At 47.9% G+C, this 110,246-nt stretch overlaps 4 protein-coding genes, 4 long non-coding RNA genes and 1 pseudogene across 27 annotated transcripts; 4 read left to right on the forward strand and 5 right to left on the reverse strand.

Annotated features, from left to right (window-relative positions):
- The first annotated feature begins 25,294 nt into the window (after positions 1-25,294).
- LOC144284816 (uncharacterized) lies at positions 25,295-28,601 on the forward strand. The gene is made up of 2 exons (XR_013353233.1): positions 25,295-25,414; positions 26,041-28,601. It is a non-coding gene; the product is annotated as an uncharacterized LOC144284816 (long non-coding RNA).
- MRPS24 (mitochondrial ribosomal protein S24) lies at positions 28,023-30,325 on the reverse strand. The gene is made up of 4 exons (XM_077849894.1): positions 30,167-30,325; positions 30,020-30,088; positions 29,638-29,749; positions 28,023-28,454 (listed from the first exon to the last, which is right to left on the reverse strand). Exons 1-4 carry the CDS (start codon positions 30,203-30,205, stop codon positions 28,171-28,173), a joined length of 504 nt encoding a protein of 167 aa, XP_077706020.1. The 5' UTR covers positions 30,206-30,325; the 3' UTR covers positions 28,023-28,170.
- A 1,440-nt stretch (positions 30,326-31,765) lies between these two features.
- On the reverse strand, positions 31,766-82,529 carry URGCP (upregulator of cell proliferation). Of its 15 annotated transcripts, XM_077849877.1 has the most exons (9): positions 82,085-82,528; positions 59,035-59,177; positions 57,192-57,304; positions 56,388-56,474; positions 41,647-41,673; positions 41,275-41,345; positions 36,556-36,588; positions 36,314-36,352; positions 31,766-34,936 (listed from the first exon to the last, which is right to left on the reverse strand). In XM_077849877.1, the coding sequence occupies exons 7-9, from the start codon at positions 36,569-36,571 to the stop codon at positions 32,343-32,345; spliced, it is 2,649 nt and encodes an 882-aa protein (XP_077706003.1). In that variant the 5' UTR covers positions 36,572-36,588; positions 41,275-41,345; positions 41,647-41,673; positions 56,388-56,474; positions 57,192-57,304; positions 59,035-59,177; positions 82,085-82,528; the 3' UTR covers positions 31,766-32,342. The 15 variants fall into 15 exon arrangements, with proteins under 15 accessions (XP_077706003.1, XP_077706004.1, XP_077706002.1 ...); XM_077849878.1 differs by lacking the exons at positions 56,388-56,474; positions 57,192-57,304; positions 59,035-59,177; positions 82,085-82,528 and adding exons at positions 45,880-46,053; positions 53,559-53,686; positions 55,298-55,439; XM_077849876.1 differs by lacking the exons at positions 56,388-56,474; positions 57,192-57,304.
- On the forward strand, positions 55,740-59,088 carry LOC144284819 (uncharacterized). Its single transcript, XR_013353236.1, has 2 exons — positions 55,740-55,974; positions 56,108-59,088. It is a non-coding gene; the product is annotated as an uncharacterized LOC144284819 (long non-coding RNA).
- Positions 75,328-77,665, reverse strand: LOC144284176 (DET1- and DDB1-associated protein 1-like; annotated as a pseudogene).
- A 154-nt stretch (positions 82,530-82,683) lies between the features above and the next one.
- Positions 82,684-89,857, forward strand: LOC144284818 (uncharacterized). Its single transcript, XR_013353235.1, has 5 exons — positions 82,684-82,801; positions 83,528-83,688; positions 83,863-86,200; positions 87,229-87,313; positions 88,326-89,857. It is a non-coding gene; the product is annotated as an uncharacterized LOC144284818 (long non-coding RNA).
- Positions 88,227-102,906, reverse strand: LOC144284817 (uncharacterized). Its single transcript, XR_013353234.1, has 2 exons — positions 100,192-102,906; positions 88,227-88,468 (listed from the first exon to the last, which is right to left on the reverse strand). It is a non-coding gene; the product is annotated as an uncharacterized LOC144284817 (long non-coding RNA).
- On the forward strand, positions 94,918-105,779 carry DBNL (drebrin like). 6 transcript variants are annotated; one of them, XM_077849887.1, is made up of 13 exons: positions 94,920-95,077; positions 98,740-98,795; positions 99,709-99,821; positions 100,293-100,367; positions 101,533-101,679; positions 102,336-102,413; positions 102,661-102,812; positions 102,893-102,935; positions 103,167-103,257; positions 103,717-103,812; positions 103,919-104,031; positions 104,286-104,382; positions 104,731-105,779. In XM_077849887.1, the coding sequence occupies exons 1-13, from the start codon at positions 94,995-94,997 to the stop codon at positions 104,868-104,870; spliced, it is 1,284 nt and encodes a 427-aa protein (XP_077706013.1). In that variant the 5' UTR covers positions 94,920-94,994; the 3' UTR covers positions 104,871-105,779. The 6 variants fall into 6 exon arrangements, with proteins under 6 accessions (XP_077706018.1, XP_077706013.1, XP_077706014.1 ...); XM_077849888.1 differs by having other exon boundaries at positions 102,896-102,935; XM_077849890.1 differs by having other exon boundaries at positions 94,963-95,042.
- A 674-nt stretch (positions 105,780-106,453) lies between these two features.
- On the reverse strand, positions 106,454-108,907 carry PGAM2 (phosphoglycerate mutase 2). Its single transcript, XM_077849893.1, has 3 exons — positions 108,389-108,907; positions 108,093-108,273; positions 106,454-106,658 (listed from the first exon to the last, which is right to left on the reverse strand). Exons 1-3 carry the CDS (start codon positions 108,905-108,907, stop codon positions 106,492-106,494), a joined length of 867 nt encoding a protein of 288 aa, XP_077706019.1. The 3' UTR covers positions 106,454-106,491.
- Positions 108,908-110,246: the final 1,339 nt, after the last annotated feature.

Consider the following 110,246-nt stretch of genomic DNA (forward strand, 5'->3'; position numbering starts at 1 on the left):
TCTTCCTTGTATTCTATGTTTATTTCCTTTGTGTAAATCATTTAAAAATTTTTAATCCTTTTCAACTCTATTTGACGGTAACCAGAAAGGGCTTTTGTCCATTCTTGATCCAGAAATTTAACATGGAAGCAGAGTAGTCCTGACAGGATTATGGTAGTTGTAAATAAAGTCATATGTAAAGTTATAACCCAAAAGGGGCACCTGGGTGGCTCAGTGGTTGAGCATCTGACATTGGCTCATGTGGTGATCCCAGGGTCCTGGGATCAAGTCCTGCATCAGGCTACCCACAGGGAGCCTGCTTTTCCCTCTGCCTATGTCTCTGCCTCTTTTTCTGTGTCTTTTATGAATAAATAAATAAATAAAATCTATAAAAAAAACATTTAATTTGATGGCACCAAATTCATTCAGAAGCTAATAGGAAGATGAAATGATATGTGGGGGCAGCCCCAGTGGCTTAGCAGTTTAGTGCCACCTTCAGCTCAGGGTGTGATCCTGGAGATTTGGGATTAAGTCCCATGTCAGGCTCCCTGCATGGAGCCTGCTTCTCCCTCTGCCTGTGTCTCTGTCTCTCTCTATGTGTCTCCATGAATAAATAAATAAATCTTTAAAAAAAATGATATGTGTCTTCTGAGTAGGTTTTCTCTGAATTCAGTTTTAACTTGGTAAAACTAAAATATGTCATTACAGTACATACATTACAAAACAATAATAGAAGAGCCTGCAGCCCATCAACAAATATTTACTTTTTAAATTGAAGTATAATTGACATATAATCTTATTAGTTTCAGGGGTGCATCATAGTGATTCCATATTTTTATACATTTTGGTATGATTCCCACAATAAGCCTAGGTACTACCCATCACCATACAAAGTTATTACAGTGTTATTGATTATATTCCCTATGTAACAAATATGTATTATTGACAGTATCATCTAGGTTGGTACTCTGTAACTAGATCTTTAGAAGCTGAAGGGAAACAATAGAAGCCCAGGAATAGCCTAGTTCAGTTTGTGAAAGAAAAGACCAAAAAAGAGCAAGCTTCAGCAGGAAATGAAAAACCACTTCTCCACAATCAAGGCAACCAGATTCTCTTTCAAATTTTAGGGCAGTAATTCTGACAAGAGCCTGTTAGACACTGGTGAGTTTGAAGCCAAAACAAAGGGAAAATTAGATCAACTTGGAAATCTTCAAACTGAGTTAATCAGTGGTTGAAAAGATTAAGCAATTGAGATGATGAGAGAGAAGAGAGGGGTGGTATAAGAGCTCTACATCCTCATTTATCACTGCTGAAGTCAATAAGTAATGTCTAAAATTGATAAATGACAAAACAATGGTATAATGAAAATACTAATAGCCAACCTATATTAAGTATTAATGTGCCACGCAGAGTTCTAAGTTCTTGACATGTAATAATTCACTTGCTCCTCTCAATGATGTTACAAGGTAGAAATTAATCTATCTCCTTTAAGCATGTTATTTAAATAAGCAAATGTAAGTAGTAAGAGAAAGACCTAACAGTGAAAAAGTGGTTTCCTCTGGAAATGGAACTAAGAGGTAGAAATGTTTATTTTTTTTATTGAAGTATGAATGGTGTATTTATAAAGAGGGAAATTTGCACAGACATGGGGAGAATGTCATGTGAAAATGGAGGACAGAAGTCATGCTGCCAGGGCAAAAGAACACCTGGAGCTGCCAAAAGTTAGGAAGAGTATTCTCCTAGGAGGAAGTAGGATTCCCTTATAGTTTTCAGAAGGAGCATGACTTTGCTCACATCTTGATTTTGAACTTCTAGTCCCTAGAACTACAAGACAATAAATTTGTGTCATTTTAGGCCACCCAGTTTGTTGTAAAACCAATCCACTATTCTGTGTTTTTAGGTTTCCTGTTTGTTTTTTTTTTTCTTCCCCCATCCAAAAAATAGTTTGGAGATCTATCCAATGAGGAAATTTTAGGAGATTCAGTATAAACTGGGGCTATCCTGGGTAAACTGGGATGAATGCTGCCTAATATATATAAAACTACCTCCTTTTTATTTTTATTTTTAAAGATTTTATTTATTTATTTTAGAGAGAGAGAGCACAAGTGCAGGGAGGAGCAAAGGAGAGGAACAAGCAGACTCTGGGCTGAGGGTGGGACCTGATGTGAGGCCAATCCCATGACCCTGAGATCATGACATGAACCAAAAATTAAGAGTCAGATGTTCAACCTACTGAGCCACCCAGGTGCTCCAAAACTACCTTCTTTTTAAATGCTGCATAATATTGCATAATACAGCTACAGTTTATTTAGTCATTCCTCTTTCAGTGGAGATGTTACTTGTTTTTCATGCTTTATTGTAAAAATGATACAATTGCTTTTTTTTTTTTTTAAAGGAGAGGCAGAGGGAGCGGCAGAGAATCTTAAGCAAGTTCCACACCCAGTGTGCAGCCGAGTGAGGCTTGATTTCACAACCCTGAGATCATGACCTGAGCCTAAATCAGGAGTCGGATGCTTAATCAACTGAGCCACCCAGGCATCCCACAATGATTGGCTTTTTAGGAGTTTTCCCACATGTGTGTTAGTGCTTTTCTAGCCTACATACATAGAAATGGAACTGCTGGGTCATGTGGTATATGAATTTTCAAATTACACTCAAAATTGACTGGCCAATTTCACCTTCACCATCAGTGCAGGAGAATACCCACTTTGCTATAACCTCACCAAAACTGATATGGTCAACTTCGTAATGTTTACCAATATGCTGATAGAAGATGACATTTCGGGATCCCTGGGTGGCGCAGCGGTTTAGCGCCTGCCTTTGGCCCAGGGCGCGATCCTGGAGACCCGGGATCGAATCCCACGTCGGGCTCCCAGTGCATGGAGCCTGCTTCTCCCTCTGCCTATGTCTCTGCCTCTCTCTCTCTCTGTGACTACCATAAATAAATAAAAAAAATATTTAAAAAAAAAAGAAGATGACATTTCATTCTTGTGTTAAGAATACATTTCATATGTTTCCCTGATTACCAGTGAGGTTTAAAATATTCTCATATGTTTATTGACTATTTGTATCTTATCTCCTATGAATTGTTTGTTCATATCATTTGCTTACTTTCTAATTAAGTTGTTTTTCTTTTTCCTATTGATGTAAAGGAATACATATATATTCATATAAACATATTCATACATATATACATATATGAATATATATATTCTGGCTTATAAACCTTTACTGGTTATATACAGTACAACATTTTCTATTTCTTTAGCTTTGTTTCTGGTATTTTTTTTAATCATACAGAAATTAAAAATTTTTAGTGTAGTCAGATTTATCAGTATATCACTTTTTTTGTCCTTTGCTTTTGTATCTTATTTAAGAGGAACATCTTTTCTTACTTTAGGCTATCAACAAATTATTCCGTTTATTTTCTCCATTAATATTATCATTTTCGGGATCTCTGGGTGGCACAGGGGTTTAGCGCCTGCCTTTGGCCCAGGGCGTGATCCTGGAGACTTGGGATCGAATCCCACGTCGGGCTCTCGGTGCATGGAGCCTGCTTCTCCCTCTGCCTGTGTCTCTGCCTCTCTCTCTCTCTCTCTCTGTGACTATCATAAATAAATAAAAATTAAAAAAAAATATTATCATTTCCTGGGCAGCCCAGGTGGCTCAGTGGTTTGGCACCACCTTCAGCACAGAGCCTGATCCTGGAGACCCAGGATTGAGTCCCATGTCAGGCTCCCTGCATGGAGCCTGCTTCTCCCCCTGCCTCTGTCTCTGCCTCTTTCTCTCTCTCTCTCTGTGTCTCTCATGAATAAATAAATAAAATCTTCACAAAAAAAAGAAAACTAAAAAAAATTATCATTTTCTTTATTTGATTTTTCAACTGTGTGCTTGCATTACATTAATACAAGTTTATTTATTTATTTATTGGTTTTATTTAAATTCAAGTTAATTAACATAGTGTATTATTAATTTTGGGGTAGAATTTAGTGATTCATCGATGCATATAACACCCAATGCTCATTACATCAAGTGAGCTCTTTAATGTTTATCTCCCACATTAATACAAAATTTAAACTTATACACATACAAATTTAAAAAAAAACAGGATTTTGAACCAGTCAGAAAGACATGGGCTAGAACCCATTCTGCCATTTTCAAATCACATAACCTTAGGCAGGTGACCAATTATGATTTCATAGGGATTTTGAAATATGAGTGAAATAAGTACATATGGAAGAAGTTCAACAAATGGTATCACTATTATCTTTTTAAAAGTTAATCAGTGATGGTTGTACAACATTGTGAATGTACTTGTCTCTGAATTGTATGCTTAAAAATGAATGAAATCGTGGGGCACCTGGGTGGTGCAGTTGGTTAAACATCTGACTTGGTTTTATCTCAGATTGTGATCTCAGCCCATGCTGGGCTCTGCCCTCAGCATGGAGTCTGCTTAAGACTCTGTCTCCCTCTCTCTCTGCCCCTCCCCACCTCTCTAAAATAAATAAGTAAATCTTTTTAAAAAAATGAATAAAATGGTAAATCTTATGTCTGTTTCACCATGATTGTTTTGGTTATTAACCAAAATTAATGCAAAGTTTTATCAAAGACTCTATATATTTGACTTTTAAAAAAAATTGCATGACTTATAAAGAAAAAATAACACCTGATCTTAGCTTATATGATAATAAGGAAATATTTGGAAAGAGAAAAGAAGGGTAAATGTATAAATATTTAATATGAACCAACTGATACAAAAATGTAACTAGCATAAAAAAATCTGATGAAGAGCAAATGGCTTTGGAGGAAAGATCATCTATAAATAATATCAATATAATATCCCACAGCTTACTTAGGGCCATTATAACAATAATTTTTAGTTTAAGGACCACAGAGAAAATGCTAATAGAAAACAACTGGATCCTTATCTTACTCCATACACACAAAAATCAACTCAAATTGGATTAAAGACTTAAACATAAAACCCTAGGAGAAAACACAGAGAAAAGACTTCTTGGCAATAGCCATGGCCTTGATTTCTGGATATGCCATGAAAACACAGGCAACAAAAGCAAAAATGGATTAAGTGGAATGACATCAAATGAAAACATTTTTTAAAAGATTTTATTTATTTATTCATGAGAGACACAGAGAGAGCTCCATGCAGGGAGCCCAATGCGGGACTCAGTCCTGGGACCCCAGGATCATGACCTGAGACAATGCCAGATGCTCAACCACTGAGCCACCTAGGTGTCACAAACTAAAAGTTTCTGTATGGCAAAGGAAACAATTAATACAAATAAAATACAAATACAAAATAAACAATACAAACTAAAAATTTTCTACATGGCAAAGGAAACAATACAAATAAAACAATACAAATAAAAACAATTAATACAAATAAAAATCAATACAAATAAAAATCTCAGAACAGGAGAAAGTATTTCCAAACCCATATATGTGGTAAAGGATTAATATTCAAAATATAGCAAAAACAAAATCAAATAAATGATTTTAAAAATGGACAAAGGAATTGACTAGATATTTCTTCAAAGAGAGATACAGATGGCCAACAGGTATATGAAAACGTCCTCACGTAATCAATGATCAGGGAAACTCAAATCAAAACCATAATGAAATATTACCTCATACATTGGGATGGCTGTTATCAAAACAAAACAAAAGCAAAAAAAAAAAACAAAAAAAAACAAATAACGAACAATAATAGGAGTTTTTGAGAATGTGGGGAAAAGGGAACACTTTACACTATTGGTAGGAATGTAAACTAGTGCAGCCTCTATGGAAAACAGTATGGAGTTTCCTCAAAACAAAAACAAAAAACCGCTAATGGAAGACAGACACAATTGCACTTTATAATAGCAATATGAGCACAGAGTAGTACTTGAAAATATGCATAGTGGAATCCTTAGGGAAAAGCTCACACGTTGAAAGTGGCAGCAAAGCCTGGCTTGGCAACAAAGAAAGCTGTCAATACAGAGGAGCTGAGACTTTCCTCCTGTTAGAATTCCTTCTACATAAAGAAGAGATTTTATTTGCAAAAGATTCCACAGAGGGATTTGTGATCCTAAAAACAACAGAACCAACAATAAGATATCCAGGGCACTTAATAAGAATAATAAAAAGAGGAAAATATGATAAAACATAACCAGATGGACATTTTTTTTTAATTTATTTATGATAGTCACAGAGAGAGAGAGAGAGAGGCAGAGACACAGGCAGAGGGAGAAGCAGGCTCCATGCACCGAGAGCCCGACGTGGGATTCGATCCCGGGTCTCCAGGATCGCGCCCTGGGCCAAAGGCAGGCGCCAAACCGCTGCGCCACCCAGGGATCCCCAGATGGACATTTCTAAGTATTTCAGGCTCATGAGCATTCCAGAAACACCCTAAGCGAAGACATTATAAAGATAAGTAATAAAATTCATTTGCTATGGAGGTTTTTTTCACCAACGTCCATGAAGACCTTGAAAAGCCATCAGAGGTCTTTGGCCACATAACATAGTATGGTAAAATTTAAGTTTTAACTTATGTTCAATTTGGTGCTTCAGCTTCCCACATTTTGACTTGAAAAACAGACTTACCCCCAAAGAAAAAAAGGCTATTTCTTATAAGAATGATTAAAAGTTAAAATATTCATCTGAAATAGTAATACCAAATAAAATCCTAGAATAACTAAATGTAGTACATACATACAATGGGATATTATTTAATCATAAGAAAAGAAGGAAATCTTCCCATTTGTGACAACATGGATCGACTTTGAGGGCGTTCTCCTAAGTAAGTCAGACAGAGAAAGACAAATACCATATGATCTCACAAACATGTAGTACCTAAACAAACAGACCAAAAAACAAAACCGATGTAATAGATACAGACAATAGATCCATGGCTGCCGGAGGTGGGGAGTTGGGGTGTGAGGGATGAGTGAAACAGGCGAAGGGGATCAAAAGGTACAAACTTCTAGTTATAGAAAAATAATTCATGGGGCTGTAATGTATGGCATGGTGACTATAGTTGATAATGTATTATATATTTGAAAGATGCTAATAGAGTAGATCTTAGACGTTCTCATTACAAGAAAAAAATTATAACTATGGTGATGGTTGTTAACTAGAATTATTGTGGTGATCATTTTGCAATGCATACTCATATAGAATAAAAAAAATTGAGTAATGAAAAGAATTGAGTAAAAAAGAAATGTCCACTGGTCAGATGATGAGAGATATACAAAAATAAGTTCAGGCACTATTTAACTGAATACATTTAAAAGCAACTCCTTATGAGAATCACAGAAAAGTCTGCATGTTGTAGAAATAGCATGTGCCCTCAAGTGCCTGAACACGTGGTTTTAATGCACTTCTAGCTGAGTGGATCTTTTTTTTTTTTTTTAATTTTTATTTATTTATGGTAGTCACAGAGAGAGAGAGAGAGAGAGGCAGAGACACAGGCAGAGGGAGAAGCAGGCTCCATGCACCGGGAGCCCGATGTGGGATTCGATCCCGGGTCTCCAGGATCGCGCCCTGGGCCAAAGGCAGGCGCCAAACCGCTGCGCCACCCAGGGATCCCTGAGTGGATCTTTTTTTATATATATTTTTTATTCAGGGACACCTGGATGGCTCAGTGGCTTAGCATCTGCCTTTTTGGCCCAGGGCATCATCCTGTAATCCTGGGATCGAGTCCCATATCGGGCTCCCTACATGGAGCCTGATTCTCCCTCTGCCTGTGTCTCTGCCTCTCTCTCTCTCTCTCTGTGTGTGTCTCTCATGAATAAATAAATAAAATTTTATTTATTTATTCATGAGAGACACACACAGAGAGAGGCAGAGACACGGGCAGAGAGAGAAGCAGGGTCCCTGTGGGGAGCCTGATATGGGACTCAATCCCAGGGCTCTGGGATCATGCCCTGAGCCAAAGGCAGATGCTCAACCACTGAGCAACCCAGGCATCCCTAGCTGAGTGGATCTTTTGGGAATTTAATGCTTGGGCAGTCACAGAGTCTCAGTTTCTTATTTACTCTGAGAAATTTAAATATTGAAATTAAAATTAAATATTTAATATTCAAATATTCCTCAACTTTAAATTTCAATGATTCTAGTTGATATTTAGAGTATGAATGAAAGAGGTGCTCTTTGTTAAGGCAATTAGGTGCATAAGCTATTAAAATCAGGGTTAGTATGCTCCCAAACACCTCAAGATATTTAGTGGTTATAAAGTTTTTATAGCTGATGAATAATTAGTGAGGGCTATACTTCAATAGGGAATTTAAAAAGTGGCCAAATCTTTTCATTTGTAGTTCTGATGGAATGTGGAGTACAGAGTATATAATTTATTATACATAATAATCTCATGGACAGCTGGGAAACACAAAACTCATCTAAAAGGGATTGCATTTTTATTCACGTACATGCAATTTACTCGAGTGGATTATTTTTTAATTGTATGTGTTTGAAGGAATTGAGTTGTATCAAAAGAGATGAAACAATAACATATGCCTCGCTCTGCAAGCTTTTAAAAACTACAGCAGACAATAAGATACTGTGTTGTTGGTTTACCAATTCTCTTTTTTAGTGCCCTGCAACCATCTGTCCCGTATTTTCTAGGACAGACCTGGTTTTAATATCCTTTCCAATCATCTCCATAAATTTGTACGATTCTCTAGGAATTCAAATATTTTAAATATTTTGGCAAGTGGGAAGTGAATAAATCAAGTTAGTACCCATTGAAATAAAAACATACACCAACAAGAAAAGGCAGGAAGTCACAAGTGACAGAGAATTACAGGCTTAAGAAACACCTTAATTGGGATCCCTGGGTGGCGCAGCGGTTTGGCGCCTGCCTTTGGCCCAGGGCGCGATCCTGGAGACCCGGGATCGAATCCCACATCGGGCTCCCGGTGCATGGAGCCTGCTTCTCCCTCTGCCTTTGTTTCTGGCTCTCTCTGGCTCTCAGTCTTTCATGAATAAATAAATAAATAAAATCTTTAAAAAAAAAAAAAAAAAGAAACACCTTAATTGTTTACAGGCATGTCTTCAGTATCTACCCCTAGTATCATCATAGATCCATGGGCTATGGAAAATGAGCACAAATTCTGCACCCCAAATCTCAGGACACAAAGAAACATGGCTCCACCTCTGTTAGTTGCCCCATTTCCACCCATCTGTTCTGGTAATTGCTTTTCCTTCCTCATTGTAGTTTCCAGTGTCTGGACAGGCTTATCCTGTTTCCTCCGGATGGCGTTTTTGTTTGGAGTCAGTTCCTGATTCTTCTTCCTGTTCCCTTTCATCCGCTCTTGTTTGCACTGTAGACTACTTGCACAGAACATGCTAAGCATGATTCTAACAGCCATCCCGACATTTTGGTATGATGGCTAGAATACTCTGGCACTTGACCTTAATATCATCATTTTTGTGTACCAACACACACATAAACTTTCAGGAAACTGAGAAGAACACGGTGGATTGGGGGAGTGACTAAGTGCTTTAAACATAGTGATGTACTTGAGTTGTGCAGCTTTGTACAGACAACAACGACTGATAAAAGTCTACTTGAAAAGTTACAAAACAAGAGAGACAATGGAGTTCTGTGTTGGCGTTGGGGCAATAGGATGGGTAAGGTATATTTCTCTGAAATGCCAGCTCTACAGCTGTGAACTAGAAGAGAAGGAATCAAAGCTGGGGTCACTCATAGCAAAGATTCAACTCACTCACAGGAAAAGGGGGACTCATAGCAATGGGGATGTGTGGGAGAGAGTTTCTGAATTTCTACACAACTTGCAACCAGGACACTGATTGTCTTTTGTTCTGAACTGTACTTTCAGTGATGTTTATATAGCAAATTACCTTTGAAGATACAGATAGTGTCCCTTCAGAGCAAAGAGCAAGTTGGCTTACTGTCTAGTGTAGTAAAAATGTTTGCTACTATAGCAAAGGACACATGTGTTTACGATCCTATAATGCTTTGTAAAAAAAATTTCTTATTTCCAATTCAAGGTAACTTTCCTGTAAAAGAATGCACTGTGTATGTAGGTGTCATTAGTCAGGTGAACTTTGTGTCACCCTGTGGGAATTGGGATATGAGGAAATGGTGCAAAAATGCTATTATCCTGACTCCTGGGCTAGCCATGAGTACTAGACTGTCCTTCATTTCCTACCCAGGAGTTTCATATCTTCTACCAGTATCCATGACACTATGGCAGGCTAACTAGATATCATGTACAGCAAAATCTCAGATCCTCTAAAGTTCTTGATAGGGACCCAAGCCCAAGTATTAAGATTATGTGGGCACCTAATGCTGGAGAACTGATGTGTGGGGTGGAAGTGCCAGATATGGAGCCAAAGGATTTCAGAGTTTTCATTTCAAGCCAAAGAAGAGCAGCAGTTCTTAAGTCCAATCCTTCATGCAAGGGAACCACAAGACTCTAGGCAAGTGCCAGTTTCCTAACTGGAATTTGGCAGTGGTATGTAGTCTTGGGGTTTCTATGTTGAGAAATCCTATGTACCCAAGAAACCTGAATAGAAGAGAGCAGGTAGTTTTGCAGGCTTCCCCCATGAAGAATCAGGGGGTGTTGCTGTCCTACAGGGCCATAGAAATTGTTAGCATTTCAGTTTGTAGATCCTTCTGATTTATAGCTGCAGGCTCTACATGGGCCCTACATGGTTTCTTAGGAGAGTGGATCAAACTGTAGATTGCTGAGTGCTCAGTTTGAATAGCAAATATGAAACAGGAGTTTATCACCAGATACTAGAGCAGGAATTGGCAAACTTTTTCTTAAAGAACAGATAGTGAATATTTTAGTCTTTGTGGGCCATACAATCTCTGTAGCGAGTATAGAACTATGCTATTCGAATGAATGAATGAATGAATGAATGAATGAATAAATAAATAAATAAATAACTCTGCTATTATAGAGCAAAAACAACCACAGACAATACCAATGGGCATGGTTACATTCTTTTTTTTTTTTTTTAAGATTTTATTTATTTATTCATGAGAGACAGAGAGAAGCAGAGAAACAGGCAGAAGGAGAAGCAGGTCCCATGCAGGGAGCCCGATGCAGGACTCAATCCCAAGACCACGGGATCATGACCTGAGCCAAAGGCAGATGCTCAACTGCTGAGCCACCCAAGACATCCTGGCATAGTTACATTCTAACACAACTTTACTTACAGAAATTGGGAGCAGCTGGATTTCATTGTTTATGACTCTTGTATCTGAGGATTCTTGTATGTAGGTTGACTTCATTTTTGTGTGACCTCAGCAGTGGCTCAGGACTCTGAGCTCAGAAGGGTCCTGCCCTGGTGTGATGCTCTGCTGTCACTGTCTTGAAATTAATAATTTTTAAACAAGAGTCTCCACATTTTCATTTTGCAGTGAGCCCAATTAGTACATAGCCGGTACTAATTATATACAATCTTTTTGCTATCATATCATATCATATATTTGTAGCCTGAACAAAACCAAATGAATCTGAGATTGGGAATGTAAAATGATGAAATGAGGTCAGATGTAAGATATGAGAGGCATGCCAGAGATGTCTTAGAGATAAAATTTTTCCTAGTGCAGAAGCAAGTAAAGTAAGAATATGTCTCTTATCTTATCAATAATATTGGCATATATAAAGAAAGAATGGGTCTGTTTGAAGTATGGCTACTGAGTGATCCATTAGGCAGTATAAGAATTGCAGTATGAGTCTGTTACTGAATTATTGAGCCTACTGCCAACAGGTATCAAAAACATACCACTTCTTGCCCTGATTCTAAGTGTCATAATTTCAATTAAAATAGTTTCTTGCACATTTCTCTCTAAGAATTCAGGACTGGACTGGTCAGAATAGCCCATCCTCTTGCCTGTACAATTTCTCATTGTAGTTAAATACATTGATAATGTTGCTTACATACCTTCTGTTACTTTAGTGAGCCTGGACTTTGGGCAAATGGACAAAATTAATTCATATGAAGGTCCATCATGAGAGTGATGACAGTAGCAAGGCAAATAGCACCTTGACAAGCCAGTTGCCAGTCCATATCCTCTTCTTCACTACATACAACATCCTCTTCTTTCATTTTCACAGTGGACTTTGTCCAGCAACCGATAATCCATTAAAAACATTTGTACAGAGAAGTTCTGATTGACTTTTGATCTGGTGATAGTTTGAAAGAAGGGATGAATGGAGACAGACTGGTGGATGGAGCGAGAAAGAAAAGCAAGGAGAAGGAAGTGGGAAAGGGATGATAGAAATATTCCACTATATCTGGATCTGATAGTTCACAAGAAATCTGTGAGAGTTGACCTTTCTATTAGCCAAGTGATAGAGTGTAGGATTACCTCTCATGGACCCTCCTCTCATCAAATAATCAGTGTGAAGATAGAATGAAAGATCATCTTTTTCATATGCGGGGGGCGGGGGTTTGCCCAAGCACATTTTAATTATTGGGCATGTTTGCTTAAAGATATTTGATTACTATTAAATACATACCATATAGACATTGTTAAGTTAAAAAGGACAATATCCTTTTGATTTTAATAGCTGTAAAATTCTGCTAAAGACATTAGAAAAATCTACTCAAATCCAAGCTTGGATAAATGAGATATGGAAAGATAAGATACAAGAAAGATGTACCATAAATGAAAACACATTTGCACTTTAAGTGTATCATTTTTTTTTGTAGAATATAGGATGATTTTTATAAAAAAACAAAACTTCAAAAGCAATTTAAAAATAAGCTATAAAAACAAAACAATGATTTATTAACAGTGATATACCACAGGAAAAATGAGCTATAGAACCAAATAATTGGTAAAGATACTTATGTAAAAAAACTTTCAATGCATGCTTTTTTGCTACTAAAAAAGGTTTTATAATAGAAGGGTCTAAAAATTGCTTATTGATTACCTGCACTGTGTAAAGGACTGTTTTAGGGGAATTAGAGCATCCATATTATTTTATGACATAATCTTTCCCTCAAGCTTGTACATTTGATTTACATTTCCCTAGAAATAATGATGCTGAGCATCTTTTCCAAGATTTCCAAGATTCAAGCTTGGAATCTAGTTGATGGAGAAACAGCACACATAAAAATGCAATGAATTGTATGCAAGACTAGATAAATGAAAGTCATAAAAACCAGTGTCGATGAAATTTTAGTTCTTAAAATATTTTTATGCAAATAAAACTAAATATATACAAAAATTTAAAAACCCAAGGGACTTCCTAAAAGGAAAAACTTTTCCTCTACCTTTTTAAATTTATTTCTGGAAACTTGCAAATTGAACTAACAAAAGACAGATTAATAGGCATAAAGGTGCACAATTTTTATTAATATTTACATGCACAGATGTTCATAGGAAAGATATGAAACTCAAAGAAGTGGTTAGAGTGGTTAGAAGTGGTTAGAAGTGGTCATCAACTCATATACCCCTTTAACAAAGGAAAAACGTTGTGGGCTTAAAGTGATGATAAATGGTAGGAAAATGACTAGGAAATATATGGTGGAACTAATGGAACATAAGGGCTATTTTAGAGCTGTTTATGCAAACTCATCGTGCTGATGACTTCCTGTCTTCAATAGTAAGAGCCTACTTGGTGAAGGTTGGAGCCACCTTCCTCAAAAGGAAATTTGTGTACTGCATTCAGGCAGATAAAGGGGGTAGAGAACTCTTCCCATACTTGTTGATTCTCATTCTCAAAATAATCCTCAGGGCAAAGTAGCTTTTATTTTGAGGTGACTGCTTCAGGTCAAGACAGCCCATGCAGATGGCCAGGTTCAATATTTGTGATAGGAACATTGAAAGATTGCTCTCTTGGCTTCATAGATACAGAAAACTTCCTCAGGAAATGATGACAAATTCTGCTGTCTCCTATTATGAAATTTTGAAATAACTTTATATGTTTTTACTGGTTATGAAAAAAATACGTGCTGCTAAAAATGGATAATCAGGAAAATGTAGAAAGAATGACTCCATTATCCAGAGTTACCATCACTGTGAACATTCTTCTACATTACTTTCTAGCCTTTTTTGTTGTTGTTGTTGATATATTTAACAATATGTAGCTGGGACAGTAAAAAATTATACACCAAGTCAAATTAGTAGGAATGGAGAAGGCTACCAAAGCTCAGTCCAGTTTTTGTTCCTTTATGACCATTTACCCCACCAGATCTACGCAGTAACTAATCTACTTTTTTTGTGTCTATGGGTTTGCCTAGTCTGGACCTTTCATATAAATGGAATTATATATAACATGGTCTCTTTGTGACTGACTTCTTTCATTTAGCATATTTTTGAAGTTTATTTACATTGTAGCTATACTTCATTTCTTCTCATTGGCAAACAATATTCCATTGTATGGACATACCGTATTTTATTTATCCACTCATTGACACACATTTAGGTTTCCATTTTTTGGCTGTTAAGAACAATGCTGATATGAATATTTGTGGGTAAGTTTTTGTGTGGATGTATATTTTCATTTATCTTGATAGACATATAAGAGTAAAATTGCTGGGTCATGTGGTAACTCTGTGTTTAACAATTTGAAGAACTAACAGACCATCATCCAAAGGAATTCAACCATTTTACATTTACACCAACAATGTATGAGGGATTTAGTTTCTCCACATCCTTCCCAAAACTTCTTACGATCTCTCACTTTTGTTATAGCCATCTTAGTGGGAGTGAATGGTTTTGATTTACATTTCCCTAGAAATAATGATGCTGAGCATCTTTTCAGGTGCTTTTTGGCCATTTGTATATATCCATTGGAAAAAATATCTCTCAGATACTTTGCCCATTTTTAACTGGATTATTTGTCTTTATTATTGAGTTATAGCAGTTTCTTTTTATATATTCTGGATACAAGGCTTTATATGATGTATGACTTACAAATATCTTTTCTCATTCTGTGACTTATCTTTTCCCTTTCTTTATGTGTCCATTGCAGCAGAAATGTTTTCAGTTTTGAAGAATTTACATATTTTTTGTTGTTGTTGCTGGTAATTTTAGTGTCATATCTGAAAAAGATTTGCCTAATCCAAGATCACAAAAACATATCCGTAGGTTTTCTTCTAACAGTTTTACAGTTTTAGTTCTTATATTTAGACTGACAGCCAAGACAGTGTGGTACTGCCATAAGGATAGACATGTAGATAAATGTACTAGAACTGAGAGTCCAGAAATAAATTTATACAATGATGATCAATTAATTTTCAAAAAGGGTGCCAAATAATCTATTGTAGAAAACAGGTTTTTCAAAATGGTGCTGGGACAATTGGACATTCACATACAATCAAATGAATTTGAACTCCCTTATACCATATAAAAAATTAACACAAAATGAATTATACACATTAAAAAAATCTATTTTTGTTTAGGGAAGTATCACATAATCCCTTATCATAGGCACATTTTTACACCAATAAGTAAAACGTATAAGATTTTACAAGTATAATCAGGCTCCCGGTGCATGGAGCCTGCTTCTCCCTCTGCCTGTGTCTCTGCCTCTCTTTCTCTCTGTGACTATCATAAAAAAAAAAAAAAAAAAAAAAAAATTTAAAAAAAAATTAAAAAATAAAAATAAAAAAAATAAATAAATAAAAAAATAAAAAAAAAAGATTTTACAAGTATAAGTAAAGATTTTTTAATATAAATATTTGTATTCATTTCTGATTGTTTCTTTGAGATATATTTTTCAAATGGAATTCTTGGGGGGGCACCTGGCTGGCTTTGTTGGAAGAGCATGTGACTCTTGATTTCAAGGTAGTATGTTGGAGCCCCATGTTGGATGCAGAGATTACTTATGTAAATAACATTTCTAAAAAAAAATAGAATTGTTGAGTAAAGCAAAATATTCATTTTTAGTATATATTGATTGGTAAATCAATTTTAATGATTGGATAATAGGCTCAATCATTTACCATAATGCATTTACTTGACAATTTCCATACCTAGCATTTTCCAATACACAATAAATATTAAAATATTTATTTGTGTATTTATTTATTTTTAAATATTTTATTCATTTATCCATGAAAGACACACAGAGAGAGAGGCAGAGACACAGGCAGAGGGAGAAGCAGGCTCCATGCAGGGAGCCCAATGTGGGACTCGATCCTGGAACTCTGGGATCACGCCCCGAGCCAAAGGCAGGCGTTAAACTGCTGAGCCACCCAGGGATCCCCTAAAAATATTTATTGATAAAAAATGAATCACACTCCTGTGAAACATTTTATTTTCTTCCAATTTTTCACTATTTTTTATAAATAATATTGAAATGTATATTCTTGTACATCAATCTTTTTGACACCTCTCATTTTTTAAAAGGGTATATTCCTAGCACTAGAATTTCATGTAAAAGAGAACATGAGTCTCTTCCTACGTACTCCTTTCTGAGTGAATTCTATTTTAACTAAAGAATTCTGGAGCTATCAGGTTTAGTATTTTTCTCTTTTTCTCCAAATTATAAGCTTTTGGATTTAACCACTTTATTATTACCTTAATTTTTAAAATCTTTAACAAATTAAAATCTGTTTCATCTTTATTTGCTTCTTTTGACCTAATTTAGGTTTGCTTTTATTAATTTTTCCTGATAATTTAGTATATGTAGCTGTGAAGTTTTTATTTACATTTGTCATAAAAGAAGTAACTTCAATATACCAAAGATTTACTCTTAGCAGTGAGATTCTACAAGAGAAGAATTAAACAAACCATTCTGAATATCCTTAGATTAGACAAGAGAAAAAAATAATGCTTAGGTAAAGTTCATCAGAATATTAATTGATAGTCAACTGATTAGATGAATACTTAAAGTTTCTCAGAAGATGTTTTGTTTCCACTGGGTTTATTAGACTTACTTAAACTTAATTTTTTCCTAAAAGGAGATTAATGGAGTAGAAAGAAAGTCTGGCCTGGAGCCTGGATAAATATTGGGAAATTGTTTCTTCATCTCTTTACACTTATAACAAGGTGGCAGAAAGAGAAATTAAGTAAACAATCTCATTAGCAGTAGCATCAAAAAGAGTAAGATATCTAGATATAAACTTAACTAAGGAGGTGAAAGACCTCTATTCAAAAACTGTAAGACATTGATGAAAGGGACTGAAGATGACACAAACAAATGGAAAGATGTGCCATGTTCATGGGTTGAAAGAATTAATATTGTCAAAATGTCCACACTCCCCAAAGTAATCTACAGACTTAATGCAATCCCTATTAAAATATCAATAGTATTTTTCATGGAGCTAGGATAAACAATCCTACAATTTGTATAGAACCACAAAAGAAAAAAATAAATAAATAAATAAATAAATAAATAAGTAAATAAATAAATAAATAAAATAAAAATAAAAGAACCACAAAAGACCCTGAATAGCCAAAGAAATCTTGAGAAAAAAGAACAAAGCTGAAGTTATTGTTGTTTTTTTCATTTTTATTTTTATTTTTTTTAATTTATGATAGTCACAGAGAGAGAGAGGCAGAGACACAGGCAGAGGGAGAAGCAGGCCCCATGCACCGGGAGCCCGATGTGGGATTCGATCCTGGGTCTCCAGGATCGCACCCTGGGCCAAAGGCAGGCGCCAAACCGCTGCGCCACCCAGGGATCCCTTATTTTTTAAATGAATATTTTATTTATTTATGCATGAGACACAGAGAGAGAGAGAGGCAGAGACATAGGGAGAAGAAGAAGCAGGCTCCCTGCAAGGGACCTGATGTGGGACTTGATCCCAGGCCCTGCAGGATCATGTCCTGAGCTGAAGGCAGAGACTCAACCACTGAGCCACCCAGGCATCCCTTTTTTTCATTTTTTAAATTTAAATTCAACTAGCCAGCATATAGTACATCATTAGTTTCAGATGTAGTGTTCAATAATTTATCAGTTGTGTATATCAACCTGTGCTCATCACATCATGTGCCCTCTTTAATGCCCATCCCCCAATTACCCTACTCCCCCACCCATCTCCCCTCCAGTGACCCTCAGTCTGTTTCCTATAGTTAAGGGTCTCTCATGCTTTTTCTCCCTCTCTGATGACTTCTCATTCATTTTTACCCTCTCTTCTCCTGTGATCCTCTGTGCTATTTCTAATATTCCACATATGAGTGAAACCATATAATTGTTTTTCTCTGACTGACTTCATTCACTCAGCATAGTACTGCCAGTTCCATCCCATCCAGGTTGATATAAATGGTAGATATTCATCTTCTGATGGCTGAGTAATACTGCATTGCATATATACAACACATCTTTTTTTTTTTTTTATGATAGTCACACAGAGAGAGAGAGAGAGAGAGAGAGAGGCAGAGACACAGGCAGAGGGAGAAGCAGGCTCCATGCACCGGGAGCCCGACGTGGGATTTGATCCCGGGTCTCCAGGATCACGCCCTGGGCCAAAGGCAGGCGCCAAACCGCTGCGCCACCCAGGGATCCCTATACAACACATCTTTATCCATTCATCTGTCAATGAACATCTTGGCTCTTTCCACACTTTGGCTATTGTGGACATTGCTGCTATGAACATTGGGGTGCAGGTGCCCCTTTGGATCGTTACATTTTTATCTTTGGAGTAAATACCTAGTAGTGTAATTGCTGGGTGGTAGGGTAGTTGTATTTTTAATTTTTGAAGAACTTCCAACCTGTTTTCCAGAGTGGCTGTACCAGCTTGCATTCCCACCAGCAGTCTAAAGAGGGTTCCCCCTTTTCCACATCCTCATCAACATTTGCTTCCCATCTTGTTAATTTTAGTCATTCTGACTTGTGTGAGGAGGTTTCTCATTGTGGTTTTAATTTGTATATCCCGGGATCCCTGGGTGGCGCAGCGGTTTAGCGCCTGCCTTTGGCCCAGGGCGCGATCCTGGAGACCCAGGATCGAATCCCACATCGGGCTCCCGGTGCATGGAGCCTGCTTCTCCCTCTGCCTATGTCTCTGCCTCTCTCTCTCTCTCTCTCTGTGACTACCATAAATAAATAAAAAAATAATAATTTGTATATCCCTCATGCTAAGGGATATTGAGCATTTTTTCATGCCTGTTGGCCATGTCTATTCATGTCTTCTGCCCATTTCTTGACTGGATTCTTCATTTTTTAGGCGTTGAGTTAGGTAAGTTCTTTTAAGCTCTTGGGGACTACGCCTTATCTAATATGCCATTTTTAAATATCTTCTCCCATTCTGTAGGCTGCCTTTTAGTTTTGTTGACTATTTCCTTTGCTGTGTAGAAGTTTTTTATCTTGAAGTCCCAATATTTCATTTTTGCTTTTGTTTCCCTTGCCTTTGGAGATGTGTCTAGCAAGAAGATGCTGTAGCCAAGGTCACAGAAGTTGCTGCCTATATACTCTTCTGTGGGATTTTGATGGATTCCTGTCTCACATTTAGGTATTTCATCCATTTAAAAAATATGTTTTATTTATTCACTCATGAGAGACACAGAGAGAAAGGCAGAGACACAGGCAGAGGGAGAAGCAGGCTCCCTGTAGGGAACCCGATGTGGGACCCCGGGATCATGATCTGAACCAAAGGCAGATGCTCAACCACTGAGCAACGCAGGCATCCCTCTTTCATCCATTTTGAGTTTATCTTTGTGTATGGTATAAGAGAATGGTCTAGCTTCATTCTTTTGCATGTGGCTGTCCAATTTTTTCAGCACCATTTATTGAAGAGACTGTCCTTTTCTTTTGGATATTCTTTCTTGCTTTGTCAGAGATTAGTTGACCACAGAGTTGAGGGTCCATTTCTGGGTTCTCTATTCTGTCCCATTGATCTATGTGTCTGCTTTTGCACTAGTACCATACTGTCTTGATGATCACAGCTTTGTAAGAGAGCTTCAAGTCCGGCATTGTGAGACCTCAAGCTTTTATTTCCTTTTTCAACATTTTTCTGGCTATTTGGGGTCTTTTCTGATTCTATACACATTTTAGGATTATTTGTTCCAGGTTTGTGAAAAATGTCAAAGGTATTTTGATAGGGATTGCATTGAATGTGCAGATTGCTCTGGGTAGCATAGACATTTTCACAATATTTCCAATCCATGAGCATGGAATGTTTTTCCATTTTTGTGTGTCTTCAATTTTGTTCTTAAGTATCTGTAGTTTTTAGAGTACAGATCCTTTACTAACTCTTTGGTTAGGTTTCTTCCTAGGTATCTTATGGTTTTTGGTGCATTGTAAATGGGATCGATTCCTTAATTTCTCTTTCTTCTGTCTCATTGTTAGTGTATAGAAATGCAACAGAATTCTGTACATTGATTTTGTATCCTGCCACATTGCTGAATTCCTGTATAAGTTCCAGCAATTTTGAAGTGGAGTCTTTTGGGCTTTTCACATAAAGTATCATGTCATCTGGAAAGAGTGACAGTTTGACTTCTTCTTTGCCAATTTGAATGCCTTTTATTTCTTTTTGTTTTCTGACTGCTGAGCCTAGGATTTCTAGTGAAATACTAGAACAATAGTGGTGAGAGTGGGCATCCCTGTTCTGTTCCTGACATTAGGGAAAACTCTTAGTTTTTCCCCACTGAGAATGGTATTCACTGTGGGCTTTCTATAGATGGCGTTTATGATGTAAGATCATACATCATCTTTCCATTCATCTTTTGATGGACACCGCAGTGTGGCTATTGTGGGCGTTGCCGCTCTAAACCTCGGGGTGCGGGTGTCCCAGCGTTTCCCTGCATCTGTATCATTGGGGTACATCTCCACCAGTGCAATTGCTGGGTCATAGGGCAGATCTATTTTTAACTCTTTGAGGAACCTCCACACAGTTTTCCAGAGTGGCTGCACCAGTTCACATTCCCACCAACAGTGCAGGAGGGTTCCCCTTTCTCCACATCCTCTCCAATGTTTGCTGTTTCCTGTCTTGTTAATGTTGACTGTTCTCCCCGGTGTGAGGTGGTATCTCGTTGTGGTTTTGTTTTGTTTGGTTTATTATTTTTATAAATTTATTTTTTATTGGTGTTCAATTTGCCAACACGTAGAACAACACCCAGTGCTCATCCTGTCAAGTGCCCCCCTCAGTGCCCATCACCCAGTCACCCCCACCCACCGCCCACCTTCCCTTCCACCACCCCTAGTTCGTTTCCCAGAGTTAGGAGTCTTTCATGTTCTGTCTCCCTTTCTGATATTTCCCACTCATTTTCTCTCCTTTCCCCTTTGTTCCCTTTCACTATTTTTTATATTCCCCAAATGAATGAGACCATATAATGTTTGTCCTTCTCCGATTGACTTATTTCACTCAGCATAATACCCTCCAGTTCCATCCACGTTGAAGCAAATGGTGGGTGTTTGTCGTTTCTAATGGCTGAGGAATTTTCCATTGTATGTAGTATTTAAAAAAAAAAGATTTTACTTATTTATTCATGAGAGACAGAGAGAGAGGGAGAGGGTGAGACGGACATAGGCAGAGGGAGAAGCAGGCTTGCTCTGGGGTGCCTGTTATGGAACATGATCCCAGGACCCCAGAATCATACCCTGAATCAAAGGCAGACACTCAACCACTGAGCCACCCAGGGGCCCTGCTTGTGGTGTTTTAAAAGGAATCGCATTGAATGCGTAGATAGCCTCAGGTAGCCTAGACATTATCACAATATTTGTTCTTCCTGTTCCTGAGATTGGAATGTGTTTCCATTTCTTTTTATCTTACTCAATTAATTTCCTAAGTGTTCTGTTGTTTTCACAGTAGAGATTTTTTACCTCTTTGGTTAGGTGTATTCCTAGATTTTGGTGCAATTGTAAATGGGAATGATTCTTGATTTCACTTCCTTGTGCTTCGTTGTTAGAGTTTAGAAATGCAACAGACTTCTGTGTATTGATTTTATATCCTGGGACATTGATGAGTTCTTGTATCAGCCTAGCGATTTTTGGGTGGAGTCTTTTGCATTTTCTACATACAGTATCATATCATCTGCAAAGAGTGAGAGTTTGACTTCCTCCTTACTGTTTTGGATGCCTTCTATTTCTTTTAGTTGTCTGATTGCTGAGGCTACAACTTCTAGTCCTATGATCAATAGTAATTGTGAGAGTGAACATCCCCGTGTTCTTTCTGACCATTCGGAAAAGAAGATGATATTAGCTGTGGGTCTTTTGACATGGCCTTTCTGATGTTGAGGTATATGCCATCTCTCCCTCCTTTGTTGAGGGTTTTTAATCAAATAAGGCTGCTGTATTTATTTTGTGAAATGCTTTTCGTGCATCTCTGGAGAGGTTCACGTGCTTCCTATCCTTTTAATAATGAGCTATATCACATAGTTTGATTTGCAAATATTGAACTACCCCTGCGAAAACAGGGCCAATTTAATAGTTGAATTTTATCTGGGAAAATGTGCTTCCCTAACACAAGGGTAAAGGAGAACTCTAAAGAATACAGAACTAGAGTCCTAGCTCCACCAGGCAAATCTGTCTGATAGAATTTCAGTTGGGAAGTAAGCTACATAAGGCAGGGAGCTCGTCACTGTTCTGGCAAAGTAGGCACACGTATCTGATTTTTGGAAGCATCCACGGTGGACAGACCGGTCCCTGACACAGCAGGTTTAAAGCTGGAGTGGCTGTGGCAGTGAGGTCTGGGTATGTGGCGCCCTCCCTGGCTGTGAGGGAAAGGCCAGGGGAATCCCTAAGGAGCAACACCAGGCACACGGGGCTAGCTGCTGCACACTGTGCACTTGGCTGGTGATGCTGACACTCTGGGCAGAGCGGCCTGTCCCAGCACTTACTGGTCTCCATCATCATGTCTCCGGTGCTTACATTTTCTACACCCTATTCTTCTTTTATTTTTTTAAATCACATTTATCTTAGTTTTTCTGACCACCATTTATTTAGGTTTATGATTTTTCACAGCCTGCATCTTCTTCCTTTTAATGAAGTTCTGCTTTTATTTGTAATGTAGTTGCTTCTACTCTCTTCTGTTCTACTTTCCATTCTACTTGCTATTCTGTTCTACTTGCTATTAAAAAAAGAAACCTCAATCATGGCCATGCTGTGCAAGTTAGTTGTCAATGGAACCTTAGGAGTCCAAGAGCGTTTTGATTTTGATCGAGTATAACAAAAAGCTGGTTAATATTAATACACATTTTGCTACCTTCACTTTTTTAGCTGTTTTTAAAGTAACATTTCCCTTGGCACAAAATAGTCACCCTGCAATGAAGAAAATATAGAGATAAGCAAAAATAAGTTAATAAACAAATAAATAAATAAATCCGAAACACTGTACCAAACCTGTTAAATAACAAAAACTCAACAAAGTAAATTTTAAAAATCTAATTTGCTTTATTAACTGATTCATGAGTCAGGCAGGATCCCATCTAGCAAGTAGAGGGAAGCATCAAAGGGCTACAAAAAAGGAAGTGTTTTTAAACATGAAGAAGCAGTGGAAGAAAGGAAACGATTAGCCAAGAACCCATTGTTTTAGGCTAGGTTTCCCTTCTAAGAGGGATGAAGGGGTCTATTAGTCAGCTTCCTAGTGCTGACCAGGAAATCTCCATGTTGACTAGTTGAAGGCTACATTTCTGTGGGGCTGATGCAGTTAGGTGAAGCATTAAGTGCTGCTTTACTGACTTGAGGCCTTAACCTAAGTGACATCATTTTCAGGCTGTGATTTTCTTTTTAACAACGGTGACAAAAACATTGAGGCACCTGGGGGGCTCAGGTGGTGAAGCACCTGTCTTCGGGCTCAGGTCATGATCCCTGGGCTCTATGATCCCTGGGTCCTGGATGGAGCCCTGCAACAGGATCCCTGCTCAGTGGGCAAGCCTGCTTCTCCCTCTCCCACTCCCCCACCTGGTGCTCTCTCTGTCTCTTTCTGTGTCAAATAAAATCTTTAAAAGGTAAATAAATAAATTCATCTACATAAAATCTCAAAACAATGAACAGTGACAAAAATAAACAAACACCTTGTGGAGAATTGCCAGGGTAGAGAAGCAAAATACAAAACCTTTGCTACTTGGCTCTCTTGAATGCTTGACAGTTTGTTCCCAGGAGTATTTGTGTTTAGAGGCCAAGTCATCTTCTTCAGTGAAGTCTGCTGTCCCATGTATCTTATAAAGCAGTGATTCTCAAGGTATGACAGTAAGGGTGGGTTGGGGTGGAGGGGGGATTTTGCTGCCCCAGTGTTAAAAAGAAAACCATAGACCCCGAGAATGATATCAATTCCATTGAGTTCCTAAATTGTGGATTAATATTAATCTAATTCCAATTTAGGGGCACCTGGCTAGCTGAGTAAAGTGTGTAACTCTTGATCTTATGGTTGTGGGTTCCAGCCCCACACTGGGTGTGGAGTTTACTTAAAAAAATAAAATGTGTAAAAAAAAGAAATTGTAAGCAAAAATATTAAACAAATAATTGCAGTTTCGAATTTCTCCAGAAAAGTAGTCTTTACCAGTAGTCAGGCTTTTTGTTGCTGTTGTTGTTAGTGCCAGTCTTCCCCTTGGGCAGGGAGGGAGTCCCGAGCAGATAAGACCGCTTGCCTCTCCCCCAAGGCAAAGTGGTCTTTCCCGGAACAATCCTTTCCGTTTGCTAACGAGTTGCTTGCCCCAGCGTCCGGCTGTCAGCACCTTCCAGGTAGTACCATTCCTCGCAGCTTCTTCTATTTGCTAGATGGGATGTGACCTGATTTGTGAATCGTTTAATAAAGTCGGTTAGATCTTTCGCGATACTCGCGCCTCGGATAAACTCCTTGGCTACGTCCGATGCTGCCAGTGCACAAAGGTCAGTGAGATCTTGAAGCGCAGCTGAATGTTTTATTTAGCGCCGTGGGTGCACGGGGGTGCGTCTCCAGACAAAACACGGAGCTCCCAGGCACGTACGAATGTGAAGCTGGCCCCGTGGTTTGCCTGAACATCGAGGAGAACAGGTCCGCGTGTATTTTATCTGGAGGTCTCAGGCGCCCACGACCGCGACCCCGGCCCGGCGGCCAGGCCCTGCGGGTTCCCAGCCGGCTTTGCCCGAGGGCGAGCTCGGGGCGGGCAGGGGCCGCGGGGCCTGCCCGGGTGCTGGGCCCGCAGCTGAGGGCGCAGCTGCCCGCGCCGCGGTTCTCGCCTCTTTCCCAGGTGCCCGGGGGCCCGCGACGACTGTCCCTGTGCTGGGAAGGCGAAGGCCGCCTCTTGCCCGAGCCCCCGCCGTGGGGCGGGGAGAGGCTTCGCGCCCCGGGGAGCAGGAGCCACGGGCGTCCGCGCTCCGCTCCTCGGGGCTGAGCCGGGGTGCAGTGCCGCGGCGCCCGGCGTGCGCACGGCGGGCGGAGGCCCTCGCGGGTCCCTCTAGGCTCCGCGGAGGCCGGGCCTCTCGGTGGTCGCTGGGGCCGGGGCGGGCCGGGGCGGGGCCGCAGAAGGAGCCCAGGCGCGGGGAGCCCATTGGTGCCGGACGTTGCGTGGCCGCGACGCTTCAGGCCGGGGCTTCCGGGCGCTCGGGCTCCTCGCAGCCGGCCCCGCAGACCTCGGCCCGGCGCGCAGGTACGTGTGGGCCCCCGAGCGGGGACAGGCCGGTTTGGCTGTGCGAGAGGCCGGGCCTGGCGTTGCGTTTTCTCAACGGTGCTCGAGGCGTTGGTCCTCGCTGTGGCGCGGAGGCTGCGCGGGAGGGACGGGGACGGGGACGGGGGGGCTTCTGGGGCCGCGGGAGGCGCCGCCACAGGGAGGGGGGGAGGCGGGCAGAGACCCTCGGGGCAGCCAGGGTGCTGGGATGCGAGGGGAGGAGTGGTCGGACCTGCACCCGGAGGCGGCGGGGCTGCGGTGAGGCCTGCTGCGGGGCACGTCGCGTCCACGCGGGCTCATGGAGGGGGGGGTGTGGGGCGGGCAGGGTGCGGTGCACCTCTGGCGCCTCTGCCTGCTTCTGTGATTGTGGACGTTTTTCTCTGCCTTCTATCACCTTGATGTTGTGATGTGGGAGGTGGGGGGGTGGGGTTCCGGGTCTCACCAGGGCTCTTATCCCCCGCCCCAGAGCCATTGTGCAAATGGCTCAACTTTGAGGCATTTACAGTTATCAAATGTCATATTTAAAAAAATATTTTTGAAATAATGTAAGGATGAAAAAAGTTCAGAAACTGGTACAAAGTATTGATTGTCACGTTCTGTGCACTTAGACTCCCCAGGTGTAATGGACATCTAATGGAACAGAACAGGAAAACGAAAGCCCTAACATCTACAGGGTTTATTCAGACTGGCCTGCTGGTCTCCCCCATTTCCTTTCCGTGGCAGAGGATCCAAGTCAGGATTTAGTTGCATTTACTTAAACAATGGAGGGCCTCTTAACCCCCAGGACCCTTCAGAGTGGCCTTGGAAGCAGCAGGTCTCAGATGAGAGGGTCTTTTCTTCCTCCGTGCCGGCCCCATAGAGAACGTCCAGCAGGGCCTGTGGGCAGCTTTGGCACTTGTCACCGTCCCTTGACCCATCTAGTCCTGGCCTTTCAGCCTGTGTGGACTCTCCTCCTGCTTCTCAGGCCTACCTGCTTCTGTCCTGGTATCTCTGAGGATACCGGCCTTGGCCGTCTTCTCTTTCAGTGGGAGCATTTCCCCTGGGTGATCTCTTGTGGCTCCAAGGATTCTTGTGGGTTTGAGCCTAACCTACATCCTCAGAGAACTCCGTCTGCAATTGCAGCGCAGGTCACTTCTCTGTTCCCCACTTACAGAGCCTGTGGCCTGCATGATACCTTGAAGGGTTATCTCAAAACAATTCTGTCTCAATATGAGCATATCTCAGCCTGAACTCACATCTGGTCTCCTCTAGTGCCCCCAGATCTGTGAATGCGACCATGGTACCCTTGCCACTCAGCCCATCCTAGGGTAGGCCTCCCTGACCAGCTCTACCCCTGACCCCCAGTCAATCCAGATTTGGTTTCCTTTTTGAATCCTCCCTAGGCTGGCCCACTTTTCTCCCTGAGAACCACCATCCTGCGTTTTGTCCCCCTGTGCTTGCTCTATGCCCTCACTCAGTTGTCCACACCAGAGTCAGACTAAGCTAAATTGTTTTGTTTTTATTTAAAGATTTTTATTTATTTATTCATGAGAGTGACAGAGTGAGAGAGGCAGAGACCTACGTAGAGGGAGAAGCAGGCTCCATGCAGGAAGTCTGATGGGGGACTCGATCCCGGATCCCAGGATCAGGCCCTGAGCCAAAGGCAGACGCTCAACTGCTGAAGTCATTAGGCCATCTCTGGGCCCAGAGAGAGGAGGTCACCAGCTGCTTCTGAGACTAGGGACACAAGTTATCTCACCAGCCAGGGCCATGACCTCCACCACTGGATTTTCAGTGTAGATCCTGAAACTCCTACAACCTCCTACACTCATCCCCAGGCCTTAGAGATCCAAAACCTGAAAAGGGTGGGGGACAGGAATCTGTATTTTAACTTCTCTAGCCAGATGGATTGTGAAACATCCAGGTTGACAAGTCTCATACAGAACAAACACATCTGATTCTCATTAGTTCCCAATAGTTATGTTCTATGTATCCCCACAAATGATGGATTAGGGAATTGAACCATCGCTCCCAGGAGAAACACAGGGTTAGGACAGTGTGGTCAACACCTCAATATATAATCTTGTTTCCTGCGTGTTTCTGCTTAAAGATCCTTCATGTAATACACATGATGGATTAACACTGAACTCTGCCAACAGCATTATACCTGGCCTCTGAAGGAAGCTTACCTACCTTGCCTATTTTCTCTGTGTGTACCTCACACCCTTCCTGAGCTTCCCTGCTCCTTCCAAAGCAAGTCGTAACCATTTAGGTATTTCTGGAGAAAAAGAGAACATCTGGAAAAAAACTATTTACAGTAGTTCTGTCTGTGGAAGAATTATAAGAAACTATTATGGTTAACTGGACACAGTCCATATTGTTTCATATTTTAAAAAATTAACATTACTTTATAATCACCAAAAATGGATTTTTCCACTATGAGAGAAAACCAGGTAAAGTTCCTGATAAAGTGACTGGCACAAGATACTCATCGCATTGTAGCTATTATCCATACCTAGAATACCTGGCAACATTTGGGGGAGCCTCGGAGCATCCTTGAAGAAACCCTATTCTAGTTCTCTGAGGAGGAGAGACAAACCAAGAGGCAATAAAACACGGAAGGTCTATTTATTCAACAGCAGCTTTAAAAAGGAATCCTCTATACACTGAGGAGATACATTTCCCCATTTCTACTTCACTCCTTTCCCAGACATTTCTGTCCTTCCCAGGATAGAGCCTGATGCAAAAAGGTGATTGTCTTAGATGTACTTATACACGACCTTGGAGGGCACAGTTTGGAGGTGCAGACGGACAGGACATTTGTAAAAGTGGGACAGCAGAGTCTCACTGTAGCCCACCAGGAAGTAGAACTTGTGTGCAGGTAGCTGCCTCAGGACCAGAGCACAGATTTGCAACTGATTAGCCCGGCGCTTTAGGATCAGCTGGTCGGCCAGACACCCTGGGAAGGTGCCCAGCATGAACTTCCGAAGGAAAACATCCTCCACTGTTCGTTCTGCAGCATGTTCCTCACCATCCAGGTTACCTGAAAGGAGCAGGGCACCTCGAAGAGTCAGTGAAAACTCCAGCACTAACATCCAAGAGCACTGGGCACTCAATTCTACCCCCCACCCTGGCTTCCTCTCTTCTCTTCAACAAGTGGAATAAAATGAACACCACTTTAAAGTTCAAAGTACGTTATTTCATTACATTCCCAAACAAATCCTGTGAAGTAGGTATTATCGGTTATCCTCGTTCTACAAAATGGAAGACTGACGCCTTAGCAGGGCACAACATTCAGAGGATCCTTTCCTGTCTAGCCCTTTCCCACTCTTTCTGGACCACTTATAGAAGCCCTGGCCATCTCTGGGCTGAAGCAGCCACCAGCTGCTTCTGAGACTAGGGACACAAGTTCTCTCACCAGCCAGGGCTATGACCTCCACCACTGGATTTTCAGTGTAGATCCTGAAACTCCTACAACCTCCTACACCCATCCCCAGGCCTTATAGATCCAAAACCTGAAAAGGGTGGGGCACAGGAATCTGTATTTTAACTTCTCTAGCCAGATGGATTGTGAAACATCCAGGTTGACAAGTCTCATACAGAACAAACACATCTGATTCTCATTAGTTCCCAATAGTTATGTTCTATGTAGTCCCCATGAACGATGGATTAGGGAATTGAACCATCGCTCCCAGGAGAAACACAGGGTTAGGCCAGTGTGGTCAACACCTCAATATATAATCTTGTTTCCTGTGTGTTCTGCTTAAAGACCCTTCGTGTAATACACATGATGGATTAACGCTGAACTCTGCCAACAGCATTATACCTGGCCTCTGAAGGAAGCTCACCTACCTTGCCTATTTTCTCTGTGTGTACCTCACACCCTTCCCGAGCTTCACATGTCAGCATTAGGGCTACTTTAAGGCAGCGGAATCACCCACCAAAAGCACAGAACTGTGAACATGCGGCACTAATCCATCGGGAAAAGAACACTTGTTGGCAGCATGAGTGGGAACAAGAAGGCAGAGCCCTGGCGGGGAAGGTGTGTGCAGGGCGGTGCTCGGGCCCGTCCACGGGGACTCGCAAGTATGAAATCCGAGAATAAAACCTCTGAATACGGAGGAGTGGAATCAAGCGTCTCTCAGGTATTTATCTCCCGTTTGTGGGGAGGCCGCGACTCGCTGAGAAGGGTTTTTCCGCCCGCCCGGCAGGGGCCCCTCCCTCACCTGTGTGCAGCGACAGCCAGCCCTTGCGGTGGGCGATGAAGTGCGGTGCGTGCGCCTCCTCATAGGTCACCGGCTTGTCCCCTTTGCCTACTCGGACTCGGGCCGCCCGGTTCTAGGAGCCAGAAGGGCCGTGACTCTGCGGGTCCGCGACCCAAGCTACGTTCCCCTCACCGTGCCCCCCGCCCCACTGCCCCGGGCGCCCAGACCCCAGGACTCCGATCCTTGATCTTCGGGTCCTGGCCTTGCGGTCCCAGCCCTTCAGTCCCGGTCCCCGGCCCCGCCCCTCGACCCCCAGCCTCCCCGCCCCCGCGCCCCACCATCCCCGGCGCCTCCGTCTGTCCCCAGGTCCCCCGCTCCCCGCACCCCCCCCGCCCCCGCTCACCTTGGCGCAGACCGCGGACAGGTGCAGGGCGCGCCAGGAGCACCGCAGCTCTCGGCTCCAGGACAACATCTGTGAGAGAAGGGGGAGGTGAGACGGAGACTCAGGCCCCCACCAGGGCCCCGGGGCCCGCCAGCGTCACCTACTCACCCGGGGCCCGAGCGCCCCGCAGCACACGGGCGCCGCCATCTTGAGTTCCGCGTCGCGCGCCCGACGTACCGCGGCGCAGCAGGGGAGAGGAGGCGGGGCGGCCCCAGGGTAAAGGTCAACCCCCGGGAAGCCGCGGAGGAGACCAAATCGGAACGGGGGGGGGCGGTAAGTCGCTCGGCCGGGGAGAGGCCGGGGGCGCGGGGAGTGGGGGAGCGCGGTGGCGGTGGCGGTGGCGGCGGCGGCGGCGGCGGCGGCAGGGCGGCCCCTCCGTCAGGACTGGAGGGCGTGTGGGCGGGCCTGGGGGCGGGGCCTTCCTTGGGGGCGGGGCCGCAGCAGGCACAGTCTGTACCAGAGCGGGGCTTGGCAGTGGGGCCGGGGCGCAGCCGGGGGAGTCCGGGCGGGGCCTGCCTGCCGGGGCGGAGCCGGCGGCTACGCAGTTGGAGACTCGCTGCGAGCGGCCGTGCGGTGCAGGGAGCTGGGCTTCCCGCTGCCCCCGCTGCCCAGCAACGCCTAGCGGTGCACTTCTCCGCCTGCCAGGTGGTTCAGGTCTGGCACGGGGCGGTGCAGAGGTCAGGTCTCGCCGCTCGGGAGCTCGGGAGCTCGCAGCGGCAGGGACCCTGGTCATCCTGGGTCATCCCGGAGGGTGGCCCCATGGCTCTGCAGGCAGGAAGACGGGAGAATCTTTGCTATTTCCTGGTGAACCAACCTCTTAACATTTGTGTTAATAACCCGGAAGAGAGGAGTTTCCAGTGCCAGAGTGTTAGAGATCCTGTCTGCATTTCAGAAGGGAAAAGGTTTCCCTAAATTAATCAGCAAGAGGTCAGGCTTTCCGCCCTCACCTTGTGCATCCCGCTCCCCGGACGCAGGTACAACCCTCAGACATCAGGGGAGTGGCAGGTGTGACGTTGGGGGGCTTGCAGCTCAAGAAAGGGTTCCAGTCCAGAGGGATGCCTCACCAAGGCACACAGAGGAGCTCCTGGTCACTGGGCGGGGGGGCAGGGAGGGGAGGATGGCATGGGCATTTCCCCCAAAATGACAACCTACAGAGGGAAGGAGACCCCAAGGCCTGAGCTGCAGGCTTTCAGAGCTCAGAGCTGGGGTTGGGCTCCGGGGATCGTAGGGTTCCCCCCCTCAACTGGCCTCCACAGTGGAGGAGCTGGTGCGTGGCCCATGGCCATGGAGGCCGTCTGGAGGGAGCCCGCCCCACAGGCGTGAAATGCAACGAAGGGCAGGCCAGGGGCCGGCTGGGGTGGGGTATGGGGATGAGCCACAGTCCGCTCGTCAGTACCCCCCACCCTCCGAACTGTGTGGGCAAGGGCTTCACTTGCTCTAGGCCCCCCTTCTCACCTAGAGGATGGGATGGCCACGGCCACGCCCTGGCATTACCACGAAGACACTGAGTCCCACTCCCAGCAACAGCCTGCAGGACAGGGCTCTGCTTGAAGCCGCAGCAGAGCAGGGCATTCGTGGGACACTTCTCCCGGGAATCCGCCGCTCCTGACAACCCATCACACACCCTCCCTCAGACACAGTGATCCTCTTGGAGGAAACAAGTAAATCAAGGTACCTGCCTTTACCATCACACATTCATGCATTGCATTCTTTTAACAAACATTTATTAAGTGCCTACAGTGTGCCAGGCCCCGTGCCAGGCCCTGAGGGACAGAGTTGGGTAACACACAGCCCTGCCCTCAAGGAGCTCACAGTCGGGGGCAGGGCAAATGCCGGAGCAGGGCAGAAGGGAGGTGCTGTGCTGAGCATGGCAGGCGTGTAAACAGACAGCTGTGGGTGACAGAGCGAGCAGGGACTCTCAGCGGAGCAGCAAGGGGGCGTCCTGGGTCAGTGGGACCAGCAGGACAGAGTCGCCCTCCCTCCTTGGGATGGTGTCCCAGCCCTCCTCCTGAGTCCTGCTGTGCTCCAGGGGCGACTGAGAGGGAGCTTGACACAGAAGGGATCACCGTGGAATCCCCACGCCGCACCCCAGGGCCACTATGCTCCTGAGGGCATCTCTGACCTGGTCTGCGAGGTCACCTCCTTTCTCAACACCTGTGTAGGAAACCCCAGACCTCCTGGCTTATGCTCCTCTCTGCTCTCACGCAGGCTGGGTGCCAGCCTCAGGCACTGGGCACAGCCCCATGAGGCCACCGCTGCTGGAACAAGCCACCTGTCTGGTCACTCAGAGCCGTCTGACCAGCTCAATGAGCTGCTGGATGTTTTTGTTTTGGTTGGACAGGCCATTCCTTATGTTTTCCAGGAGGCATCTCTTTAACTCGAAAATGGCCTCGCTGTACCCCAAACTCACAGCGGCCATGGGAGGTACCCCATGCCACAGGCCCGGGATGTGCCAAACGTGCTGCTTCTCAGGGTCACAGAAGGCCAGGTCAGCCAGCGTCCGGATGCCACCGCCCTGTTTCTCCATTTGCGCCGCAGCTCTGCTCGCGTCCCCGGGCAGATCTGGGAGCTGCCTCCTGTCTCGTGGCCTGGGGCCAGGCGCACACACATCATGAAGATTCTGGTACACAAACTGATAGTTGGGCATGTGCCCCGTTTTTTCCAGCCTCAGAAACGCGTGCAGAATGGCCGGGGGTACGTCCCTGGTCTCGGCTAAGCTGACCACAGTGACATTGCTCAGCCCCATGAGCAGAGTGGCCAGGGAGGCCTCCAGCTCAAACCTCTCCCCGGCCGTGGCCAGTGCCCCGCCGATCAGGCCCCCTGAGTCTATCACCAAGATGTGGTCACAGCCCAGGTCCGGGCTGAAGCTCTCAGCCACCGTGACCAGCTGCATGAAGGCCCCTCGGGGACCGCAGCCCTGCCCTGTGGCAAAGCGCAGCCCAAACATGGTGTTGAGAAGCGTGGATTTGCCCGTGCCTGGCACACCCAGCACCGACAGGACCACCAGTCGCGACCTCCGCTCCAGGCGGATGTGCAGCTCCTTGAGGAGCCCGGTGACCCAGCGCAGGGGAGTGCTCAGCGTGCTCCCATCGATCAGCTCCAAGGGAAGCCCCAGCAGCAGCAGCTCCAAGGCCAAGCCTGGGAAGTGGGCAAAGCGCCGCTGGCCTGCCGGCAGCCTCCCTGCCTCCACGAGGCAGCTCTCGGCCTCGTAAAACTGTCCCATCTCCCGCAGGAAGTCCTCCACCCCCAGGGGCTCGGGCCACAGCAGCTCACTCAGGTCCACGACCCCACAGTGTTTTGCTCTCAGGGTCACAATGGTCTCTGGAGGCTGTCTTGGCCTTGGCGGGGCCACCCGGGCCAGCCCCCACTCCATCCACCTCAGGAAGTACTGCTTCTCCCCCAGGGAGGGGCCACTGATGCCAGCAACGAACTCCTGCACTCCCCAGGTGGGCTCGTGGCCATTCTGCTGTGCTCGGAGCTCCAGCAGCCGGTGTCTGAGCTCGGCCCTGCCCTTGTCCGGGGGGTCCCCGGCCCACTGGGCCTGGCACAGCTCCTTCTCCACCTGGGCCGCCTTCCTCCACGGCTCCCCCTGCAGCCTCAGCTCATCCCTTCGGTAGGCATCAGAGTCTTTGATTTTCCTGGTGATGCGCTCCATCCGGTCCTTAGCCCGCTGACACTCCTCACAGTCCTCATCCACCCTAAGCCCCAGCCTGCGGGCTGCATGGGCCATTTCCTCCACAGACAGCCTGCGGCAGGGGGACCGGGCCACGTGCGCCACAATGGAGCGGACCCGGCGCACGAAGCCCACACTGTCCGTGCTGCTCACCTTCACCAGGACGTGCGAGTGGTCCATCTTCAGCACCGGGATGAGCCTGTTGAGAAATCGCAGGTTCGTGTTCCGCTTCCCACGGTACGGGCTCAGGATGAAGTAGTATTTTGTGGCCGAGCCCTTCATGGAGGAGAGTAGCTTGTACTCCTTCTTGCTGATGTTGTCGGTCAAGATGAACACGGCCGAGGACACTTCTGTCAAGAGCTTAAACTGCAGCCAGTGAGACCCGATGTCGCCCCGCAGGTTCAGAAAGGCCATGGGCTCAGGGAAGAAGTCCAGGTCCTCCCTGCCACTGGGAAGGAACCAGGACACTTCCACCAGCCCGTCTGCGATCTCCCGAGGGTTGGTGCCCACGTTCAGGTCGCGGTGCCAGAAGCAGTCCCGTGGCCTGTGGCCTGCGCTGAGCACAGCATTGAGCAGCTGGGACTTGGAGTTGCTGCTGACCTCCATGCGCACGAAGGCGAAGGCGGGTGCCCGCGACAGGACGGCGCTGTCTTCTCTGAGGCTGCCCACCCCCCGTGGGGGCTGTGCCCACCACGTCCGCATGACACCCCTCAAGGCCCACAGCAGAAACGTGTGGTAGTGGTTCTCTGAGTCGGGCAAAACGAGGGGGAGTGCAAACTGGCACAGAGACATTTTTTGCACGATCTCTTGCTGCAGGAAACTATCTGAGGACAGCAGAAGGGCACAGAGAAGGTCCAAGGGGTTCACAGGGGTGTCGGGCGTCGGCAACTCAGAGAAGGAATAGATGTCTGCGGCGATGTCATCGGCTGCATCCCAGTAGATAATCTCCTCCTCCATCTGGCTCTCCTTCTCCGCGGGCCTGGCATCCGGGGGCACGTCCAGCACCATGGTGGTGTTCCTGGCTTCAGCGTTGAGGGCCTGCAGCTTCCTGAGGAAATTCCAGGGCAAGTCCTTGGGAGCCTGAGGCGCCCAGTTCTTCATGCTCTCACTGCTGATTTGCAGAGAGTCCGGGAGGCTGAGCTTCTGGGCCTGATAGGTCTCCAGCCCCAAAAGCGACAGCATTTCCTGCAGCCTGCTCCTCTCCGCTGTGGGGAGAGAGGAAGACATCAGTGCTCACCCATGTGTCAGAGGCCCGGGGTCAGAGGTGGAGTAGGAGATGACCTCCTTCAGAAAGCAGGCTGTGGGCACCCCGGGGCCTGCCTGAGACCAACAGAGGCAAATGCAGCCAGACACGCGGGACGTTGACAAAGGAGAGAGGACCCCCCAGGGGCTGCGTGTAAGGATTAGGAGATGACGTGAAAAGGTCTACACATCTGGTTTCTCCCAGGTATGCTGGGCCAGATGTAGCTGCATGGAGTGTGCAGCCTCTCCCTGTGACCCCGTGGCCTGTCCCCATGTGCCGGGCCCAGCAGTGGGTTCCCTCACACCATCACTGGGAATTTCCCACAGGAGGACACCATCGCTGAGTCACTCGATTTTCTAGGTAACGTTCCCTTCCTTTGACAAGTAAGTTGGGAAAATTTTTAAAGGGAACAGGAAGTTCTTCCTGGATACGGAGTCACAGAAACCATAGCTACGCAACCATTTGCAAACGTGAGGCCAATGGTGGTTTTCAGTGTTCCCATGGTGACATATTTGGTAGAGATGATCGGAAGTCTGCACTTACTTGTTCAGACCGGCAAGTCTCGCCCAACACAATATGAATTCTCATGAGCGCTAAGCTTCACCCCTACCCCTGTTCTTGGCTGTGGCATCTCACCAATTGTCATACTGCACAGAAGTAGTACACTTTCAGTGTTAAGTGAACAAAACTTGAAAATGCAAATCCCACTGAGCTCCAGGATTTTCTCCATTATGAAACTGTGTCTGTGTTCCCATCAACAAGAGAGGAGGCGCAGCCCTCCTGTTTCCTGAGGACTCAGCCCTGGGGCACAGGTGTCCCCTTCCCCCACAGGGGTCACCCACGGGCAGCGCGTACTAGACTCAGGGCTGCAGAAACAAAAAGGCTGCCCTGGACACCCGGGCAGAAACCCTTTGTACGCACTGCTCAGGTTTCTGGGTGTTGCCTCAAAGAAGCTGGGACGTGGATTGGGGTCTGGTTTCACCTCTCCAGCAGCAGGCAATGAAATCTGCTGGGCAAGAGCCAGAGCAAGAAACCTCATATGCACTGGTGCCCAGTGTGGGGCCTGTGGAGGAAATGAAATCACTGGAACAGCCCATGGATTCCCAAACCTGCCTGGGCTTTAGAACCACTCTGGGAACTTGTCAAGTGTAAGATCCCTGTGCTTCTCCCTGCGAAGATGCTAGTCTCAGTCTCAGTCTCCGTACAGGGCCACGGCTCCCCAGCAGGTGCGTGGGGGCACTCAGGGCCAGGGGCTGGAGGGGACTCTCCCACGGTCGGGTGTGCCTAGACGGGGTCCTCCTGCGACAGGACAGGGAGCCAGAGCAGAGAAAATGTGTACCTGCTGGAAAGTCACTGTCCTGAGCCTCATTTGTACCATCTAAAAAAGCAAAGGAAAATGAGGTGTCAATCAAATCAGCGCCTCAGATGGACAAAGTTAGCCTAACTCAGAATCTCCTTCTTCTCACTAAGACAGCAACTGCTCCTAACCGTTCACAGTCTAACGTCCCAGCTCTGCCCTGCTCTACCTGCCCATCCCCAGGTGATCCAAACCCGCCTCTCCACTTCCACAATAAAACTCACAGTCATCTGCGTCCATGTCTCTCCATTCCAAATCTGGAAGAAAGCACACATACGTTGACTTTCATCAGCAAGTTAGGACCTTTCTACCAAAAAGTCTCAGTGAGAATGTGGTGGCTCATGTTTATTTTTAATGCTAGCCTTGGCTCCAGTTCTTCCTACGTAAATTTCTATTTTCCAGCCCCAAATACAACACAGTAGTGAGAGCTCATACAAGACAGTGATTTGCTCGAGAACATATTCCTGTAACAATTTACTGAACTTTCTGAAAATAAAATATGAATAAGCTCACGAAACTTATATAGATTAATCTTTTATTTTAGAAACTATTTCAAACATAAGTCAATGTAAATTCCTGGCTCAGTTTCACGAGTACGTCCTACAAACAAGATTTTTTTAAAAAAGATTTATTTATTTATTTATTTATTTATTTATTTATTTATTTATTTATTATTTATTTATTTATGATAGAGAGAGAGAGAGAGAGGAAGAGACACAGGAGGAGGGAGAAGCAGGCTCCATGCCAGGAGCCTGACGTGGGACTCGATCCTGGGTCTCCAGGATCACGCCCTGGGCCAAAGGCAGGCGCTAAACCACTAAGCCACCCAGGGATCCCCAGATTTTTTTAAAAGGTTACTTATTTATTCATTCGAAAGAGAGAGAGAGGGTAGCCCAGGTGGCTCAGCGGTTTAGCACTGCCTTCAGCCCAGAGCCTGATCCTGGAGACCTGGGATCGAGTCCCATGTCAGGCTACCTGCATGGGGCCTGCTTTTCCCTCTGCCTGTGTCTCTGCCTCTCTGTGTCTCTCATGAATAAATAAATAAAATCTTAAAAAAAGAGAGAGAGAGAGAGCAGAAGCAGGGGAGGGGCAGAGGGAGAATCAGACTCCCTGCTGAGCAGGGACGCTCCCCCCCCCCCCACTCCATCCCAGCACCCTGAGATAATGACCTGAGCTGAAGGCAGACACTTCCCCCACTGAGCCCCCAGGTGCCCCACTGTGCACTTTTTTAATGTTCTGAGTTTTGATCCAAATAAAAGTATCATCTAATCCAAATTAAAATTACAGTCTTTAAAGCTTATGAATTGAAAAAGATTCTGATATTTTCATATTAATTCATCTCATGATTTTCGTAGTCAGGTAGATAAACAAGACATTTCAAACAGTCTTCTTTGACGGTATCTCTGGAGACAGACATGAAAAGCAGGAAAGAGAAACAGGAAAGGCTGTCAGAGAAATCATGAGTATGGAAGACAGATGATTCACACATATCAAACCACAATGCTGAGCAATCAAAAGATTATTTTATCCAAAGTAGAGAAAACACATCAGAAGAATTTTCCAAGGAATTCAAAATGCCCTCTGAGAAAACACAGCAGTTACAGGAGGGGACAGGATGCAGAGAAGCCCGAGGTGGGCTAGAGGTGGCTCTAGAGCAGCCGTAAGCAGGGGTCGGGGAGTAAACCCCACACCCACAAAGGGTAGGCCACAGCTCTGATTCAGACTGGACAGATGATGGGCGGACGACAGCAAAGAGGCCCAAAGCGGCCAGTGGGTCAGCCTCTGCAACTGCGGGCAGGAGAGCCTAGTGGTCCACAGGCAGAGACGGCTGGGAGCCCCAATAAGCAACGGTCAGCAGCAGAGCTCAGCGAGGAGGAAGAGGGGGCAGTGGACTTCCAGGCAGGGACACAGCAGACGCACCCTCGCTGGCACATACGCCCATCTCTCTGTCTCCCTGTCTCTGTGACAGTGCATCCATGCTGTGGGTGTGAGTGGGGCTGTCTCACTGAGGTTTTTATTTGCATGTTCCCAGTGACTAGTGAGGCTGAACATCTTTGCAAGTGCTCACTGTCCACTCAGACGTTTTCTTTGGAGAAATGCCCATGCGGGTCCTTTGCCCTTTTTTATTTTTTTAAAAGATTTTATTTATTTGAGAGAGAGAGAGAGAGGCAGAGACATAGGCAGAGGGAGAAGCAGGCTCTATGCAGGGAGCCTGATGTGGGACTTGATCCGGGGACTCCAGGATCACACCCTGGGCTGAAGGCAGGTGGTAAACCACTGAGCCACCCAGGCGTCCCCCTTTGGCCTTTTTTTTTTTTTTTAAGATTTTATTTATTTATTCATGAGAGACACAGAGAGAGAAAGGCAGAGATACAGTACAGGCAGAGGGAGAAGCAGGACCCATGCAGGGAGCCCGACGTGGGACTCTATCCTGGGTCTCCAGGATCACACCCTGGGCTAAAGGTGGCGCTAAACCGCTAAGCCACCAGGACTGCCCCCCCTTTGCCCATTTTTAAATCATGTTGCTTTTGGTTGTTGAGTTTGAGGAGGTCTCCAGATGTTCAGGATAGTAATCCCTTGGCAGACACAAGGTTTGCAAATTTCTTCTCCCATTCTGTGGGTTCCCTTTATACTCTGTGGGTAGTGTCATCTGATGCACAAAATGTTTAACTTTTCACGTGGTCCAGACTGTCTCGTATTTCTCCTGTTGTCTTTGTCTTTGGTGTCACCTGCAGGGAATCACTGCCACATTCAAATGCTCAGTGTTTTCTTCCAAGTGTTTGACTGTTTTATTAGATCTTAGATTTAGGATTACACTGATCCACTGATTAACTTTTGTATTCAGTTTTGGGTGAAGGTCTGACTTCATTATTTCACATGTGAACGTCCAGTTTTCCCAGCACCATGTGTTGAAAACACTGCCCTGTACCCAGTGAATGTTCCTGGCACCCTTGTCAAAAACCACCTGACCAAATACATGAGGGTTTCTTTCTGGGCTATTTCACAGGTCTAGGTGTGTGTCTTTTTTTTTTTTTTTTTTTTTAGGTGTGTGTCTTGATACCAGGACCATACTGTTTACTGTACTTTGTGGTTGGTTTTCACATCAGGAACTGTGAGTCCTCCAGTTCTGTTCTTTCTCAAGACTGTCCGGGCTATTCACTGGCCCCTAAGATTCCACACAAAGGATGGGGTTTTCCTTTTCCACAAAATGTCATTGGCTTTCTTGATTGGGACTGCAACCAATCTGCACATCACTTTGGGTGATACTGACATTTTACCCATGTTACGTCTCCCAATCCATGAACATGGGAAGTGTTTCCATTTATTTATATCTTCTTTCATTTCTGCAGCAGTGTTTTGTAGTTTTATTGTACAATTCTTTCACCTCCTTGGTTAATTCCTAAGTATTGTATTCTTTTTGACACTACTGTAAACGGAACGGTTTTTGTGATTTTTCTCTTCGGTGTGCTCACTACCAGTGTATAGAAATGTGACTGATTTTTGTGTATTGGCTTTGTATCCTGCTTGGCTGACTTTATTAGTTCTAACAGCTTTTTGTAAATTTTTAGCATTTTCTACACATAAGATGACATCATCTGCAAAGAGAGAGCATTTTGCTTCTTCCTTTCCAGTCGGGATGCCTTTTATTTCTTCTTCTCCCCCACAGCTGCTCTGGCTGTGGCTTCTAGTCCCTGGCTGGATGGGAGTGGTGACATGGGCCTCCCTATCTCACACCCCTGAGTGTGACATTTGCTGGGGGTTGTCCAAGTATGGTTTTTATCACGTGGAGGTGGTTTCCATCTACTCCTACTTTGTAGAGCGTTTTTCTCAAGAAACAGAGAATTTCATCAAATGCTTTTTCCACGTCAATTGAGATGATCATTTTACCCTTCATTTTGTTGATATCACCCTTGCACTCCAGGAATAAATCCCAGCTGGCCACGGTACATCACCCCTTGAATATGCTAGTATATTCCATTTGGTGTCTTGCTGAGGATTTTTTGCATCAATAATCCTAAGGGAGGGATCCCTGGGTGGCTCAGCGGCTTAGCGCCTGCCTCCCACCTGGAGTCCTGGGATCGAGTCCCACATCGGGCTCCCTGCATGGAGCCTGCTTCTCCCTGTGTCTCTGCCTCTCTCTCTCTTTCTGTGTCTCTCATGAAAAAAAAATTTAAATAAAATTTAAAAAATAATCCTAAGGGATACTGGTGTATAGTTTCTTTTTCATATAGGGTCTTTGGCTTTGATTTGGGCTTATGCTGGCCTCAAGAATGAGTTAGGAAGTTCTCCTGCCCTTCAATTGTTTGAAACAGTTTGAGAAGTAGTTCTTTAAATATTTGTCAAATTCACCTCATCCTCTGAGATCACCTCTGGGTTTTTTGTGGGGTTATCTTTGCATGACACCATTAAATCCAATAGGACATATGTATTTTGAGAAGCACTAAATTAATGATAGACCCAAAATGACTTTCTAGGAGCAAAGATGTCTGGAGTGTGGCCATCACACCTTAACGCTGAAGTCCTGAGGGACAGCCATTGACCCAGCCTCCAAATCCACAGAGAAAGAGATTGAGCCATGCGAGCCACGACCAGGAAGACCACAAGCCCCAGTTTGCCTGAGACGGTTCCAGTTTATAGCTGTGGTCCCAACAAAACACTCAGAAGCGCCCAGGTCAGAAACTAGGCAGTCACCATGAGCCAGTCTCAGGGTGGCACCTGTGACATGCTCGACTGCAATAATATGTTCCTGGTAAACTGGGGATAATCACCAGTTTGAAACTGAATCCTATTTCAAATATATGAAAGACTTTTAATAAAAGACCCTTAAATGGAATCTTTTTGTAAAAGGAAAAACAAGAGCCCGAGGCCTGTGTATATTTAAGGTCTATGCTCCCTGCCCACGGCGCTGCCAGAACCCAGGACGGCCACCAGGCTGACATTACCTCCAATGGCCACAGCTGTTCGTCTCTCGGATGCTTTTATTTCTGGGGCCACTTCTCCCAAATCTGAACGTCTGAAACAATTCCAAAGTAAAAACAATAATTAAAATAATGAAGTAATACAATTTAAATCTACTTATCAAGTTGGCTGCATATCAGAATCATCTCTTAGGGAGCCTTTTAAAACTACCAATCCTGGCCACACCCCAGGCCACCGAAACCAGACCTGGGGGTTGGGCCAGGGTGTCGTTGCTTTACAGAGTACCCTCGATGGTTCTAGTGTGCAGCCACCACCGAGAAGCGCCGAGAAGCGCTCTCCACGACTGCAGGCCAGAGTGTAAATCGTCATTCAAAAAGACATAAAAATATACATACCCTTTGACCAGTAATTCCACTTCTAGCCTAAGGAAATAATTAAGATTTAGTTATAAAGATGTTGATGCCAGCTTACATATAATAGCGAAAAACTGGATGCCTTTTAAAATCAAAGTCTAATTACAGAAAAGTATGGTACAGGCTCATTCTGTAGTTACCAGAAAACATTGTATGGATCTCGTTCTGTGGACAAAATGATGTTGAATGATGTTATGGAGTGATGTTAATGATGTATATGCTAATGGGAGGAAATATATGAATATTCATATTTACAGTAGGAATATTAGTTTTAGTGAAATTGAGTGTATTTATGTATTTATCTACAGGTATATAAGGAGATCTAGAAGAATGTTCATCAAAAGTTAACAGTATGGGCAGGGGGGGTGATCCTGAATTCTTTTAAGTAGATTTGGTAAATGTAGTCCATTTAAGAATAAACTATTTTAGGTTTATTATAAGAATGAGTAAATATGTTGCTTTTGTCGGGAGCCAGAGTTCTATTGTTGAAGGGACATACAAATATGGAAAAAAGTGGGGCACCTGGGTGGCTGGTTGGTTGTGTGTCTGCCTTCGGCTCAGATCGCGATCCCAGGGTCCTGGATGGAGAGCCCCCCATCCCCAGAAGCAGGCTCAGCAGGGAGCCTGCTTCTCCCTCTGCCTCTGCTCCTCCCCCGGCCGGTGCGTACACTGGAACCAGAGGTGTAGCATGAACACATGATATCCACACGCATGCTCGTGGGCCTGTGTACATGCACGTTTCTGTCTATATGCCTACCTTTCCTAGCTCTGGCCACTGAGAGGCACAAAAAGCAAAGATACTATCTAGCAGCACTGAGCACACCCTGTAATATCGTGCTGTACTAAAGGACACCAGGTCTCCTTGGAGAGATGGCTGATGCCAGGGCCACAGCAGGGAAAGAACAAGAGGAGTCGGAGTGTCTTATTTCAGAAAATAAGGAAGCGCTCCGAACTCAGGAGCCAGCTGGCAAGCCCGGGCAATCTGAGCATGGACTTAACACATACAGTGATGAGTGAAAAACCACTAAGATTTAGGAATGAATGAGTCCATACGGGTAATATATAAGCAAACGGGGAGGGCGGGTAGACGGCTCTTGCTTACAACCATCTGAAGGGTAGGAGCGCTGTATCATTCTGCAACCACCTCAACCTCAGGGATCATTGGTTCAAGCCAGAAACACCAACAAACGCCAGCTCTTGAGAAGAAAATGTTGATAGGGAGCAAGATGTCTGCCCAGTTTCAACATCGCTCCTTGCAGACTGCTTCTCGGATGCCAGGAAGGAAAGACCTGGTACTTATAGCACAGACCCCTGAGGGCTCCAGTCAGCGGGCGGGTGGGGCAGGAGGTCACCACGCGCCCCACTTGTCCCACCTGAGAGAGGGTACAGCATCACTTGGCCCTGGGCGGATCACAGGGACAAATGCAAAATGCAGCTACATGGGGGTGCGGGGGAGGGAGGACTGCAGTATCTCAAAGTGCAAGGTGAGGGAAGTGTTCCAGACTCAGGTGGCCCCACACCTCCGCCCGCACAGATCCCACACTGGAAGGGGACACCTTGGGGCCCACGGGCAGAACTGGGCCGTGGGTGCCACGTAGGAGAACACTGGTGGATGTGGACACGGCAATGTGTGCAACATACTCTCTAGTGGCTAAGAGGGACATGACACACGAGTGTCTTTGAGGGGACAGAAACACAAACAGAGACAGAGGGAATGCGAAATGAGAATGTAAGTGAGTGCAAACACTGAAAAGCAGACTCGAGATAAGGGGCCTTTTATTTTTATAATTTAGCTCTAGGTACAAATTATTTCACTAAAAAATGTAAAACTTTATTTTTTTTAAAATTTTTATTTATTTATGATAGTCACAGAGAGAGAGAGAGAGAGAGAGAGAGAGGCAGAGACATAGGCAGAGGAAGAAGCAGGCTCCATGCACCGGGAGCCCGACGTGGGATTTAATCCCAGGTCTCCAGGATCACGCCCTGGGCCAAAGGCAGGCGCCAAACCGCTGTGCCACCCAGGGATCCCCAAAATGTAAAACTTTAATAGTGGTTACTTCCCACTGGGTGGCAGGGACATGAATTTATTTTGTCTTATTTGAATTTCTTTAAGCAGAATTATATATTGATTTAAAAAGGATAAAAGACCTATAAAAATGATGAGGCGAGCAGGGTCTGGGTCAGAGTTAAGACATGCGGGTCCCCAAGGAGACCAGAGTCTCCGCAGCCTCTTCCAACAGCACATAGACATTGAGCTCTGTGCAAGGACCCCACACACAGAGCAATCCAGCTCCCCTCAATTCTCCAGCAAAACACATCAAATCCACCCTCCCAGAGGAAACTCCAGAACCCCCGGTTGCTCTTCCGACACATTCTCTGGGTTTCTCATCCTCTGCCCTCTGTGAAGAGTCCTGGTAGCCACAGTGGTCACTGGGCACTAAGCAATGCTCGGACCCTGACGCTGACAAAAAAATAAGTTTTCATTGCTTTTGTAGTAAGGAAAAGAAAGTAACCTTAAAAACAGACACCACCGCAACAGGTTAAAACTAGTCCCTAGTAGAAGCAGGCCTAACCTGGCAGCGGCCACGCGCACACGGCGCCTAGGATCTGGGGGGCCAGGCTCCTCCCACGGAAGATGGGCTCCCAGGGCAGGAGCTGAACCCCAACCCACTCCTTCCCACACAGGAAAGCAGGCCACATGTAGATGACCTGAGCCTGTGCCAGTTTGTGAAAACGTGCATGGAATCCTGCCCCTCACCATTGTCAACATAGCGCTGCAAGCTGCAGGCAGAGCCCTACCTGGGGGAAAACAACAGCTCAGCTTTGCCTCTTACTTTTTCTTTCACGCCCCACTTTCAACACCCACACAGCCTGACCTGGGCCCCAACCCCACTGGTCTTCATCTCCCTTTCTGGCATGGAGCTCCTAAGGATGGGGGGTAGGTTGCCTGGGGAACCCTCCATGTCCCCACAGGGTGGAAAGTTCCAGTCCAGAGAGGGGAGAGGGGCTGAAGGCTGAACCAATCACCGACAGCCAATGAGTCACCCAAGCATGCCTGTGTAACGAAGCCCCCATAACACCCCAGAGGGACAGGTCTCTGAGAGCCTCCAGGTTGGTGAGCACAAGATCTGGGGAGAAGGCGGGCTTGAAAGGGCCTGGAGGCTCCCTGTCCCTTCTGCACACCTTGCCTTGTGTACCACCTCCATCTGGCTCTTCCTGAAGTACATCCTTTATAGGAAATGGATCATCTGGTACATAAAATATTTCCCTGAGTTCCATGAGCCATTCCAGCACATTCCCTGAACCCGAGGAGGGTTCATGGGACCCCCAGTCTACAGCCCGTCAGTCATAGGCATAGCAATGGCCCTGGCCTGAGGCATCTCAAGTGGGGCTGAGGGTGGGGACTGAACTCCAAACCTGTGGGATTGATGCTGTCCAGGTGGATGGAGTCAGACCCCCTGCTGGTGTGTCTGAATTCTCTGTGGGGGGGAACCCCCAACATTAGTATCGGGGCGAGAAGACCATCTCGGGGGTGATCGCAGTGAAACAAGGTCCTAAGAGTGGGGCTCCTCTCTGAAGGACCAGTGTCCTACAGGAGGAGATGCCGGGGAGCTGGCTCTTTCTGCAGTTGCACGGAAGCGGCCACATGAGCACACAGTGAGAGGGCAGCTGTCGACAAGCCCAGGAGGGAGGCCTCAGGAGAACCCAAAGCCTACCAAGCTGCCACCAGGATGTCCAGATGGCGAGGACGGTGAGAAACTAGCATGTGCTGATGAAGTTGCCTGGCCTGTGAGCCTCGTGACGACACCCTGACAGGCAAACGGAAGCCCCCAATCTGCAAAGTGGAAACAATACTCCAAGATATGCCCTCCCACAGCCAGCAAACACAGCTTGACCCACAGAGGAGTCTCCCGGTCCCCCTTGGGCTCACTCTCTTTACAACTCAGATTTTAGGTGACTTATATTATAGTTTGTAACTACAAGAATCATAAAAACCAGCCCATCTGCCAATTCCAAGTACAGCCCTGTTCTGAGCAAGAGCCCTACTAGGTGTCCTGCGGCCAAGACGGCGGGACCCCACTGCATCCCCAAGGCCCAGACATAGACAAGGGGGGCTTTCTGCAAAGCAGGTTTGGAAAGTTACTAATAGCATTACTATCTTCTTCTGGTTCCCCATAAGACAAGATAAAATCCAGAAAAGTATCAAGAAAATACCTTTGCCCTTTTGAGAAGTCCTCAACAAATGAACGAATCCTGTCGCCACGTCATCTATCCACGTTGCTGTGGCTCCTGCTGCTTCTGTGAGGCCGGATCCAACCCAAGGGCTCTGCTTCTCCTGAGGCCCCACTGGGGTGCCCAACATGGGACCCAGCTCAGGCCCTGCCGGAGCTGAGAGCGTAGAGGCCCAAGGTGGGCTGACATGACTCAGACAAGGGTGACCTGACCGCGGCCCCAGGAGCCCAGTGCACCAGTAGCTCCTCCTCACTAAGGCGGGAAGCAGATATTCCGGTTTGCTCCCTTTGAGTCTGGCAGCACAGTGAGGCCCTGGACAAACCAGCGCTGGCTGCCTCGCTGGCCGTCTCTCCGAGGCGACGTGGCCACGCACGCTTCCCTCATCCCTTTCCTCCCTTTTTCCAAATGCCCAGCAGATGGATCTGCAGAACTTTTCTACTTAACACCTGGAGTTTCTGACTCCAGACAGCACAGCCTTCAATGCTCGCTGACCTGCTCTGACACCAGAGATCCCAGGGACGCCCACTCCTCAGACAGGGTCCCTCAATGCCCAGAACCCAAAGCAGGGCGAGCTCCACCCAGAAACCCAGCTCCTTCACCAGGTGGTGCCAATAAAACAAGACGAAAGAGAAAACCACTAGGAACAAGAGGATGCTGGATACACAGAGGTGCGTTACTCACCCTAACGCAGCCAACAACGTATTACTAATTGCTTTCGATAGCAAAGTCTGATTCAGTGCTTGCTGTTTGATGCTGACAGCTTTTGAGACCTGCCTTCCCCTCCTGGCCCGCACCTGGGCCAGCGGACAAGAAAGCCTGGAGATGCCTTCCTCTGGCACTGGCTGGACCCCTCAGCCCATCACCACCCCTGAAACAAAACCCAAAGCCAACTGCTGCCCAGAAAGCCTCATTAAACTAGTAATAAACCTTTTTAACCCAGCGTGGTGTATGTTGTGGGTTGAAATGTCTCCCCCAAAAAGATATGTTCAAGTCCTAACCGCAGCATGGTGCACGAGGTCTTATTAAGAAATAAGGTCTTTGCAGATGAAATTAGTTAAAGGACGACCAGGTCACACCAGGAAGGATGGGTCCCTGACCCAGCAGGTGGTATGGCTGGAAGAGGATGGTGTGGACACATTCGCAGGGAGAAGAACACGGGACAGTGGTGTCGCCGTGTCCACAAGCCCGGGATTACCAGCAGCCACCAGATGCCAGGAGGGAGGCAGGTGTGGGGGGGGACACCCTCCCACAGAGCCTCCGGAAGGCACCCCTGTTGAAGACTCCCAGCATCCAGAGCTGAGAGAGGATATGTCCTCTTCATCACGCCACCCAGCCTGTGGCACTTTGTGACAATGTCCCCAGGAGACGGATGTGGCCTGTGTGACTCCTGCCGTTGTCTGCACATGGCCTTCTCCTGGTATGTCTCTTCTCTGCTTCCCGTAAAGACACCACTCACTGGATGAGGGCCCTCTGAACCCAGTAGGACCCCATTTTAACTAATCACAGGCAAGAAGCCTGTTTCCAAAAATGGTCCACTCACAGGGAGTAGGGTTAGGACTTCAATATATGTTTGGGAGGGGACACGATTCAACCTCTGACAATACCCAAGCCCGAACCAGAGGCTGTCCCACCTTTGCAGGGTCTCACCGTGCAGTGGCAGGGACTGAGAAAACACGGGTGACCAGGCTCCATCGTGTGGCATGGAGGTGGGGCTGGGGCGACACAACTTAACGCAGGATGTGATGACACAGAAAAGAGGCCAGCACTGTGCAGCCTGGCAGTGAAGTCCCCAAACTGTGCTGGAGCGTGCGGGGAGCATGACAGACAGGCCCTTTGCTGCCCTCCAGCTCTTGGGCACCTGGCGCTCTCCCGGGGCAGGGTAGCTGCACAGGCACATGGCAGGCAACTGTCCTGGCTGCTGCTCCTGCCACCTCCGCGGGCCCTAGGCCCACCGTCAGCGCCACATCCCAAGTTAAGAATGTTCCCGGGACGGCAGCCCGGGTGGCTCAGTGGTTTAGCGCAGCCTTCAGCCCAGGGTGTGATCCTGGAGACCCAGGATCAAGTCCCACATCAGGCTCCCTGAATGGAGCCTGCTTCTCCCTCTGCCTGTGTCTCTGCCTCTCTCTCTGTGTCTCTCATGAATAAATAAAATCTTAAAAAAAAAAAAAAAAAAAAAGGGATCCCTGGGTGACGCAGCGGTTTGGTGCCTGCCTTTGGCCCAGGGCGCGATTCTGGAGACCCAGGATCGAATCCCACGTCGGGCTCCCAGTGTATGGAGCCTGCTTCTCCCTCTGCCTATGTCTCTGCCTCTCTCTCTCTCTCTGTGTGACTATCATAAATAAAAAAATTTAAAAAAAAAATTAAAAAAAAAAAAAAGAACGTTAACAGGAGAGACACGGTGTGTGACACAGCAAGGCTCTGTCCTGGGTGCCTGCCACGCGGGTCCCCCAGCAGGAGGAAGCAGCCCTAAAGCCCAGATCCTCTGGCAGCTTACTCAAGAGCTGGTCACACCCCACAAATCACACATGTACAGACCTATGAGCTTCGGCTGCCAGCCCAGCCCTGCCCTGCACATCTGCTTAGGCCGCCACGAGGGTGCAGAGAGATATTCATAGCTGGGAAGCCGGTTCCTATGGGGCCAGGTTGTCCGGGATCTACCCTCACACTTAATTACTGCTGGGAACTTCCCTCGGAGATTGGGACCCAAATATCCACTATCCCTGCTCCTAGCTCAGCGAGATCAGCAAGTCACACTTCTCAAAGTTTTATGTTGAGGGTGCGCTGGAAGATGGACAGGGGGACACCTGGGTGGCTCAGTGGTTGGGCGCCTGCCTTCAGCTCAGGTCATGATCCTGGGATCCAGGATCGAGTCCCACATTAGGCTCCCTGTGAGGAGCCTGCTTTTTCCTCTGCCTATGTCTCTGCCTCTCTCTCTCTCAGTCTATGTCTCTCATGAATAAATAAATAAATCTTAAAAAAAAAAAAAAAAGGAAGATGGACAGGGCCTGCACTGGGGAGCAGGGAGCTGTGGGTAGAAGGGCAGGCGGGGGCCCTGGGGCAGCAGGGGCCAGGGTGGCGGGGGCCCCAGGCAGCGGCTACCTCTGGGCAGAGAGTGGACAGGACACACTCTGGACCGTGCTCTGACTGCAGGGGCCGTGCCTGTCTGCTGCTGCGAACAGAGGAGGGGTGACACAGGTCAGACCTAGGTGGTGGTGAGCAAGTGTGTGAGAAGATGGACAGACGGACAGGCTGACCAGACCTCAGCAGGCTGGCACTACGAGGCTGGCCTGGGACCAGTGGTAAAGAAACTCTTCATGTCTTCCCACCTTCCTGAATTCTCTCACTGTGGCCGGCAGTTTTCCAGATCTATTTGCAAATAAAAATCAAAACCCAACTGCTATGCTGTAGACAAGCAGAAGGGTAGAGATAAGAGGGGAAAACTCTTACCCACCAGCCATATCAACAAGAGAGAGATTAAGAATATACGTAATGAACATGCAGCGTCCGTATGAGAATTTTTAAATACTAAAGAAGAATACAAAAGATTTGAACAAACGAAAAGGCAGGTCCTAACTGAGAAAACAAGGCTTAATGTGACTTATCTTTTTTAAAGATTTTATTTATTTATTCCTGAGAGACAGAGAGGCAGAGACACAGGCAGAGGGAGAAGCAGGCTCCATGCAGGGAGCCCGATGCCGTACTGGATCCTAGGACCCCGGGGTCACGCCCTGGGCCGAAGGCAGACGCCCAACCGCTGAGTCACCCAGGTGCCCCTTAATGTGCCTTTTTTTTTAAATTTTTATTTATTTATGATAGTCACACAGAGAGAGAGAGAGAGAGGCAGAGACACAGGCCGAGGGAGAAGCAGGCTCCATGCGCACCGGGAGCCCGAGGTAGGATTCGATCCCAGGTCTCCAGGATCGCTCCCTGGGCCAAAGACAGGCGCCAAACCGCTGCGCCACCCAGGGATCCCCTTAATGTGCCTTTTAAGTCAATACTTGCTAAACTAGCATCTAGGTCAAAAAACAGATAAACTGATTCTATGGAGAAATGTTTATAATGACAATCAGGGAAATTCTAAAAAAGAACAGTAATAAAAGAGAACAAAGCCCACCAGAGAGGAAACCACAGGACCAGCCACCAGAAATGAAGGCTGCAGGCCCGGTGGGTGAGAGGACAGCCCAGTCATGGGTGGCCTGGGGACAAACCCCCACCGGCCAGGAACCTCACCCCTGCCCTGGGAGCTCAGAGTGTCTGGGGTCATTCAGGCCTGAGAACCTGGAAGAGTAACAGCAAATCCTGACCATTCCCTTCTCCAAAATGAGTATCAACTACATTTAAGATTTAAACTGGAAAATGAAACAAAAAATGCACTGAAAGGAAATATTAAAGCCTTAAAACCCAAAGTTGGAGGGGCGCCTAGGGGGCTCAGTAGGTGAAGCATCTGCCTTCAGCTCAGGTCATGATCTCAGGGTCCAGGATTGAGCCCCACATCAGGCTCCCTGCTTCGAGGGGAGTCTGTTTCTCCCTCTCCCTCTGCTGCTCCCCCTGCTTGTGCTCTCTCTCAAATAAATAAGCAAAATCTTAAAAAAAAAAAAAAAAAAAACTCCAAGTCGGGAAGGCTTCATAAAGTCACAAGGCAAACGATGGACTGGGGAAATGTGTTTGTGACACAAAGGGCTGGTTTTGTCCACATACAAGGAACTACAAAGCTGTGAGAAAAAGCCAAGGATCCAAAGAGAAACAAAAGTGAGAAAGGACATCACCCAAACACACTTTAGTGTTTAAAACAAAACAAGGAGTCCACAGGTCTCCTCTGCCCTGGGCGGGACACACCTGCATCCCCCCCAAAGGCTCTTGTAGGCCTTGTGAAATGCAAACCACAGGTGTGTTATTTGTTTTTAAGAAGAAGGCAACTGAGAATCACCTGAAACATCACAACACAGCAGCCGACCCAGCACCAGAACCTGAGGCCTCCTTGCCAGGCAGATGGTTCTGGAAGCAGGGCCCCAAGTGGGAGCCTATCACTTAGCCACAGGGGATTCTGAGCCACTGCCACTCTCGGGCCTCTTTTGTAAAACCGGCATCCAAGCCACAGCCGTTCTGGTCACGCCGCTTCCTCCCCCACTGAGCCTCGTGAGCACATCCCTGCTCCCGCTGCGTCCAGAGCGGCCAGGGACATGCCACACGTGCTCTGCGGGATGAAACATAGAACCAAGACTTTTGTTTGTGCCTCGGGAACTAGACTGCAAGCGACTGCAGGCGACTGCAGGCGACACTAGTGGGGCGATTTTGCATCAGGTTTTTACTTAAACGGTGTAGCTGAGCCTCGGTTCCCTGGTCTGTCAGGACGGTGGGGACAATGGCCTAGGTTAACACAGGCAAAGGCAGGTGGAGGGGGCCCGACGACACTCTTCTGAGAAGCGAGCAGAATGTACATTTAAAAGAACAACTCCGGGGGCGCCTGGGGGGCTCAGCAGTGGAGCGTCTGCCTTGGGCTCAGGGCGGGACCCCGGGGTCCCAGGATCGAGTCCCGCATGGGGCTCCCTGCGTGGAGCCTGCTTGTCCCTCTGCCTGGGTCTCTACCTCTCTTGCTGTGTCTCTCGTAAATAAATAAGTAAAATCCTTCAAAATAAATAAATAAATAAAAGACACTCCCCCACCCCGACCCCGGACACTGGTGGTTCTGGGTAAGAGGCTCTTCCCTGCGCTTGATAGAGACTGGCAACATGTTCACAGGCCAGGCAGGGAGTTTCTATCTTTAAAGACTCGGCCAGTGAAGATACCCGTCGCTTCCTAGTTCCTACTCGATGATTGCGCATCACACAGGCAGAAATTTTAAAGTCTCATGTCATCTACTGGGAGGCACAGAGACCCCTGAAGTCCAGCGGTGGGAAGGGGAAGGCAGTTCCACGGCTCATGAGGACACTTCAGGAGGATCAATTTAAAAAGACAGGGCTTCGGAACGCCTGGGTGGCTCAGCGGTTGAGCATCTGCCTTCAGCTCAGGGCATGACCCTGGGTCCCGGGATGGAGTCCCACATTGGGCTCTCTGTAGGGAGCCTCCTTCTCCCTCTGCCTGTGTCTCTGGCTCTCTCTGTGTCTCTCATGAATAAATAAAATCTTTAAAAATAAAATAAAATAGGGACGACCGGGTGGCTCAATGGGTGAGTGTCTGCCTTTGGCTCAGGGCATTATCCTGGGGTCTGGGGATCGAGTCCCGCATTAGACTCCCTGCATGGAGCCTACTTCTCCGTCTGCCTATGTCTCTGCCTTTCTCTCTGTGTCTCTCATGAATAAATAAAAAATATTTTTAAAAATAAATAAAATAAAATAAAATACAGGTCCTCTGACCACAACGTCCAATTCTGTGAATCTACTCTAGAAAAACATTTCTGCATGTCCAGGGGGGAGATGCGATGTGCAGCATTATCTTACAGGGAGAACCGGAAACCCCTTATCTATATAACATGACCATGCTGCACAATATCATATAAACGCTAAAATTCAGGTAGACCCGATCCTGTTCTGACACGGGGAGAAGTGTACACCATACTGCCAGGTGAACAACGTAAGCTGCAGGACTATATGAGAGCAGTCAAGTAAAAACAGAGCCAGTACATGGGCCAGATAGCAAATCTTGTTATATATAATCTACCACAATAAAAAGAAAATTGGGCTGAGGGGACAGAGCAAAGAACAAACATAACATGTAAACGCAAAGGACAATGTCAGGATGCTTGCCTAGTGAGTTGGGGGGGCACCCCAGTTGTATCTGGAAGGCCATCTCTCTGATAAGAATCACAGCCTAATTAAATATAGCCTAATTAAAAACACACCAAAATTGTAAAAGTGGTGAACTATGGAAATTCAGATTACATTTGATTTTCATTTTGTTTTAGGATTTTTGGTTTTTTGAATTATCTACCATTAACAATCTGAAAACTAGCGGGCACCTGGGTGGCTCAATTGGTTCAGCATCTGCCTTTGGCTCAGGGCGTGATCTCAGGGTCCCCGGATTGAGCCCCGTGTGGGGCTCCCAGCTCAGTGGGGAGTCTGCTTCTCCGTCTCCCTCTGTCCCTCACCCTTGCTTGCCCCCCCCATATCTCACTCAGTAAATAAATAAATCTTTAAAAACAAAAACCTGAACCATATATTTATTTAGCCCAAGTAATCCAGGCTTGCTGCCCTCCAGGTGGGTGTAGACAGGTGGTCATAGTGCTGCTGGGGTAGAGCCCCTTAGAAACGGGCTGTGGACAGCGAGGCTAGAGACCTGGTCCCAGCAATGCACGCACTGATTTCAGGGAACACATGGACTCCAGACACCCACCAGTGAACCATGGACCCCAGGCTAAGAACCTGTGACTTAGACGACATCTAAGGCTCCAGGAAGGGATGCTGTCTGGCAGAGAACATGTGCTGGGATCAGCACAGATGGAGGACAGAGCCCAAAGGGTGCTGATGGCAAAGCCACCAGCTGTGAGTGCAGAGACAAGCCTTGACGCCCGCAGGAGGGAGTGGATGGAGGCAGGTCCCCAAGCTCCATCTGTCCTGCCCCCTCCACACTGCTGTCATGTGGACTGCCCCTCAGTGAGCCCACAGATGAGGCCAAGTCCCACAGCCTGACCCAGCAATCTTGTCTCTACATAGCCCCAAACTCACTGGGCTGTGGCTCATCCCAAATGTGTCTTTTCCTCTGTTGCCTTGCTTCTGGCCATTCCCTTCTGCATAATCCCCAGCACATCCATCAGGGCCTCCTCTTTCCTTCCCAGCTGTCTTATAGTGATTCGCTGAGGAAAGAACACCAGAGTCAGAGGCCCCTCCATACATTCCATAGCCCAGGAGGAATAAGAGGTCCCTTCCCACATTGGCCCTGAAGCTCTGGGCTTGTTCCCACGGTACAAGTCCAGCAGGCGGGGTCTCTGCTGGTCAGCTGACCAAGCCAGGCCAGAAAGTCCCCGGAAGTCAGGTCTTCCTGGGTGGACTCTCCCTACCAGTGAAACCTGTAGAATAGACACCTCGAGGTTAATCTGGAGGCGTGGACTGTTCCCAGTGCATATGCACCATACTAACGAGCCACAGTGCGTAGCTCTCTCTATGAAATCCAGCAAAGGATGCTGAAAGTTTCGGGGCCTTGGCTTTCCGAGGAGTATGCATCAGAACATTACAGATTAGCGCTCCCTGCAGACTCATAGGGTCACTCATGAGAGTATGGAATCAAATCTATGCTACTGCCTCCCCCACAGGGACACCACACCAGCCCACAGTTAAGTCCACCTCTGACCCAGGCCTACAAAGGGGTGCGTCTGGACACCAAATGTGCCATCAGGTTGGAAAGGCCTCACGGCAGCCCCACACAGGCCTGGACATCATGCTGCTGCTGGCAGGCCACCCCACCTCACTGTTATCTGACAAGAGGGGCAGGGACATGGTGGGACCTTGAACTCTGGTTCAATCCAACCGGCCTTCTGAGGGATGGGCCAGGTGTTTAGCCTATTATGAGCTCAAAGTACTAGCTACTGTGTCACCAAAGCTCCCCAAAGCAGGAAGGCCAGCAGGTAGCTGGAGAGTGCCCATGACTCGGCTGCCCTGCCAGCAAATCCAAGGCTCCCTGCAGGCCTCGGGCAGGGACAGTTCACCTGTCACCAGCCTGACAGTACCTCTACCCCCGAGGGACTGCTGTCACTGCCACTGGGCCTAAGACCCTCTGAATGTGGACAGTCGTCACCTTAAGAATTTCACCAACTAAACCAATGACCTTGAGACTAATTTTCCTCCTCTGTGAAGGTACTGGGTTGTCGCGTCCAGCTTTCACGACTAGTTAGACTATGGAGGCAGAAACTAATTGTAATTAATGGCTGAGGTTTTATTTCGTCAGGATTTTTTCAAAAATTACAGTTGGTGTGTGTCACCATGTTTCCGGAGAGAAAAAGCGTTTTAGCAGGGAGGCAAGGCCAGGCGGTGATGTCAGAACAGGGGCTGCCACCCCAGCAGGGCCCGCAAGGCCCGCCCGCGCCCCGGGACTCAGCCACGACCTTCGGGGCCCCTCGGCTGCGCCCCGCGGGCCAGCCCAGCGCCCGCCCCCACCGAGCCAGTGGGAAGCAGCTGCGGGGGTGGGGGGGTGGGGGGGGCACTCCCAGGCTCCGGGGCCATGCACGTCCTCCCCACCTCCCCGCCAACCCCGACCTGGGCCCCCACCGGGAGGCCCGCGGCCCCCCCCTCCCCAGCCCTGCCCTGCCCAGCTGCGCCCGCCCAAGGTCGGCAGGAGGGCCTGGGAGGGCCGCTGGCCCGGCAGGCGGGGGACGCGGAAGGCCGCGGGCGCTCGCACCTGCACCGGAGCCCCCTCCCCGCGGCCGCGGCCCCCTCTCCCCCTCTCCCGCGGGCCCGAGCGCCGCACTCACCCGGGCGACGCCATCAGCGCAGCGAGGTCTCGGCGCTGCCGCCGCCTCCGCTTCCTCCACCCGAGCGCCTCCGCCGGGGAGGGGCCTCACGCCGGCCACGGCCGCCCGCCCGGGCCGCTCTGGGCTGCGGGGGCGCGGGGAGGGGGCCCGCGGCGGTGGGGGGGGGCCAGGGGCGCGGGAGGGGGCCGCGCTCGGGACGGGGACGGGGCCGGCGGGGAGGGGGCCTGGGGCTTGGGAAGGGGGCCCGGGGGTGCTGGGGGGTGCCGCGCTCGGGGAAGGGGCCGGGGCCGCGGGGAGGAGGGCCGGGGGCGCAGGGAAGGGGGCGGGGAGGGGGCCGGGGGCTCTGGGAGGGGGAGCTCTAGGAGGGACCCGGGGCGGCGGGACGGGAGGCAAGGGCCCTCTGGGAGGGGGCTCGGGGCAGCAGGGGGTGGGAGGTGGGGGGCGGGGGCCTCAGATAGCAGGGGGTCATGGGAGGGTCCTGCAGTCGCCCCCAAAGGCCGAAGTTGGTGGTGGGGGTAGGCAGCACAGACTTGGCACCCAGACCAACTGGGTGCAGCTTTGACCCGCCCACCGCCCACCTGCCCTGGTGCCAGCAGGCCAGGATTCCTGGAGGGGGAAAGACGGGGCCAAACCTGCCGAAAATCTGCCCCGGGGCCACGAAGCAACTGCCGGACCAGGTGAGGTGGACACCTCCCGACCACAGGATTGGATTTCCTCCGTAAAAGCCTTTTCCTTCACCCAGGAGAGCAAGGTGCTGTTATGACTATTAGCAAGCAGTAACCTATTAATTGCTGTGTTTTTTTTTTAAAGATTTTATTTATTTATTCATGAGAGACACAGAGAGAGAGAGGGAGGCAGAGGCACAGGCAGAGGCACAGGCAGAGGAAGAAGCAGGCTCCATGCAGGGAGCCCGACGTGGGACTCGACCGGGTCTCCAGGATCAGGCCCTGGGCTGAAGGCGGCACTAAACTGCTGAGCCACCCTGGCTGCCCCTTGCTGTGCTGTCTTGCACAAGTTGTCGGCCTCTCTGAGCCAGTTACCCCTTGTGTTCAGCCCTAAGGACTGTGGAGCACTGTGACCATCCCCTTACCTTGTGTTAGGAAGCGATAACAACCACGAGTCTGAGGATACTACAGAGGGTTTCACAGGCACCCCAGGAGTGCTTGAGCCTCAGTTCCTGTTCCAGCACAAAATTTTGAGAAATAAATGAGCTCTTGTAAGTGAAAACGCTTAACAAAAGCTTTGGAAAATGTCAACCACTGTTGACCACATTTCTGTGTTCTAGTAGACATTACTGATATTTGACGTGGGAAAGACCTGAGAGTTCCAAGCCAGGGCCAACAAAATTCTTGAGCCGTTTTTGGTACAAAAGCGTAGTTTTATTAAATCACGAGGTCGCCACCCTGGGCAGAAAGAGCGGCTCGGGGTCATGAGGAGGGACCCATTTTATACTTTCAAGTTGGAAGGCAATTGGGATGGCATAAGTCTCTAAGGAATTTTTTTTTAAGATTTTATTTACTTATTTGACAGAGAGTGAGCAAACACAAGCAAGGGGGAATAGCAGCAAGAGGGACAAGCAGTGTCCCCATGGAGCAGGGAGTCTGGCCCACGATCCTGGGATCAGGGTCCTGACTTGAGCTGAAGGTAGCCACTTCACCCAGAGCTACCCAGGTGCCCCTCTAAGGAATTTGGAAGCCAAGTTTCCAGGACCCTGAGGGGGCTAGCTGTGGTTAGGATAAGGTCATTTATTACAATCTAATAAACCTGAGTCCTGAGTCCCTTCAGATAGACATGGTGGACCATATGCTTGGGAGGGGATGCCAACATGTATCTTGGGGGCTTTAGAGATGAAGGAAGTTTCTAAAGGAACTTTTATATGTTAGAAGAGACTCACAGGGTCCTGGGGTCGGGCTAAGGTTGTCTTTGCCCTTAGCAGAGTATCCACATCAAGGCAGCTGATTACCTAGAGGAAGGTCCCTCTGCCTGGTTCGAGGATGTGTCTGTGGGCTGCAGGAAGTAAGGAAATTTAATAATTTCTCTTCTGTCTTTGCTTCCTACATCAATAATTATTCTATTTCTACTGCTAATAAGAGTAAGAGCAAAGACAGGAGCCTGAGGCAGGGGTTGAAATCTGGACTCCACCCATAAGCAACTCTGCAATCCCAGCAACAGAGAACCTTCTCAGGGCTGGAGTTTTCTTATTGGAAAAATGGGGTAAAAATTGGCCTTCCTCTCTCTGAGGGTTGAATGAGTTAGAATTTGTAAAGTGAGTAATACTTTGGCTGGTACATGGTCTCTTTCCCTTCCTGAGAATCCATCCGTTTTGAGCATCTTTGTTCCCAGGAAAGATGGAAGGTTAAGAAATTGCTACCTTAAATTAGAAGGTAATTAATGCTCTGTAAAGTTAGCTAAGTAAAGCCATAAGAGCTATGAGTCGCAAATTGGGAATAAATCCAAGAAGACCAGGATTACAAAGACTGAGGAGGAGGCAACTGCACTGCTAAATGGTCTGATTCAAGGTAGTGAGGGAGGGCAGATAATTTTTTTAAAAAAAACTTATTTGATTTAAAAATACAGGGATCCCTGGGTGGCGCAGCGGTTTGGCGCCTGCCTTTGGCCCAGGGCGCGATCCTGGAGACCCGGGATCGAATCCCACATTGGGTCCCCTGTGCATGGAGCCTGCTTCTCCCTCTGCCTGTGTCTCTGCCTCTCTCTATTTCTCTCTCTGTGACTATCATAAATAAATAAAAAAATTAAAAAAAAATAAAAATAAAATAAAAATACAAATATTTTTATATATTCATATATTTTTTAAAGTAATAACTAAATATAAGTTCACTGAAATATTCTTCCTCAACATGAATTTTAGGGAGTATGTGCCATTTCACTGCCTGGTGAATGAACATGTTTTAACCAACCCCTACTCATGAACATAAATACTGCTGCCAGTATTCATTAGTATAAGAAATATGGACAATAAGTATCTCCACCCATGATTATTTCCTTAAGCCAAGTTTCTAGGAGTTGAATTTCTAGGTCAGATGATATCAGCATTAAGTCTTTTCAGATACATATATAATACACATACATACACACAGATACACAAATATACATACACTTACATGTACTTACATGTGTGTACACACATTCATCTATATGCACATAGACACACACAGATTACTCTCCCAGCGGCCACCAACACTGATGAGAGTGCCAGTTTCCTAAAACTTGCTCTATAAATTTAACAATTTCTCTTGTTGCCAACTTGATAGATTAAAAACTAGTATTTTTGGCAAAATGGCAGACTAGGAAGTTGCAAGCTCTCATTTCTCCACAGAAAAGTGAAGAAAACCTGAAACTGTCTGAACTCATTTTGTAGTTGCTCCCACTCCTTCCCTAGGTAGCAGTGGGCTTGGCCTTGAGCATCCCTGTTTCCCAGTACCCACACACTTATTGCCTTGGACGGGCCTGGTCTGCATACTACCATGGAGCAAATGGTAAAGGGAGTCCCTCACAGTGAAATGATAGAATGGTAAATCATAATTCACAGCAGTATGAAGGTGTAAAGATCTCTTATAAAGATAAATTTACAGGCAAATACAAAAATCAAAATTTTAATTTTGGTAGTAACTCCACTTTTTATTTTCAATAGGACTTAAAAGACACATGCATAAAAATCATTGTTATAATTATATGTTACTAGGCACAGTGTATAAAAATGTAATTTGTGGGGGCACCTGTGTGGCTCAGTCGGTAAAGCATCTGTCTTCAGCTCACGTCATGATCCCAGGGTCCTGGGATCAAGGCCTGTGTTGGGCTCCCTGCTCAGTGGGAAGTCTGCTTCTCTTTCTTCCTCTCCCTCTGTGATCTCTCCTGCTCTCTATCAAATAAATAAAAATTTTTTAAATGTAATTTGTGATATAAATAACTTAAAGGAGAAATAAGTGTAAAGTATAGAGTTTTTGTATGCAGTTGAGGTGTTCATTAAAATTAGATTTTATAAATTTAGGATGTTTTATGTAATTCCCATGGTATCCACAAAGAAAATATCTTTTTTTTTTTTTAAGATTTTATTTATTCATTCATGAGAGACACAGAGAGAGAGAGAGAGAGAGAGGTAGAGACACAGGCAGAGGTAGAAGCAGGCTCCATGCAGGGAACCCGATGCGGGACTCGATCCTGGGACTCCCAAGATCACGCCCTGGGCTGAAGGCAAACACTAAACCGCTGAGCCATCCAAGGATCCCCAAGAAAAAATCTATAGAATATACAGAAGAGTATATACTGAAGGCAATCAAAACGTGTCATTACAAAAAATCAGCTGACCAGAAATAAGGCACTAATAGAAGAGAGACAAAGCTATAAGGCAAAACAATAATAATTTTTAAAAAGACAAAATGAAAAATAAATAAAAATAAGACAAAATGGCAGTAGTAAATTCCTCATCAGCAATTATTTCAAATGTGAATGGATTAAATTGTCCAATCAAAAGGCAGAGATTGGCAGAATGGATTTAAAAAAAAAAAAAAACAATCCAAACATATACTGGGTATGAGAGACTCACCTTGAGTCTCAAGATAGAAAAAGACTGGAAGTGAAAGAATGGTAAAAGATGTTCATACAAATAGTAACCAAGAAAGTTGGGTAAGCTACTTAGATAAAATAGACTTTAGATTAAAACTGTTATAAGAGGGCAGCCCCGGTGGTGCAGCGGTTTAGCGCCGCCTGTAGCCCGGGGTGTGATCCTGGACACCCGGGATGGAGTCTCACGTTGGGCTCCCTGCATGGAGCCTGCTTCTCCCTCTGCCTGTGTCTCTGCCTCTCTCTCGCTCTCTCTGAATAAATAAATAAATAAATCTTAAAAAAAAAACTGTTATAAAAGATAAAGGAAGATCTTATATATTTTAAAAAATAATTCACCAAGACATAACAATTATAAACATATATGCACCAAATAAAGAGCCCCAAATTATATGAAGCAAATATCACAGAATTGAAGGGAAAACTAGTTCTATAATAACACGTGGATATTTCAATCGTCATTTTCCACAGTAGATAGAAAAACCAGGGAGAAGATCAAGAAGAATATAGAGGATCTGGAGCATACAAATCAGTTGTGTCCCACAGACACATACAGAACACCACATTCAGCGCCAGCATAACACACATTCTTCTCAAGTGTATGTGGAACATTCTCCAGAAAAGACCTGACATGTCAGGTCACAAAACAAGTCTTAATAAGTTTTTAAAAAAATACATCATTAAAAATATCTTTTCTTATCACAGTGGGATGAAACTAAACATCAAAAGTACAAAATGGGAAAATTCACAAATATGTGGAAATTAACATACCCACAAACAACTGACAAATGATAAGTCACAAGGGAAACTAGGAAATACCTAGACAAAAATAAAAACACAACATATCCAAACATGTGATACAGCAAAAATAGTGCTAAGAGGGAATTTTATGCATGTAAATATCTGTTATGAAAGAAGAAAAATCGCAAATCAGTAACCTAACACTATGCATCAAGGAGGGGAAAATGAGTACACCATCCGCAAAGCTTAGCAAAAAGAAGGAAATAATAAAGACTAGAAAAGAAAAAATAATAGAAAAATAGAAACCAATGAAATAACAAGCTGATTCTTTGTAAAGATCAAAATTAACAAACTTTTAGCTAAATTCACAAAGGGGAGAAGACATAAATCACTAAAATCAGAAATGAAAGTAGAGACATTACTACTGATTTTACAGAAATCAAAAGTATTATAAGAGAATACTACAAATGGTTGTATACCAACAAATTGTATAACCTAAATGAAAAAACTAATTTCCTGGAAACATGATCAACTGAATAATGAAGAAATAGAAAATCTGAGTATATCTATAACAAGACATGGAAGTAGTAATCAAAAAACCTCCCAACAAGGAAAACCATGGACCAGATGGTTTCCATGGTTAATTCTATAAAACATTTAAAAAATATAACACTGGGATGCCTGGGTGGCTCAGCAATTGACTGTCTGCCTTTGGTTCAAAGCATGATCCCAGGGTCCGGGGATCAAGTTCCACATCGGGCTCCCTGCATGGAGCCTGCTTCTCCCTCTGCCCTTCTCTCTCTCTATCATAAATAAAAATAAATTAAACAAAAAAAAAAAGTACCAGACCCTTCCTTTTCTGAAAGCAAGAATCACTTTGTATAAAAAAAAAAAAAAAAATTACTCAGAATTGGTAGAAAAAGAAAACTAAACATACAAGTTAAAACAATAGGGATCCCTGGGTGGCGCAGCGGTTTGGCGCCTGCCTTTGGCCCAGGGCGCGGTCCTGGAGACCCGGGATCGAGTCCCACGTCGGGCTCCCGGTGCATGGAGCCTGCTTCTCCCTCTGCCTATGTCTCTGCCTCTCTCTCTCTCTCTCTGTGACTATCATGAATAAATAAATAAAAATAAAAAACAAAGTTTAAAAAAGAAATAAAAAAATTTAAGATTTAAAAAAAAAAAACAAGTTAAAACAATAAAACTCTTGGAAAAAACAAAGGGGCAAAGCTTCATGACATTGTATTTAGCAATAATTCTTTTGGATATGACATCAAAAGCACAGGCAACAAAAGAAAAACCTTGATCAACTAGACTTCATCAAAATTTAAAATTTTTGTGCATCAAAGGACATTATCAAAAGAGTGAAAAGATAACCCATAGAATGGGAGAAGATATTTGCAAATTATATACCTGATAAGGGATTAATATCCAAAATATATAAGGTATCCCTACAACTCAACCACAAAAAAACTCCAAACAACCCAATTAAAAAAACAGGCAAAGGGCTTGAATTGACATTTCTCCAAGGAAGATATACTTAATGGCAAGTGAAATATGTTCAACATCTTTAGTCATTAAAGAAATGCAAATAAAAAAAACACAGTGAAATACCACCTCCCACATACTAAAATGGCTATCACCAAACAATGGAAAATATCAAGTGTTGATGATGCTGTGGAGAAATTGGGACCCTAGTACTTTGTTGGTGGGAATGAAAAATAGTTCAACTACTGTGGAAAACAGTTTGACAGTTGCTAAAAATGCTAAACATAGAAATAGCATATTATCCAGCAATTCTGCTTCTGGGTATATATCCCAAAGAAGTGAAAGAAGGAACTCAGACACTTATACATGGTTCACAGTAGTAGGTGTTCACAATGGTGAAAGAGTGAAAACAACCTGAATGCCCCTAACAACTGAATGGATAAACAAAATATGGTATTAACATAAAATGGAATATTATTCATTCATAAGAAGTGGAATTCTGATACATGCTAAAACATGGATAAACCTAGATAACAAGCTATGTGAAATAAGTCAGACACAAAAGGATACTGCGGGACTCCACTTATATGAGGAACCTAGAAGCAAACTAACAAACAGATACAGAAAGTGAATTAGGGGTTGCCAGGGGCCAGAGATGGGGGAATGGGAGTTACTGCCTGGTAGTTACAGAGTCTCTAGAATGATAAAGTTTTAGAAATAGTGATGTCATGTTTGGACAACATTGGGAATGTAATGAATGCCACAGAACCATACACTTAAAATGATTAAATGGTAAGTTTTATGTTGTATATATTTTGCCAAAAAAAAAAAAAAAACTGAAGAGAATCTATCTGAAAATCTCAGAAATTTAAGAAATATATTGTTGAAAGAAAGGTCTGAAAGATTAGATTTCCTAAAAACAATGTAAAACTCTGGAAAATTATTCTAATTTTAAATTAAAAAATGAATTGGTAAGAAAGCTGTGAATCCTCTGGTCAGGTCAGAAGCAAAGAGGAGAGCCTAGAAAGTGATAACAGCTTCCTTCTCTTGGAGGCCTTCACCAGACCAGAGAATCTGCATTTGGAATTTCACGGCTTCAGGTGTCTGAGGAACAGAAGACAACTCTCAGGACCCATGCAAGGCAGGGACTGTAAAAGAGCAGCCTCCATCCCTAAGGCTGGGACTCCAAAGGGTCATACCTACAGTTTTAACAGTGAAATAGAAATAATTGGCCTCCACCCCAGAGGAGAGTTGAGTGTCTCCAATTTGGTTTAGGAAAGGATTACTTCTGAGAATATGGAAACCACAAGTGGCCCTTACATGGCTGTGCAGCCTGAATTCACACCACCTGGGTAATCTGAAAATTGAGAAGCAACTTTGGAGTGATTCTGGGTTGGGAGTGCTTCCAGAGCCTGGAAGAAACAAACACAAATTTCCTTTGGAAGGATCCACATTCATTCTGGACATAGAAAATTTATGAAATAAAATTCCAAAGAAAAAATCCAAATAAATTTTGAGTCAAAAAATAACACAAACAGAAACAAGACACCATGAATCAGAAAAAAACTGGAACAGACTTTTAAGAATCTCTATTAATGGAATTATTAGACACAGACTTTACCATAACTATGTTTAATACTTTAAAACAGGTAAAAGATAATCTTGAAATATACACAAAAGAGGATGCGCTTTGAAAAACAATCAAAATTTAAATAAAATAGAATTGAAATTACAATGTAATGGATGGATTTAATAGCAAATTAGACATACTGATATTAGTGAAATGGAAAATAGAACTGAAAAAATTATCAGTAATGGAGCAAAAAGTCAAAGAGAAGGAAAATATGAAGAAGGGTTAAAAAACACAGAAGATAAAATCAGAAGGTCTAACATATATATAATTAAGGACCCAGATGGTAAAAGAGGGAAAACAGAGAAGCAATATCTGAAAAGATAGTAACTAAGAATTTTCCAGAACTGATGAAAGATGCAACCTTACAGATTCAAAGGGCTAAACAAATCTCAAGAGGGACAAATAAGGGCAGTCCTGTTGGCTCGGCGGTTTAGCGCCACCTTCAATCCAGGGGATGATCCTGAAGACCCTGGATCAAGTCCCAAGTCGGGCTCCCTGCATGGAGCCTGCTTCTCCCTCTGCCTGTGTCTCTGCTTCTCTCTCTGTGTGTGCCTCTATGAATAAATAAATAAAATATTTTTTTTTAAAAAGAGGGACAAATAAAAAGAAATCCACACCTGGTTACATAAGAGTGAAATGCATAAAATCAAGAGGATGTACTTTAGGCAGAGGAAATTGGCAGATGGAAGATCAGGGCTGCATGAAGTAATCAAGAGCACAGGAAATAGTAATTTAAACAAACATTGGCTTTAAAAACAATAATATATTGTGTTATATTAAAAACAACTTTGAAGGGCAGCCCCGATGGCACAGTGGTTTGGCGCTGCCTGCAGTCCAGGGCGTGATCCTGGAGACCCGGGATCGAGTCCCATGTCAGGCTCCTGCATGGAGCCTGCTTCTCCCTCTGCCTGTGTCTCTGCCTCTCTCTCACTCTCTCTCTCTGTTTAATAAATAAATAAATAAATCTTTAAAAAAATAAATAAAAAATAAAAACAACTCTGAAGCAAGAGTTGTAGGAAAAGTAATGGTCTCCCAAAGATGCCCACATCCTAATCCCCATCGCCTATGAATACGTCATGTCACATGGCAAAACAGCCCAAATTCACCATCTTCCAGTTCTGTAGGTTAGAAGGTGTTGGCAAGGCTATTCTCCTTGCCTTAGCCCCCTGGGGAGAACTGTTCCCTTACCTTTCCCAATTTCTAGAGGTGGCCTGTTGATCCTATCTCAAAGCCCCTTCCTCATTCTTTAAATCCAGCAGCCTTCATCTCATCTTTTCTTCTGCCTCTGTCTACCTTCACAGACCCTGGTAATGACACTGCCCCTTCCCCTAATCCAGATAATTACTTCATATTAAATGCAGCCAATTACTAACCTTAATTCCATCTGCAACTGTAATTTTTCTTTGCCATCATCCAATGCTTGAGAAGCGCACACACACACACACACACACACACACAAACCTATAAGCATAAAGGATACATGAAAAAAAGAACTTGATCTAACATACATATATAGAATATTATACTCAACATCTATAGAAAAAGCATTCTTTCAAGTGCACATGTAACACATCCCCACTCCCTTCCCCTCTGACAACCATCAGTTTGTTCTGTATATCAAAGTCAATTTCTTGATTTCTCTCTCTCTCCTTTGTTCCTTAAATTCCACATATGAGTGGAATCATATGGTATTTGTCTTTCTCTGACTGACTTATTTCAATTAAGGGTTAGTATCCACAATATATAAAGAACTTACACAACTCAACACCCCCCCAAATTATCCAATTTTAAAAGTAGGCAGAAGATATGAACAGACATTTCTTCAAAGGAAATAGACAGATGGCTAACAGACACATGAAAAGACATTCATCATCAGTTATCATCAGGGATGTACAGGTTTATTTCTGAGCTAATCTATTCCATCTGTCTAAATGGCTATCAGATACCAACACCACACCATTTTGACTACAGTAGCTTTGTAGTAAGTTTTGAAATCAGGAACTGTAAGTCCTCCAGATTTGATCTTTTTTTCAAGATTGTTTTAGTTATTCACTGTTCCTGAGATTCTGTATAAATTTTAGAATGGATTGAGGGAAAAAAATCACTAGGATTTTGACAGGATTGCACTGAATATGTAGTTCACTTGGGTAATACATAATACATCTTAATGATATTGTCTTCCAGTCCACGAACATGGGATGTATTTCCATTTATTTATATTTCTTTTATTTCTTTCAGCAATATTCTGAAGTTTTCATTGTATGTCTTTCATCTTCTTGGTTAATTCTTAAATACTTCATTCTTTTTATGCTATTATAAATAGAAATGTTTTTGTATTTATTGATTCATTTATTCAGAGAGTACAGGAGTGGTGGGGAAGGGCAGAGGGAGAGGGAGAGAGAATCCCAAACAGGCTCCATGCTCAGTGCAGAGCCTGACACAGGCTGTATCTCATAACCCTGAGATCATGGCCTGAGCCAAAATCAAGAGTCAGATGCTTAACTAACTAACTGAGCAACCCAGGCACCCCAAGAACTGTTTTCATAATTTCCTTTTCAGTTTGCTCATTGTTAGTGGATGGAATTGCAACTGGTTTCTGTATTAATTTTGTTATCTTGTTCCTTTGCTGAATTCACTTATTAAATAGTTTTGCAGCATCTTTAGGATCTTCATCTAAGATCGTATCATCTGCAGAGATTTTACTTTTTTCTTTCCACTTTGGATGCCTTTATTTTTCTTGCCTAACTGTTCTAGATAGATCAGTGGGCATCCTTGCCTCAGTCTTTCACCATTGAGTGTTAAGTTTGCTATGTTTTTCATGTACAGCTTTTATTACATGGAAGTAGTTTCCTATTATTTCTAGTTTGTTGCGTTTATCATACAAGAATGTTTTTCTTTCATACAAGAATGTTGAATTTGACACATGCCTTCCCTGCATCAAATGAGATGATCATGTGTTTTTCCCTTCATTTTATTGATGTATTGCACCATATTGATTGATTTGCATAATTTGAACCACTGTGCATACCAAGAATTAATCTCTCTTGGTCATGATTATAAAATCCTTTTAAAATGCTGAATTGTTTACTAGAATTGTGTTGAGGATTTCTGCATCAATGTTCAAAAGGAACATTGTAATTTTCTGTAGTTTTTGTCAGGGTTTGGCCATTAGAGTAATGCCAGTCTCATACAATGAGTTACAAAGTGTTCTCTTCAATTTTTTGGAAATGTTTCAAAAGTTATTCTTCTTGGGGTGCCTGGATGGCTCAGTGGTTGAATGTCTGCCTCAGCTCAGGTCATGACCTGGGGTCCTAGGATCCAGTCCTGCATCAGGCTCCCAGGAGGAAACCTGTTTCTCCCTCTGCCTGTGTCTCTGCCTCTCTCTGTGTGTCTCTCATGAATATATAAATAAAATCTTTTAAAAACTTTTTAAAAAGTTATTCTTCTAAATTTTTTGATAGAATTCACCAGTGAAACCATCAGGACTAGCACTTTTTTTTTTGCTGGGAGATTTTTTTTTTTTTAAGATTTTTTAAAATTTATTTATTCATGATAGTCACACAGAGAGAGACAGAGAGGCAGAGGCACAGGCAGAGGGAGAAGCAGGCTCCATGCAGGGAGCCCGACGTGGGACTCGACCCCGGGTCTCCAGGATCGCGCTCCAGGCCAAAGGCAGGCACCAAACTGCCGCGCCACCCAGGGATCCCTAGATTTTTTTATTACTGATTCAATCTCCTTACTAATAACAGGTCTTTTTAGATTATTTCTTTATGATTTATTCTTGGCAGATTTTGTGCTTCTAGAAATTTGTCCATTTCACCTAGATTATCCAATTTTTCAGCATACAATTGTCCATGTGCTCTCTTAAATCATCTTCTATTTCTGTAGAATCACTATTAATGTCCTCACTTCGTTTCTAATTTTAGTAACTTGAGACTTCCTTTTCTCTTAATCCACCTAACTAAAAGTTTGTCTATTTGGTTGATCATTTCAAAGAACCAACTTTTGGTTTCATTTTCTCTGCCATTTTCCTATTCTCTATTTCATTGACCTCTGCTCTAATCTTTATTATTTCTTTCCTTTTGCTAGCTGTGGCTTTAGCATATTCTTTTTCTAGTTCCTCACATTGAAAATCCTTGTTGTTTTGAGATCTTTCTTGTTTCTAATGTAGACTTTTTAGCTATAAATTTCCCTCTTAGCACCACTTTCAATGCACCCCATGAGTTTTGTATGTCATGTTTTTGTTCTAATTTGTCTAAGTATTTTCAAATTTCCCTTGTGATTTCATCTTCATCTGTTGTTTAAAAGTGTTTTTTAGTGTCCACAATTTTGTGTTTTTTAGTTTGTTATTGGCTTCTAACTTTACCCATTGTGGTCGGAGAAGACACTTTGGATTACAACTAACTCTTAAAATCTTTTGAGTTAATTTATGGCCATCCATATGGTCTATCCTGGAAAATTTCCCATGTCCACTTAGAAGCAGGTGTATGCTGTGTAGTTACGTGGAGTGCTCTGTATGTGTCTATTAGAACTAGTTGGATTATTGTATTGATTAAGTCTTTTTTCCTTTGTCTTCTGTCTCATTGTTCTATTATTTTAAGTAGGGTACTGAAGTCTTCCACTGTTATTGTAAAACTATTTCTCCCTTCAATTCTGTCACTTTTTGCTTCATATATTTTGATGGTCTGTCATTAGTGCATAAATGTTTATAATCACTATATCTTCTTGCTGTTAAAATGTTTGTTAACATGTAATGTCTTTCTTTTCTCTTGTAAGCTTTGTTGATTTAAAGTCTATTTTTTCTGCAATTAGAATAGTGCTCTCTTTTGGTTACTTATTTGTATGGAATATCTATATTCATTTTCAAGTGGTCTGTATCTTTAGATCTCAAGTAAGTCTCTTGTAAACAGACATATAGTTTGATTATGTGCTTTCATCCATTCTGCCAATCTCTGCTTTTTAATTGGAAAGTTGAATCCATTTACATTTAAAGTAATTACTGATATGAAGGGACTTACTTATGTCATTGTGTTATTTGTTTTCTTTATGTCCTATTGCTTTTTTGTCCCTCACTTCCTGTATCCTATCATCTTTTGTGTTCAGTTGATTTTTTTTTTTTTTTTGGTAGCAAAATGTTTAAGTTCCTTATTACTTTCCTTTTGAGTATATTCTATAGCTATTTTCTTGTGGCTGCCATGGCAATTAACACTTAATATCCTAAAGTTGTAACATTCTAAACTGAATTTATAACAGCTTAATTTCAATAATATACAAAACAGCCGTTCCTTTACAATGTCCTCCAACCCTTTTGGTTGTTAATGTCACAAAATCACATCTTTATACATTGTATACTCCAAAACATAAATTACTATTTTAAATGCATTAGTCTCTTAAATTATATAGAAAATATGATTTGGAGTTACAAATCAAAGTTACAGTAATAATTACATTAGTAATCAGGGTTTGTTGTGTTTTTTTTTTTTTCATTTAAATGCATTGGTACCATAAATCCCATAGAAAAGAAAAACTACAGTTACAAGCTATTACAATAATCCCAGCTTTTATAATTGTCCGTGTATTTATTTTTACTGGGATCTTTATGTTTCTTCATGACTTCAGGTTAAATGTGTAGTGTTCTCTCATTTTGCAGGACTCTCTCAAGCATTTCTTGCAGGGCAGGTCTAGTGGTCACAAACTCCCTCAACTTTTGTTTGATCTACTAATGTCTGGACTTCTCCCTCACTTTTAAAGGACCATTTTGCTGAATATAGGATTCTTGGTTGAGAGGTTTTTTTTTTTTCCTTTGAGCACTTAAAATATACCTGCCTATTGTCTTCTAGCTTCCAAAGTTTCTGATTTAAAAAAAAAAAAAAAAAAAAAACCTGCAGCTGATCTCTGAGGATCACTTGTTTGTGACAATTGTCTTTTCTCTTGCTGCTTTTTCTTTGGCTTTTGAAAGTTTGATTATAATGTGTCTTGGAGTGAGTCTTTTTGAGTTCATCTTACTTGGAATTTGTTGAGTTTCTTGGCTGTTTATAGTCCTGTCTTTCTTCAAATCTGGGAAGCTTTCAGACACCATTTCATCAAATATTCTCTCTGCCCCTTTCTTTCTTCTTTGAGACTCCCACAGTGCATATGTTGGTGCTTTGGATGGTTTCCCATAGACACAGGCTGTTATTTGCTATTTTCCATCTTTTTCTGATCCTGAACCTCAATAATTTCCATCGTCTTATCTTAAAGTACTGATTTACCTTTTGCCAACTCAAATCTGCCTTTGACTCCTCGTGATTTTTTTACTTCAGTTATTGTACTTTTCAGCTTCAGAATTTCATTTTAGGTTCTTTTTAGATTTTCCATCTCTTAATGGATACCTGCACTTTGTTCTCACATTGTTTCCTTGACTTTCTCTACATCTTCCTCTAGTCCTTTTAGCATCTTTAAGACCATTAAAGTCTTTGCCTAATATATCATCCAATTAGTCTTTACAGGAACAGATTCTGTTGTATATTTTTTTCCTTTGGATGAGCCATACTTTCCTGTCTCTTAGCCTTGTGACATTTTGTTGAACACTGGACATTTGAATCTAATAATGTGATAACTCTGAAAGTCAGATTCTTCCCCTTCCCCAAGGTTTTCTAGGTTTTGTTGTTTTTGTTTCTTTTTGATTGTTATACCCAATCTGTGCCCAGGATCAGCCCAAGTATAGATTTGACATCTTCTTATTTCTCTTCCCTGGGCACGCACAATCACTTTCAAATTTTCCCTATATCTGCAGGAGTTTCTGAATACCTCAGTCTTTAATGCCCAGTTCCCCACTCCACACACACACACACACACACACACACACACACACACAGCAAAAAATGAAGGGATGAAAAGGAGGAAAGGGCACTGGCCCTTTAATATAGCCTATAAGACACTTGAGCCCAATGGGGAGGTGCAATAATGATGGCTCCCTGCCTCTCTGCACCTCTATGGTCAGAAGCAGCAATCAGGGATCAGAGGAAAGATCCCTGATATTCGGAGGACAGAATCCTCCTTGCCTGCGTGGCTCCCACAAGGTGTGTGCAAGCTGGACCAGGAACATGGCTGCCTGTCAAGTGGCTGGGGGTTGGCAATCTATAGCTACTACCATCCTAGAATTGAAATCGAGTAAAACTGACTGGCCAAGCCTTCCCCTGAAAGTTGCAAGCTTTCAACAGACTCCACAGTTCCAAAATAGTTACATCACATGATTCTGCACTGTATGTTGTCCACACAAGGAAACGGATTCCTGATGCTTTTGATTCTACCAACTTCCTAGAATCCTCCTTAGTCTTTTGGTGGTGGTGGTCTTTTCAAGAAAAAAATTCAAAAACTTGTTTTCTATTCTATATTTTGTTCATCTCTGATCTTTACTATTTTTTTCTCCTTGCTTTGGGTTTAATTTCTCCACTTCTGAAGGACAATTTTGGTGAACATAGCATTCTTGGCTAACAGATTTTTTTTTTCTTTCACCACTTTGAATATGCTAGCCTACTGACTTCTGGCCTCCAAAGTTTCAGGTGAAGAATCTGATGAGTCTTATTGAACATCCTTTTCAGGTAATGAGTCACTTCTCTCTTGCTGCTTTCAATATTCTCTGTGTTTTTGTTTTCAACAATTTATGTGCCTCCATGTGGATCTCCTTGAATTCATCTTATTTTGAGTTTGTTAGGGTTCTTGGATGTTTATATTCAAGTCTTTCTTCAAATTTGGGAGGTTTTCAGGCATTATTTCTTCAAATAATTTCTCTACCTCCCTTGTTCTGGAACTTCTATAATGAACATTAATCCTCTAGAAGGTGTCCCACGGGTTCCTTGGCTTTGTTTGTTTTTCTTCAATCTTTATTCTTTCCTTTCCTCACACTTGATCATTCCAATTATCTTTTCTAGTTCACTGATTCTTCTGTATGCTCAAATCTGCCTTTGAATCTCTCTAGCAAATTTTTCACTTAAGTTCTTCTACTTCTCAGCTCCAGAATTTCTTTGTGATGTGTTGATATTTCCACTTTGCCCATACATCATTTTCTTGACTTCCTCTGTGTCCTTTAGCTTTTTGAACATCTTTAAGGCAGTTTTTACAAAGTCATTTTCTAGAAAATTTGCCATCTGGCCTTTGTCACTGGACATTTTCTGTTGTCTTTTTCTTTGAATACTTTCAAAGAAAGTATGTCATGCTTTCCTGTTTCCTTGTGTCTTGTGATTTTTTTTCCTAAAAACTTGGATGTTTGAATCTAATAATGTATTAAGCCTGGAAATCAGATTGTCCCCTTTCCCTAAGATTATCTTTTGTTTTGTTTTTTTTTTTTTGGGGGGGGGGGTATTTGCCTTTGTTTTATTGTTATAAAGTGTCTCTGTACCAGACCTCAGCCTGAGGTGTAAACTTCATGTCTTCCCAGGTCTTTCTGAGGCTGAGCTGCTCCCTAGGCATGCACAATGACTTTCTAAATTCCCTTGTATGTGTGGTCACTTTTGAATGACCTAGTCCTTAAATGTCTGAATCTCAAAATGAGGAAAAGAGATAAAGGGGGAAGGGAGTGCCAGCTCCTTAAATCTCCTGGAAGCCACTTCAGCTGTAGGGCAAAGGGCTTGAAACAATGGGAGAGGTGCACCAACGGAGGCTGCTCCTGTGTCTGTACTTTCAGAAGCAGCAAGCAGAAAACAGAGTCCTGATCTTTGGAGAACAGGGTCTTTATTCCTCACCTTGGCTCAACTAGCTTTTTAGCTGCTCCTGGAACAAATGCATAACTGACTGTCATTGAGTTGAAGATGGGGGATAGGTAACCACTGCTGAAACTGACCAAAACTAACTGCATTTTCCCATTCAAGTCTTCTTCAGGAAGTTGCAAGTCTTTGAATAAACTACACAGAGTTCCAACATAATTAAATCAATCAGATTCTGCCAAGACAATTGTCTAAGCAGAAGACAGATTTCTGGTGCTTTCTACTCTGTTATCTTCCTCAAATCTCATCACTCTTTTTCTATCACTGAATTCCACTTACTAATGTTTCACTGAGGACTTCTGCATCTGAATTCATGAGCTATATTATTTTGCCATTTTCCTTTTTTGGATGGACTTTGTATGGTTCGGGTATCAGTAGAATCCTGGCCTCATAAAATCAGTTGGGAAATCCCTCCTTTTCCTTTTTCTGTCAGATGTTTAGAATTTGCTCTGTTATATTTGGTGGAATTCTCCACTGAAAACATTTGATGCTTGTTTGGACATTTTAATATTAAAAATTCAATTTCTTTAATATTTACAGAACTATACAAATTATCTTTCATATTGGATGACTTCTAGAAATTAGTCCATTTGTCAAATTTATTATTTTTTTTTAATTTTTATTTATTTGTGATAGTCACAGAGAGAGAGAGAGAATGAGGCAGAGACACAGGCAGAGGGAGAAGCAGGCTCCATGCACCGGGAGCCCGACATGGGATTCGATCCCGGGTCTCCAGGATCGCGCCCTGGGCCAAAGGCAGGCGCCAAACCGCTGCGCCACCCAGGGATCCCCCATTTGTCAAATTTATATATGTATAGTTGTATTTCCTTATTATACTTTTGATGTCCATGAGGTGATAGCTCATTTCATTCCTGACTGATAATTTGCATCATCTTTTTTCTTTATCAAAGGCTTGCCAATACTGATTTTTTTTAAAGAACCATCTTTTATTTTTTCTATTGTTTTCATCTTTTTAATTTCACGGATTTCTTCTCATCTTCCTTCTGCACCTCTAGATTTATCTTGTTCTTCTTTTTATAGGATCTTAAACTGAAAGGCTAGATTATTTTCCTGAGACTTTCCCTCTTTTCTAATATAAGAATTTGACACTATAAAATCTCCTGATAACACTACATTTGCTATAGCCCACATATTTTGGTATGTTTTGCTTTCGTTTTCATTCAGTCCAATAAATTGTTTTTATTATGCTTTGAGACATCGTCTTCTTTAACCCACAGATTAGTTAGCAAATTGTCATTTAGTTTCCAATTGTTCCAAGGTTTTCCTGTTATCTTTCTGTTACTGACTTCCAGTTTGATTCCATTGTGGTGAGAACATACACAGTACAATTTCAATTACTTTCAATATGTTGAAGCTTATTTTATGGCCCTATTGTGGTAAATAGTCTGTCCTGGTAAAGTGTCCATGAGAACTTGAATGCCTATTCTGCTGTTATTGTATTATGTGTGTTGGATCCTGTTGATTGATGGTACCTTGCTGATTTTCTGGGTAGTTTAATCAATTGGTGGAAGAGGGGTGTGGATGTCTCCAATATAATCATCGGTTAGTCTATTTTTCCTCTCAGTTCTATTTTTGCTTTACATATGTTGCAGCTCTGTTGTTTTGTGCAAACAAACTTAGGATTGCTATGTCTGGATAGCCTGACCCTTTTTATCATTATGAAATGCTCCTCTTCTGTCCCTGTAATTTTCTTTGCTCTGGAATCTACCTGACATTAATACTACTGCCTTCTTATTATTAGTGTCTGTTGCATATCTTTTTCCACCTTTTCACTTTCAACCTACCTATACCATTACTTTTGAACTGAGTTTTCTTATGGGAACTATGTATTTTTATTCACTCTGCCCCTCTCTTTTAATCGGCATATTTTTACATTTAATGTAATTATTGACATACTCAGACTTCTGTGGAGTTTTTGTTTCATTTTGTTTTGTTTCTTTCCTCTGTTCTTCATTTGTCTGTTTTCCTTTTCTGCCTTCCTTGTACCCTTCATTAGAATTCCATTTTGTTCTATCAGTAGTGCTTTTGAAGTTATCTCTTTCAATAAATATTTAGTGATTGCTCTCTAGGTTTTATATTACATACACATAACTTTTCACAGCACTCTGATTTTGACATTTTACCAGTTCCCATGAAATGTAAAAAAAAAAAAAAAAAAAAAAAATCCAATCCTTTAGGTTCCTTTACCCTCGGTCATTTAAAAGTCAGTTGTCAGGATCCCTGGGTGGCGCAGCGGTTTGGCGCCTGCCTTTGGCCCGGGGTGCAATCTTGGAGACCCAGGATCGAATCCCACGTCGGGCTCCCGGTGCATGGAGCCTGCTTCTCCCTCTGCCTGTGTCTCTGCCTCTCTCTCTCTCTGTGTGACTATCATAAAAAAAAAAAAAAAAAAAAATAGTCAGTTGTCCTAAAGATTCCCCCTGCATGCTTTGAGATCCATATCAGACAATGTTACAATTTTTGCCTGAACCATCAAATATAGTTTAGAAAACTCAACAAGAGAAAAAATTCCATTTTGTCTCTATTGTTCTAGATCCCTTCCTGATGTTTCAAAATTCCCGCTGTTATTTCCTTTCCAACTGAAAAAAACTCCTTTAGCTTTTTCTTTTTTTTTTTCTTTTTTTTTTATGGGTAGATCTGCTGGTGACAAATCTTCGCTTTCCTTCATTGGAGAATGTCTTGGTTTCTACTTTATTCCAGAAGAAAATTTTCACTAGAGAATTCTGAGTTACAGTTCTGTTTTCACACTTGAAAATGCCATGCCACTTTCTTCTGGCCTCCTTGTTTCTGGTAATAATTCTGCTGTAATTTGGATTGTTTTCCACATATTCTTTTCTTTCTTTCTTTCCTTTTTTTTTTTTTTTTTTTTCGGAAAGATCCTTTTATTGGGGTAGACACTAGTCCATGATAAAATGACTTAAGAGAAAGATCCAGAAATGCCGACTTCTCCCCCTGGCTCACATTCAGAGCAAAGCCAGGAGGCTTTAAGGCCCGGACTGGAGAGTAGGAGCAGGGAGAGGGGCTCCCATCCATGCTGCTGGGCCACATCAAGGCCCGGGCTCTAGACCCCTGCAGACACGCTCTGCTTTTTCTGGAGGAGAACTGGGGTATGGGGGGAGGGGTAAAGGGGTTCTGGATGGGGGGGGTTTGTGAATAACAATGTTTTTTAAAAAGTATCTACCAACATCACACGACTGGGTCTGACATCCCCTTTAACCATCGCTTGGTACATTTTTACAGCATAAATAAAAACTCAAGGGAAATAAATACGTGGCTCCTATGAGGTTGGAAGTGGTATGGATGGTTGTGTGGGTGAGCTGGTGGGTACAGTGTGGAGGGCGCTTACACAAGGTGGGCAGGCGAGGAGCAGACAAGACAGGAGGTGCCAGTGGAGCAGTAAGAGTCTTAAGTGTCCTTGTGCACGTGTGGGCTGTCTGTCGGTGCGACCTTCGGTGGGGGAGTGCAGAGCTCTCATCCTCAAAGTCCATGTGCTCCTGGTCTCTCTTCTTGGCCACGTTCTTTTTGTCCCATTGCTAATGTAGGTGGCCTAAAAGGATATTTGTCTTTGCTGTCCCGATGATCTGTTCAGATGGGTACTCCCGGGTGGGCAGGTAGACTGAAGGGCACCGGTTCAAAGCTTTGCACAGAGTCAGCATGAAATCGACTAAAATTGGTTTTGCTGTAGACAAGCAGTCCTTTAAAAAAATCTGCTATCTTCTGTTTCCTCGGTCACTGCCTCAGCCACCACCACAGCTGCCGTCTTAGACACTACCGCACAGTAACATATATTATTTTTTCAAGATATTTTGTCTTTGGTTTTCAGAATTTTGACTATGATGAGTCTTGGCATAGTCTTTATTGAGGTATGTCGTATTTGGGATTAATTTAGTTCCTTGAATCTTTAGGTTTATGTCTTGCCAATTTGGGGGATTTTTTTTTTTTTTTCCCAGCTGTTATTTATTCAAATACTTTTTTAGCTCCAACTTCTTTCTTGTCACTCTTGGGGACTCAGATGAAATGCAATGTTAGATTATTTGTCCCACAGGTCCCTGGGGCTCCATTTTTCCCCCAATCTATTTTTTTTCATTGTTGCTGTTAATTTCTATTGTTTAATCTTTAATTTCACCGATCCTTTCCTCTATCATCTCCATTCCACTGTTGAGTCTATCTAATGAGTTTATTATTTCCTTTATTTTGTTTTTCCATTCAAAAATTTCCATTTGTTCATTATGTTTTGTATGTCTTTGCTAAGACTTTGTAGTTTTTCTTTGTTTCAAACATTTTCCTAATTGTTCTCAAAGTATATTTATGATGCCTGCTTTAAAATTTGTCAGATACCGGGGATCCCTGGGTGGCGCAGTGGTTTAGTGCCTGCGTTTGGCCCAGGGCGTGATCCTGGAGACCCGGGATTGAATCCCATGTCGGGCTCCCGGTGCATGGAGCCTGCTTCTCCCTCTGCCTGTGTCTCTGCCTCTCTCTCTCTCTCTCTCTCTCTGTGTGACTATCATAAATAAATAAAAATTAAAAAAAATTAAAAACAAAAAAATAAATAAAATCTGTCAGATACCTTCACCCTCTGTGGCATTTCTGCTTTGGAATCTGATAATTGTCTTATCTTACTCATTGAGATAATCTTGGTTCTTGCTATGATGAGTGATTTTCAAATGTACCCTGGACATTTTAGGTATCCTGTTATGAGACTCTGGGTCCTATTTAAATCTTGCATTTCCAGCCTCCTCTAACATTACTGAAGCAAAAGAAGGAAGACCTTACCTTATTACAGCCAAGTGAAGATGAAAGTTCACCCTTCTGGCTGCAAGAATGTGATGGTTAATCCCAGCTCCTCCGGGGCTTCTCTGACATCACCCCAGGAAGGAAAGAGGATTGCCTCTTTACAACATGGCTATCATCAAAGGCCAGTCTCCCCACCTAACCTTTGCTAATGGGGATGGGGCCCCATTTTGTTCCATGGTGTTTGGCTATAGTAAAGCAGTTATTGACTATGAGTTTTCTGTCTTGCTAAATTGCCCCTTTTCTGGTCCTTGGGTGAAAGAGAACAGGCTTCTGTTGGGGCTTCCCCATCCCACCTATTATTGGTATTTCCAGGTTGTTGGGTTCCCCAGCACCAAATCTGGGATATATTGAGCAAAGAGAACTCACCGTCATGTCATTTTCAGATCCCAAGATCCCTTCCCAAATCTGCCATCTTCTCTCCACATTTCAGAGTTTTCTTACGGTTTGATAAAGCCCAATTTAATGATTTTTTTTTCTTTTTATAGCTCATACCTAAGTTATAGTTAAAACCTTTGTTAAACCCAAGGTCACAGAGATTTTCTGGCTTTTTTCTAGAAGTTTTATAGTTATTTTTTTAATATTTAATTTATCTATTCATTAGAGACACAGAAAAAGAGGCAGACACAGGCAGAGGGAGAAGCAGGCTCCCTGCAGGGAGCCCGATGTGGGATTCGTTCCCAGGACTCTGGGATCACGCCCTGAGCCAAAGGCAGGCACTCAACCACTGAGCCACCCAGGCATCCCAAGTTTTATGGTTCTAATTTAATAATTAGGTTTATGATCCATTTTTATGTGAGGTAAAGTTGAGGTTATTCTTTACGCATATGGCTACCTAATTGTTCCACAGCCGTTCTCCATTGAATTGGTCTGATGCACATCTTAGTTTGTTCTGTTGCCATAATAGAGTACCATAGACTGGGGAGCTTATAAACAACAGATTTATTTCTCACAGTTCCAGAGGTTGTGAAGTCCAAGATGATGGCACCAGCAGATTCAGTATCTGCTAGAATCCACTCCCTAATTTATAGATGACTGGGTTTTTGTGGGGGTCCTGGGATCACAACTTGAGCCAAAGGCAGACACTTAACCCATTGAGCCACCCAGGCGCCCCAGCTAGGACTTTGATTTTGATTGCACTGAATATACTAACTTAGGAACAACTGGTATCTTAACAACATTAAGTCTTCCAACCCATGAACACAGTCTATCTTGCCATTACTTTGATCTTTAATTTCTCTGAGCAATGTTTGGTAGTTTTCAGTGTAAAAGTCTTCCAAATGTCTTCTCAATTTTATTTAGAAGCATTTAATGTATATGGCATTAAAAGGTTTTTTCAATTTCTGATCGTTTGTTCCTAGCACTTAGAAATACAATTAACGTCTTTATATGATTTTGCATCCATAACAGATGAAGTGTTAATATTAACAGTTCTGTAAACTGTAAAAATAGTTCTGTAAAGTGTTAATAGACGCTTTTTGTAATCTCCCTCAGATTTCCTGTACAGACAAGCATGTCATCTGTGAATACAAACATTTCTTTCCACTGTCTGCATTTTTTTAAAGATTTTATTTATTTACTCGTGAGAGAGACAAAGAGAGAGACAGAGACATAGGCAAAGGTTGAGAAGCAGACATCCCACAGGGAACCCGACATGGGACTCAATCCCAAACCTCAGGATCATGCCCTGAGCCAAAGGCAGATGCTCAACCACTGTGCTACCCAGGTGTCCCCACCATCTGCATTTTATTTCTTTTCCTCCTTTATAGAAATGGCTAGAACATCCAGTACAACATTGGATAGTAGTGAGGTTATAGGATGATCTTGGGGAGGGGGGTCCTGGACTGAGGGGCTTAGTTTTTCACTAGCTGTTGCCAAAAGGCCTCTCTCAGTTCCTTCGCACAGGGGCCTGTCCATAGGGCACCGCACAATATGGCAGCTGACTTCCGTCAGAGTGAGGAAGCAAGGAAGCAAGAGGAGACAGCAAGAGAGGTTGCCCAAGATGGAAACCAGTCTTTTTTTTTTACCCTAATCTCAGAAATGACATCCCATCACCTTTCCTGTTCATTAGAAACATCACTAAATCTGGCTCACACTCAAGGAGAGGAGATTACACACGGGCCTGAATACCAGGAGGTGGGACTTGTTAGGGGCCATTTACCAACTCCCTACAACAAGCTCTCAATGGCCAAATCAGGGACATTTTGAGCAACGTAATGACACTAACAGGTGAAGCCAATAGAATAAAAATCTATGAGTCCATACTGATATAAACAAAAATCTGAAAACATAAATTTAAACACTGGGGACAAAAGGGGTGCCTGGCTGGCTCAGTCAGTGAAGCATACAACTCTTGATCTCAGGGTCATGAATTTAAGACCCATGCTGGGTGTAGGAATTACTTTAAAATTAAAAAAAGCATTTAGAAAATAATAAGTAAATAAATAGTAAAACCGGAGGAGAAAAGACAGCTCTTCCTTACAGCAGCATTCCACTTAATAAATGTAGAAAGAGAACTAGAACTAAAAGCATAGGTAAACACCACAGTAATAACTGCTGTAGGCAAGACTGTAATCTAAAATTAGTGGATGGAAGTAGGTAAATATACTTCCACACAGTCTCAGCATTTCTCCCCACAAACTACTTGTTAATTTAAAAGAAAAAAAATTAACTTTAGTTAAAATATCAGCCTAACAAACTGATCAGACTTAAATTAGTAGTAACACTTATCAATGTCATGTACCCTCTGATATAACACACTGAGGACACAGCATCACTTCTTCAGTAGTCTTCCCAAAAATGTATAACCTGAATCTTACCAATCAGAAAATCCAAACTGAGGGACATTCTACAAAATAACTTTACTATAGTTTTCAAAAATAAGAAGGTCATCAGAAGACAAAAATAGACTAGAATTTCTGCAGAAGGTTAGGAGACAGAATAAACAAATGTCATGTTGCATTTATCCTACCAAACAATATTAGACAAGAGATGAAATTTGAATGAAGTCTGTAAATCAGCTAATTGTTCTGTACAGATATTAATTTTCTGGATTCGCTAATGTATTAGAATAATATTAGTTATGTAATATGCTAACATTAAGGGAAGCTGGATGAGTATACAAGAACTGTGTATTGTTGTTACTGTACTTTAAGCAGCTTTACAGACCTACAATTCACCACCCACCTACATATAATTTACATACATTCTAACAATCACTCTCTATTCCCCCTCCCTCAACCCTGAGCAACCACTAATCTGCTTTCTCTACAGAGCTGTCTGTTCTGGACACTTGATGTAGTGGCACCGTCCAGTGGGTAGTCTCTTGTGAATGGTCTCTTTCATTTACCACGTTTCCAAGGTTCATCCATTGTTGTCTTGAATTGTATCCCCCCACAAAACATGGAAGTCCTAACCCCCAGTTCCTGTGAATGTGACTTATGTGAAAATTGGGTCTCTGCAGATGTCAAGGTATGATGAGGTCTGTAGAGTGGGCCCTAAGCTAATGGACTCCTAGGAAGGAGAAATTTGGACACAGAGACTCAGGTAGAGGGAAGACAATGTGAAGACACAGGAGAATACCACCTAGAGGCCAAGAATGCCTGAGGCTACCAGAAGCTAGAGGAGTCCTAAGAAGGAACCAACCCTGCCAATGCCTTGGTTTTAGACTCCTCGCCTCCAAAACTGTGAGACAATAAATTCTGTTCAGCTGCCCAGTTTGTGGTGCTTTGTCACAGCAACCCTGGCAATCTAATATGCCCACGTTGTAGCACACAACAGTACTTCATTCCTTTTTATTGCCAAAAGTATTCCGTGGCGTGGATATATCACATTTTGTTTATCCCTTCAACATTTGGGTTGTTTTCACCTTTGGGCTAGTGTGAACAATACTATTACAAACATCTGTGTAACAGTTTCTACGTGGGCATTACTTATTTCCTTTAATTCAACCTGCATATACACCTCAGAAAGGAATTGCTAGATCATAATTCTATGTTTAACTTTTTAAGGAATTGCCAAACTGTTTTCGAAAGCAGTAGCACCAGCTTACACTCCTACCAGGATGGTAGGAGGGTTCCAACCTCTCCACATCCTCTCCAACATTTGTTCCTGTCTGTTCTTTTGACCAGAGCCATCCTAGAGGGTGTGAAGGTGCTAACTCACTGTATCTGCAACCCTACATTTCTCTCATGATACACAGCTTTTTTGCTGTACGTGCTTATCGGTCATTTCTTTATTTTCTTCAAGGAAATGTGTATTACAATCCTTTGCCCAGTCTCTAGTTCGTCTTTTTTATAGAGTTATAAGAGTTCTTACATGTTCTGAATACTAGACCCTGATCGAATATGAGCTTCAAAAATATTTTCTCTTATTCTGTGGGTTGCCTTTTTGCTTGAAAAAGACTCAGGTATTTCTGAGTCTGATGATGCTATTTGCGATACAAAAGGTTTGTGTTTTTTTTTTTGCGATACAAAAAGTTTAGATTTTTATGAAGCCCAACTTATCCATCAAGTCTTTCACTACATTTGCAACACCTGTGCACATCGAAGGCTGTACAAGACAGAAAACGATCAAAATAAAAAGACCATGCACAAAACAGTAAAATAAAAAACTATGTGTACAAATTTATGTAAAGCGTCTAGAATCCTGCGCACTACATTACCAACAAGGGGGAGACATGGATTTCTCTTCATCTGCTACTCGACACAACTGTTTCTTTTCTTTTTCCCAATTATACAAAGTGATGTAAATCCTCTGCTGAAATTTCGGCATTGAGATCATGAGCAAACTCACCATTCGGACAGGTGGTGGACGTTCTGGTCTTACACAAATGTGTGACTAGGAACCCTCAGGACCGTGTGGTCGGTGGGATGAGCCCGAGAGGGCCGCTGCGGGGCGCCGGGTGACGGCTCTGCTCCAGGGCAGGGACCGGGGCACGAAAGTCGCGGGGCGCTGCGGGGCCGCGGACGGCAGGCCGGGCTGGAGCACGCTGGATTCCGGAGCGCCCCGGCCGGCGGCGGATGCCGTGGGGCGTCCCGGAGGAGCTCCGCGAAGGGTGCGCGCTGCTGGGGGCCACGCCCTCGAGAGGCCGCTCGCAGGTGGAGGCCCGCCTGCAGGAGCGAAGCTGGGGTCCGGGGGCTCCAGGCCCTGTGCCCCCAGGCCCACGGCCGCCGGCGAGCGCGCGGGCCGCAGTACCTACGGAGCACCGCCGAGAAGCACGGCCCTCGGGGCTGCCCCACGCGGCGGACGGAGCCCCCCGGCCGCTGCCCCCCACGCAGGTCGCGCCCCGCTCGCCGGCGCCGGCCCCACGGTGCCCCGCGCCGCGCACGCGCACCAGGCCACTCCGCAGGCAGACACCCGGGAAGGACCCCGCGCAGCCGCCGCGGAGCCGCCTTAAAAGGGCAGGCGCAGCGCCGGCGTCACGTGGGGCTCGCGTCACGTGGGGGCGGGGCCTAGGGGGGCCTGCGGTCAGATGGGCGAGGGCCTGGAAGGCGGGGCCAGGCGGGCCAGGTGGGCGGGGCCTGGAGGGCAGAAGGCGGGGCCATGTGGGGCGGGTGGGCGATGGGGAACCGGGGGTGGGGCCTGGTAGGCGGGAGTCAGGGGGCGGGGGCAGGTGGGCGGTGGGTGGGGCCTCTCGCCTGCGGAGCCTGGGTCCTGCCCTGGAGTCCCCAGGAGTGCGGGGCGGCCCGGGGGTGGGGGGGGAGTCCCCGAGCCAGGAGCGCTCGCCCTCGTCGAGGTCTCTGCAGCGCTGCCAGAGGCCTGGAGATTGGAGCTGGGGCCCGGGGACACGTGGGAATTTGCCGGTGCAGAAAGGGACTCGCACGCTCCCCAGCGCGGGCAGCCCTGGGGGCGGAGCAGGGACGGCGGCGGGTGGCGGTGCCGGGGATGGGCACGGGTTGGCGGGCCTGGGTCACGGCGGTTAGCCGGGAGTCCTCGTGAGATCGCCAGCGTCCGGAGCCTGCACGACGGTGGAAGGAGGCATGTCCAGATCGTCCACCTGCCGAAAACTAGCTGTGCTGTACTCTGTATCTCGCTTCTCTCACAGCGTCAAACGTGGCCGTTCCCTGTGTGGTGAAGGCGCACCCGTAACTCAATGCTAGGGTTAACACTCCAAAGCACCCGAGCTGAGCGGTCGCCTACTTGACCCTGACATGCAGTCACGGAGCGAGGCCTTCCTTGGTCAGGGCACACCCCCGCAAAGACAGCTCTGTGTCTTCCTCTAAGGCTTTCTTTCAGGGAAGTTCCCAATGGCCCGGTGACTTCCACGACCTGGATCTGCGGGTCCCACGTCGTCCTCACGTCCAAACTGATTCCAACCAGTTCCCCGTTTACAGATCTCATCAGCCTGCATGTTCCAAACCGCAAGTTCAAATCAGCCCTGCTAACCGCCGCACCATGTGCGGGTCCCTAGGCAATGACACCACCGCCCCCTAGCTGCCCACGCGGCCCCTCCCTCTTACTTTCACGGGTGGGGGATGGGGTGGGGGTGGCGTGCAGTCCTCAAGTCCCATGGGTCCTAACTTCTGCCCTGCCATCCAAGTCCTGCTCCTGCTTTCGTGTCCATCCCACAGAGGCATTAACTTGAGCCAGCTCTACAGGGCCTCCCGCTCCAGCCACGTTGCAGCCACAACTTTTTATAACACAGATCGCAACTTGTGACTCACCTGCTTTGGAGTCCTAGGGTGACAGATGACCCCTTTTAGAGAATAATTTGCCAAAAACATTCCTTTTTGGAGAACTACTTATAAAAAAAAAATGAGTCATACCCATAGAGACCCTGTAATTCCATTTCTGGCAATCAAATGTAAGCTCGCTGCACAACAGTGCTCATCCAGGCATTTATTCACTTTATGAGGAATTTGCAGTATCAATGGCAGTTAACTCATACTGAGTGCTTGGAACATGCCAGGCACTTGCTAAACATGTACCATCTCGTTTAACTTTCTACACAAACCTGTGGGACAGGAGGCTGGGAATGATTAGTGCCTTGCCTGAGCTGTATCCCACCTCCCTGTGACAGCCACACCCATACATTTCATTACTACAGGTAATGGGCCCTTGTGATGAGTCCTGCCCCTGGATTAATGCTGTGCAGTCACCAGCCTAAAATTCTTAATAATTACTGAACAAGAGCTCCTACATTTTCATGTTGCAAATTATGTAGCAAGTGCTGTCATCACAACAAACCAGATGGTTATGCTGAGGCCCAAAGACCTCCGAGTCATAGAACTGGGACTCAGACCTGTCTTCCAACCACCCTGGGCAGGCACAGAAGTGCAATGCTCGAGTGGAATGGTTGCTTTCGAATCATACTGTGCTTCTTGGAAATGCCAGTTGGCATTTGAAACTCCTTGGTTGGAGTGTCTCAGTGGAGACCACTTCTGGCCTTTCAGGGCATGCTCGGTCTTAGTGCTCATTCAGCACCCCAATCAAGAGGGACGTGTGTTCTCAGGCCAGGGGACAGCCTGTGCTGGGGAGAAGCCCAGTGGGCCGGGGGTGTCAGAGACTCAGCTGGTGCTGCCAGCTTCTCCTGCCCCCTGTGCTTCCCACGGCCTCTCCAGACCTTCCACCCGGGGGCTCATTCATTCATGTGGCATCGCAGACGATGTGACCCCCGCACAAGAGTCGGGAGGCACACTGCACATCTGAATGTGTCCTCTGGCACCTCCCATGACCTTACTTCCCCAAGTCCACCGTGGCCCTGACAACCGTACTGCTGCTTCCTGAGCGCTGAGCACGCATGCATCAGGCATTTAGACACACTGGATGCCGAGCACTCCCCCGTGGTGGAGTTGGGGTACGTGTTTGAAAACCAACCCCGTGGGGTGAAACGTGGCCCTCAGTTTCATGCTTGCTGGCTTCTGTGGTGCAAACACTCCCCGTGGCTAACTATATTTGGGGTGCTGGGGGATGACCGGAGAGGTGGGGGTTACTAGCATGGTCCACATGCCCAGAGACACAAGGTGGGCTCATGAGAGAGGTCTGTTTCAGGCCGAAACATGGAAGGAGGAATGCAGTCAGCCAGGTTCGTGCATGAAGCTCATACTCTGGAGTTCACCCTCCCCTCGGAAGACGGGCTCAGATGTCCTTATCTCCCCCTCAGAGCCCAGGGATGTGCTGCACGTCCCATGGTACAGAGGGTGTCAGAAGAGGTAGAGGCATGCAGCATGCCCGCCCTGCTCTTCACTGAGCACTCTTCTCTCTCCCTGTGACTCTGGACAGATAGCATTGGACTGCAATGCTCCAAGTTTCCACTTCCTTCTTGGTGAGTGGGGCCTAGGACCAGGCCACAGAGATGCATGGTGTGTGGCCAAAGACAGTGGCTTTCAGCAGAGCAGGGAACTAGGCCCTGGAGCAGCCGTATCTGGCACTGCTCAGCCAGTCCGTGGGCAGAGCAAATTTCTGTGACGCCTGGAACATCAAGCAGAACAGTTCAGATGGGTATTGAAGGGAAGACTTGCTCTATTCGTGGAGGGCTCCCCGGACCCAGGCCCACCTGGCAGTCTCATGGCTGCAGCTGACCCAGGGCACTTACCCTTCAGTTGCCTGCCCTGGGACCTCAGCCCCACTGGCCCTCTGCTGCCAGAGGAGGTCACACCTACAAGGCCAGCAGAGAGAAGTGTGTGTCGTATCTGGTTGCCCCTGGGGCCCCATCCCAAGGTGCCGCTTCTTGATGAAGCAGGTTCTCACAGCATGTGCATGCCCTCAGACCCCCGTCCCTCTCGTGAACATATCCTCCTACTCTGACGATGGAGAAGGTGGTAGAAGCAGCTCGCCCTCCTGGGCAACTCACCAGCTGCTGCAACTGAACCCTAAAATAGTAGTGCCTGTGAGCCCACCAGCATCAATGGTCAACCAGGAATGAACTCAGGAGAATGATGGCAAGACAACTCCGGACTAAAGTCTGAGGTTAGTAGCATGAGATGAGGCTGTGTCTGCTCAGATATATGAGGGTGAGGCCAAGGCCGGTGGAGGCAGGAAACACCGCTGAGGTCGGTTTGCTGATTGAGGCTCAGAAGTCAGCAGTGTGTTGTTGCTACTGACAGAGCCTCACTGCCAATACTCTAAACAGCAATCACCCGACCCAGAAGTGAAGAATTGTGGCCCATCTGGCAGGCACAACGCCATGCACTAGAGCGTGGGGCCTGGCCAGGGTTGGTGACGCAGGTACAGGCAGAGACTCATCCTCCCAGGTGGTCACCTGCATGGACGCCGTGGCGAAAAAGGTGCAGTGGTCCTGGGAGCTGAGCTGCATCTCAGTGGATGGGGCCCGGGGCCAGCAGGGATTGCTGGGTCTTTCCAAGAACATCTCCACTGAATCTCTTGGTTTATTTCTTCTCTTCCGTCTGAAGAGGTTAAAATGAAATGCTGTTTTTCCAACATATTTTTCTTGAAATCTTTATAGATCTCATTATTTCCCTCACTGAGTTTTCCTGAATGACAGAGATTTTAATTGACTAGAGTTTAAACTGTTTGTATTTATTTAACAAAACTGTTTGTATTTATTTAACACTTATTAGGAGATTTTTTAGGCCTACCAAACATGATTTTCTTCATTGCCTCCTCTGATGACAAATCTCTTTTACTTACATTCCTCCTGGCACCAGGTCTTGTTCTGAGCACAAGGATAAATGCCCAGGCTCACTGGCCCTGTGCCAGTGCCTGCCCCACACCTGCCCAGGGTGGCGAGGATACTCCCAGTGGCCAGGCTCCAAAGCCTGTGGCCTGGTGCTGGACAGCCTGGAACTAGCCCCCAGGGGTCTCTGTGCACCTGTCCCCAGCCCCATGCCCCCATGTTATAGATCGGGGCCAGAGGAAGGGAGCAGCTCTGCCACAGAAGCAGCTCCCACAGCAGCTAGTCAACTGAGCAACCAGGAAACCCCTGGCCACACTCACTTCCACTATGACCACCACCCTTTATTTCCCTCACTCATCAGCCCCAAGTGTTCGACAAGAAGCAGCACCATCTCTTCTGCATTCGGTGTGTTCTCCACTCTCACAAGAAGGAAGTGAACAGTTCGGGTAATAGTGTCACCCCCTCTTTCCTTTTGGGTACCACAGACTAGTGAGAGCATGGGCACAGAAACACTGTGCGGGAGAGGCTGGCCCCTGGGCACCTGGCTGGCTCAGTCAGTAGAGCAGGTGACCCTTGATCTCAGGGTCATAAGTTCAAGCCCACATGAGACATGAAGCCTATTTAGAGAGAGAGAGAAGCTGCCCCAGATGCTGAGCCACTCTCAGCCACTGCGCTTCCTGATGCCAAATCAGCAGACACAGTTATGATCTCCAGCCTCCCTAGCTTCACAGAAACAGCTCCGCCACCGGACCCACTACCGATCTCCTGGGGGTACAGTGCCCCACGTGTCCCCTTTCCAGCCTCACTAAGGGTAGCATCACTCACTACTGTGCCAGACAGGAGCCTCAACCTTGCCCCTCACCATGAGCTTTTTGCCTTTTAGAACTCAGTGCATTTGGGGTGTCCAAGGCAGACTGTGCAGGCTTACCTCCCATCCCATCTGCTGAAGAGCCCCGTCTTGGGAAGGCTCGGCTTAGGCCGTGAGCCTCCGTGGGAATTGGGAACACTAAAGGCCTACACTCAAAGGCCAGATGGGGCCTTTACAGGCCTACAGAGTTTGGAAGGAAGCTTCCAGACCTTGGACCTGGGTTCTCAGTTCAGCCTCCTTGGGAAGTGGGGGCCTTGCCCTGTGGCTCCTACTGGGCATTCTCTCTAACCCTGAGTGCTGCCGGTCTCCCCTCACACTGAGAAGCAGCCAATAGAATGCCAGGACATAAAACACATAACGCTCCATCAGAGATGACAGTCTTTTTAGAAGCAAGAGCAAAATTGTGAAACCTAGAGAGATTTGGGTTGTGTTCCTACCTGGAACCTCCAGTAGGTCCAAGTGTGAGCCATTCACAGACCAGAACACAGGGAGCGGAGCAGAGCAGACTTTTATTAAGGATAAATTAAAACATAATTCACTCATCACCCTAAGCGATAGCTGACATTTATGTCTACTTTTTTTTCTTCCAGGAAGCTTTCAGAACAGCAAACTTTCAACATATTCTTCATGAGTGACATGATCCCTGCTGAGTGACTGGCCTTCACTCTTCCGTTTCTGATGCAACAGGTTCTCAGGGTTGCCCTTCGAGCTCTGAGGTTTGAGATCAGGTTCCCTGGGAGAAGGGCAAGAGAGGAGTTATTCTCCTTGAACCCTCACAGATGGAGGAAAATTGAGGGTCTCTAAATGGTCTTCTCTAAGTGGGTTCCAAGGCTGGTCCACTCCCAGAACAGCCATGGACGTCGTGCTGGATGAGCAAGGGCAGGGGGCAGAGAAGGAAAGGTCTGCAGAGTTTGGAAGGAAGCCTCCAGACCTTGGACCTGGGGATCACAGGAGGTTGCTTTCCTCCAGAAACTCTCAAATTATAGCACAAGTTCACTGCTGACGCTTTCCAGAGAGTTTCCTGAGGTTCACATCACTTCTTAGCAAAACTGGCAGCAGTGTGAGCCTTGGTCTGATCCCTTTGTGGGGTCCCCATGGAGGACCCTCTGTTACCAGAAGGCTATCATTAGGATTCCACGGGCCCCATTCTCTTCCTCACCATGGTGAGGATTGGCTTTTACATTTTTGTGTTTTGTTTTGTTTTGTTTTGCTATCCCTTTGGTCTTCACTTAAACAAGAAGATAAATCTTACCAGATGGGAAGAATGCCATCATCACCATAGTCCCTGGGAAGTTTATGCGTTTGGCTTTGCCACTTCAGACAGTGGTCACCTCATACCTTGCAGCCAAGCATCACAAAGCACAGTATGGTGGGGCATTTTCACATTTTAGAGACAAATCCTCAGAGAGGGAATATCTAGGCCCAGGTTGGCGTTGAGACTGCGGGTGCCACGCTGAGCCTTTCAAGCACTACAGCTTATGACCCGGGGGGCTGGTGACCTTTCTGAGTCCATTGAAAATGTCCCCCAGCCTGTACGCTGTGCTGAAGAGACGGAGCGGAGAGAATGCAGCCAGCCCTTCAGAGGCCACGCTGTGCATTATCACCTTGGAAGCCTGAACTCCTCCACGTACCCGCCAGACCCCTGGGATGGGTCCCTGCGGTGCTGCTCCTCAGGCCTGACTCTGCACACCCCCAGACTCTCTCCCCCAGGGAACTCGCCTGCATGTCATGCCTTCCAGGCCTCAGGTCAGCCCCAAGAACAGGTTTCTAAGGTCAAAGCCTTATTTTAAAATTCACTGTGCTGCCTGCAGCTCCTGTGTCACCCATGCTCAGACACGTGTTTCCAAGGCAAGTCCTAGGTTAGCAACTGGACAGCAGATCCCAAAACCCACCTGGGGGTATGATGTGTGTGCTCAGTCAGATAACTATTGACCCCGACCACAGGTATCTGGGTTTGCTGGATGGTGCTGAGATCTGGTCCTTTGTCAGGCTCTGGGAAGACCCGGGAGTTCCAAGAATGTGGCACAGGGTCAAAATATCCTGACAAGGGATCAAAATGCTGGGATGCACATGTCCAGCAGTCTTAGCAGCTCACAGCTGAGCATGATGTCAATGCCATGGATTCCACACCACCTCACTGCAAATGCCCGAGGATGGGCAGGCTTCTGTCTTTGCAAGTCAAGACTGAGTCTCTTCGGGGGCCAGAAAACAGCAAGGGGCACCTGGGGGGGGGGGCTCAGTGGGTGAGGCGTCTGCCTTCGGCTCAGGTCACGATCTCAGGGTCCTGGGATCTGGTTCCACGTCAGGCTCCCTGCTCAGTGGGGAATCTGCTTCTCCCTCTGTAGTTCCCTGCCATTCCCCCTGCTTGCACTCCCTCTCTTCTCTCTCTGTCTCTCTCTCTCTCTCTCTCTGTGTCAAATGAATAAATAAAATCTTTAAAAAGAAGGAGGGGGCAGAGACGTGCTTGGGGGACTGGTCTGCAGATCTCTCTGCCTGAGGTCTGTCCCTCGTACCCAGGGAGAGGTGGTGCTGAGAAAGAGCCTCGAGGTCACCATGGGCCCTCACCACCCCCTCCTTGTCCTCTGCCTCTGTTCTCCACTGGCCATTCTCACTGTGACACATGCTTCCTCCCCAGCAGTGCTGAGTAAAGGCTGGTCCTGTGACAAATGGAGGATATGGCTGCCATTCCCTGGGACAGCAGCCTAGTGCCAGGTGGTGCTGCCTGCTGGTGACAGAAGTACCTATCATTCTTCTTGGCCAGTCTGCTGGCCTCGTCATCCCCATCACACCAGTTTCTCTCTGTTGACAGATTTTATCAGTCACAAAACCAAACAGCTATAGAGAATCCATAAAAACTATCAGACCAGACAGCAATTTCTTGAGTTCACTGAAAAATGTCTCCTTCCGTCCCTACCCTCCCTGCTTGTCCCAGGCCCCCTCTCAACACCCCGCAGAGAGGCCCACAGACTATCTGCAACAGGCCTTCTTCCAAATGCAGGGGCTGGGCCGGGCTCCGCTTTGGGGGGCAATGATAGAGCTGGCCCCTCGGAGCCTGCCTTTCACCTCCGCTGCCCCCGCCTGCCCCCTGCCCCCCCATAATGGTGCCTGGGGCTGCTCATAGGAGCAGGTTGTCACTGCTGGCTAGCCCTCCTAATCACTTCCTAATGCTATCAAGGCTTTAGCCAAGCATTGATTCCATGATTACAGTGTGCAAGCTGTGGAAGGAAGGGAAAGAGAATTAGAAAAAGAAAGCATGCTGTGTGCCTTCTGGTAGCCCACTGAGGAGGCCACAGGGTGGAGAAGCATGGACAGGGAGGAAGACTCCACAGGCAGAGGGAGCAGCTCTGCCCACACTAGGCCCCGGAGGGCTCACAGCACATTCTGGTTGCTGGCATGGCACTTGGGGACGCTCTCTCACATGGCTGTTCCCAAACTGGGGCCCTGGGGCCGTCAGGGAGCCACAGGGAGCATTGAGGTAAATGGAGTCAGGGAAGCATCACTGAGGACTGGCAAGATGAATATGGGTGTTCCTGGGAAGTGAACGGCACAATTCACGTAAGCTAGCTTGTGACCATTTCACACCCTGGACCCCTAGGGAAACAGTCACTGTCATCGGAGCATAGACCTCTCAGTAGCACAAACACAGGCACCAGCTGCCTCCGTCCCTCTATTCATGTGAAGAAATGAAAGAAGTGCCCTCTGGGGCTTGGGCCAGCCTTGCCTCTGAGTTTGTTCTCAGGAATAATCGCAGCCTGGCCAGAGCACAGGAAAGCCAGGAATGACCAGAGGCCAAAGGGCCCACCAGCTCCCAAAGCCAGGATGGGGATGGAGGCATGGCTGCTGGGGTGGCTGTGGGGCTGCGCGAGCCTGAGACACTCACAGCAAGCATGGCCTCTGTAAACAGTTGGGGTGTCAGGAGAGCAATCCTCCTGCTGCAGGAGGATGCTTTGTCCTTGCCATGGGCCACCCCTCAGAGCCGAGACTTTAATGCCCTGCAGGTACCCCCCTGCCCCAGGGCCAGAGTCCCCAGCCAGGGTCAGGAAGGCAGCTCGCCCACCTCCCTGCCATTGACTTCTTACTCTCCGCTTACATCATCATAGGGACTCCACTAGGAAGGTGGCGGTGTTGTTTTAATCAGGTATTTGTTTACTGGGTTCCACTTACCATGTAGTGTAAGGTTTTCTGTTTAGGACAGGAAGAGCAATTGTCCCACTTCTCTAACTCTGTAGGAGTGCAGCCATGTGTTGCTGGAGCGGAAAGATGTCATCCCGGTGGCTAACAGAAAATGTTTTTTCTGCTAATGGACACTCCTTTTGATGAAGGCTTTGCATCAGCAGCAATCCCCACTTAATGGTTGCAATGACCTGAATGACTGTGTCCCCCGAAATTTCAACACTGAAATCCCAGTCCCTGAAGTGATGATACTAGGAGCTGGGACTTTTAGGTCAGAAGGGTGGAGCCCTCGTGAAGGAGATTTTTTTTTCCATGAGGGGGATTAGTGCCCTTTTGAACGAGACCCCACAGAGCCCCCTCACCCCCTTCCACCAGGTGAGGACTCCACGAAAGACAGGCATCTATTAACTAGAGAGCAGGCTCTCACCAGACACCGAAACTACTAGCCCTTTCATCTTGGCCTTCTCGCCTCCAGTCCTGTGAAAACTAAATTTCCATTGTTTACTGTGGTGCTCTGTGAGAGGAGCCCACATGGACGCAAACACTGTGCTTGTCAGGGTTTTTTCTTGTTTTGATTCAGTACATTGTTTCTATGAAAACTGTGTATACACAGTGTTACTATATGTCTCACAAGGGGATAATGTATATTTTTTAACTGAACTATCCTTCATCTAGAGTGTGATATTGGTTTCAGGTGTACAACACAGTGATTGGACAATTCTGTGCATTACTCAATGCTCACCACGAGTTACCGCACAAAGTGACCACACACATTATTGACGATATTCCCTCTGCTGTACTTTTCATCCCCGTGACATTCACGACTGGCAGTTTGTACCCCTTCCTATCCTTCACCTGTTTAATCGCCCACCCCTCCACCCCTTTCCCTCTGGCAACCACCAGTCTGTTCTCTATTTCTGAGTCTGTCTCTGTTTTGTTTTGTTGGTTGGTTCATTCTCCTAAATTCCACATATGAGCAAAATCATATTATTTGTCTTTCTCTGTCTGACTCACTGACCCTCTAGGTCTATCCGTGGTGTTGCAAATCACAGGATTTCCTTCTTTTTTTATGACTGAGCAGTAGTGGTCTGTTTTTTCACGCTGTTAGTTCTATCTACATGGCAGGCGCCAAAGGGAGTCTGTTGGCAAGATCCTCCCTCCACACTTGGCCTGGATGCCTTTAGGACATGGTCAGCTGCCTTAGAGTGCAGAGGACACTGGCTCTGGCTCCGGTTTTGTGCCCAAGATCTGCCATCTGAACCCACCAGGAGTAAAGCAGCTGTGTGTGCACCCACGTGCAAGAAGAGCACGTGGACCCTCATTGGAGAGTAGGGAATCAGTTAAGGAGAAGACAGAGGAGTCTGGGGTGACCTCTGGGGACATCTCACATTCTCAAACTGAGTAGCTGACCAAAAAGAGTGATAGGTTGAGGAAACAGGAACATAGACAAGCCACACTTGGAGGATCAAGCATGGAAGCATCTACAGAGCAACCAGAGGGACCCCTTTAAAATATCACCAGATCACAATGCTCTCTAATTAGAGCCCCCTTCTCCCTGGGATTCTATTATACCTGGAATAAAATGCAAAGTCCTTTCCTGACTTACAGGGTCCCCTGGGACCCAGCTTCCCTCCTCTCCCTCTCCCTGTTCTCCATCATCAGCCCATCATTAGACTGGCTCCCCCGCACCTCAGAGCCCCGACACATCTTGTTCCCTCCGCCCAAAGCACTTCTTCCTGGATCTTCCACAGCCATGCTCCCCACCCCATAGCCAGTCTCTGCTCCAGGTTTACCTGTCCAGAGAGACCTCTTCTGGCCTGTTAGGTGGAAACAAGCTCCCACATCCTGGAGCAGAAAGCAAAACCCTGGTGCCCCCACCCTCCCACACCAGGGACCCCACTAAGAGCCTTCTCTACATGGAGCCTGGGTCTCCCTGCTTTTCCCTCACCATCGTGGATGCACCTGCTTACCACACCCAGCTCATCTATTTCCAGAACCAAGAGACCTGTCTCTTCGGCCTGCACAGCCTGATTCAGGCAATGTGGGTTCTCCCCAAGTTGGCTAATATGTTGACCTCCCAGGGGTCCAGGGTCCCTAGGCTGGGGCCTGGCAGCCAGGGGAACTAAGCAACTGGTAACTAGGCAGTGATTAAATAGAGACCAGTTCCAGAGAAAGAAGAAAAAAAACAAAGATGCACTGGAGCCAAAAAAGAAGAAGACTGAACAGTAAGGCCGAGGGCTGAACGTCCCTGGATTTGGAGCCGCGGGAGCGGCTGGGAAGGAGCAGAAAGTCACCTGAAGGGGTCCTGAGGGAAAAACTAGAACAGAGGACGAGTTAGCGAAGAATAAACAAATGAAAGATGGGGGGAGCTGGGAGGCCTGCAATTCCTGGAGAAGGGGGAGACCCGGCTCCTGCAGGAGGGCAGACCCAGGGCGGACTGCGGGCGGGAGGGGCTGCAGGCGGCAGGGCCTGAAGGGTGCAGGGTTCCCGGCCCCCACTGTCCGTCAGTCGAACGTCAAGGGCGCACAGAGCCCGTGACCCACGCGCCCAGATGGCGGTGACAGGCCCGCGTCTGCACAGCTGGACGCCGACACCCCGACCTCGGCAGGTCCTGCCCGGAGGCGCCCCGAGGCTCCGCTTCGCTGATTGATCTCGCAAGAAACGGGGGCGCGCTGGCCTGCAGGGTCCTGGGCGGTCCTGCGTGGGGGCCCCCGGGGCGCACCGGGCAGCCTGGGGCCAGGGCGCGGGCCTGCGGGGAGGGGCGGGGGGGAGGCTCAGAGGCCCAGGAAGCCGTGGCCCGCACGCGGCGCTCGTTCCCGCCGGTGCCCCCGGTGCGCGCGCGCCTCGTTCACGGAGCGAGGGCCTGGGGTGCTGAGCCGCGTTCCCAGGCCGCGGCGCCGACTGCGACAGCACTAGGCAAACGCGCGGCGGGCCGCGCCCGCGCTCCTCGGCTCAGCCTACCCGGAGCGCCGGGCCCCGCCCACTCCCCTAGGGCCGTTCCACCCTGCTTCCGCTTCCGGTCGCGGGGGTAGGCGGGGCCCGGAAGCGGCGGCGGTGGCGGTAGCGAGGGGAGCGCGGGGCCGGCGATGGCTGCGAACCTGAGCCGGAACGGGCCGGCGCTGCAGGAGGCCTACGTGAGGGTGGTCACCGAGAAGTCCCCGACTGACTGGTGGGCCCCGGGGGGGTTGGGGGGGCCCGGGGGCCGCAGGTGAGCCGCCGCACCGCGGTCCCGCCGTCCGCTGGGTGGGGGTGGGGGTGGGGGCCCCCGCCGCGCCCCGGCCCCGGCCCCGGCCCCGGCCCCGGCCCCGGCCCCGGCCCCGCCGCGCCCCGGCCGCGCTCCCCGCCGGAGGCCCCGCCCAGGACACCCCCGCACCGAGGGGCTCTGCGCAGCCCTCCGCGAGGGATGGAAGCCGCGCCGGGCCGCCCGGGAGCTCGGGTGTGCGTGGGGCTCCGGGTTTCCGGGCCTGGGGGCTTCAGTCTCCCTCCTTCCAGAACAGCCCTTCCGGCGTGAGCCCTGCGCGGCCGCCCCGTCCCCCGTATACCCCGGCGCCCTCCCGGGCGGTCGGTGTGCGGTGGCCCTGGGCGGCTGTGGGTCCTGCAGGCCCCGCTGGCTGCGCGGGGCCCTCCGCTGCGTTCCCGGTGGCCTTCAGTTTCGCTGACCAGTTGTGAGCATTTCCTAAGAAAGACGCTGAGTGTGATGACCAAGGGTGACCGGCTGTGAAGGAGCGTCTTCCCGGGGCAGGGGCAGGGGCAGGGGCAGGTCCCTCTCAGGGTGGCAGAGCCGCGGAGCCCTGCAGCCAGCACCGAGGCCTGGGGACACGCGCTCGCCGCAGCACCGGCTAGCTGGGTCTACGGACACAGGGGACCCCGGGGGGGCCTTCTGCGCGGTGTTGCCGGGGAGCCAGCAGCTCGTGGGGAACACGTTGGGAAGGGCTTCAGTGCCGCCTCCTTCCCACGATGCTGTAGGGAGTTCGCGCACACATCAGGCTCTCATTTTTCTATGAGTTTCCAAGTGTCACCACCCTCACCCCCGTCCTGCCTCTCCCATTCTCAGAGAACCCTGCTGTTCCTCCAAACCACCATACCGCCGCGCTGGGTGCCCCATTTCACATCCACGTGAGGCCACCTGACTTTGGAACCTGGGAGTGTTGTTTGTCCCTCTCCAGTCCCGCTCGCTTAGGGTGTTGCTGTTTCACGTCCCCTTTCTTGTCCAGCATAGCCATTGCTAACTTACCTGACGGAGTCCTAGGCCTCCTACTGCCTTCCTTCGGGAGTCTTCACTCTTAGGGACCATCACTGGTTTGGGGAGGAGGTCCCACAGCCCAGTGGGCAGTCCAGGCCTCCCACGTTTCTAGCTATTCCTTGGGCTGCGTCTCACAGCTGTCTGCTGCCACCCTACCTTCCCTTTGTCCCCTCGCCCAGTCAGAGCCCCCCACCTCCATCTGACCAGCCAGCCTCCTGCAGCACTGCAGGTCATACACGCAGTGGCACAGACCCTGGCTTCCCTCATCATTATCACAGCCTTAAACATCCCAACAGAGAATGTGTGGCCTGTCCCCACTTATCCACTGAACAAGTATATAGACAGGTTACTGCTTGAATTTCAGTGGCTTCCTCTTTCACGTGGAATAAAGCTCAGACCTCTTGCCTGGGCTCCTAGGTGCTGTGTGGCCAGCTCCTGACCCCTCTGGCCACCCCTCCCACTTACCACACTGGGGCCACACCTGTTTGCCACCACCGTGGCCTTCTTTCTCTTCCTCAAACTTGTGAGCTGCTTCCTCCTCAGAGCCCTCTCACTCTTGCTGCTTCCCCATTCTAGAGCACCCTTCCACATCACCCTGGGGGTCTCCCCACACTGCCTTCTTGGAGAGGCCTTACTTGACTCCTGGCGCCCTGTGCGACTTTCCCTAGATACATGCCAGACGCTGCTCTCCTCGCCACAGAGGCTGGGCCCTCTCTGTCCCCAGCGCAAGGCTGCTGTGTGCCCTCAGGGCTCGCATGGACAGTGACCTAGAGGGGTACAGAACATGGGGCAGAGGATACCAGCAAGACAAGGTGGGCTCTGGCTTGGTGGGTGCAGAGCAGGTTATGCCGGTTGGGGGCCTGAAGCTAGGGAGGGTGGGGAACAAGCGCATATCAGCTCTGCATCACAGGTCTTTGCTTTGGTTCCCGAGGTTGTTCTAGACTGAGGCATGTGAGTTTACCTCCTGCACCTACTTTGCTGCCTGACAGGGTGTTAGTCTGGATGGGTTTCTTTTTTGTCTCCTGTTAGAAAGTAAGCTTCATGGTCCCGGCCTGTTGGGGTTTATTGGAAGCCTCATGCCAGGGACCAGCAAGCGGTAGGTTCTCAGTACGTGTTTTTGGAAGGGTTGCTTGCGTTACCAGGTGCTTGGTGCACCATGCTCCGTGTGCTGTGCCCAGGTGAGCACACCACTTGTCCACGGTGATTTGAAAGATGGACGGAAGTCTGTTGAATGTGGGAATGAACCTCTGAGCCAGTAGCATTCCAGAAAGTGGGTTAGGCTGGAGCCCAGAGTGGAGGGGAGTGAAGATAGAGGGCAGGCAGCAGGCATGGGCCCCTTGGAAGTAGGAAGTATCTCTGCTCCCTGCAGCTTGTCCAGCGTCCCCATCTTCTGCAGCCAGGGCTGGGTGGCTTCGAGATATACAGGCTTCTTTCCTCCAGCAGGAAGGCTGGCCAGGACTCCGGCCCCCAGAGTCTGGACGTCCAGCACCTCCCATATTTTTTCCCTGTTGGCGTGTTCCTTCTAGTGTGTGTCTCCTCCTCGGAGGCCTGTCCCCCTGCCAGGCAGACCGGCTAGGCCTGGGGCTCCTTTCTTCCCACTTTCTGACACTCGGAGCTCTGCCTGGTGGCCTTAGCAAGGCCTTGGGGATGCTGAGTGGAGGCTGATTTCATTCCTATCAGATTCTTTTTTTTTAAGGTTTTATTTTTAAGTGATATCTACACCCAACATGGGGCATAAAGCCACAACCCGAGATCAAGCGTCGCACGCTCCACCAACAGAGCCAACCAGGCGTCCCGGTTCCTATCACGCTCTTTACCCCGTGGCCCCTGTCTGGCCGGCCTGGGCAGGCCTGTGCTCAGAGCATGGGGGGATGACCCGCTAGTCCAGGTTCTGCCTCTGACCTGCTCTCTGCTGGGTCAGCACCCCACCCCCTCCACCCTCCGTCTGCCAGCGCCACCTGGAGCTGAACTGCGGCTATTGATGGTTGGGTCCTGTGTGGACTGTGGATAAGCCACCTCTTCCAGAAAGTTTTCCATGGGTCACCTCTGTGCTGGTCAAGCAACTTTCCATGCCCTAGACGTAATAAAATTTGCTGTATTTCCTGAACACCTCGGGCCCGGTTCATAGGCATGAATCTTTCCCAAAGTTCTTAGGTGCAGCCCAGGGTCACCTGTGAAGACTTAAGGCTCCTCCAGAAAGAGTTTTCCCAACCCTGGAGTCTGCCCCATGAGGAGACTGACTTCGTGCTGAGTCATGGCCCATATGGCTTCTGGGTTTTCCAGGAGAGTCCCAAGCCCAGAGAGACCTGCTGCACCAACTCCTCAGGCTTTCGGGAGGCAGAGCACACAGGCACCAGGCTGTGGTGTTGGGTGTGTGTTGGGCTGCCTTCCCAGATGTCCAGTGTGCGCACTCCCATTTCCTGCCTCACCTGCTGGGGTGCTTTGGTTCCGGAAGGCATGGGAATTCTCTGTCTTCTCCAGTTCTCGTACCTGGGAGGCCCGTGGGGTCTGGTGGGGCCCATGTGGCTGTCACGCTCAGCTCCTGGCAGGTGTGGCAAAGGCCACAGAGCTTGTTTGTTTTGTTTCAGGGCTCTCTTTACCTATGAGGGTAACAGCAATGACATCCGTGTGGCTGGCACAGGGGGTGAGTATGTCCCAGTGAAGGCGGCGGGGGGCGGGTTGTACGCATTGGTGCTCCCTGGCAGCCTTGGCCATCACAGCTAATGCAAGGAGACTGCAGGCACAGAGGTGTCCCAGCACGTGGCGAGGCTGCTAGGACCGCTCCCCACCACAGTGTCGGTGTTGGAGCTACATGCAGCTCTGTTACTCAGCGAGTGCTCACCAGTACCTCCTCCACTGGCTGCTCAGTGGTTCTGACTGGGCTAGAAAACCTGCCTCTCACTCCCTGCTGGTCATCTGCTTAGAAGGAGGTCTCAGGCCCCTGTGTTTCTTGCCAGCACCCCAGGGGTACTCACAGGGCTCTGCTGTGAGAGCCCAGGGTAGGGGCTCAGCACTGCCCCAAGCCCGTAGGGGCCCTCCAGCTACATTACTCGATCCAGCTCCTTATAGCCTGGGTGGGTTTGGGGGTGCTGATAAGAACAGCTGAAGAGGGCCCACTCCTGTGCGCCCATCACTCCCTTATCTTTACGTGGAGGGTCTGAGAGCTGAGCCCGAGCACAACTGCAGACTGGTCCCATCTGCTCAGGGCCCTTTGTGGGGTCCAGGCAGCAGGAAGATGGTTGCAGAGACCCTCTGTTTGGAAGCTTCATGCCCACTTTGTTGCATGACTGTCAACATTTGTTGCATTTTTGTTTCTGAAGCTGTCTGGGTTTTATACTAATGGTTTTTAGGTTGGCATGTGGAACATCTCACCTGAGGTGCTTGTTACAGACACAGATCCTGTGCAGCAACTTAGTGGGGGCAGGATGAGGAGTCTGATTCTGCAGGCAGCACTGAGCCCTGGTTCCGAGGCAGATTGGATTTCCTCTCCTGGGGGGCACTGTGCCAGGGCAGGCAGCAGGTGTGGGACCCTCTGACCCTCCCTGTGCCCACTGCAGAGGGGGGCCTGGAGGAGATGGTGGAGGAGCTCAACAGCGGGAAGGTGATGTACGCCTTCTGCAGGGTGAAGGACCCCAACTCTGGCCTGCCCAAGTTTGTCCTCATCAACTGGGTATGTGGAACCCGGGGGCCTCTGAGTTCTCATCCAGGCGTGACCCCGAAAAGCTCCCTTTCCTGCTTTCCTCCTTTGCCTTCCGTGGTGGGAGCGGAGGAGGACCTGTCTTTGGGGCAGCTCAGAGGTGGTGGATGAAGTCCTTGTGCCCCAGACGACAGCGGGAGCACTGCTAGCCCAGAACCACTCCCACAACCAGCAGTACAGTCCAGGACACCCACACATTTGTCCCCTTCAGGGGGTCGTCCTGAGGGAGCGAAGGGCCTGGGGAGACCAGGAGGTTCTGAGGCAACCCCCCACCCCCACCAGTGGAAGCTGGCAGTCATCCTGCACTCAAGAACCTCCTTGACTTGAAGGATGTGGGGCTTACCGTATGGTCTGCTGTAGGGTCACAGTTGTCCCTCTGCTGGGTCCCTAGGGAGGCAGGGCGGTGGGAAGTTGGCAGGTCACGCCGGGTGTGTCATGTTGCAGACAGGTGAAGGTGTGAACGATGTGCGGAAGGGAGCGTGCGCCAACCACGTCAGCACCATGGCCAGCTTTCTGAAGGTGAGGGCTGCACCCTGAAGGCCTCACACAGGTCTCCAGGCTCCTGCGATCTTGGGCGGGCGTGAGCGCGAATCACAGCCAGAACCGGAAGTGGGTCCCACTCCCCGATGCTCTCTTTGGACTTGAGGACATGAGCAGAGGCTGCTGCGCTCCTGCTTGGCCAGCACCCAGAGGGCCATGCTGCGGCCAGAGCGACCAGCAAGCTGGTGTTAGCAGCGGGGAGGAACAGGCGATTGTCCTTTTCAAGCACAGGGAAGGCCAATCTGGAGCGAGGTCTTGGGTTCCGTTGGTTTTGTGAGGGTTTATTCAGCCGTGTTGTCAGGATTTGGAGGAGCAGGAAGGGTGCAGGTGCCCAGCCCCCTCAGCGGGCACATTTCCCTGTACCCTGTTTGTAGCCAACCTACGTGTGTATTTACATCAGTCCTCGCAGCGGAACCTCGTTTAGTTCCAGAAGCCTTTGTTGTTTGCTTGTCAGATAACCTGCATTTCTTTGGTTACTGGCAGAAAGATCTAGGACTTTGATTTCTAGTCTGCTGACGCTTTTTCAGACATGCCTCAGTTTCTCCATCTGGGAGCTGAAAGAGGATCCCAAGCTGTTGGATGTTTACCAGCAGGGAGTGAGGTCATGGGTCTGACTTCTCAATAAGAAATTGGTGCCTGAAAAAAAAAAAAGAAAAGAAAAGAAATTGGTGCCTGGGGCGCCCAGCTGGCTCCGTGTGAGGAGTGAGCGACTCTCGATCTCAGGGTCCTGAGTTCAAGTCCCAGGTTGAGTGTAGAGATTACTTGAATAAATAAGACAAAAAAAAAAAAAAAAAGGAAGAAGAAATAAGTGGTTTGCTCTTTGCAGAAATTGCATTTCCAGATCCTTTTTTAAGTTGGCTTTTCGTTAATTTGTTGATTTCGTTAATCAGGACTATTTCCTGCCTGGGCCTCCAGCAGCGAACACACAGCCCTGGGGAATCAGCTTGGGAAGGGGCAAGGTGCTGGGGTGAGAACAGGCTCTCTGCCTCAAGGTAGTTTGTCGGTCTTGTGGAGAGCGTGCCTAGGGCCCCAGCAGGGTCTCCTGACCTCGAACCCCAGACAGCAGTTGTCTGCGCTCTGCAGACTTGGGGCTGCGTCCTGTCCTCTCCTGGAGCTGCAACACCTAGGTGCTGTCCTGCTGCAGGGGGCGCATGTAACCATCAACGCGAGGGCTGAGGAGGACGTGGAGCCTGAGTGCATCATGCAGAAAGTGGCCAGGGCCTCAGGAGCCAACTATGCCTTCCACAAGGAGAGTGGCCGTTTCCAGGACATAGGCCCTCAGGCCCCAGTGGTGAGTGCTGCCCAGGGCCAAGCGTGTCTTATCCCTCAAGGGCTTCCGGTCCTGGAGGCAGATCTAGGTGCAGATGGTGAGCCTAGGCCAGAGAGAAGCCGGAGCTGCCTCCTAGTAGGCAGGTGCTAGTGGGCGTGAGGAGCAGCCCTCTACCCTGCCTGCTGGTTCCACTGGCTATTCTGGAGCCTCTTACACCTGTTTTGTGTGGTCAGAGGCTCTGCAGGACAGTCCAGCCTGTCCTGAACGGCCCTGGATGGTGGGCACCATGGGGGAGCTTTAAGTGCTGGATGGTCAGGCCCCTTCCAGCTGTGGGTAGACACCAGACATCCTGGTTATGGGGAGCCCAGTTCCCCGAAGCAGCGCTGCAGTCTGTGGAGTCTCCCTGGACACTGGCACGGTGACCAGCTGTCTGAGGCTAGTGGACCAGCTCCTAGAAGCGGCCAGCCTCAGAACCTCCTTGGCTTCTATCCATTGGGGCCTAGTGCAGCCAAAAACCCCCTTGGCATTGCCCAGTGGTTCCTGGGGCCTTCAGGCCATCTTGGTGAAGAGGCCCCGGGCCAGGTGTCACTGCCACTGCTAGGCACGGTCCCCACAACTATTGTTCACGTTCTGTGCTCCCGCAGACGGTCCTGTAGCGGATCCTCTGTCGTCCACAGGGCTCTGTGTACCAGAAGACCAACGCCATCTCTGAGATCAAAAGGGTCGGCAAAGACAGCTTCTGGGCCAAAGCAGAGGTGAGTGCTGTGCGGGTGCGTCGAGCACAGCCAGCCCTCAAGGAGATCGTGCGTGCCAGGTGTCAGGGTGTCTTCCTTGCCGTCCCTGTGTTTCTCATGATAAAGAACACGTGTCCTCATTAGTGGCTGCGCTTGAGCACGCTTCTGCACAGGCCACACTTGCATGGGGTGGGGGGGCAGGAAGGGAGGCTCGCCTGCTTGCTGTGCAAGTGCTGAGTGGGGCAGGCGGGGTCGGCTCTCCCTGCAGAAGGAGGAGGAGAATCGCAGGCTGGAAGAGAAGCGGCGGGCAGAGGAGGAGCGGCAGCGACTGGAGCAGGAGCGCCGGGAACGGGAGCTGCGGGAGGCAGCCCTCCGGGAGCAGCGCTATCAAGAGGCACAGGCCAGTGAGGGACCCCAGAGGTGAGGCCCCAGAGGGAGGGCAGAGGGAGGGTCTCACATGGGCTGCAGCTGGGCTGCAGCACCTCCCTCTGCTCCCCCAGCAGGAGTGAGCAGCAGGAAGTGGCTTCAAGGAACATAGAGCAGGTGAGATGTGGGTGCTCCCACCCTGAGGGGTCCCTGATATGCCGGGGCCCCAGCCCAGCAGGCCTAGGGAGGGGGCCGCTGAGAAGGTCCTGCAGCCAGCTGGGACCTGTGGGTACACAGGAGGTGGCAGTGGAGAGTGAAGGGCAGAAGCGGCCAGTGTGGACGAGGCCCGTGAGCCCCTCCCACATATCCGGGACCCCTCACCGCTGGGTCCACATGCACTCCCCACAGGAGCCGGTCAGTCAGCCAGCACACCCGCGGGAGATCTTTAAGCAGAAGGAGAGGGCCATGTCCACCACTTCTATCTCCAGCCCCCAGCCAGGTGAGTCTTCCCTCTGCACCTCACCGTGAGGTGGGGGCAGGCCGAGCGAGAGCCTAGGATCCCAGTGTGGGGCCCCCAGAGGTAGTGACACGTCAGACAGGCAAGTGAGCAAGGAGAGCTTGCACTCCTTAGAGTGGCTTCTGGAGGGGAGCCTGGGCCTCAGGTGTCCCTTTCCTGCCCATAGCCTCATCCTGCAGAGACCTGGAAAGCAAGGGCCATGTGTGGCTTCAGAGGGGAGACCCTCCAGCCCGGCCCTATTAACCCGTGGTGCAGCACGCACAACGCAGGACCACACTGCTGCCCTCTCCCACGCTGTGCCCTGGGTGTCTGAGGTGTGCACGCCGCTGGCGCTTCAGCTGCTGTGTGCCCCCCCATCCTCCTGTGCGACAGCCATTGTCCCAGTGCAGGATGCAGATCTTCTCCTCCTCCAGTGCAGGTGCATTTACCTTTGGTTTGCAGGGAAGCTGCGGAGCCCCTTCCTGCAGAAACAGCTCACCCAGCCAGAGACCCATCGCAGCCCGGAGCCCACCCAGGCCTCCTCCAGGCCCAGGGCAGGCAAGGCATTTGGCCGCCCCTGGGGGGCTGGGGATGGGAAGTGGGAGGGAGGAAGGGTGTGCGATCCCCTTCCCGGGCTCAGAGTGGGCTGCATCCTCCTGTGCAGATATCCATGAGGAGCCCGTGTCCAGCGGTCCGCCATGTGTGGTGCAGGCGGAAGAGGAGGCTGTGTACGAGGAGCCCCCGGAGCAGGAGACTCTCTATGAGGAGCCCCCAGTGGTGAGTTCCCCACAGCAGGGCCTGGCTGTGAAGGGGTCACGTACCCAGAAATGCTCTCTCAGCCACGCTAGTCACGGGATGCCTGACTTTTCAGTAGCTCCCTACATGCGGATTATCTCGTGTAACTTGGGGCAGTCCCTTGCAGTAACTTGTCTGCCTCACCTCTGCTGTGGGAGGTCATGGGGGGTGGGCAGCAGCAGCCAGTGAGCCTGTAACTAGGACCCCAGATTTCCCTTCTCTCCTTCGGGGGGCAGGTGCTGCAGCAGGATGCCGGTTCTGAGCATGTGGACTCCTACCCGGGGCTGCGCGGGAAGGGGCTGTGTGCCCGGGCCCTGTACGACTACCAGGCAGGTAACGTGCTGCGGTCCCGCCGCTACACTGTCAAGGGACAGGCTTCGGAGGCTCCTTCAGGGTGATAGAAAGGGGAGGGGAGGATGGGGTGGACGGCCCGCACAGCCCAGGCCTCCCCCCGGTGCTCTGGGCAGCCACCCAGCATGTGTTGGCGTGAATCCCAGGTGCCAGCATTGTGCTAGAGCCTGCAAGTGCAAGTGACCAGAGAGGTGGGTGACCTGGACACGGGGCCCCCAGTGGTCCTGGGTGGAGCCTCAGGAAACAGGCTGCTTGTGTGGAAGTGGGGGGCCCCAGGGGTAGTGGCCGGCACCCGACCACCAGCCCCAGTGCAGACTCCCCTTCCCACAGCCGACGACACTGAGATCTCCTTTGACCCCGAGAACCTCATCACAGGCATCGAGGTGATCGATGAGGGCTGGTGGCGTGGCTACGGGCCAGATGGCCACTTTGGCATGTTTCCTGCCAACTACGTGGAGCTCATTGAGTGAGGACCCTCCACTGCTGGCTGCAGCAAGGCCGTCCTTCCTTTCCCCACCCAGATGTGCTTTCCTTACTTCTGGGAGAGGTGGCGTGCCCGGCACAAGAGCCACACCGTGCTCCTCCAGGAATGGGACCCCCCCCCCCCCCCCGCCGCCAAACAAGACAAGCCCTTGGGCTCCCTCAGACTTGGGTGCTCAGCCTCTTGTCACCCTAGATGCAGCAATATCCTGTGATTCCCACACTTGGTCTCGCAGCTCCCAGGCTCTCCCAGCCTGGCCTTTGACCCCACAGAGGACATGGAGCCACACCCTGCCCATGGCCAGCCCTTCCGTGGCCTCTGCCTGAGGGGGACAGCACTGCCACGCCGGGCGGTCTGCGCAGGGGTATTTGCCTTTTCCTTTTCCTGGCTCTAAAGGGTGCTGACTACAGCTGTTAGCGAGGCTCAGCGTCAGTGAACTGAGAGTTTAGGACCAAAGTCTCAGTGGGTCGTGACAGTTTGGGCAGCAGTAGGTGATCTTTCCGGACCCTGCCCTGTGCTCCCAGTTCTGTCCCCCTGCCTGCGTGGCAGACAGTGAGCAGTGCGGACAGGATAAATAACTAAGCCCCGATCTGTGCATAGGATCAGCAAACGTGTCCTTCCATGTGGCACGCCCTCTTCTACTGGCCCTGGTGTGTGCGCTCCCCTGACTCTGGCTCAGAAACCAGAGCAGCCTGTGCCTGCTGTCTCACCCTGTCTGTCCTGGCCCATTCATGTCTGCTTTTGGAGTGAGCACTGCCCTCTTGTGACCCGAATACCCCCGTGTAGAAACCAATCCCTTCCCGGGTGTCTGGGGTGTGTGTGTGTGCACGCTGCGCCCTCGGACCTGGGGCCCACCGTGGTCTCCTGGGAGAGGCATAAAAGTAAAGATGTGACTGAAGTCCGCCTCTTGCATTTCAGTCTCCTGAATGCCATGGGGACCCTCTGCCCACACAGGGCAGCACTTGTATGCATCGAGTGAGGTGCCTGGCACCCCATGAATGTCAGCAGGGCCATTCCTTGTGTGCCCTGGCAGGTGCCAAGTGGAAGCACCTGGGCTGAAGGCCACTCTAAGATGACCACTGGGCCTGGATGCTGGCAGTTGGCCCATCTTGTTTCCTCCCCACCACCCCCAAGCTGTGGGGGTTTCAGGTCCCATGTTGCAGGCTTTGAGGCTGCTGTGGGCTTGTTCTCAGGAGGTGGTGCTTGGTACCCCTGCACCCTGCCCCTCACCCTGGGGCTGCAGGGACAGCAGAGGACACCCCATCTGGGGGTAACTGGCCATGGTTGCTGTCCCTGCTGCCTGGGCAGAGCTGGGTCACCCCAGGCACCCTGGTTCTAGATCAGGGTTACCAGGTGGCCATTCAGTTTTTGGCATCACCATAGAGGGCCTCTCAGAACTTACCTGATAGCGCAGCTTGGGGACCAGACCCCTGCCCTTGGTTCCTGGGGCCCTCACACCTAATGGAGGTGGGCAGCAGGGGCCAAGCACCCTTGGGCCAGGTTTGTGGAACCCCAAGCTCAAAGCTTTGGGAGCTGGGCATGCTGGGGTCGGTCACATGGGACTCCAGGTGGTAGGAGGAGGTGCCTTTATTGCCAGAAGCCCACACCCTTCACTTAGCCTTGCCCTGGGCGGCCACAGCCTCCATGGCCTTCCGCACGGTTTCCTCGTCACCCAGGAACCGCATAGGCTTGGTGGGCTTCAGCGCCTGGTCCAGCTCATACACGATGGGGACCCCCGTGGGTAGGTTCAGCTCCATGATGGCCTGGTCGGACATCCCTGGGCCGGGGAACACAGTCCTCAGTCTGCCAGGCAGCTGCCCGCCCTCACGTGAAGCAGGCCCTGTGACCTTTCTGGGCCACAGAGCCCAGTCCGCCAGGCAGCAGCCCTCCCACCCCCAGCAGCTGGCCACAGTGCAGATGGGGCTGAAGAAGGTCCAGCCAGAAATGAGAGACCCAAGTGGCTTGCAGAAAGTTGTGGTAAACCGGGACCTCGTGCCCCCAAACTGGAGCCACTGGGACCTGGGCCCTCGGCTTGACATCAGTCTTTTCTGGCCAGATTGATGGATGTTGGGTATTTAGAGCTTCCTAAGTTCTGGCTATCCAGAGCAAGGGTGCTCCTGACAGCTGGTTGTGGAGGGGACACCGAGAAGGGCCTCCTGTGGCCAGGAGGGGAGGCCCTGTGGGTGGAAAGGGCACGGTTTCCTGGGGAAACCTGACCCTGCCTGCCTCCGCAGCCCCTGGCCTGGAATAGCAGCTCGACCTTTGCAGTTCCGACACCCCACCCCCCAGGTCTGCGGACAGTGGGAGACTGTCGCTGGCCTCTTTGCTTCTCTCCCAGACCTAGTCCCTGGAAGGGACGGCCACAAGGTGGTTGTGGGGAGGTGGACTGGGGCTGGCCAGGCCGTTGGCGGGGAGCCACCTGTCTGCTCTGGCCAGCAACCTGTCGACCCCTAGAGCAGGAGGTTTGGTGCTCCCCACCCTACCTGCCTCCTTCCACTTCCCACAGTCCCAACAAGCTGCAAGGCCTTTCCGATGCTTAGACTGTCCTGAGCATCTGTGCAATGTAGAGTGCGTTCACAGGAAGCCCGGAGGAGGAGTGTGCCGTGCTGGGAGGGTATAGTCCCCCACCCACCCCCCAGTGCTCCTTAGTGGGAACCCAGTGAGGGCCAGGGGTCAGGAATGCTCCACACCTGCACTCCAGGTTTCACTGGTCTTACCTTTGCCTGGTGTGGGTGTGAGCTGGGGTCCTAGGGATGGGCATAGGCAGTCCTGGGAGCAGTCCCGCCACCCCATAGAAGGTGCTTGAGCCCCAGCAAGTGAAGTGACTTGACCAGGGTCACACAACAAATGGATGTGGACCAGACGGCCCCGCCTTTCCCCGGGCTGGGTGTCCTTGGGCAGGGCCCTCCCGCGGCTTGCCCAGGCTTGTGTCCGGGAGGCCAGGCCATTCCCAGGCCTCCCAGCCCCTACACAGGGCCTGGGCCCTTTCATCCACAGCCTTCGGCGCGACACTCATTTTCCAGTGTCCCAGGACATACACAAGCGAAACAAGTTTACAAAGTGTTTTTAAAGAATGGTCTCTCGGTCCTACCCACTGACCGTGTGAACCCCTCCCATGCGTGCTGGTGTCTGCAGAGCTGCAGGCCAGGGCGCACTTGGCTGAAATGAGGATTTGCATGCTCGCCCCCGCCCCGCGGGAGGGTGGCCTCACCTTCCAGGTGCTTGACAATGCCCCGCAGGCTGTTCCCATGGGCCGCGATGAGCACTCGCTTGCCAGCCTTGATCTGGGGGGCGATCTCCTCGTTCCAGAAGGGGAGGGCCCGCGCGATGGTGTCCTTCAGGCTCTCGCAAGTGGGCAACTCCCCGGGCTTCAGGCCCGCGTACCGGCGCTCCTGGGGGCATCCACACTGCTGTTCCCTCCCCAGATAGCCAGTGCCTCCCGCGGCCCTGGGCGCCCTTCCCCGGGCGCTGCCCCTGGACCCTCCCCTGGAGCCCTGGGCAGCTCACCTTGCTGATGGAGCCGTAGTAGGGGTGCTTCTCATCCATGGGGGGTGGCGGGATGTCAAAGGAGCGCCTCCAGATCTTCACCTGCTCCTCCCCGTGCTTGGCGGCCGTCTCCGCCTTGTTGAGGCCAGTGAGGCCCCCGTAGTGGCGCTCGTTGAGGCGCCAGGTGCGCACCACGGGCAGCCACATCTGGTCCGTGCCGTCCAGGATGGTCCAGAGGGTGCGGATGGCCCTCTTCAGCACGGACGTGTAGCAGATGTCAAACTCCATCTTGGCGTCCTTGATGGCCTGGGCCCCCCTTGCAGCCTCCTGGGCCCCCTTCTCGCTCAGCTCGGCGTCGAACCAGCCGCAGAAGCGGTTCTCCTGGTTCCAGGTGCTCTCGCCGTGCCGAACCATCACGAGGCGGTGGGTGGACATGGTGCCGGGACGAGGCGGGCTGCGAAGGGACGGCTGCCTTCCCGGGGCGCCCGGCCTTATAACCGGCCGTCCCCACCCCCACCCCGGCCAACTGCCAGGCGGCATTCCAGGCGGACAGGCGGCGGCAGGTGGCCAGTAGCAGAGCCTGGGGGAGGGCGGCCCCGAGCACCTAAAATAGCCTGGTGGCGGCCACCGGGCGGCACGGGGTGTGAAGGGCAGACGTCAGGGCCTCGGAGCCGCCACGAGAGGCGGAGACGCCGGCGGGGGCCATCAGGCAGAGGGACAAAACCTTCCCGAGCTTACTCTGGGGCCTCAGGGACGCAGCGGGGAGTCAGGTGGGGGGTGCACACTTGCCTGTGTGTGCCCGGGCGCACGTGTCTGTATGCACACGCATACAGGTAGGCTGCCTGTGGCTCCCCCAGGAATCCGGCTCCTCCCCAGCTCCCTCTGCCCTGCCCACAGGGTGAGTCCTGAGGGGGCCTCTGCCCATGGCCAGGCTGGAAGGGGCTGGGACATCCTCTCCACTAGCCGGTCCCTCGAGGGCCGGGTGGCCGCGGCAGAGCCAGTGGAGCAGGTTGGGGCCGGAGCCCCGGGGGAGGGCAGTGCGTCCCTGCAGGAGGGAGCGTGAGGCAGAGCTGTGGGCAGGGGGCTGAGCTGAGCTGTTTGCAAGACACCCCGGGGAGGTGGAGGGGTCAGGCCAGAGGGGAGCGGAGGATGCCCCTGTTCTTGGCACATCTGTCCCTTAAGCCAGGCTGGCCCCTCCCAGCTGAAACCACCTTTAAGAAGAAAGAGAAACCCAGGGATCCCTGGGTGGCTCAGCGGTTTAGCGCCTGCCTTTGGCCCAGGGCACAATCCTGGAGTTCCAGGATCGAGTCCCACTTCGGGCTCCTGGCATGGAGCCTGCTTCTCCCTCCTCCTGTGTCTCTGCCCCCCCCCCTCTGTGTCTATCATAAATAAATAAATAAATCTTTAAAACAAAAAAAAAGAAGAAAGAGAAACCCTAGTCAGGCACTCCAGGGGCCTCCAGAACCAGAGGCGCTGGTTGTGGGGTTTGTGCCCAGCTCAGCAGGAGCACCCACAAGTGGGCCGAGGTTGGTGTTGGGGGGCCAGCCCAAGACCTCTGCGTTCACATTTGGGGGGGATGAAGGCCCCTGGGGCAGGAGCTGCGGCCTCAGGAGGGAGCCCGCCCAGGGTCCCTATATCCACCCCCCCCCCCCCAGCAGCCACAGCCTCACCCTGTCGCACGTCTGAAAATGGAAAAGGGTGGATGGCGGACCGCCAGCTACCACGCTGAGCCTTGGGCCTGGGCATGCGAAGCCCTGGCATCTCTCCCTCCCAGCTCTGGGGCCCTCGGACAGAGACTCCACCCCAAGGCTGGCAGGTGGAGGCCACCCGCCTAGCAGTGCCACACGTGGGCCTTGCTGCTCGAGCTCGACATCTCCTG

This window comes from Canis aureus, chromosome 15 (assembly GCF_053574225.1).
Source record: "Canis aureus isolate CA01 chromosome 15, VMU_Caureus_v.1.0, whole genome shotgun sequence".
In the NCBI taxonomy this organism is placed as follows: domain Eukaryota; kingdom Metazoa; phylum Chordata; class Mammalia; order Carnivora; family Canidae; genus Canis; species Canis aureus.

Coding starts and splice junctions, on each gene's coding strand:
- MRPS24 (XM_077849894.1), bottom strand. CDS start 30,205: ATGGCGGCGCCCGTGTGCTGCGGGGCGCTCGGGCCCCGG. Junction 30,089..30,166: donor GCGGGGCGCTCGGGCCCCGG/GTGAGTAGGTGA, acceptor CTTCTCTCACAG/ATGTTGTCCTGGAGCCGAGA. Junction 28,455..29,637: donor CTGGCTGTCGCTGCACACAG/GTGAGGGAGGGG, acceptor TGCTCCTTTCAG/GTAACCTGGATGGTGAGGAA.
- URGCP (XM_077849870.1), bottom strand. Junction 41,346..41,646: donor GTGGAATTACTGGTCAAAGG/GTATGTATATTT, acceptor GAATTGTTTCAG/ACGTTCAGATTTGGGAGAAG. Junction 36,589..41,274: donor AACAGCTGTGGCCATTGGAG/GTAATGTCAGCC, acceptor GCTTTCTTCCAG/ATTTGGAATGGAGAGACATG.
- DBNL (XM_077849887.1), top strand. CDS start 94,995: ATGGCTGCGAACCTGAGCCGGAACGGGCCGGCGCTGCAGGAGGCCTAC. Junction 102,414..102,660: donor GCTTCTGGGCCAAAGCAGAG/GTGAGTGCTGTG, acceptor CTCTCCCTGCAG/AAGGAGGAGGAGAATCGCAG. Junction 104,383..104,730: donor CCTGTACGACTACCAGGCAG/GTAACGTGCTGC, acceptor CCCTTCCCACAG/CCGACGACACTGAGATCTCC.
- PGAM2 (XM_077849893.1), bottom strand. CDS start 108,907: ATGCCGCCTGGCAGTTGGCCGGGGTGGGGGTGGGGACGGCCGGTTATA. Junction 108,274..108,388: donor ACTACGGCTCCATCAGCAAG/GTGAGCTGCCCA, acceptor GGATGCCCCCAG/GAGCGCCGGTACGCGGGCCT. Junction 106,659..108,092: donor CATTGTCAAGCACCTGGAAG/GTGAGGCCACCC, acceptor TCCCCGGCCCAG/GGATGTCCGACCAGGCCATC.